General features: G+C 40.6%; 5 protein-coding genes across 14 annotated transcripts; 2 read left to right on the top strand and 3 right to left on the bottom strand.

Annotated features, from left to right (window-relative positions):
• Nucleotides 1–8,975: 8,975 nt before the first annotated feature.
• Nucleotides 8,976–32,127, bottom strand: BACH1 (BTB domain and CNC homolog 1). 3 transcript variants are annotated; one of them, XM_053386558.1, is made up of 5 exons: nucleotides 31,944–32,127; nucleotides 21,555–21,848; nucleotides 17,164–18,522; nucleotides 15,066–15,272; nucleotides 8,976–12,026 (listed from the first exon to the last, which is right to left on the bottom strand). In XM_053386558.1, the coding sequence occupies exons 2-5, from the start codon at nucleotides 21,789–21,791 to the stop codon at nucleotides 11,748–11,750; spliced, it is 2,082 nt and encodes a 693-aa protein (XP_053242533.1). In that variant the 5' UTR covers nucleotides 21,792–21,848; nucleotides 31,944–32,127; the 3' UTR covers nucleotides 8,976–11,747. The 3 variants fall into 3 exon arrangements, with proteins under 3 accessions (XP_053242533.1, XP_053242535.1, XP_053242534.1); XM_053386560.1 differs by lacking the exon at nucleotides 31,944–32,127 and adding an exon at nucleotides 23,363–23,499; XM_053386559.1 differs by lacking the exon at nucleotides 31,944–32,127 and adding an exon at nucleotides 21,995–22,103.
• An 11,383-nt stretch (nucleotides 32,128–43,510) lies between these two features.
• Nucleotides 43,511–82,836, bottom strand: MAP3K7CL (MAP3K7 C-terminal like). Of its 3 annotated transcripts, none has more exons than XM_053386571.1 (5): nucleotides 82,474–82,836; nucleotides 63,279–63,387; nucleotides 55,781–55,842; nucleotides 46,848–46,963; nucleotides 43,511–45,798 (listed from the first exon to the last, which is right to left on the bottom strand). In XM_053386571.1, exons 2-5 carry the CDS (start codon nucleotides 63,346–63,348, stop codon nucleotides 45,618–45,620), a joined length of 429 nt encoding a protein of 142 aa, XP_053242546.1. In that variant the 5' UTR covers nucleotides 63,349–63,387; nucleotides 82,474–82,836; the 3' UTR covers nucleotides 43,511–45,617. The 3 variants fall into 3 exon arrangements, with proteins under 3 accessions (XP_053242546.1, XP_053242545.1, XP_053242547.1); XM_053386570.1 differs by lacking the exon at nucleotides 82,474–82,836 and adding an exon at nucleotides 68,457–69,351; XM_053386572.1 differs by lacking the exons at nucleotides 63,279–63,387; nucleotides 82,474–82,836 and adding an exon at nucleotides 68,457–69,364.
• Nucleotides 82,837–83,663: 827 nt separating this feature from the next.
• On the top strand, nucleotides 83,664–95,256 carry CCT8 (chaperonin containing TCP1 subunit 8). 2 transcript variants are annotated; one of them, XM_053386561.1, is made up of 16 exons: nucleotides 83,664–83,817; nucleotides 85,807–85,897; nucleotides 86,175–86,254; nucleotides 86,723–86,872; nucleotides 87,223–87,403; nucleotides 87,984–88,045; nucleotides 88,748–88,885; nucleotides 89,837–90,015; nucleotides 90,965–91,031; nucleotides 91,109–91,196; nucleotides 91,302–91,417; nucleotides 92,638–92,709; nucleotides 92,786–92,950; nucleotides 93,695–93,814; nucleotides 94,089–94,187; nucleotides 95,052–95,256. In XM_053386561.1, the coding sequence occupies exons 1-15, from the start codon at nucleotides 83,758–83,760 to the stop codon at nucleotides 94,179–94,181; spliced, it is 1,662 nt and encodes a 553-aa protein (XP_053242536.1). In that variant the 5' UTR covers nucleotides 83,664–83,757; the 3' UTR covers nucleotides 94,182–94,187; nucleotides 95,052–95,256. The 2 variants fall into 2 exon arrangements, with proteins under 2 accessions (XP_053242536.1, XP_053242538.1); XM_053386563.1 differs by lacking the exon at nucleotides 94,089–94,187 and having other exon boundaries at nucleotides 83,665–83,817.
• Nucleotides 95,257–96,144: 888 nt separating this feature from the next.
• USP16 (ubiquitin specific peptidase 16) lies at nucleotides 96,145–114,467 on the bottom strand. Of its 2 annotated transcripts, none has more exons than XM_053386557.1 (18): nucleotides 114,418–114,467; nucleotides 109,636–109,738; nucleotides 108,155–108,336; nucleotides 107,858–107,961; nucleotides 106,777–106,880; nucleotides 106,352–106,539; nucleotides 105,822–105,917; nucleotides 105,142–105,272; nucleotides 104,360–104,447; nucleotides 103,839–103,917; nucleotides 103,125–103,216; nucleotides 102,537–102,590; nucleotides 100,921–101,097; nucleotides 99,217–99,874; nucleotides 98,508–98,602; nucleotides 98,182–98,268; nucleotides 96,534–96,690; nucleotides 96,145–96,434 (listed from the first exon to the last, which is right to left on the bottom strand). In XM_053386557.1, the coding sequence occupies exons 2-18, from the start codon at nucleotides 109,694–109,696 to the stop codon at nucleotides 96,310–96,312; spliced, it is 2,478 nt and encodes an 825-aa protein (XP_053242532.1). In that variant the 5' UTR covers nucleotides 109,697–109,738; nucleotides 114,418–114,467; the 3' UTR covers nucleotides 96,145–96,309. The 2 variants fall into 2 exon arrangements, with proteins under 2 accessions (XP_053242532.1, XP_053242531.1); XM_053386556.1 differs by lacking the exon at nucleotides 114,418–114,467 and adding an exon at nucleotides 113,810–114,024.
• RWDD2B (RWD domain containing 2B) lies at nucleotides 114,202–119,644 on the top strand. Of its 4 annotated transcripts, none has more exons than XM_053386564.1 (5): nucleotides 114,202–114,324; nucleotides 116,040–116,268; nucleotides 116,351–116,418; nucleotides 116,754–117,116; nucleotides 119,150–119,644. In XM_053386564.1, the coding sequence occupies exons 1-5, from the start codon at nucleotides 114,314–114,316 to the stop codon at nucleotides 119,382–119,384; spliced, it is 906 nt and encodes a 301-aa protein (XP_053242539.1). In that variant the 5' UTR covers nucleotides 114,202–114,313; the 3' UTR covers nucleotides 119,385–119,644. The 4 variants fall into 4 exon arrangements, with proteins under 4 accessions (XP_053242539.1, XP_053242542.1, XP_053242541.1 ...); XM_053386567.1 differs by having other exon boundaries at nucleotides 114,217–114,298; XM_053386566.1 differs by lacking the exon at nucleotides 114,202–114,324 and adding an exon at nucleotides 114,401–114,684.
• Nucleotides 119,645–120,417: the final 773 nt, after the last annotated feature.

The raw sequence follows: 120,417 nt of genomic DNA, 5'->3' as shown, positions 1-120,417 counted from the left end.
TATCAAAGAGCAAATATTTATGCGTTCTCCAAAGGGTGGTCTGAAAGAAAGAAAGAAAGAAAGAAAGAAAGAAAGAAAGAAAGAAAGAAAGAAGCTATCTCCTTAATTCAATATTTAAAGTAGCACAATGTGGTATAGGATTTTCATATAATTCTTCTATGATCAAAGTCTTTACTCAAATAGAATCCCTATGGGAAGATTCCCAAAAGTACTTGCTATATGCCTATAGTAATCTCCAAACCTTGAACCCGTACCCCATATTATGACAACACACCTACACAAGAGCTGTGCTAGAAGAATTCTTTACATATTGCCTTGAGTTGCATTTGAAATGAATGAAACCTTTGTAATGAACTCCAAAGCTTCTCACTCCCCTTTATTGGCTTACTCCTAATGCAATCAAAATTAACATCACTCACGCTAAATCTGCAAAAGAAAACACAGATTAACATTGAACAGTAATTATTTGCTCAATGCCAGATGGAGGAGTATAAGCTTAATTTTGTTTTCTCAAATTAATAAAGCTCACACACACATTACATCTGTTGGGCTATCAAAATTCTAAACAAGGGGATGTCATGAAGAAATAAATTTCAGCATGTGAAAATAACCCGTGTAATGTAACAGAAACTCTCCATAACGTAGACACTTTGGGATTCTATGTCAAGAAGTGTGTAAAAACCCAGGCAGTCTTAATAGTTAAATGTTCCTGCCCGTTTGTTAGAATCCAAAAAATGGAAGAGCCACAACCGACAATTAAAGAATGGCTAGTTAAAATTTGGAAAGTGGTGGAAATGAGAAACCCAGAGCATTGTTTCGATTGTGGGATGGAAGACAAAATTTATAAGTAAATGGCTCCTGTTGATGGAATGTATGAAAAATAGATATACTATGTATATTGATGAATATGATAGCATCACTGTTTGGTAAGAGCATACTGTCAGAACAGTACGGATTTTATTGACTGAGTATATGTGTGTGAGAGAGAGGGAGAGGGATGTAAATGCGGTACATTTCTTTCAGAAAGGGAATAAAACGATTGATAAGCATTTAGCGAAAGAAGGAGTGAGTTTATAATTCTGAGTATTTTTCATATTATGTACATCACACTTCTGAGTCTAGAGTTTAAGAATGAATCAGTCTCCAGACACTTTATTTTGGCATTTCATTCAGCAGATCACACATGCAGAGCTCTTCAAGGCTATACATACATTAACACAACAGTGGTTATGATTAATAAAGGGGTATTCAGTTGTAGCTTTTGGGGGGTTAAGGAACCAGTCAGTTTCATAACAGAATTATGCCCTGCAAGATTTAATACCACGCAACTGTGTTTTTCCTTTGAACTTCACTCTCTGATATCATTTTTAAATCCTTAAACTCGCCTTAACAGCAGATGAAATGGGTGGTTTGAAATGATACATTTAATGAGCTAACATTAGCAAGCAGGCAACAATGGGGCAAGGTTTATTTTTCTTCTGGAAGAGATTGCTGTCAGCTAATACTGTTTTTTACCTCACTAAGCAGTCATGCTTCCTTAATTGGGAAGGTAAACTATTTATGGTAACTTGAGAGCATAATCTCCCCTCTGGTATTCTTTTTCATAGACTGGACATTCTGTGGTTGGACTGAGGACTATCATGTTCAGAGTGCACTTATGTGTAACTCCCCGATTCATATAAAATGATTACCTAAGATGGCTATTGGGTGCCTGTGGCGAGGAATCTACTGTACTGAGTCTACTGACAGGGCCTGCCCACCCTGTCCATGGCTGCCAACTGTTATCAGCACTGGCAATGAGACCATGTCCACCACAACACCTGAGGGCAGCAGGGCAGGTAAGGTGGCACAAAACGGATTCCATGGCACACACTGCTCTATCTTCCAAGAGCATGAGACTCTTAATCCCTTGGTCATGGGGTTGGGCAAAAGATTCCTGCACTGCAGAGGGTTGGACTACGATTCTGTGAAGTCATTTTGAATCATTTAGAAATACTGCAGACTAAAGCAGAGCCCTATCGTTCATCATCTGATTGTCTCCATTTTTGTGTCCTGCTTTTAAAGGCAGCATGCTATGTTTAAAAGTCATTAAATCTAATACGGAAGGCTCAGAAAGTCATACCTGGGACTTCTAATTTTGGGTACTGCATTATTAAATGTGATTATGGCTTTGCTTCTACATGAAGCCTGCTTAATTGCCAATTTCATGAATTAATTCTCTGTTTGTGATTTAATACCTCTATCCTTTTGATTTAGTTAACAGCATGGACTAAGCACCAGGCTAGTGCTGAAGGCAGTGTGCAAGAGACTGCTGCCATCTTCTGTTCAAAGTTGGCAAGTGACAGCAACCATCCTTGGAATACACCTCAATTATACCAAGTCAAGGCATGCGCATCATGCGTGCACACCCACCCACCCAACAAGTTTATGTAAAAATGACTTTCCCTCTAACATTCTAGGCTTTGCTGATAGAGAAAATATATGCCAAAATGGGCTGAATAACTTAAGCACCTACTCACACATTATACTGCCCAGATTAAGCATAACATGCATGAGACAAAAATGGCAGAAAGTCACGCATCTGAACCAAACTTTGACCTGGAACCTAATAGTTGTGTACCATGATGGCTTTGCAGTAGTGCAGGTGTGGGGAACCTTTAGCCCTTCAAAAGTTGCTTTGATTTGTAGGTCTTACAGACTTATATTTAAAAGGAGGAGTTGCTGAACTACAACTCCCATCAGCCCCAGCAAGCTTGGCTGGTGGTCAGGGATAGATGGATCTGAAGTTCAACAACATCTGCAGGGCCAAAGACCCCCACACTTTCTGCTCATACAAGGCAGGGCATCCCATTATAACCGATTCCTCCGCACCAGCTTCAGCCATCTGTGCTGCATCTTCTTCATGCAGCGGCAGAGGGTGGCTCAACCCTCAGCATCAGTTTTCCAGGGGCACAGGGGCTGGCTGTGTATGTTGTGGGGAGAATTAGCGGAAACTGGTTGCACGAAGGAAGTGCTTTGTGCCAGCACAAAGCCATCAGTGGCTACGTCCCAAAGTAATAACGGCTGACTACAAAACTTGTTGTTGTTTTTTTGAAGTAAAGCTAAATTTAGACAATCTTTATAGGGAACTTGTCATAGTCATGGAGACACAAGTATGGCATTAAATCAAAGCTCTGCCCTGCTGTAGCCCCAGCCAGCATAGTTCCAGAGTTATGTGACATCACCCTCAGGAGCAGCTTTGGGAGGGGGGAGTAAAATGCTGCAGGAGAAGAGAGGAGACAGGGAAACCCCACTGAACAACCATCAAGCCTTTGCTAGTTACACTAGAGCAGCCTGCTTCTGGGTTCAAGTTGGTGTTATGGCCCGGTGTCAGAATATCTCAAGGATCACCCCTGCCCCGCGCAAAAACTTTATTAATAATAATAATAATAAATTTTATTTATATCCCGCCCTCCCCAGCCGAAGCTGGGCTCAGGGCGGCTAACAACAATAAAACAATACAAAAGTACAACACAAACAAACACTCTAAAATCATTCATTATAAAATTAATTAAATTCAAGCCACTGGCCACTATTGGGCCAGAGCTCCGCGAAGATTGCCGAGGGAGGGAGTCAGGCTGTGCCCTGGCCAAAGGCCTGGCGGAACAGCTCTGTCTTGCAGGCCCTGTGGAAAGATGTCAAGTCCCGCAGGGCCCTAGTCTCTTGTGACAGAGTGTTCCACCAGGTCGGAGCCACAGCCGAAAAAGCCCTGGCTCTAGTTGAGGCCAGCCTAACTTCTCTGTGGCCTGGGACCTTCAAGATATTTTTATTTGAAGACCGTAAGTTTCTCTGTGGGGCATACCAGGAGAGGCGGTCCCGTAGGTACGAGGGTCCAAGGCCGTATAGGGCTTTAAAGGTTAAAACCAGCACCTTAAACCTGATCCTGTACTCCACCGGGAGCCAGTGCAGTTGATATAGCACCGGATGAATGTGATCTCGCAGCGAAGACCCCGTAAGGAGTCTCGCTGCAGCATTCTGCACCCGCTGGAGTTTCTGGGTCAGTCTTAAGGGCAGCCCCACGTAGAGCGAGTTACAATAATCCAGTCTGGAGGTGACCGTCGCGTGGATCACAGTGGCTAGGTCAGGGCGAGAGAGGTAAGGAGCCAACTGCTTAGCTTGGCGGAGATGGAAAAATGCCGCCTTTGTTATAGCTGCAATCTGCGCCTCCATGGAAAGGGAGGTGTCGAAGATTACACCCAAACTCTTAACGGACGGTGCTGGCACTAACTGCGCCCCCGCAAGAGATGGGAGTTGCCCCCCCAATCCCATATCGTCCCGTCCCAGCCACAGGACCTCTGTCTTCGAAGGATTTAGCTTCAACCGGCTCCCACGTAACCATCCAGCCACAGCTTCCAGACATCTGGTCAGTGTGTCTGGGGCCGAGTCAGGATGGCCATCCATCAACAGATAGAGTTGGGTGTCATCGGCATACTGATGGCAACCCAGCCCAAAACTCCGGACAAGCTGGGCGAGGGGGCGCATAAAGATGTTGAAAAGCATTGGGGAGAGTATCGCACCCTGAGGTACTCCACACACCAAGGAGTGGCGCGATGACAACTCCCCCCCAAGCGCCACCCTCTGTCCCCGACCAGAGAGAAACGAGCGCAGCCATTGAAGGACTGTGCCCTGGATCCCCACGTCGGCAAGGCGGTGGTCCAGAAGTTCATGATCGACCATGTCGAAAGCTGCTGACAGATCTAGAAGAATCAGCAGCCCCGACCCGCCTTGATCCAGCTGTCTACGAAGATCATCTGTTAGGGCAACCAGAGCTGTCTCGGTCCCATGACCAGCGCGGAAGCCAGACTGGAATGGATCCAGAGCCGATGTTTCATCCAGAAACCCACCAAGCTGTTCAGCAACCGCTCTCTCAATCACCTTACCCAGGAACGGAAGATTCGAAACCGGGCGGTAATTGGATAGATCTAAAGGATCTAATGATGTTTTCTTTAAGAGCGGGCGCACCACTGCCTCCTTCAGTTCCCCTGGGAATGTCCCCGTGCCAAGGGACAAATTGATGATATCCCCCAGGAGGGCCCGCACCTCGTCTGGACACGCTCTAATCAGCCAAGACGGGCACGGGTCGAGAGGACAGTTGGGGGGTTTTCCAGCTCGGAGGAGTCTGTCCACATCGGCTGGGGATATCCGGTCAAAGTGGTCCAATACTGGACCCGAGGACAGTCGAGGGGCCTCCAGTTCCTTTATTGTATCCAAATTGGCAGGGAGGTCATGGCGGAGCAACAAGACCTTCTCCGCAAAAAAGCTCGCAAATGCCTCACAGCCGTGTGTCAAATTGTTATTTAAATTTGGCTGTCCTTCAAGGGACGTTAAAGACCTGATTATACTAAATAATTGCGCCGGGCGAGAGCTAGCGGATGCAATGGAGGCTGAGAAGTAAGACTTCTTAGCAGCCTTCACCGCCATCTCGTAGGTTTTCATAAAAGCCCTATAAGATGTTCTTGAGGCTCCGTCACGGGCACCCCGCCATACTCGCCATACTCCCAATGCCTTTGCCTGGGTCCCTCAGCCATCAAATTAACCATAAACATTACTAAAATTAGTTGTGGAGGCAGCCAACATACGGAACAGTCTTCAAAGAGAGGTACAGCTGGCCTTTGTTTAGAGAAGCAGCAACCATTTTCCTTTCAACAGGCTTTTCAGACTACTGCTTCTTACTCATCTGTTAGATTGTCAGTTGATGTTTTTAAACACTTTTCACATTTGTTAAAACTACCAATTTGTACTTTGTTTTATTGTGCCTCTGTAAGCTGCCTTGAAAAATTCATTTAGTTTAAGCAAGTTCAGGCCAAGAGCTTCCAGAGAAACTGCCAACCATCATAATCATCATCTTCTTCTTCTTCTTCTACTACTACTATTCAAATTCAACAGAGCACTATTTCAATATGAAACCAGATTAAAAACAGCAATAAAAAGGATTTAAGCAGGTGCTGAAAGGTTATTGATTTCAGACCCAGCTGTGCCTACCTGAGGAAAATCCCCTTCAACTGGGCTCACCAACAGCTTGGAATGTGGAGAGTTAAACCAGGAGAGTTAAAATAGCTGTAGAAATACAAAGATGGCAGCTGCCTGGATATTTCAATGGGAAATTTTAGGTTACTTGTAAGCAACCCTGGATTTGTATACTGAAAGGTAGGTCTGAAATAGTTGTGACTGAATAAACAAATATCCTTAACTGGTCTGCAACTTTTTTTGTTTTTGTAATAGTCTTCATTTTCCCTCGATGAGTGAACTGTTGAAATATACTGAGAATAAGGGCTTCTGCAGATGTACCTTAATGTTTAAAAAAGCTCATGTAGGGAAAAGCTAACCTTGAGGTGCCCTCATGATGGTCCCAAGCTGTTCAGAGGGAACCCACGGCCTTCCAGATGTTGCTCATCTTCAGTCCCAGTGGTCCTTAATAACAGGTGAGCTGCTGGGGTCTTGCAACATCTGAAAGGTCAGGGGTTGCTCACAGCTATCCCAGAGGTAGGAATGAGGGAGAAATTAATTCCATTCATTTTGTACATCGGCCTACTTTATTAACTTCTTGAACCAAAATACAGCTATGTATTTGCACTTCTCCAAATTTTGTGATGCGGTTTTCCAGTGAAAATAATAAACAAATGTTATGCAAAACTGCATACAAAACCCATCTGCTACCGAACCAGTTTCAAGGTCCTGAATGACTAAGCAAAAGGGTGGGTGCATGGAGGGCAAGTTGTAAGCAACCACAATTTGTGACATTGCACAACATTGTTACAGATCGGGGACACGTCTGTTGAGCCATGATTCAATTTCCCAGATTTGTGGAGTTTGAGCTAACATGATACCCTTAACTTTGGTCACAAATAAGGGTTTTTTGGGTTTTTTTGAATCAATGCATTTACCAGGTTTTGAAAAAGGAGACACGATTACAGTGCTGGCATCCCCAACGTCTCCCAAAGAACCTGACTCTGCCTTCTTGCAAACTGGGAAGATTAGATAGATAGATAGATAGATAGATAGATAGATATGCTATGTTGTACTTGAGGCAAAAGAGTAACAATAAAATCAAGAAACTGACTTGCTGATGCCAAGGTCAAGCAAGAAAATTGCCAGAGTTATATGAGACATTTCACTGTAAAATCTCAACAAATTGATTATTGACTGCATTAAGTCTATATAGCAAGCAGAACTCACTTGCTGTACTTCCCTCTGTAATACACAGCTCTTTGTGACACTATTAAAAGGATGGCTGTGAAAATGGATTCAGATGATCCCCACTGAATGACAATTCTTAGCTTGCTTCCTGGTAGCTTCATGGGAACTAAGATTGTGTAATAACTCTTCACCAGTGCTTGGAAAGTTCATTTTAAAAAGGAGCAAGCTCTAGCTCACGTTAACCCTGTACCAAAAGAAGCTAGTTCAAGCTAATGTTCATACTCTTACAAACTAGTTCAAGTCTTAGAATGTTGCCTCCACATTTTGCTTTCTAACTTTTATAGATGTCCAACTAACTTGACTAGCTTGAAGAGATTAAAGTGAGGAGGGAATCCTCATAGTGGTCTTCAAATATCTGAAGGGCTATCACACAAAACATGGAGCAGTCTTGTTCTCTGTTGCTCCAGAGGACATATCTAGAACCAATGGTTTAACAGATGGCAGCTGAACATAAGAAGTTTCCCAGTGCTAAGAGCCATTCAGTAATGGAGGGGAGCTGATGGGCTCTCATTTGCTGCAGGTATTTAAGAAGAGGCTAGGATTACCATCTGTCAGGGATGCTGTCATTGCATCCTGCAATGCAGATCGTGCACTGAGCTGTGGACTGGATTATATGAAGTCGTTTCTAACTCTATGGTTCTGTGAAAGGTGGAGACTAATCAAAATAAATTAAAACACAATCACCCTACACTTGGAGGGGTAAGGTTTGAATTATATGCGCAATAATATATTACATGAGCATACGGATTTCAGGTGTGCCCAGGCATGATTTAGTTTGGCAAATTTATATCCCACCTTTCAACCAGTTTGCAACTACAGGCAACTCTTCATCTACAATCGTTCTATATGTGCACACCTGCACATACACACATCACATCGAATCTGAAAGTGACATCACAAAGAATGGGGCAGTACAGGAGCAGAATGGGATGTTTGCAGGCTTTTTCAATGGTGTTTCAAATATATGTGATTTCACTTAAATGAGTGGTGCCTTAGAACGTAACCCCCATGTAATTTGGGAGTTGCCTGTATTATAAAGTACAGTGGTACCTCGGGTTACAGACGCTGCAGGTTACAGACTCCGCTAACCTAGAAATAGTACCTTGCGTTAAGAAGAACTTTGCTTCAGGATGAGAACTGAAATTGCACAGTGGCGACGCAGCGGCAGTGGGAGCCCCATTAGCTAAAGTGGTACCTCAGGTTAAGAACAGTTTCAGGTTAAGAACGGACCTCCAGAACGAATTAAGTTCTTAACCAGAGGTATCACTGTAATATAAGAACACAGGGATGTGCTCCTGCTCATGTTACCCGTCACCCCATTGCTAATTCCCTTCACCTTACAATTGACCAAACCCCCTCCCTTCACATTTTACCCCCTTCCTCAAAAAAAATAATTCAGGACATACCCACCCCTGGAAGATTGCCCATTTACCCATGAGGAAAAGCAGCTCTGAGACTAAAAGAAGCTCCACATTCTTGGTTTAAACAAAGCAGAGGAGCATAAAAAGGAATTGTGTTTTGTTTAAAAGTGGAAGCAAAACCTTATAATCTATTTAGGTGGCTTAATTCACATGACATGAAACCATGTTTTTTCTATGTCTGAACTACGCCACTATATGAATAAGCCCTTATTAGCAAGGGTTTCAGAAACTTCCTAAGAAATAGTTTTATGACCCAAAGTTTAACCACAGTAACAAATTATGTTTGTTTCTCCAAGTTAAGAATGAGACTCAGGAAAGTGAGTTTTTAGGAGTTTTATTCCAATTCAGTGATATTTGCTGCTTTAATATATTATATAAACTGTATAAATAATGTTATTTCCAGAGTTCAGCTTTAGTAGTACTGTACTAAATGAATCAATCAGTATGCATCAATTCTACAATGCCAAAATTTTACAAAAATGAAAACCTCCTTAGAAAGGGTAGTGGTTTTTATTGCATTAGAAAACACTGTACTATGAAAGATATAAAATCAATTGTAATTAATTGAGAGTCGTTTTTTACAATCTTGATGCTGTTTTGTTGTTAGAACACCTAACAATTTGCCCAAAATATTTTAAACTACTTTTGACATGCCTTGATGCAAATATATTACAAGTTCAAAACTGAATGTTCTTGGCTGAAACTAAAAAAAATACACATTTTACCTGAGAGTCTTGTATATTAAAATTGCCATTGAAGTTCATTCCAACATTTGCAAGTTGATGTTTTAGCCGTTCAGTGTTTGCACACAACCTGAGGCATCACTGTACAAACTTTCCTAGAGGTAGCAGATTAGGTATTAAACCACCTCCTTTTTTCAATTAGGTGTTAGAAACTGAGCATATTTAACAATTCCTATAAAAATGTGAACTGAACCTGGAGCTTCAATTCACAGACCATGAGTGGTATTCAATTAAGTTTTACTTAACATAGACCCGAAGAAATTAGCAAACATGACTATGTTAGCTCCATTAATTTCAACAAATTGACAGAGAGTAAAACTAGTTGAATACCACTCAGTAAATTTATTAACCAATAGCAAGAATGCAGTGCAGGCTCTGATGCACTGCTCTACTGGACAATAATCCAGTCTTCCAGACTCTTTGTTAGTTGGCTTTGAGAGACAGAGACTTAAGCCAGACTGTCCCTGTCAACCTCAACACTAGCCAGCCCATAGAAAATCCAGTTCCCTACAGATACAATTTAGTTTACAGTATTGACACTTAGCTGTATCTCAAAAGCAATTATGTCAATATTATATCCTTTCAAAACAGAGCTACTTCTTTAAAGTATAAGTTTTACATTATAAGCCTAAACAAATTTGGCACTGCTAACTGATTTGTCAGAAAGGAACAGGGTGGATCAAGAAGGAAGTTGAAGCATATGACTGCTAGGACAGAAGTTATGTGCACTTTTCAAGAGTAAGTGCCTTATTAAATGCACACAACACTCAAAATGCTAGAATCCTTCCCTAAAATTATCACAATGGAATTGAACATACACAAAAGAAAACAAATGAACTCATAGAGGAACTTCCACAATGAAGTCAAAAGCCTGTAAGCTGTGTAAATCATAATGCTAATTCGTGACAAGTATTTATGAATACCACTGCAGCTTTGAATGATCTTGAAATCATTCTGTGAGGTAGTGTAGTTTTTGTAATACATGCTGGTTATTAAGAGTACTGTTCAGATTATGTATTTGGCCAAATGTTCCCCATGTATGTTCGCATTATATTTTATAAAATGCAATTTTACTTTCCTAGAGGCTAAAGTCAACACTAACTTAACCAATATCTTAGCATGTTAAGAAATAGCAGATCTACTATGCTAAAATCTTGCAAAGCAGTTATAGAAAGATGATCATATTCCAAACATAGGTATAAAAACAGATGCCTGTTTTGAGGTAGGAAATGAAGAATTCCATTGGCTTTTGCATTTGTAAACCAGCAAAAATATTTGAGGTTCTGTAGATAAAGCTTCTGTTATTAAGAGTAATTACAGATTTTATATGGATTTTCTGTAATTAATACAATGCAGAGAAGCCTACCATAAAATTCTCTATTTGCTTATTTTTAATAGTTAGAACTATTGAAGAATCGAAGTGATTCTATTTTTATAAGTGAAGAACAAGACAATGAAAACTGAATATAAATTAACTATCCATTTAAGAGAATAGTTTTTAAATACATCCGAACTGGTCCCACTATTAATAGTAAAAGCTGAAATCCTTCTAGAATACTTGATCATTTTAATTCTCCTTATAACCACTTATCAAATCTCAAGCAAGAAGCACAAATTTTATGTCAAGCAGAACCTCATGTATTGGGGGCAGTATCCAACAATGCCTAAGGACTTTTGCCCAAGGGATAGAATGGAATTTCCTCTCCTGTCCCCTCTAGTCCCCCAAGCAGATTTGGTGGGTGTTTGGGGGAGGAAAGGAAACAAGAGTCCCACTATGTCAGCAGAACCCCACTGTCGCAGCACTGGGTTCCACCTTTGGAGATCATGGAAGGACAACATGCCAAGAATGGGAAAAGCCTCTAATGAAATGACCCACTATTCCCAAGGATGTGTCACCAGATGCATTTATTCATTTGAAACACATCTAGGCTGGATTGTTGAGGGAATTTTTAAGAAGGCAAATTGTTCCAGTTATTTTGATTCATATGGCAATGGCAGCCTAAAGCCTCTAAACTGCACAACAGCTCCTTCACATGGCAGAAAGAGAAGCCCATAATTACTTTTAGGGTTCACAGAGAATGGTGGATAGTTAAGCATAAGCAGATGCACACTATTCCTCCTAAGCAATCAATCTTTTAACCCTGTTAGTACAAGTGTGACAAAAATACGGTTTTTCTGTAGTGCATTTATCAAGTCATTCATTGATGAAAACTGGCAAGACCAATACTGTTCTGCACACCTCTTTGGACACAATGTTTTCTCAGATATTATTACAGGAACTGGACAATTTTTTGTGCTTGATCATATCTGTATCACATGCTCCTTTTACACTTTGGTAAGTGGAACTTTAATCATTTGTTGATGCAACAGAAAGACCTGCAGATAATTCTACACACAATGGCGTTGCAGACATAACATCAGCTGGTGCTGGTTGTTCCTTCTCTGGGACCAAAAACGAAAGTGGACAATCAGAGGCAGAATATTTTGCAAGAATCTGTATTTGCTCATGACTCAGTGCTGCTTCCTTGCATACTTGTTGGCAAAGTCCTGTCAGATTCTGCTTTGTCTCAACCAGTGTTGACAAAATTTGATCTTTCTCCTTCAGCAAGTTCTCTTTTTCATTTTGCTACAGAAAAACAAAAGAGTTATAAGTTTGGTACTTTGCTCTGAAATGCAGTATGCTTTATTCTGAAATGAACTGTGCAGCTTTATTTTTTTTTTTTTAAATCAAAGTTAAATTGTACTTCCAGGTGTGTGGATTAGTTTAGAAGAAAACAATAATGGATGACACTAGATGGCTTGATGTGTACTCATTTGCAAAAATTAAAACGAAATGTAACACAAGTTCAAGAACAGTGTTAAAACAATACTAATAGCTACTCCCATACATACAAGTACTGAGTTCAATGTGGTTCCAAAGGAGGTGGGAATATGATCACAGCTCAAACGTAAAGCCAGAATGTTACTTATGTGCAGCTTTAATTCAAGTGGTCTAATTCAGCAATCTAATTGGCTATATTTGTGAAAGGGTGATACACTGAACTTTCAATCTATTTAAAGGTAGCAGTGTAGATAACTGGTATCCCTTGGACAAAATGCAGCATGCTGAAGAGTGCTGTTCTGTCTGAAGATACCCATGTCTCTTAATGTTTCCTAGACTTTTGCTCCTTCACTCATGTAAATGATGGAATTTTCTGACATGATTAGTATCAGACCAAATAATCTGTGGACCACTTCACATAAGCAACTGGAGGAAGCACACCTTCACAAACACAACTAGGCAAACTGAGCAGGGAAATCTAATTCTAGCTACTGCATTTTATATTAAAGACTTACAATAACATAGTCTACAAGCTTACAGCCCTATGTGAATGTGTTTGTACCAGAAAGGACGTGCTAGGCTTTTTATTAGCAGCCATGTGTATGATGGTCCAACACAGAGCTATTAAGTGGGTGGCAATAATCCAGATTTCCCATAGCAATAGGCTCTACACAGATAGCTACATATACCGTATTTTTCGCACCATAGGACGCACCGGACAATAGGAGGCACCTTGTTTTAGAGGGGGGAGAACAAGGGAAAAAAATTATTCCGCTCTCTGCCCAGCGCCCCTTCAGCGAAGTGGCAGGAGGCGCTGCGCAGAGAGTGGGAGAATTTTCCCCCTCTTGTTTTCCCGCTCTAAAACAAGGTGCCTTTTAAGGTGCGTTCAGGCGGCTACCTTGGAAGCCTGGAGAGCGAGAGGGGTCGGTGCGCACAGACCCCTCTCGCTCTCCAGGCTTCAGGTTCCTTTCGACCTGCTCTTTGGGGCTGGCGGGGGAAGCCCACCACCAGCCCCAAAGAGCAGGTCAGGGAGCAGCGGAAAGGCGCAGCGGAGAGGCTGCTGCCATAGTCACGCGTCACCTCTCCAGCTGGGAGAGGGTCGCGGGGGGCTGCTTTAGCCCCGCGCGCGCTCTCCCGGGTGGAGAGGTGACGCGCGCCTATGGAGGCTCCTGCCATAGGCGTGCGTCACCTCTCCAGCCAGGAGAGGGTCGCGGGGGGCTGCTTTAGCCCTGCGCGCGCTCTCCCGGGTGGAGAGGTGACGCGCGCCTATGGAGGCTCCTGCCATAGGCGCGCGTCACCTCTCCAGCCGGGAGAGGGTCGCGGGGCTATGGCGTCTTCGCTCCATAGGACGCACACACATTTCCCCTTCATTTTTGAAGGGGAAAAAGTGTGTCCTATAGAGCGAAAAATACGGTACTTAGGGCTGAAGAAGCATACACAACAAGTAGTAGTGGTACAAAATAGTCAATCGACAGTCAAGTTTCAAAACTTGGGTACTCAATTACCTACTGTTTCCAGCAGCTTCTCTCTTTAATAGCATAATTGTGTTCTAACAATCAGTTGTGTAAATGATATTTATAAAGTAATAGGGTAGCATATCGTTATGATTTTCACTTCTAAGATGTATGAATAAAAATGGGAAGAAATGCAACACTAGTTAGCCAGTGTGGATTAAAAGTGTCTTTTTGTTTCTGATAAAGTGTGCACTCTGGATGAAAGAGCCCTTGCTACAGTAAATGGCATCTTTACTACAAATGACTCAGGGACTCCTGGTTCTAGGCAGAATTACGAATCACCACTGCCTTGTAAAGCAATTTGTTTTGTTGGCATGACACCACATACCAAACACCAGGGTCAAATATATACCTCAGATCCAACACACAGTCAGAAACAGATAGACAGCAGCACTAAGGAGATTTTCAGGACGTTTTTCAAAATTCCCTCCATCAAGATACTTGCCACCAGTAAGGTTATTATTATCCCCTACAATACCCTATAGAGATACCAGAAAAAATGTAAAGTTTTTCAAGAAGTAAGAAAAGATCAAATTTACTGGGGAGGAAACAGGATGGGACCTTCTAACCCTTTTAAAAGACACACTTTGACCATCACAGAATTTCCCCCATCACTGATACAATTGCTATCGGTGAGGCAACATGCCCTCAATCTCCCTAAAAGAAACACAACCTCCAGAGCAGCGGTTTTCAACCTGTGGGTCCCCAGATGTTGCTGGACTACAACTCCCATCATCCCTGAGCTCTGGCCTTGCTAGCTGGGGTGATGGGAGTTGTAGTTCAACAACATCTGGGGACCCACAGGTTGAGAAAGGCTGCTCAAGAGCCTGGAAAGAGAGAAAACACACAATCCTCCATACATTGCTACCGTTATGTTCACCATTAAAGCAGCTCCCTGACACTGCTTAGCAGAAAGAAGTGTAGCAATGAAAACACAAAAACAGATGGTGAAGGTGGCTGTGGTACAGCTACTGCTCTGGCTGTAAATGAAGTAGGTGGCTAGCCTGACAGGAGGGAGTCAATGCAGCAGCCTTATTGTGCTCAGCTTCTCCTTGCAGGTTGCCAGCTCAACTCTGGAATACACAGTTCTGCACTGCCACCTCCATGTACACAGCTTCTCCCTCCAGCTACTTACTGCCCATCAGACACTTTGCAATAGTTGCAGTTCAGGTGGGGTATAAAGAGAATGGGAGTCAGAAAGATCTCAGGCTGCTCAACAATACAGCTATCTCTGAAAACTTACAACCATGATGAAAGGAATCTACAGGTGTGGCAAAAATGATCCAGGATTCTTTTGAAAATGTAGGTTTAAAATGCTTTTCACACATACCAGTTTCTCTATTTCACACTCAAGGTTCTGTATGCAGTCAAGCTTTCGCTTACGACAGCGCTGTGCGGCAATTCTATTTTTACTTCGCCTTCTAATATCATGGATACAGTCCAGCTCTTCTGGCGTCAATTTGTGCATTTTTAGAAATGACTGAAAGTCATTTCTAGAAAGAGAAATTATCTTCTGTGGATTAAATGGCAGCTTTACCTGGAAAGTAAATATAGCTTTAGAAACTTGCACACCCTACTGTGTTTCAAAATGTGGAGACCCATGTCCTAGTGCAATCATTTACGCGGCCAAAACACAGCAAAAACAATCTCAATACTTGCTTTCTAATTGATTGGTACATTAATAGCTTAAAAGTAAAAATATATAATCACCTTAAGAGTCACATTCAGAAAGAAACACAACCACTTTGTATGCTTATAGTGCTAATATTTAGAGCAGCACATGGAAAGGAATGGTATTTTATCTAACTAAATCTGCAATAATGAGGAATTTCTGTATAAATGTTTGGCATTTGAAGTAGCAATCCTTAGCAAAAAGTGAGGAACATGAGCATTTAAACATGAAGTTAATTTAAACCTTTTCAGCAGGTCTGAATATTAGCCATTCTGAATACGGTATGTTAAGTATGAGAGGAACTTAAGAACAGCAGGGTTCTTCAAAGATGAAGACCAAACGCCTTGAAAATATTGATGTGGTCAAAACCTAGCTCCATTTTAGAAAGCCATACTGTGCATGATATGTGAACAATTAGAATGTATAGCCAATCTCCGGAATCAAGCTGTAGGGGTGGTTTGCTTGTCACCGTTCAATTCACTAAACTGAATACAGGGGAATTCAATAGTTAAGAGAAAGTACGTGGGAGAACCACAATGCTGTTCTTAAGTAGAACCTAGGTTGGTCCAGTCTGTGGTTGGGAGGGTGATGATAAGAGATTGATCACATTATATCAAGAGCATGCCTGCGCAGAACAGGAGCTGTGCCTAGACACCTTTAGAGAAAGTGTGCGTACGCATGCAAGAGTACTGGGCAGCCCGGAAGCCAAAAAGTTCAATGGTTCACATCCACCTGTGCAGACAGATGTTAGTAAGGCAGCCGCTGCACAATACAAAATGACCCGTATTTATATCCAGAGTAAGTGTGGCCTGTGCATGATCCCAAATTTTGAAAGGGGAGTCTTTTGAGAAACCACCATGCAATCTGGTTGGGAACACGATCACAAATGCTATTTTGTGTGGCTTGTGGAAAGAAATTTACATTAGCTGCAATAAAATATCTAATTGTTCAACAAAAATATTTCAATGGAGGACAGAAATTATGCAAAACTGACATTTTCATACCAGAATCCAGTATCAATTGTACTTTGTTACAGTGCGTAAAGGTAAAGGACCCCTGACTGTTAGGTCCAGTTGCGGACGACTCTGGGGTTACGGCGCTCATCTCGCTTTACTGACTGAGGGAGCCGGTATACAGCTTCCGGGTCATGTGGCCAGCATGACTAAGCCGCTTCTGGCGAACCAGAGCAGCGCACGGAAACACTGTTTACCTTCCCGCCAAAGCGGTACTTATTTATCTACTTGCACTTCGTGCTTTGAAACTGCTAGGTTGGCAGGAGCAGGGATCGAGCAACGGGAGCTCACCCAGTCACGGGGATTCGAACTGCCAATCTTCTGATCAGCAAGCCCTAGGCAGTGACAATACCATTCTGGTGATTATTATCTTGGAACCGGTTATGGGGAAGTACCTTTAGTTGCAAGTACGCATGGTGGAAAACGAAGTCTAAAAATAAAAGTGTTTCTTCAATCCTAACAGCCTTTTCATCTTTCAAAACTTAATATACTTCTTAAGGCAGGTGTTGCAAGTGCAAAATCAGCACAATTACACAACCCATTTCAACAGAATTTACTTCCTAAACAAATTCATTGACGATTGCAAACAAAAGCTGTCATTATATAAAACGTTTGTTCGTTTTAAAGTGAGGAGGAAACTCTTAAGCTTTCTCTTAAACTTTCCAGTAATAAAGTGAAAGAGCTCTCTGAATTATAAAATGCAACTTTTAAGACAGAAAAGGGGATACTTTGTACATTCTCACCTCACATTCCTGTTCTCTGGCAGAACAGGATTCACTATCTCCTTCTGTATCAGTTTCGGATTCTTCTTCCAGGTTTATCACACAGGTGTAAGGGCACTGATCTGATTGCTGTTCTGGAACACAGTCTCCACTATTATTATCAGTGCTGTTTTCAGTTCCAAGATTACTGATGAAGGGGCAAGTGACGGAGCTCAAAGTTGTAAAAGTTCTTTGAGGGCCATGTTCAGGACTGTCACTGATCCTAATACCTAACCATGGGCACTCAGTTTTCTTTTCGGAACAGACCTGCTCTGTAAAGTCTTTCGATGATGCAGGAGACAAGCTGACTTGACACGCTGGATCTGTGCTGTAAACATCACTCCAAAATCCTTTTGCTAGCTGTTCTGCTATCTCTCTCTCCACACTGCTGCGATTGCTAGGCGAACTGCTGTTCACATTTTCTCTGTCACACAAATGAGATTTCAAAGATGGGCCCTCAACGTTTTCATTCACTGATTTGCAACTTCCAGCTCCGGAGACAATGCCATTTTTTTCAGCTACCTCTGTATTGCTCTGCATACCACTCAAAGTCAAATTACAACATTGATCGTATGCATTTAAGAAAGAGGCAGAATAAAGTCCATGAGTGGCAACAGAAAAATTGTGGGGGGCAAAAGCAGAATCCATCTTCTCCACAGAGCATTCAATACTTTGGAACAGAGGCGTTGTCTCTTTTATGAACTCTTCTTTCCCATCTTCTTCCATCTCTACCTGAGCATCTTCACATTTTGCGACCGGCTGCACAGCTGCACAGTCAAGAGATTTCTTTATAGCACCAGTAGTATTTGATTCAGTCTGATGAACGGATGCAATCTCTTTAATACTGGAGTTGGACTCCGCAATAGCGACTTTATCATTTCCTAAAGCTTTTTGGAACTTCCTGTATTTGGGATATAGAGACTCTAAACCAAAGACATGACCCCTTTCTGATACAGACTCACAGGTCTGACTGGCATTATCTTGCAGAATAGACATTTCCAAATTTTGTTCATTTTTGCAGGCATTCAACTGAGGATTTTGAATGCGTTTATTTTGTAAAATGTCATCCACACCATCTATTTCTAGAGCCCCATCATCAGCATCTATTTTACGAAGCTCTTTCTGACAGCGCTGTTTACAACATTTTTGGGGGAGGTATTCCCGCCGGCCGGATTTATGGTCCAGGAATTTGAATTTAAGAAACTGAAAGCAAGATTCCTCAATGTCATGTACTCCCAAAAACTCTGCACACTTGCAGACTTCAGCCACATTGTCTTTATCTAAAATAAGTTTGGAAGTGTATGCAAATTGAAGCAAAGGTTGAAATCCATTTAGTGTTACCTGTCGCAGGGAAGAGGAGCAAAAAGATGCATGTTAAATTTCTAACCTGCAAAAGACAAAAATGACACTTGTATGAAAATTAACCCTTCCTGTTTAGCAATGTGAACCATTAACAAGTTATGATTAAAACTGTTTCTAAATAACCACGCTTATTTTTGGCTTGCTTACTCTCAAACAGTCTCATTGCTAGACAAACAAATGCTACAATGTACACTAGAAAATATATGAAGACAATCAATCAAAACTTTCAATAAAAGAACAAATGCATGTTTGGCAGGACACTTTGACTATACAGAATTTTATTACAAATAACGTTTTGTAGAACTGCTATAAATTCTATATAGGTACATTTGTTACATGGTGGCTCAACATCTAAAGTTATTTGCGGCTACAAAGGAATATTAATCAGATTGCATTTTATTTTTCACTTTTTACAGCTTTTTATAGAAGTATTTTCACTCTTAAAGCACCTCAGCACAATCTGTCCTGAAAATCAATTTTTATACACAGGGCATTCCAATTTATCCTATGCAATGTTATACTAAAATGCTTCTGAAAGAGCAATGCATCTTGTAACTGCAGCCAAACACATAGGCAGTATATGCATGCACGTGCAAAGGAAGAGAATAAAGCAGGTAAGAAGAGAGTGAAGAATGAAGTAATGAGGAGAGGTACTAGAGATTGATGTTACCAGACTAACGAAAATAGTTGAAGGATTGGAAGCTGAAGACTAGAAGTCTAAGTATGCAAAACTGGTAACTATTACACAGAAGTTTCATTGGGTTTTGTGAAAATATCAATACATTATGTGGAATGCAAACATGGTGGTAAAGTTGCAGTATAAAGGAAAGAAACATGCTCAAAGGGGCTGAAATAAGGAACTCATTCTACATGCAGCCACTGCTGCTCTAAGATCTGAGGGGGAAAGAATGGAGGAGGTCTGTGATGGCCATCTACCACTATGTTTCAGTGCCCGTTAGGAGTAGGTATTTAGTACTCACATTCTTTGGAAACTAACTGAGCAACAAAAGTGGGACTAAGGAGGTGTAGGGGTGGGTGTGTGGGTGTGTGTGTGTTCCACTTTTGAGTCAATGCCAACACATCATACTTCCTCCATGAAAGGAAACCCTGGAATTGTTCTACCAAAATGCAAAACTGATATTAAAACATGCAAAATTTAATAATAATTATTGAAAAGCAGATGGATAATCTATTTTTGTTTCACACATCTTTCCTGCAAAAAGGATATGGATCTTGAAGTAGATTTCACTTCAGCAATATGTAACTTTAGACCAAGCCCTAAATTAATTCAGTGCATTCTGTTAATATTTTAAAGTAAATTCATTTGGAATATAATGGATTTGTAAAAGTACAGATATTGATCCCTATGATGTTTTTTCCTGGTGCTATTACTAAGCTATCTCTGCTGTATGAAGGATGTTTTTATTACAGAAAAGCATGGACAGACAACTTCTAGGAGTTGGAGATGCCACAGCAATCATTTATGCATTGTGCCACTGGTGGCTTGACTGAAGCACACCCACTACTTTGCCTGGATTATACTTCTTGGAGAGAATAGTGGCTAAACTGTACAAGAACACATAATTAAAATCTCGTACAGTAGTACCTCTGATTACGAACTTAATTAGTTCTGGAGGCCCGTTCTTAACCTGAGATACCACTTTAGCTAATGGGGCCTCCTGTTGCTGCCGCGCGATTTTAGTTCTCATCCTGGGGCAAAGTTCTTAACCCGAGGTACTACTTCCAGGTTAGCAGAGTCTGTAACCTGAAGTGTTTGTAACCAGAGGTACCACTGTATTAGTTTTTAGGTTCCTAGAGTATTCAAAAAAAGAAGTTAGCTGTAGAACAGGACACTACACCAGGATGCAACACACTTAAGACTGTTCAAGACACAAGCAAATGATGGCTTACCATCTATTACATTTGTTGTAGGAATTCTATATACTTTTTTCCCCTTTTACGGAAAGAGAAAAATTTACATTGAGGAGCTACAGAAATGGAAATTCAAGTGGAAGAAAATAGAGGAAGTGCATGTAGAAGGACTGCATAGCAAGAGAAGTTCTTTTTGTCAGTTTCAGAATTAATGCAATTGTGGTTATTCTAGAGAACTGTTTACATGGTTGTCTGGGAATCATGAAGGTTTCTGTTAAGCTCTTCCTTATAAACTCAGAACCTTTCAACATGAGTGAGCCTGTATTTGTATCTTTAGTAGGAAAAGAAACTGATACATCTGTTTTCTCACAATATTGACAAAAACCCCTGAAATAAGGAGTGGCTGATGCAATTATCTGCAGATTTACACTTGATATAAACTGAAGGGGATAATCTAGTTAACTGTGAGCATGAAAATATGCACATGAGGCTCTTTGTGTCCTCCAAACTTCTCTGCATGTGGAGGAAGAAATGAGTGAGGGAAAGATGTGGCAGGAGATTGGATCATCCTCTATTTTATCTCATACAGGGCACAAAGTATTCATAGACTTTATAATCTTGGAATAATAAACAAGCACCAGATTAAAACATATCTGTTCTCTCAGGCATTTGACAGAATGTGACATGTTGGTTAGTAGTCTGTCTGCTTGCAAGTTAGTGTACTGTTTTACTGAAATGTACCTTATAGTGTATTTTGTGTTTTTACCTTGTATTTTTACAATGTGAACCTCCCTGAGATGTACAGATGGAGGCCAGTATACAAAATTAATTAATTAACTGTAATAATAATGATGTTCTTCATGTCATTGCTTTTGGGTGTTTAACCTTCTTGTAAGTTGCTTAAGAGACTTTCTGTAATAGGCAACTACTAAGTCAAATCAATAATACTAATACAGAAGGTTTTCTGCCCTCCCAGAAAATCATTCTATGGCTGCTTGACATAGTAATTCTAAACATCACTTGTATGCTTTCACTAACTGTAATATCTACACCACCTTGAGCAGGAACAACATTTTAAACATGTGAGTAGATAGAATAGCATACATAGGAAGTGAGCTAGCAGCAGCAGCAGCACTTACCTCTTCAGGTAAAATAATAAGATCAGGTTCCAACTGACCCGCAATTCTTGAACGGAAGTAATTGCTGCAGGCTGCAAGCACAGAGCGATGGGCCCGAAATCGCTGATCTTCCACTAAGATGGTAACATCACAAAAAAGGTCTTGCTTTCTCTGTTCGTCAAGACTAAGCAGAACATTGGCACTGTGTACTGAAGATTCATATGCAAAAACCACACTGTTCCTTTCACTTAAAGACATTCTGTATCACGTCTGTGGATGAAGATCTAAGAGGGAACATGCTTCTATTCTTCACACCTGAGATAAAGGAAAAGTTTTTTTACAGAATGCTCAATAATACAAAACACCATAAAGTTAAAGGAATCTAAACCAAGAAAAAACATTGCAGAAGATATGTCACCACTAAACAAAACTGTCAATTATTAATAGATGCATTTTATAACCTGTATATGTGGCCTAATCAGGTGAACAACATAAAATTTGTTGTTGTTTAGTCGTGTCCAACTCTTCATGACCCCATGGACCAGAGCACGCCAGGCACTCCTGTCTTCCACTGCCTCCCGCAAGCATAAATTTAGTTTGTTTTGAATTTATTTTCACTTTTCACGATTTTATTGTTTGGTTTTATATTTGGTTTGGTTTGTTGTAAACCAGTGTGATATATGATAAAACAGTAAATAAATATTGTTACAATTTTTAAAGTCCAACTGAAAGGCCTTTGCCAGGAGGCTTGCCTGGCTCCCTGCTTACAATCATTTTCATCCTCTAAAAAGTTAGGATAGTTTAGATTACCCAGTGTGTTGATTTGTGGTCTGAGGCAAAGATGTATCACTATTCAAGTACATGTATGCTGTATGTGTTTTATTCTGTTGTTTCAATGCTTTTATTTATTTTTGTTGTGACCAATAGCTGACACATATATGGTGGTAGTAGTAGTAGTAGTAGTAGTCCTATTTTAAATGTTAAGATCAAGTTGAGTGTTGTTGGGTTTTTAAAATCACCACACACATAAAACACAAAACCACAACAATCTAAGGTAGTTGTAACTGTGTACAAAGCTAACAATGTACATAGGAAATTTGCTACGTAGCCTGAAAAAAGGAAGTTTCAAACCACTGAAGATGTAGATCAAAGTTCATCTACCCACACCCTAAGCAGAACTTTCATTTGGTATATAACAGAAGTTGCATAAATTTAATGCAAAAATGCTTCTAATTACTAGCTCCCTTCAATTTTCTGTTTAATGAAAATGTTAATTTAAAAAGTATCACAACATAACACTTTTCAGCCCATGTTTTCTTTGACAGAAGATTCTTTCACCAACTCTGCCTGATAACTGGAGACAGATGGTTGAAACTCACTCAAAAGCTGGTAAACTAGCTGAATATCTTTCTAACTGCAGGACTATGTTACTGTAAAATGTTCTACATAGGATTCATAAACTTCATCTGGTGCAAAATATAGCAGCTAATCTCTTGACAGACTTGGGTTTTCAATGGCATCGTACACCAGTGCCTTAGCATCTGTGATGGCTTCCCGTTTATGGACACTGGATAAAGTTTGTAAAATCCAAGCTGTTTACCAACTACCTAATAAATGGATTGACCAACTGTAGCTCTTGAATCATTGTAAGGCCAAGCCATTCCCTCCGCTACCCTCCATTGGATGGCAATATTAATATCAGCTCTTTTAAGCCTAATTATGAAAAACAGCAAGCTATTTCTTATCACCTGTCTCCATCAAAATGTGCTCAGTTTACAAGACTGCATAAGGAGTGGGGGCAGAACTTCATATTGAAGGAGTCATCATACCTGAATTTTTTGTCAAGCTGAGTCATTTCTTCCTTGTGTATCTCTCTAGCTAAATACATTTTGCTTATGCAGGGTAAATTGTGCAACCGCATTGCCTGAGCGAGTCTGTACAAATGTAACTTGAACTTTAACAAACAGGTCTGTTGAGGAAGCAAACAGAATGAATGCTCTTTTAAATTTATGGGCTCCAATATTAAAAATGGTGTAGGATACAGAAGCTGAGTGGAGGGATCATTGCAGACTTAGAAGAACAGTCAGTGTCAGCTTTGGGAACACTTCCGCCTTCATATCCTAATGAAATTCCACATGTCAAATTAAAAAAACTAACACTACATCTTTAGTAGTCACACATGCACCAAACTTCAAGGAAAAGGGTACATTAGAAAGTACAGTGGTACCTCGGGTTGAGTACTTAATTCGTTCTGCAGGTCCATTCTTAAGCTGAAACTGTTCTTAACCTGAAGCATCACTTTAGCTAATGGGGCTTCCTGCTGCCGGAGCATTATTTCTGTTCTCATCCTGAAGCAAAGTTCTTAACCTGAAGCACTATTTCTGGGTTAGAAGAGTCTGTAACCTGAAGTGTATGTAACCCGAGGTACCACTGTATTACACATCTCAGGAGCCACAAGGAGACACTGAATCGGCAATACAAGTTAAGTGGGTACACAAATTCAGAAAGTGGGAGCAGATCATTACAGCTTCTAGTTTTCCACCCAGCACAAATGAGTGCTTTCAATGAATATGGCCCCTAGGCATGCTGTTCCAGAACAGAAGCGTTGTTGTTCTTTCACATATACTACAGGCATACAAATCTAGTCCTCCATGCAGGACATTGAGAACAGTATTTACCCCTAGGAAAGGCATATTCTGGTTGCCAGGATATCCCACAATTGCCCACATTCATGTTCGGAAAACATCTTATGACTGCCTTTGCTAAAAACCCAAATTATAAGGTGTGCTACATTGTATCTGTGTTTTGAACCTGCTCACAGAAGATTATAAACATACGTAAAACAAACCAGAAGGCTATGAAAACTTCCTTAGTAAGACATCCCCAAGGTAGTGCTTAGGACTGAATTAGGATCGAAAGGTAGGATAAATGTGAAAAAAATGGACATGTTAGTTTGTAAAGTTAAACCTTTATAAATATGCTGTTACTTCCCTGTACCATTGGGGAAAGTTTTTTAAAACTAAAATAAAATTAGTAAAAGTCTTCCTAATTTTTTGGAAAGTATCTTGGACTGCAATATCATGTATTCAACCATGATGTATGGAAAAGATTTAAGTTTCAGAAGAAGGAAAGAATTAGTTTATAATGTTGTAACTTTGAGAATCAAGCTACCACTAAACCACAGGTCTATACTGAGCCCAAGCCTTGAACAGAAAATCTACATTGACACAAGCAAAGACTTCCATTTCAGAACTGGGTAAGATCTAATTTAACTATACATTGGTGTTTTTCCCCACAAAGACACTGCACAACTTTCATTAATTAGTGTCTAGGGAGAAGAATAGTGCCTTAAGTTGCAACACAAAGGTTTCCACCATGCAATATTGCTGTCCAATATAAAGCAAGATAATTGCAATGTTAACTAACAGAATAAAGGCAACTGGATAATACTGTATTCAAAGAAGAAAAGTGTACAGATTTAATATGGATGCATCTGACAATCCAACCTAAAAATATTTTCTTTTGTTGACAACGCATTTCCCAACTGGTGTAAAATATGGGGGGATAAAAGCTGTCCACTTAGGACATTTACATAGACAAGAAGCAGTAGCTAATAAATGACAGTTGGCTATCTAACCCCACCCCAACTACCTCCCCGTTTATGGAGGAAGAGATACGCTTTGAATGAGTGCCTGCAATAGTTAAGAGCTGCTGATTCATTATGTTATGCTGACATGGCATGAAACAGCATTTTACTGAAAAAGTTACTGCCTCACTTGAGCAACCTTACTTTAAAGTGACCAGAATTCCCCCCCCCCCCACTAAATACTCAATTTATATGCATTTGGTTATTATGGCTATCCACTGCAAGCATTTTAATGACTGTTATGGGGGGGCACTATATGATTAAAAACATATTCTAGATTTTGGGATGTTGAAATGATTAATGCTTATAAACTGGGGGAAATGGTTAAACTAGGACCGGGAAGAACCTTTTTTAAAAAAACAACAACAACACAGCCTGAAATCCTGCTAGATGAGCTTGGGCCAGTCATTATCTCTCAGTCTAACTTGCTTCTCAGGATTGCTGTGAGAATAAAATGATGAACCACTTTATATTTCCCTGAGCTCCTTGGAGGATATTAGTGTAATGAATATACACAGGAGATATATATTAACATCATAAAAATGAATGTTTATTAATGTTGTGAACCAATGTTAAAAGAAATAGACACCTTAATTGAGTCCATAGCAGATCTCACAAATACACACTTGGAAGAAATCTGTATCATTAGGTACGGTGACAAATTACAGTGGTACCTCAGGTTAAGTACTTAATTCGTTCCGGAAGTCCGTTCTTAACCTGAAACTGTTCTTAACCTGAAGCACTACTTTAGCTAATGGGGCCTCCTGCTGCCGCCGCGCCACTGGAGCATGATTTCTGTTCTCATTCTGAAGCAAAGTTCTTAATCTGAGGTACTATTTCTGGGTTAGCGGAGTCTGTAACCTGAAGCGTATGTAAACTCAGGTACCACTGTATGTTGTCAGACTGTCAAACTAGGAGAGATACCTGCTAAAGCCATGAAGATCACTGGGTGACCTTGTTCTAGTCACCCCCTTATTATCAAACTAGTCTACTTGTGAGGATAGAAATTGAGATGGGAGAACCATGTATACTACTTTGAGCTCTTTGAGGGCAATAATAACAAATAACATCATTTGCATTATTGTTCTGTGTAAGTGCTCTTAAATATGCAGTTCTTTTGACCAAACATCAGGAAGAACTTCCTGGAAATAAGAGCTATTTGACAGTGGAAGAGACTCCCTTGGAAAGTGATGGGACTCTTCTCCATTGGAAGCTTTTAGAGAGAGTTGGATTTTTTTTAAAGAGAATTGTTTGGCCAACTGTCCAGGATTTTTAGCTGTCCAGGATTTTTTTGGGGGGTCCCTTCCAATTCTACATTTCTATGAGTCTATGATTAATGTCTGCAACAGCAGCTCTTTGCATGTTGAGTGAACATGGCCAGGAAACAAGAGATGTTCAGTGGGCAGGAGGAAAAGATGATGGCCATTTCAGAGAGGGAAAAGAAAAAGAAGGTATTGAAGGACAAAAGAATGGGAGGAAAAATATTTATACTTGGCTACAGGAAAGCTGAGCTATGGAACTTCTCTCCACAAGGAAAATGTTGCAGCAAAGAATCAACAGAAAGTGTTGTCAATGTAATTGCTAACTGATAATTTTCAGCTTTCACAAGGAAGCCCTGGGGGGTAAAAAGTTTATGAGCCCCAGAGCTAGATAGTGGGATATGTATCAATAATTATCATGCCAGAAACTTGGAGAAGAAAACCAATGTGTTGTCACTCACTCCCCGAAAGCACCACATTTAACCCTTCTGTTGGTTGCTATCACCCACAGTGCTGCCAAATATGATGCTTGGATAGAATTGCATTGCTTCTTGAAGTGAAAGAGTTAAGAGCATTTTCTCCTTACATTAAAGTGTTCCTAAAAGTCAGCCCCATGAAAAAAAAATACAACGAGAAGGGTTTATTTGTTTATTTAATTTAATTTATATCCTGCTCTTCCTCTCAAGGGAACCTAGGGTATACATGTGTCTTATTTATCAGAGAGACCCACATAAATTGGAAATTTGGGGACATCATAGCTTTTCAATGTCTGTTTCAATAATAGGTGTAGAAATCATGCTCTGTGTTACAATTTTAAAGTCAAAGCTTCATACAATATGAGGGAGTGCACATGTAAACTGATTTTTGAGAGTTCAACTTATATTTAGTTGAAGCTTTACTACATAACCTCATTCAGGATGTAAAAAATACAAAGGTATTTTTACGCAAAGCAGCTATAATAGTAATTAGTGAAAATGTGACTGTTCTTACAAGTCTTAACTGCAACAAATGACTCCAGGGCTTTTCAAATTAGCATGCAAATTAGTATTATCCTAAAACCTCTTAATTTGAAGTGTTTGAAACCTTATCCTAACACCTCTTAATTCAAAGTGCTTAAAACTGCTTAGCTTGCAGCTGCAATCCTGTAAATTTGTGTCCACTGGGCAGAGCAATCAAAACCCCTGATGCACCATGATGGAAGATCTAGATGAGGCACAGGTGGCCCTCTGCCCAGAAGGGCTCCACTGGTGAGGAGATGCCACAGCTGTAGAGGTCCTTGATGCGAAGGGCGGGCGCAACAATAGTCTATTATTCCGTTAAGCCTTGCTACTGCCTGGCCAATATTAGGATCATCCCCTGAATACAGGGTTGTAACTTGGTATCCCAGTCCCAAACAGATTACTTGACAGTTTTAGAAATTTATGTCCAATAAGTTTAAGAAGAAGCAAATTAGTATTGCCACACTAAAATGAACAACAGAAATCCGCCACTCATTAAAACTGAAATCCAATACATACAGTGGAACCTTGGGTTGCGAATGTGATCCGTGCGGGAGGCACGTTCGCAACCCGCAGTGCCGTGTCTGTGCACGCACGGGTTGTGCTTCTGCAGATGCACAAAGCGAGATTTAGCACTTCTGCACACGCGTGAATGCCATAATCCGTTCCAGTACTTCTGGGTTCAGCACGGTGCACAACCCGAAATCGCGTAACCTGAAACATCTGTAACCCGAGGTACAACTGTACTTACTTGTGATTAGGGCCTATTGAACTCAATGTGGATTATTTCCAAGAAAATATGTGTAAGATTCCAGGGCTGGGTATCTAAATATTAGTTTGGAAGGTGTTAGGCTTCATTTACAAATGTGCTTCTTTTCAACTGAAACATTATACTCTTACACTGTACAGAGTTAAAGTCAACTTAAAAAAACAATCAGTATGCCATTGCTACCTAGTCTACAGATAATTCTGTGTCACCACAAATTATATCATCCCTAAACCTCATCACACTTTTGAGTTATCAGTCAATAGACTACTGTAAAACAGTAGGAAGCAACTCAGTTTGCTTTTGAGTAAGCATGCACAACAAGGTCTTTCTAGACTTTCTGAATTTCCCATGTGCTCCCCACACTGCAATCTGATTGAATGTGTGAAGATTACTATGCAGACTTGCTTATACTGGTCCAACACCAACACTGTAATTAGAAAAAAAATAAATAGTATAGACCATCTGGCTTCATCCAAAGACCAGCTCTTCCTTCCCAAATCAAATTGGAATCATGGAGTAGGAAATGCATTCCCTGTACAAATCTAATGCTGATTGGTGGTAGTCCTTTACTGAGTGCATAGAACCCAACCAGATATTGGCTGGTGAGGAAGAAAGGCTCCAAGTACTTCAGAATCCAGTCCATACCTGGAACTTTGAACTCTCCACTTTCAGGTGCTCCACACTCTCAAGTACAACCCAACTCATCCTTTGAAAACTGCTCTCCTAATAGCCCAATCCTGAGTATATTTTAAACAAAAAGTAAGCTCCATAATGTTCAGTGGGGCTTATTCCCATGTCAACCTCTTCCAACAATGTACACTATTGCAGACTAAGCACACTTATATTCAAGGATACACAAATTTATATCCACCTCCAACTCTGTCCTTCATCCAAATGGAAAGCATGGGATTTTATATATTTCCTGCTAAGCTTGAAAGGTACTCCAGTCACCTCCCGAGTGAAGTGTGACTGTGGGAGTTATGTCCCCAAGCTCTTTCCAGCTCCAAGGTAGAAGGGGTAGGTTTGTACCTGTCCGGATAAGCCTCAGAGGTGCTCCAACATCTCAGCAACATCTCAGCGATTTCAGAGCCCTTCCAAAACTTAGGGTAACATCAGGAAGAACCTCTGTCCTTATTGAGGATTCAGAAGGGCAGGAACCCTTGTCAGAATGAAAAAGCTCTCATTGGTGGCAAGAGGCTTATGGTCAAATGAAATCAATGGACTTACAATGCAGGTGTTTATGATTAAGCATTATTACTTATTGGAAGAAAATACCTTATATGGGCCAAGTTGGGAGATCTAGGCTTTAAACTACTTGGTTCATTTACTATATTATTAGACAATTTTCCATGAAGTTCAAAGTGATACAATGATAATAATGAAATCACAAATACATTTTGAAAAATCGAAATAAAACAATCTGTCCATGATAAAACAGTAGCCAAGACCACTCTGTGCAGAATTTGGAGCTGAAGGTGATAAACAAAAACAAGTTAATTTTTGCCTTCAGAAGTTTACTAAATACAGGTTTAGGCAGGCCTCAAAGAGGTTTCCTTATCTGTTATATTTTCTGTTGTTTTATGGGATTTGAAATGAACACTTTATATTTGTTTCTAAATCTTGTAACAGAACAAGCATAGCCAACATGCATTCAGAGGCACAAATTCAAACAGGGGAGGGAGGAATGATATGAAATGTAGTTGGGCTTGTTTATCTATTGTGGTACAGCTAGACACTTATGTCATGCTGCCAAGAAAAATAAAGACAACAGGAGGAGGAAAGAAGGCACAGCTTATTGTTTACCTTACCTTGGCAGTTTTTCATGAGCCTAGAGATCTTTTGGAAAACACAATTAAGTTTTTTGTTTAATTCAGGTAATACATTAGTGGTGTAATATATCTGTAACAGACCTCGCCAAAGTGCAACCAAGGGGACATATTAAGATCTCATTCAAGTACTGTACTGGCCCTTTTAATCTACTATGTTCACCTGTCAGATGCAGCTGCTAAATCCAATGGGTTTCTCCCCCATTACAAGTAGACATGTTTGGCTACTTTCTTTATAATTTGAAGCATTCCACTTCACAATACTAACTCAACTTCTTGACATCACATTTTATCAATGTCCCTAAGAGGAACACTCAATGTTTCAAACTAACCTCATGATCCTGTCCACAGAAGATATGGGATCAGCTGATCCTGCACATGTTTACTTGGACACAGTTTCTACAATGATTTATCATTAAGGGTATGTTCACATTAGCAGCTTAAACGCAGTGAAATAATTTCTCCCTGCTGTGTTTCTAGCCACATGTGCAGTGTTGCTCACACCACAGAGAGGGGGTAAGGATGTCTTCACATGACATACATGAACTTTTTGGCTTCCATGCCCTTGCAACCCACCCCCCAAAAACTCATGTTTATGAAGCTGTCATCTGCACATGTGCGCTCTTCCATGCATGTGTGATGGTTGTCCTAAATGTTCACATTACCACTAATCCCTTCCAACTCTCCAATTCTTTGATTCTATTATTCTATTCCAACCCAGTTGGATTTTAGCTGGTTTGAAGAAAAACTCATCAGTGTTTTTCAGAAGAAAAACAGCAGTGTTTCTCAAGAAAATAATGGATCAACGTAGATACTGCTTCCAAAATTGGTAGTGGGAGAACACTGCACACTGGATTCAGAGCAAGCGATAAAGTGAACGTACCTTAAGTGTGTTAAGGGCTGCATCCTTCAAGCTGCATTTTAAGCACATTCACTCAGTGCTGCCAGTGGTTTGGATTGCTTTTATTTTCTATTTGTAATTATTTGTTTGCTGCTTGCACTTTTAAAAAGTTGTGGCTTTTAAAACTACTGTTCGCCACCCACAGAATTCTAAAATCGCTAATAGGCCAATCACAATGCCACAAAACACAGGCAAAGCATTTCAGGTCTGATAGTATAAACCAAGCGTGGCTGGCAGGAAAGCCATGCCAGTGCATCGGGCATAAAGTCTTGAGATGGAATGTAGCAGGAGAAAGCAGGCGTTCAAACGAAGCTGTCAGGTAGGCTTAAAAGGTTGCATTCCGTAGGCCCAGACAATGCGCGTTATTCCGACGTTATTCAAACGGAAGACATAATAAAACCACGTCCAGCTAAGCCCAAACGAACCTTATTCTTAGTCAGAGTGTTTAGCGTTAGACAGCAGGAGCCTGCGATGGTTCGTCCACAGCAAACCAACCCAGCTCCTTGTGACTATCTCTGTGGTCAGCGGGTCTTATTGTCAGTCCGGCTCACAGGAGAAAAGGCACAAGGACTGCCCCCCCCCAGGTCCGGCAATCGGTCGAAGGAGCAGGAGGGATGGATCTCTGCCCCGAAGAGATTACACGGAGTGCGGGGGGTGGGGGTGGGACGGACACTGGCGGAGCCACCGCGAGGCATCCAGAGCCCGGCGAAGGCGCTTCTATGCCTGTGGCCCGGACACCGCCGCCTCCACGACTCCGCCACCCGCCCCTCGAGCCTCGGCTCGAAAGGGCAGCCGAGCCTCGTCCTCGCCCTGCTCCACCCCCCCCCACCGGACGCGGAGGAAAACATGCAGACTCTGGGGAGCCTCTCGCGAGTTGTGCGCCTGCGCTCTCGCCCTCCCTGCCGCGCTGTCCCCGCAACCCGCCGCGCCGCCCACGAGCCCCGCTCCGCCCGCCTGCGCGAGGGTTTTCCCCTCCACCTCCGCCCCAGCGCCGCCGGCCATCTTACTCACCCGCAGCTCCCTCTAAGCGAGCCTGAGCCACTTCGACCCCCTGCCTCGGGGCCAGCTCCGCCGCGGCTTCTCCAGGCGCTGCGCTGCCCGACCACAGTCAGGTGACAACATCACTGCCGCCTCCACGAGCTCTTCGCCGATTGGGCGCTGGTGCCAGCTGACGCTCGCCCTCCTCCCTCGGCTCCCTCCTCCCAGCCCCGCCTTGGTGTCCCCGCCTACTCCCTCAGCTGCGCATGCGCATGAAGGCGTCCGTTGACGTTCCGAGCGAGGCCCCCTCCGCACCGCTGAATGCGAGGGAGCGGAAGTCGGTCACTCTCTGCTGCGCTCGTGTGGGGAGAAGGGTCGCCTCGAGGCATTTCGCCGCCTGAGCGGCAAATGTTGCCTTCCCTAGTAGTACCCAAGGCTGATCGAGTTAGTTCGGCACCCGAGGCGGAAAAATGCCGCGAATGTTTCTTCCTCCGTCCCTGGCACCTAATAAATACAGTATAAAACAGCTAACAATTTGCTGCTCTTAACAGAGCTACAGTTCCCAGCACCCTTAAACTATGGTTCCCATAATTCCTTGGGGAAAGCTATTATTGTTAGGGTGACGAGTACTTTTAATTACTCAGCAGATGGGTAGCAGCAGCAGCTCGGTCCTTGTGCGTGCAAGAGTACTATCCAATAGGCAATAAAATAATAAGTATAAGTAATGGGTCAGTGATGCATATTTTGTTTCAAGTTCAGGTCCGAATGACTGAAGGCTACTGATTTTACCCAGATTTTTCTATTCTGCCTTTCGTCTTCAAATGTAAGATGTTCTAATTATCAAAAAGAAGAGGAAACACTTTAATTCTACTGCTATTTGCTCTCCCACAGAGCAACAAAAAATGCCCACCAGTCATTTCATTACTGAAATGTGTGACAAATTATGCAAATCTTGCATGTTCTCCTTAATAGTTTTGAAGTGGATTGATTGATGGACCTCTTCTGGCAGCTTCCTTCAACGCCATTGAGAAGGAAGGAGCTGTGCAACAGCTACTTTTTCTGTGGCAATTTATAGCTATTTATATGAACATATATCAGTATGTACAAATAATCTAATTCATCAGAAGCCTAACATTTGCTAGATGGCAGTTACTATGATCAACTGAAGTAAAGGCCAAAGGATAAAGAATATAAAATGCATGTTTTGATTGGCCCACACCAATAGAAATAAGCTTTATCTGTACCTAATAAAAATAGCTACTGTACAGGTCACATATTGTTCATTGCCTATAACGTAGTTCACATGGAATTATTTTATCTCACTTTTTTTGCGTATGTTGCAGTGTTCCAAATACAGTGGTACCTCAGGTTAAGTACTTAATTCGTTCCAGAGGTCCGTTCTTAACCTGAAACTGTTCTTAACCTGAACACCACTTTAGCTAATGGGGCCTCCTGCTGCCGCCGCGCCGGCGGCAGCACGATTTCTGTTCTCATCCTGAAGCAAAGTTCTTAACCTGAAGCACTATTTCTGGGTTAGCGGAGTCTGTAACCTGAAGCGTATGTAACCTGAGGTACCACTGTAGAAACTTATGTCATAGCAAATAAGTGCTGTGTTCCTTGTTCCAAAATAGTGGTGCCAGATGCAAAGGTATTTTTTTCAATGTTGCTTATTATGTCAAAGTGTTGGAGACATAATAAAAGCTGAACCTACTGACATTTTCTCTCTTCTGCACCATTTTTACAGGAATAACATCCCTCCCTTGCTTGCATCTGGTCTTCTCAAGATCTTGCATTCATTAAACTTAGTTTAAAACAGAACAAGGTCCAAGCCATCTCTTCTGTCTTCCTTCAAATTCATATTATGTGAATTCTTCAGTTTATACTGCATGGCAGAAATGCACTGTAATAAAATTAGGTGGAAAGCAAATATGATCAGTCTAATTAGGAGAAATAATAATCATGATTGAACTGTGTATTTGTCCATTGATGATGGTGACCAGTGATTCTGCTATAATTAGTACTATTCCAGACCTTTTACACACAAAACAGCTGCTGGTTCAGAATTTACTCTGATTAATTCATCAAGCCCCTAAATATTTTGAATGATTTTAGTTCTTCCTTTTTCAAAAAAATAATGGGGCCACTTCCATTGGCCTTCCTAGTATCTCACCTCTCAAATTATATTAGCAATAAGCTTGGCACATCAGGCAATTGACCAGTCCAATATTGTCAACAGGCTGCCTATTATTTTGCTGCTGTCAAATACAGTATTGTCAAGTAGAAATTGATTGTGTACATATCAGCTTCCTTTTTTTATTTCATGGTATGATTTGTTAGCAAAGGCAGGAGGAAAAACAGCATGGCCTCATGGGTAGAAGACCTGGATTCAGATCCATAGTCATTTATTTTTGTAAAGTTGCTTTGAAACTTTTTTTTTTGTAAAAAGTGACTAATTAATGAAATTAATAAAATAATAATAATAATTAAGCCCACTAGGTGACAATGGGCTAATCACACACTTTCAGTTTAATATACCTCACAGGGACTTTGTGAGGATAAAACGGCAAGAACCTTGGGTTCTTCAAAGAAAGAAAAAGGAGTAACTCCACATTCCATATTCAATTAAAAATAAACTGCCAGTGGAGGGAGCTCACATGCTGCAGTGCCACAAAATCCTGTGCATAAGTAGAGGAGATGGTGGAATTATTATCCAAAGATTAATAATTAAAAAGAAGGCCAGTTTAACTGGAACTCTGAGTTCACTCTGAATAAAGAGCTCAGCATGAATGTAAGACATCAGAGGCAGCCCAAGTCAAGTAGGGAAGTCCCACTGGTTCTTGCCAGACCTCCTCCCCAGAGTGGCTGATGTGAATGGGAATCCCCCTGCAGTAATAAACATGTGACCAACGAGTCATGTATGTGCAGGCTTAATAATCTTCCATACCCATTGCCACATTTAATCCAGGCAACACCTCGAATTCAGCCTTGTCAGTGATGGCTTCCATTCAGTACGCATGACCCCACCTTAATTAAAAGAAAGCACCCTCTTTTGTATTTTCTGAGATCCAAAGTCACCTGTGGTGGGCACAGGGACATTCCTTGAACGTGATCTGAGTGTTTAAGGTGCCCATGTGACTCCATGCAATTCTGAGGTTTGCTACCAGGATCAGTTTGCCAACTATCTTATTGGTCCCACCAATTTGACAGGAGGAAGGAAACACTGTCAGGCCTTGCACACTTACTGAATTCATTAAAACACAGGTTGAGAACAAGACAAATAGTAATTTTTTTCTAAGCCACATTAGAGCATATTAACACATTTTTGCTACACTTTTAACTTGGGTTATTATGATACTTTGTGGTTTCACACTGGTAAGACAAACAGCATGAGTAAGGACTTGCTTCTTTAGAATGACACAGCAAAATGGGTTCACCTTAAAGGTTCAGAAGGAAGATATTGCTGAAAAAACAAAATGATAGTTTCACAATGACTGTGCTGTTACGCTTTACTCTAGAAATTCATAATTTTCATCCTGAGAACATAACAATAGAGGACACTTTATTATTATTATTGAAACGTTTGTTGACAAACCAGACTATTCCTAAATTGCAATACCAGGGGGTTCAGGAAGCCAGAACAGGGGAAGGTAGAAGGGTGCTACAAGCTGAGGGAATACTGTTGAATATTGCCTTTTTACAGCATTAAAATGTGACTGAAATCACCACAATAGCAGAGAGCTGAACTAAACAGATTGGAAGAGGGCACTGCTATCTGTCCAAGCTAGATTCCATTCTATTCCCACAAGTCTGACGCCACATGGAATTGGGGCAATAGGCTCCACCCCAAACTTCACACACATCTTGTGCAGAATTTACACATGCACAGTACGCATAGTTGTTCGCCACATTGTTTGAAATCCTGAGTTTTGCAGGGACCTTGATTGCATGAAGAGAGCCAACACACATTCAAGCAGTACATGTGCAGGCCCTGTGCAGAATAACTAATGGATGCAAACAGACCCTAAGCACAATTCAAACCACAGCCCCTTCAATGCAGCCAGCATCTCATGAACACAAACAGTGCTTTCATGTGGTCTGAAAGTGGCAACATGTGAGGGGCAGTCATTGCCATGATGGTGGTGATTTTTTTCTCTCCTTGCCCACCACCACCAGTGAAGTAAGTGGGAGGGAAGTTCACTGCACTGGGTGTGGGCCTGGAGTGTGAAGTTCCACTATCCAAGGGAGCGTGGTCATAGAGGAGAAGAGGCTATTGCCTAAGTCTGATCTTCCCCTGTGAACATCCCTTTCCTACTCACAACTCAAATCTGTTTCAGCCATTCCATTGGCATATCTTCCCCAGCAGCACCAGCACCTTCCATTTACACATATCTGAGGTATTCCACTGTTGTATCAGTCATGGGAGTAGGTGTCCAAGAAGGCATTGTTTTCCATTCTTCCCTGTATCTGTCATATGCAGCACTGTTTCCATTTCACTGCCATTCACCTTCTGTCAAAAACAACATTGGACTCAGCTAGACTGGTAAAGAAAAAGCAATTTATGTGTGTTGTATATGCGATATAACATTGTGCCACCAGATGGTGATGTGGAGTCCTGTTTTCTCTACCCATTTTGTTTGTTTAAATTTAGTAAAGGTAAAGGGACCCCTGACCATTAGGTCCAGTCACAGACGATTCTGGGGTTGCAGCGCTCATCTCACTTTACTGGCCGAGGGAGCCAGCGTACAGCTTCCGGGTCATGTGGCCAGCATGACTAAGCCATTTCTGGCGAACCAGAGCAGCGCACAGAAACGCTGTTTACCTTCCTGCCGGAGCAGTACCTATTTATCTACTTGCACTTTGACATGCTTTCGAACTGCTAGGTTGGCAGGAGCAGGGACTGAGCAACAGGAGCTCACCCCGTTGTGGGGATTCGAACCGCCGACCTTCTGATCGGCAAGCCCTAGGCTCTGTGGTTTAGACCACAGCACCACCTGCTTTTAAATTTACAACACTTTAAACTGAAACACTTATTTGATGTGTCTAGATCCAGCCACTGTCTTGCTGGCTGCTATGGTGAAAATATGTAGCTTATGTAAATTATGCAGTTAATTACATTGCTTGCCATTATGTTGTTCTACCCCCTACATTTCAATGTAAACACAATGCAAATGGAGAGATAACACAATAAATTACGTATCACTTGGATACTGAAAGCAACAACAAGAGCAAATAAGAAATTGCATTCACTGCATTGATTTCTGTTTTGAATATTGTGCAAATAAGGGAATAGTGGCAATTTCCACTCCCATTTCTGTTGTCTTCAGAATTCTCTAACATCCTTACCTCAGAGTAGCAGGTCTTGCATTCTACCAGCATAGCATTTGCCATATCCTATAGTCTCTCAGCTGCCATATCTTAAATATACAACTGCTTTGTGAACATATAATAAATTAATAAAGAAAAAAGACTGACTTCTTCCCTGTTTTGAGAATTTCAAAGAATTGTAGAGTTGGCAGGGAACCTGAGGATAATCTAGTTCAGCCCCCTGCAATGCTGGAATCACTGGGTCATACATGACATATGGCCATCCAACCTTTGGTTAAAAACCTCCAAGGAAGGTAAGTCCAATTTCTATGGAAGCTTCATAGCTCACTGTTGCTTCTGCATGGACTACTATACCTATGAATTTTCGAGGGTGACCAGCTGAGTGCATCCCCATTGAAACAGAGCTATCCGATTGGCATATGGTGTATTGGTGCTGAACTTATACAAAATGTATAATTTGTAACAAAATGTATAATTAGGTAAGTGGATGCTCACAAAGGCTTTTGCAAGTCCCCCATCTTCCCTTTTAAGTCCCCAGTTTTGCTCTGTTATTTTTGCAAGATTCATCCTCCCAATTTAAGATCAGAGCCAAAAAATGTCTGACAGGTGGGACAGGCGTCGCCCACCTGTCAAATTTGGTTCACATGTTAAGGATCTGGCCTGTGGAGCCAAACAGATTCCCCACCCCTGAATTAAATGAATACCTATTTAAACATAGTTTTCAGAAATGTCTATAGTTCTGCTTATTTGTCTTCATTTCAACTGTAAAGGAAATGAGGCAGCACAAAAAAAGAAACTGCTGACTGGAGACATGACAATGTTTTTCTGGGTACTTTTTGTTTTTGAGAGATTAGGTTTGAAGAATTTTACAATCCACTAGAGTTTACAATCCACTAGTCTCTGCCAGATTTCACAATGATGGTGTATTTAAGGGCAGGCACTGATCTGATGTCTCAACAGATAGTAATTGATATTTGTCATTTATGTAAGTTGGTCAAGAAATCATAGAATTGTAAAACTGTAAAGTTGGAAGTAACCCTGAAAGTCATCTAGTCCAATTTCCTGTGATGCCAGAATCTCAACTATATCATAAAAACCTCTGCTTAAAAATCTCCAAGGAAGGAGAACCCACCATCTCCCAAAGGAGTCCGTTCCACTGTGGAACAGCTCTTACAGTCAGAAAGTTCTTCCTGATATTTAGCCAGAATCTCCTTTATTGTAACTTGAAACTATTGCTTCCGGTCCTAGCCCCTGGAGGAGGAAACAAGCTTGCTTCATCATCCATGTGACAGTTCTTTAGATATTTAAAGATGGCTGTCATATTTGCTCTCAGTCTCATCTTTGCCATGCTAAACATACCCAGGTCCTTCAAACATTCCTCATAAAGCTGGTTTCCAGATGCTTAATCATCTTGGTTGCCCTCCTCTGCATACGTTCCAGCTTGTCAATATCCTTCTTAAATTGTGGTGCCAAGAACTGGACATAGTACTTAAGGTGTGGTACTTAAGGCAGAATAGAGTGGGACTATAATTTCCCACGATCGTGACACCATACTTCTGTTGATGCAACCTAGAATCAGTGATGGATTTAGGGCAGTGTGGGTGGTTCCCCTGCATGGGGTGCTGAGCTGAGGGGGTACAGAATTGAGAAGATTCATAATTGAAGAGATCTATCTGGGGGTACCAAATATTGGCCTTGCACAGGGCGCCATGTTATGAAAGTTTACCAAAGTCCGCTCTGGATTAGCTTTTTTTGCTGCTGCATCACACTGTTGAGTCATGTTAAGCCTGTGATCTACTAAGACTTCTAAATCCTTTTCACATGTACTACTGGAAAGCCAGGCACCCCTATCCTATATTTACGCAGCTGGTTCTTCCTGCCTAAGTGTAGAACGTTATATTTATCCCTACTGAAATTAATTTTGTTAGTTTTGCCCCAGTTCTCCAATTTGTTATGGTCATATTGAATCCCCGTTCTGTTTTCTGCATCCCTGGCTGCCCCTCATAATTTGGTGTCATCTGCAGATTTGATGAGCATCCCCTCAATTCCTTCATCCAACATGCAGAACAGATGCCCTTTCCTGTAGAACACAGCACAGTTGGGCATGTAGAGGATGAGACAATATTTTTAGATATTCTAGTGCCAGTGTGTATAGGGCTTTGTACACTGGTACCAACATCTTGAACTTAGCTGGGTCCTAATTGGTAGCCATAGGGACGCGGGTGGCGCTGTGGGTAAAACCTCAGCGCCTAGGACTTGCCGATTGCATGGTCGGCGGTTCGAATCCCCGCGGCAGGGTGCGCTCCCGTCGTTCGGTCCCAGCGCCTGCCAACCTAGCAGTTCGAAAGCACCCCTGGGTGCAAGTAGATAAATAGGGACCGCTTACCAGCGGGAAGGTAAACGGCGTTCCGTGTGCTGTGCTGGCTCGCCAGATGCAGCTTGTCAGGCTAGCCACGTGACCTGGAAGTGTCTGCGGACAGCGCTGGCTCCCGGCCTCTTGAGTGAGATGAGCGCACAACCCTAGAGTCTGGCAAGACTGGCCCGTACGGGCAGGGGTACCTTTACCTTTTTTAATTGGTAGCCATTGCAATTCTTTCAGCGGCGGTGCAATATGATGATAATATTTTGCCTCAGGGAATGTTTGAGCTGCTGCATTTTACCCTGGATACTGCCTCTACATCAGCTTCCTTTACATGCATAGAATTCGACTGCATAAGTCCATAGCATTCTCATTTGCTGATACAAAAAAAAAAAAAAGCAAAAAAGCTAGATAGTGAAGATTGGAAGCCATTGCAAGTAAACCTCAAACAAGAACAAGGTCTTAGTGCATTTAGTATTGGCCTATAGATGGTGGTGATGATTCCTTCTTTTTCATTGCCTTTGCAAAAGTGGTATTTACTGGGGAAGCGTAACTTCTTATACAAGAAAGGGTGTGGCTGTGTTTCAATATCATTCTATGACTTTTAGCATTATATAAATACACCCCCCCTTGTGTCCTCCAGAATGATATTAAATAAGAGATAAACTTAAAATAATAGAAACGCTTAAAATAGGAATGAGCATCAATAGACGAAAAGTTTCAAATGCTTAACATCAAACCAAAATAGTCATTTTGTTTTTTCAGCTGCACATCTCATGGCTGGTCTGAGCTCACTGCATAACTAGTGTATTTTTAAGCTACTCAACTTAAAACTGCTTATCTTTCCTAGCCATGTGTTTCTTAATACCTCTGCTCCAACTGAGGAGCAGTCTTTCGCAACCCCAAGAGAGCTTGGTTTTGATCAGTGCCTCAGTGATACAAAGCAATTCATAAACTCCCTTCTGTAGTATATTTTTTCCTGAGTAAAAGGCACCATGTGCAACTTGAACCTCTACTGGCAAAAATGAATTAAGGAGCATCCCTAAGCTGTGAGCCTGTTCCTTCAGGCAGAACACAACTTTATCTAACAAAATCCTGTGGTGTGTAAACTACAAACACAATAAAGGTTCAACTAATAATAAAGCTTAAATGAAACATTTTCAAGTTCCATTAAAATAAATGAGAATTAAAAACACTCAGCTTTCACGGGATTGCTCCCAACACAGTTTAAGTTTCACCTCACATGTGATTGTGTAAGAAGTGGTGACTGTTTCTGGGAACCGTGATGTATGTTTACACTGAGGACCAAACGTTATTCCCAGAATATCTCTCCAGTTTTATTTGCTTGGTTTTTTTTTCTTTTTCTTTTGAGAAGCAATAACTTTTACAACATCTCAAATTTGTTGAATCCTTCTTGACAAGAATGTGGCAGAAGAGTCCACCAGCCAGCTCAAATCATATAATGGGGTTTTATGCCCTTTTCTTCAGCTCAGAACTTCTAGAGAGTAAAGTTCTTTGTGGTGTAGCTTCTCTAAGAAATGTACAATGAATAGAACATGGACTGAATTCCTGACACAGCCAGCCCCTAAAGCAGCCACTGTGGCAATTCTGTACCTGTACAAGCAGCAGAATGCAAACAAAATGTTGGAGAGATTAAGATGGCTCCATTTTGTGGAGTCTGCAGTTTACCTGTTTTGTCCCTGGTTGTCCAACTTGAACTGCTGTAGCATCAAACTGCTTTTTTTGTATATATTTATAACCTTTTCAAAGAGGATAATTCCCCAAGAAGTTGTCAGTACCTCAAAATATTGTTATTTCAATTCCAGCTTTGCAAAATGCTACAATCACTCTCTTATCTGGCAGTTTCAACATTGCATGACTCATATCCTTACTGCCTGGAATATTTAAGAAAAACATATTGAACATTTGCTACATGTGGAAGAACATATTTTTAAAAATGTATTATTATGTTGCCAACCAAATGCTCTGGATGTAAGTTAGGAACCACATTCACATTGTCCTCCTAGGCTTGACAATTTTATGATGAAAAACTGATTGAATCATAGGCTTAACCCCTACCCCACAACATATTGCCAGCTCTTCAGACGGGGTGACCATTATTTTCCTATATAAGAAAGCTTTTTCTTTTTAATTCCACAATATTAAATATATATATTATTTACACACACACACACACACACACACACACACACACACATTTTGTAGTTTATGAATTCCTACATGGATAATCCATGATGTTGTGACATCTGACATCTTGCAAGGGATGAGAGCGTCTCATTCATTTCCATGGAGGCAAGAGACCTGCATGCCCATTCACATGAATACACAGATATGTTGCAGGTAGTTAGCCGTGTTGGTCTGCCGTAGTCGAAACAAAATAAAAAAATTCCTTCCAGTAGCACCTTAGAGACCAACTAAGTTTGTTATTGATATGAGCTTTCGTGTATCTGAAGAAGTGTGCATGCACATGAAAGCTCATACCAATAACAAACTTATTTGCTCTCTAAGGTGCTACTGGAAGGAATTTTTTTATTTTGCTTCGACACAGATATGTGGTTTTCACTGAAGTGAAGAGGGCAATGTGTTGCATTTGCAGAAGCTTCTGATTCTTTGTGCAGATGAATGACATAGCACAAGTGCTGTAACTGAGATCTATAACTATAACTGAGATCTGTAACTGAGAAGCAACCAAAATTTGACCAACCAAAGAAAACTGTTTATGTAGTTACAGCCCAACGTATATTTCCATTCCATAATATTAAATATACACATCACATTTGCTTTTATTTTACCAACTAAGCCCTGCAGGATAAGAATAAAGGCCCATCTGCTCCAGAATTCTCACAGCGGCCAAGCAGATGCCTATAGGAAGCCTTCAAAAAGGACATGAGTACAACACCACTCTCCCCACTCGTGTTGCCCAATAACTAATATTCGGAGGCATATAATCTCTGATACTGAAAGCAGAACCTAGCCACCATGGCTAGTAGCCATTGACAGCCTTATCCTCCATGAATTTATCTAATTTTCTTTTAAGGTCATCCAAGTTGGTGGTCCTCACTACATCTAATGGGAATGAATTCTAGAGTTTAATTATGTGCTGTATAAAGAAATGGTATCTTTTTTCCTGTCTTGAATCTTCCAATGTTCAGATTCACTAGATGACCCTCTCCCCACAACATATCCTTTTCCTGTGAACACTATGTATGCCTTATCACATTCCCCTTACTCACTTTTTTTCTAAACTAAAAATCATGAAATGTTGTAACCTTTCCCTCATTTTTGCTTTCTCTAAATAATGCTGAAATTGTGAAATTTTACCTGCGTAGCCAATCAAACCCTTCCTAAAGTTGGCTTGAGACAGGGGTGGAAAATAGCTGTGTTCTGGAATGATGAAATAGCTAGGTTTATAAATTTAATGAATGAATTCACCATGCCAGGATACACATTAAGAACTTTAAAAAGAAGGAAATGGGGAAAGGTTCTGAAAATGAAGAGGAGAGTAAAAAATGGCCAGCTGTAAAACTCTTTAAATGAGGTACAAACTTTTGTTGCTCGTAGGATGCTAATTCCACACACAAATTTTACCAAGATTGGGGAAAATATAGTTTGTCACACAGTAGAACCTAACCCAAGTAAAGTGAAATGCATTTAAACCCAGTTTAAATCATTAGCGTTTAAGTCACCATAAATCTACCATTAATTTCATGAGAATTTACATTTTACAGTAGTTGAGCTGGAGTTGGAGCCATTGTAGAATGCACATGAACCAGAACCATTGCTACCAGTTTAAAGTACTGTACTTAGGGAAAACCTTATCATATATAAGCAATTCACACATCTCAGTCAGACCTACGACTTACCAACAGGAGAAAGAAAATTCAGGAACAAAGTAACTTTTAAAATTGTATTTTAATGAAAAAAATACTGTATGAATAGAAATGGAAGTATAACAAAGAATTTTTAGCTGATTCATGAAAACAGAGTTACCAATAGAGGAAGGAAATACTTGATATTAATCTTTTATGCTTAGCTATTTCTCCTAGAAAATTGATACGGATACTATACTACTTTTACACCACAAACCTAAACACATTACCCAAAAGGAAATCCCATTACTGAACTTACTTCCAAGTGATGCTTTCTGGATTGGGGCTCCAAATGACAACTATATAATCTTAACCATTCACACCTCTGATATCTTCATGTTCTTTTTTATTTCTTGCATTGCAAAAAGATGACACATAATTTTAATATCCTGATCTTAACTGCATATACTTAGAACTAAGGCTCACCAATATTAATGGATCTGATTTAAAAGTATGCTCAGAATTGCCTGGAATTCAGTAATATTTTTGTCTGACAATGCATAGGGCTGTCATTTACATAGGGCAATGCAAAAGTCTCTTTCTCTCTCTCATACACACAGACACACATTTTAGATTGTACTTTTCTCAAGAGCCCCTTTATCTCCAGTTATGAGATCTGGTTACGCCTTTGCCTCCCTCTGCACCGTGATCCTGATTGAAATGGTGGGATGGGCAGGCATAGGAGTGCTTTTAAGACGAAAAAAATGAGAAGGAAAGTCAGGACATCCAATCACAGATCTCATCTGAAGTCATGTACTTTGGCTTGAAGATGTATCTATGTGGCAATATAGGCTGATTCCCACAAGGCTTCCTGCCCCCAGTTCTTAGTCAGACTTTGTGATGCACTAAATCAGCTTCGAAAAGTCACCCAAACTGGTTTCTCACACTGTTATCACTCAGACTCAAAATGCTGCAGGCAGCCAAGAAGATGGTGTGTGAAAACCGACCTATGCTGACCTGTATGCGCGCATGGCACCAACATTCAAACAGCTGGCTCACTGAATGGAACACCTGGAAAGTCTGCATAGACAAATCCAAGGTGTCATGCACAGAAAAGGTTATTATTTCCCTGGTGAATGCCCTCCCTTCAGATGTCAAGGAGATAAAGAACCACACAACTTTTAGAAGACATCAGAAGGAAGCCCTAATTGGGAAGTTTTTAATGTTTGATGTTTTACTATGTTTTTATATATGCTGTAAGCCACCCAGAGCGGCTGGGAAAACCCAGCCAGATGGGCAGGGTATAAATAATAAAATTATTATTAATTTGGATTACATAAACATTCTGATTCTGAGCACACTTATATTGCGAAGCAAGTCCTGTCACTGAAATATCTATAGGACCTCCCTCTTGGAAGGACTACAAGCTCATTAAGGTAAGATTAAGATCAATGGGGCTCACTTTCAAGGAAAACGTTAAGATTGGTACAGTACTGTACAAGGAAATGTGCACTTTTCCATTTCCTTGCCACATCAAAGTTGTACAAATCACTGTTTCCAATTTGCAGTGTGTTCCTATGCAAGTCTACTCAAAAGAAAGTCCCAATGAGCATAATAGGACTTAGTCCCAAGTAACTTTGTATAGGATTACAGCAATAGTTATTTAAAGAAAGTGATTGAGGTGCCAGGTTACTAGTTTTTAAAAGTTATTCAGTGTATGATTGCCCTTTGGCACATATTGTCAGATAAACGAACTAGTTTTTCTCCCATAAGCTGTTTAGGTTCATGAAAGAACAGGCGTGTGCTCCCGTGTTCCCCATATTTAACAGTGTTCCTACTAATATGCCTTAGTATGGTCCACTTCCCAACACAGAGACTATTCAAATCAGTTTCTAGTGTGCTTGTATCTTCCTAAAATTGGAAGAAACATATTCAGACTGATCCATTTGAACATATAATGGGGATAGATAAGCATTCAATTATGTTCCTTGAAATAAAATATCTATTATATAACAAATAAAAATATACATATTAAGCTAGTGGCTGGCAAGCATTAAATCCATTTTAGACATTTGCATATTCTGCAAGTGAAGTGTTCCAACATATCAGAGGAAACCTTGGAGGGGGAAGGAACACTTGCCTAGCACAGAACAGGAGCCCAGATTTTTTTGGCTCAGACAGGTTCATTCAAAGTTATGATGATCCTTGCCTCTTTTGATACTGTATTCTAAGCTTCTCCAGCTGTTCAACACATTGCGTCTGGGCCAGCTTCAGTGTCCGGTTCTCTTCTGTCAGGTCTGCATACTCCTTAGTTAGCTGAGCAGCATCCATGTTTTCTTTCTCAGCTTGATCTAGCCTAGAGATCAGCTCCCTTCTGGAAAAAGAGAGAGATTTTTAAATGTCCTTTGTGTCCCTTTGGCTTGGATCCTAAGAACTATGAAAAGAAGGAAAACACATTAAAATGCTGTTCTGTCAACTCTTAGCTAGCAGAAGACTTCTGTATCAGGGTGAGTTACAGTATAAGAAACAGGAAGAGGAAAAACACTGGCTGTGACATACGAACCCTAAAAAGTGGTTAAATCTAAAATGTAAATATTATATAACTCACAATGAAAGCTTACTCCTCCATGAATAAACCGAATACATGTATATGGGTAATGTTTAGACAAACCTTTGGTTTTGATTTTACAATTAATCATATCTTCTCCTCCCAAATAGGAACATAGGAAGCTGATTTAGATGGAACCAAACTATTGGCTCATCTAGTTCAATATTGTCTGTGCAGACTGGCAACAATTCTCCAAGATTTCAGACAAAATATCAAAAGAAGGGTGACTTAGCAACCGTAGTGGGAAGTGATATGACAAGATAGCCTGATACCCAAGGCCATCAGATACGTGGGCCAAAACCACCCACAGAACATTATATTGTCTTGAAAGTCAATGTGTTAGATGGCAATTTTTAGATCCAAATAATCTTTTGACCAGATGGTATTGGTTGACAATGCCAAGACTCCATATTCAAAACAGCAAAACAGGTAAGGTCAAACTCCATGAATGATATGCATCCCCAACCTCTCCAGGTCACAGGACATGAATCTATTATTGCTTTTCCCTTGCCTATGGATGCCTCTGTGAATTTAACCTTTAAGCTTGCAATGTAGACAGACAATGCAGAAAAAGAAATAACACACTTGGGAGGAATACAAGAAATCTCTCTCTCTCTCTCTGCCCTCCCCCCTGAATGATATCCTGTGTTAGTCATATTCAGAGAAGACACATTTAAATAAACTAGTTTACTCTAAGCATAACTTAGTTAGATGTCACTCATTTAGTTTTAACTAGTCTCTTTGATTAACACAGAAATTCTTCATGCAGATTCTGAGTATCTGACAGTTATTTAGAAAAGGAAACACACACTTACTTTCTTTCTTCAAGCAGTGCAATTTCCTTTTTGACTTCATAGTATTCTTCTGCTATTTGGCAGTGCTGTTTGAACACCTGCATAGATTCCTTTGAGTCATGGCAAGGAGGTAGAGGCTTCATAAACATAAAGGGGGAAACAGTTTAAGGTTTTTAGCATTCAGGTGAATAATCAGAAATGAAATTTAAACTGAGATGTTGTTTTAATACAATCATTTGTGTTCTTATAATGAGTGGAGCATTGTCTCATGAAAGTATTAGCTTAAAAAAGAAGACACCCTCCACATCTGTTATAAGAATAGTAGTACTGTATTAATTTGCAAATGGTATTAAGGATCTAATTGATTCTATGGAACATCCACGTTATACATATTTATGAACAGCAGCTTTGGCTTTATAATAATTATTTAATTAAATAATGCAACAAAGTCACATAAGCTAAATTGCGGAAGACAGAAGGCAATGTAAGAATGACCAATTATTTCTAAAGATATAAAATCCAAACCTTGGCTAATACCTCTGACAACTAGAGCCCTGGTGGTTTGCCTATGACCTTACATAGCCCATGACTTACAACACAGATAATATCACAATCCAATTCATGTACAGCCTTGCATTTTATTAATCATATCAAATGTAAAGCATTTCACACAAGGACATAGGAAGAGCCTGTTGGATCAGACCAATGGCCCATCTAGTCCAGCATCCTGTTCTCACAGTGGCCAGTCAGATGCCTGTGGGAAACCAGCAAGCAGGATTCAAGCACAAGAACACTCTTGCCTTCCTGTGGTTTCCAGCAACTGGTATTCACAATTTACATTTTCATTCTACAGAGTAACCATACCTGTTTCTCCAGTGGTAACTATGTTCAAGGTATTTTTATAGAGTGACTTAATGTGCAAATACAGGCTGTGGACCCAAGCAGCTTTAAATTTTTTACAAGGGGAACAGAGGGATAGGAGGGGTATGGGTAACAAAATGTAGAAATTAGACAGCTGAGTCACACATGCAGACAGTTTGTACAGAGGGACAAGATGCTAATTCAAAGCCTTCACAGGGTCATATATGACATTCACAGGAATAGACATGGTTAGACTTCATCAAAGGTGACCACTGAGCATTCTGGCTAGGGCTCATAGGAGCTGGAATCCAGCAGCATTTGAAGGGCACCACGTTGCCTATCTCACAAAAGTTGAGAGAGGTGGGAATCACATAAAGTTGTGGGAGAAGACTCAAAGGTCTAAGGAGCAGAAAAGCCGGTTCATTTAAGAGGAAAGGAAACTAGGGAGCAGAAGTTGGAGAGGACAAGGACAGGGGTATAATGAGATGTACAGATCTATTGCTGAATTACTAGATATGAATGCCAAAAAGGAAGACAAAGATTAAGCAAAAAGATAGGATGGAGCAAGGCCATGAAGACTTTTAATGCTAGATTTAACAGTGTGGAAAAGATTCTGCCTAGGACACTACTAGAGAACACTATTAAAGATGCACAATTACAGCATCGCAGGGTCAAGGCAACTCAGTCTAACAGATCCACCACTTCCTCAGTTCACTTCATATGTCTCTCAGTTATTGCCCGTTGAAACTCAGACCACAAGAAGTGGGTTAAGCTAGAAGGTAGCATACTTACTGCTAATCTTCTGGAAATTTCCAGACAGGAATTCCACACATTCTTCTCTTAAGGAGACATCACCTCCCCAAAAAATGTGTCCTATGCATGTCAACTCTGTCTAAGGAGGGTTCATTGATTTATTTATAAAATACTTTGCAGTGATTCCGTGGGCGGGGGGGGGGGGGCTTTGTAGGTTTGGCAACAGTTCCTAAAGATCAGCATTGGTGGACAATCTGGCCAAAGGAGAGCTTTTATTCTCCTTCTGATCTTCTCCTGCAATGTAAAGATGCAGGGAAGAGTTTGCAGTGTTGTGTTCTTTCCATCACAAAAAGGCGATTATATACCCCTGAAACTAATCTTAGTTTTTATATGGGGGTGTAGGGGAAAACCTGTGGCCTTCAGGTACTGTTGGACTACAACTCCCATTGGTCATGCTGGTTGAGGTTGATGGAAGTTAGAAGCCCAACTATATCTGGAGGACTACAAGTACCTCAGATCATCTTTTTTGGAGGTTAAGACCTTCAATAATATGCTATTGTTCTGCACATGGCTAGACCTACAGCAAGTTCCACTGTCTAGAGTGGGATTTATTCCCAAGTATACATACAATTGCAGCCTAAGGCTGGAACCCTATCCTCCCTTATCTGAGAGTAACCCCCCAATATTCTGATACGATCTAGATCATCATTCAGTAGTTATTCTGGAGACATCTTTCTGTGCCTTTGAATGAGCAGCACCTTAATTCAGACAAAAATCAGTGGCCACAATTTGTCTGTTACCGTGGACTGTGTGTAACACACTTTGAAAAGGGTAAGTAAACTTCTCACTATACAGCAACACTATACTGCTTAAGTAGAAAAAGAAAATACTTTTTTCATTCATCTTGACTCAGTTTGTTGCCCAGTTGAGAAGCACACAGCATTCCTCTGATCTAAAAGAGAATCTATTTCTAACCCTGCTCCCTCTTTTTAGGCTCCTCTATTTGTGGCGAAAAATACTTGGAGTCACTCTGTTGGGAGTGGCACAGCACATTCATACTTGCATTCAGCCTTTTAAAATGGCATAGTATTTTCGCTAACCTTCAATATGTCACTTCAATAAGAGTTCACTAAAAGAAGAATGGCAGATGATTTCACATAAATAAATGATAACGCTACAACAAAGAAGCAGATGCCTGCTTGTAATTCTCTTTGTAAAAAAGGTAAAGGTACCCCTGCCCGTACGGGCCAGTCTTGACAGACTCTAGGGTTGTGCGCTCATCTCACTCTAGAGGCCAGGAGCCAGCACTGTCCGCAGACACTTCCGGGTCACGTGGCCAACGTGACAAGCTGCATCTGGTGAGCCAGCACAGCACACGGAAACGCCGTTTACCTTCCCGCTATAAAGCGGTACCTATTTATCTACTTGCACTTAAGGGTGCTTTCAAACTGCTAGGTGGGCAGGAGCTGGGACCGAATGACGGGAGCTCACCCCGCCGCGGGGATTCGAACTGCCGACCATGCGATCGGCAAGTCCTAGGCGCTGAGGTTTTACCCACAGCGCCACCCGCGTCCCTAATTCTCTTTGAGTTCAGTGTAAATATTATTGCTATTTCCATACCCCTTGCCCAGTGTGTGTGTTAAGATCTTAAGCATCTTCTCTCCTTCAATCTGAACATGGTTTTACCTACTTCCAAACCTGACATTCTCGCCACTGTGCTTTTCTGTCACCAATATTTTCCTTCTAAAGACTGGCTACACATAAAGCCATGGGAGATACAAAAGGTTAAAATGGACATCAAGCAGTCAATCACTGTTCCTTCAGTAATTTTTACAGGGACTGCATGAGGGGACACAACAAAAGCTCTTAGCGCATAAACATTTAGGGAAAGGCTATAGTTATGAGCAGAGATACTCTAGGATTTGTGTATATATTATCTATGAGAATGGGAAACTATGGCAAGTCAAAATTCCTATCCTTAGGAATTAGGCCACACCTTCCAAGGTACGGGGCATAATTTGTGGGGGCTGTACCCTGTTCACCAGGGTACACAGCCCCCACATTTGTTTTCAATATCTGGAATTAACCTAGAACAGCAGTTGCCAAGCTTCTGGGGGAAACTGGAGAAACTGCCATGCCCCCGCCAACCAAGCACACACCACAACAAAAGTCTAATTTCAGCTGGGGCGAGAGGAGGCCCCTGCGGACACTAAGGAAAGCCTTTGTGAATGCATGTGCACCTAGAGGTGCCATCTAAGCAACTCTTGACCTAGAGCATAAGGTGTAGGAATAAATCAAAGTGCCCCTGAACAGGCTCAGGGTGCATTTCTCTCATCAATGGGGTAAATAATGTGGGTTGTATTTAAGCACCATAAATTAACCCAGCTTCTAGATTCCTGACCGCCTTCCGTTGGTCTAGAAGTAGCTCTACTGCAAGAGTCCTCTAAGAACCCTGAAGGGCTGGGACAAAACACTTTGCTCCCTGACATGAAGGATATAAAAACTTAAGAATGTAAGAAGAGCCTGCTGTATCAGGCCAAAGTCCCATCTAGTCCAACATTATTTTCTCACAGGGGCCAACCAGACCCAAGCACAAGAGCACTCCTTCCTCCTGTGGTTTCCAGTACCTGGTATTCAGACACATCACAAGACAAAATATAGAAGCTGATGAGAGTGGTAGTTCAACCCTGATGCCAGGACAGCATCTTTCACCACACCTGAGAGTAGCAGGTTAGCTTAGGGATGCAGGGCAGATTACCTGGGACACACTGATCTGTCCTACCATAGGCTGCCACTGCTCCCCACCTGCCAGGATTGACCAGCAGAGGAAGCAGTTGCACTCTGCTTAATGGTAGGGCGACTGCTGCCACGTTCCTACATAGAACACCAGTTTTGTTACCAACAGCTGTGTGGAGCTTGCATTCCACAATCCCATTCAGCCTTCACCAGCCCAGTGCCCTCCAAATGCTTTGGATCACAACTCCCATCAGACTGATCAAGCTGGGTTGGATTGGAGCTTGCAGTCAAAATCAACTTGGGGGCATCAGATGGGCAAAGGATGGTCTATAGTTCAGCAAACACCACAGATTTTCAGATCAGAACTAAATTTTGCTCAGAGTAGACCTAGTGAAGTTAATGAACATGATTAAGTAAGGTCCATTAATTTCAATAGCTTTACTCTGAGTAAAATTTAATTGAATACCACCTGGGTTTTCTCCACACATGACCCGCTCCTCCAAAAGAATTATCCACTACCAGATAAGGGTCTAAAAGAAACATTAGTACAGTTTGTTGGATGCACGAAACTGAAGAGAAAGATGTTTGAGATTTGAAACGCTCATAAAAGCACCCACTGTTTAGTTTTTGGACAGGAAACAAGACATCTGTAAAGACCAGGACATTTGTAAATGCTAAGGACAGGTTTAAAAAAATAGCAACCAAGGGCAGGATAAACATAACAGAGATTCTGAAAATGTGAGACTATAGTTCTACGGTGAGGGCTTAGGAGGCTAAATGTGCTTTGGCTGAGGGAGCGGGGGGAAATGAATGCGTCCCCAAATATAAAGCTAAATCTGGGGGTAAGAGAAAAGAACAAATGGAACTGATAACGGTGGTTCTCGTGTGAGACAAAGATAGTGAAAATAAACATAGGCCAGGGATGTTGCATGATGTTACGCTTAATTAGTGCATGGTTTCAAGTTTGGATTAATGGTCATCTATAGTTTTCTTGGCTATTTAAAAAGTAACCAAATGCATACTTCTGGTTTGTGCCCAGTACTCAACTTGCCTTATAATATGTTCAGGCTTTCATGAATGTTTCTATTGTTATCCTCTCAGTAAATCCCCTTTCCAAAACTAGAAAACTTTTTATTCTGGATTTAGGCAGCCTGTGTCTTTCTCCATCCACCCCTGGCCTCCTATAAAGAGAAAGGCAGCCCATCTGTCTAACAAATCTGTCATTTCCTTCTTTCCATGCCTCTCATTCCCCCAATGTCATTTTTAGTCAGCCACTTGCATGGATTGCTTACTGAAATTTTAATAGCTCAAGTGGCCTCCATCTTGTATCTTTAGAGATGCCCGTCCAATTTAGTCTGTCCCCTACCATAGTCAGATCTAAATGTGAGGTGGAAAGCATGTAGCTGTCCTGTTTTGATCAGGTTCATCTGTGTCAAAGCCATGTTCAGAAAATCTTAAATACTTCCAAACACATATGAACTTGCATTGAACAGTTCACAAGATCATAAGGCAGCAAATGACTGTTAGAAACTGTACTGTACTGGAATAGACATGTAAGAACTGTGTTTCCCAGCACTTGTAAATCAGAGGTCTATTAATTATCTAAAACCTTCTCTGTCACTGTTTTTTATTTTCCTTTGCAGGAAAAACTATCCCATGGCACAGAAAACAAAGAAAGAGGAATACAGGAAATACAGGAAAGAATACACATTTGCCTGATTGGTGTATTCAGAACAAAATACTTGCTCTGCATTACGACATACACCAGGCTTCCTCAACCTCGGCCCTCCAGATGTTTTGAGACTACAATTCCCATCATCCCTGACCACTGGTCCTGCTAGCTAGGGATCATGGGAGTTGTAGGCCAAAAACATCTGGAGGGCTGAGTTTGAGGAAGCCTGACATACCGTACACCCGTTTCTTCTGTATTTCTAAATGTCATATATAAAGTGGACTGAAGAAGCATACATATCTGAAAGATATGCATTCTTTTATATTTATTTCATTCACAAATGTGCATTTCAAGATTTTTACATCATATTTGAGCACCTGTGATGGCCCCTGCGTTTCAAGTGAATACTGAGAAATGCAAAGTTTTTTTTGTGGCAAATACATGTTTGCTATCATACAGGCAGTGACTGCTTAAGTGTACATTGGGCGGGAAACTTGGTAGCATGCGAAATGACCCATGGGGAGGTGGGAAATGTTATGTGAAAGGGGCCTAGGGACCAAAGGATTCATGTACCCACTAGAAAGTGCAAGGCAAGGGAGCCAGCAAAGAGAACATCACACTGCAAAGTCTACAGACAGCCGGTTAAAATGCCTACTGTCACTGTAACATTTTGACCAGGCAGCTTTAAGGGGAGCAAGTGGGACCAAACTGATGGGAGGTGGGGTAGCAGAATTTCCCCATTTTGAACTCATGTTTGCTAGAAAGCTTCTAGTCTAGATTTTATTTAAGGAAAGAGAAAAGAGCAGAGGTCCTTTGCTGCGAATAACCAAATGTGGAAAGTGCATTCTTTCTTTTTCTAGATGCATGATCTCAGTCTGGATCTGTGTTCTTATTCCAGTGACGCACTTGAACATGTACTTCAAGCCGTCTATATTCAGCAAAGTTCTTGTCCTTACTGGGACATGTTTTTTATGTAAATTTATTAGGCTGCTCCTAGTTCAACAATATAAAAAATGATGTTGATGACAGGAAACTTTATTGTCTCTCCAAGCCTTCTGCAAATTTAAAAGATTATACCTGGCTGGTAAGGATAATTTTAAAACTGTTAAATCTTATTCTTGCTTGCTTAGTGCAGCATACAATATATGCATAGCTGACTGTTATTAACATGCATACACTGCAGATATAACCACAAGCACTGTGTTGGTAACAGTGCCATTCACTTCCCCCAATAAATATTAACTAATGGACCACAGATTCAGTTCCTAAAGGGAGACCCCTTGCCTTTCCGGACCTCAGGGCTTCTCCCTTTCCCTGCTCATCATTATTAACTTTATGCAACATTTCTCCTACTGCAGAAGGGTTGGATTCAGTACTAAAATGTGGAAGGAATAAAAGACACTGTTTAACTACAGCTGCAACAGAACTTCCTTCTGTGTAAATATGCATAGGACTGCACTGTAAAATTCACGAGCTGAATTGCAGCTCCATCTACTTTTTCTTAAAAAAATAAAAATGGCAGTTCACCCTTCTTGGACTGACATTCTGGGTGGGTGAAAGATTCTGTCCCTCGCCTTCTGCTCCTTTCACCTTTAAACTAGTGTGAAGCCAAGAATTTCTCCTGCATTTTAAAAACTATTCTCTGTCGGTCAATGATAAAAGAAACTGTGGCCAAAAATTATAAAAGGGGAGAGTTGATTTCAGTGAAATTCTCATAGGTGATGCGAAGCACCTCACTTCTGAGGTGGGTGAAGTATCCTTTCTTTCATTCTGCACATCATCTCATCAGAGGACTGCATTTTGCAGACTTCCTGGGTGCCTGTGCTTCACTTAAGCTCCAGGAAAGCTAGCCTGAGTAACTTCTCCCATGTGACTTTTTAGATCAGGAAGTGCAGGTAGCTTAAGAGAATGCAGAGTACTGGAGAAATGTTTACTGGAAAGAATAACTCACCCAGCACCCTTGGCCCCCTCACAATGAAAAGGTAAGCTAACAGACATTCTTGAGAACAGAAATTCTCAAGTGTCCTGATAATGAGGCAGAACACTGGAAGCCTCTTTCACTAATGAGTGTGTGTGTGTGTGTGTGTGTGTGTAGAAATCAGGGCACAGATTTCAGCATAGAACTACTTTACAGCTGCCATCTGCCATCTCTTGGGGTGAAAAGATGGAGATGGAGATATATGGTGGCTGGGAGAAAGATCCAGAGGGGAATGAGAAAGAAAACAAAGAGTTTGAGTCAGATGAAAGGTATCTTTTGAGGTGTCTGGAAAGGTTGCTTCAAAATTAAATCACCTCCTAACACTGCTCAAGGTGGAATGAATTTCTTTGTTCTTTGCTGCCTGAAGGCCTCCCATTGTCTCAGGAAGAAATATTTCACTTTATAAATGTGGGGAAATCAGCCTCATGTGACCAACATAGTTAAGTCTAATTAATGCATGAAGGGGTTAATACCACAGAGTAAGTTGTCCTGCCAGGCTTGGCTAGGTCACTTCTCCTCACTTTGGGTGAAAGGTAATCAAGCCTACTGTTGTACCTCAGTCTACCAGAGAAGCTCAGAGAAGCTTAACGTGGCTCTAACAAGCGTCTCTTAAGTTCCTATACCAATAGTATAATTTAAGAATATTACTGCCTGTGCAACTTTTCTAAATGCTGCATGGAAAAGCACATGAACCTGAGCTTTGGAGAGTTTGTAAATAAAGCATTATCAACTTGCCAAACATATGGTCTTTTTCTATGTGAAGAGAAGAGGGAGGTTTTGGAACTCACAAGGGCATATTTAAAAGTCTAACAGCCTATATTTCCATGCTTTTCATTTTTATAGTTTGAGTACATACATTGACAATCACTCACTACAACAGCAGAAGTCTATTTTTGATAGTTATAAATAATCGTAGTTCACACTATGGATTTTTGTATTAAATAAAAGAGTCACCTGGAGCTGCTTTTCTAAATCTGGAAAAGCCAAAGGAAAAGCATTCTCAGGGGGTGTATCATCTGAAAAGAAAACAAGTTTAAATTATTATTTTGAAATCTTAACAATTATTAAGAGGCAGACTACATCATCAGCTGATGTAAAGCATAGAAAAAACGTGCATGCTTATATTTGTTTCCCATCTATACAAACATATATATGGTCAATTACTTAAAGAAAGGGGGGACCCGAGTACCAAATATGGCCCCCCGGGCACCTCTATCTAACCCTCAGTCCACCCACTCTCCTAAGGCCACAGCTCTCAGCAGCCCTACTTCACAACCTCCTTGGGTGTTTTTGTCTGGCTGTAATGTGTCTTTGAACTCTGGTTGCATGGATGGAAGATAGAGGGGTGTGTGTGTGTGTGTGTGTGTGTGTGTGTGTGTGTGTAAACCAACCTGATGTACAAGGTGAAACTTGACATTTGCCTCTGACCTTGGTCATCACTGGCGTGTGGCCCTTGGGAAGACTGCGCAGATGGGAATGCAGCTCTTCTTTTGAAAAAAGTTCCCAACCCCTGTAGAGCATAGGCTCTACAACAGAAACAGAGAATTTGGAAGAAACGGATATGCTTTGCTCAGGGGGGTGGGGGTGGGGTCTGCGTAGGGTTGCAGCTCTTTGCAAATGATTTTACTGTACATGGAATCACCTTTAGGGCTTCATCCATCACATGACCACATATTTGACCACATCAAATATGTAATGTACAGTTGTGAAGAAGTCTGAAGCTGCCTCCTTGGATAGCAGCCCATTGAATGACAGCACTAAATGCCACTGGACTTAGGGAATCATGAAGTTCAGCTTAGTACTTTCTCACAGTTTTACAGATAATCTCAAAATAAAAATAAAAATGACACAGTGGTTCCATTAAGTCTAAGCCTAATGACTGCATCCATTTCCCCTAAAAATAAGGGATCAAGACCCATAAAGGTCATAGATAAACACTAGCTATAGTCTTGGGCTGGGGTGTTTGGGGTTTTTTTTGGGGGGGTAGGGTTGTTCCTGCTGGTTTTTTGTATCTTTTTTATAGATCTTGTTGTGATTTAGGTGAAAATTGTTTGGTTTAATTGTCTACTTTTTAATGTTTATTTATTGTTTCTGGCTACTTTTGTTATGTTGCAGTTGTGTATTTTTTATGTTGTAAGCCTCCTTGAGCATGGTTTGAACTATGGAAAGGCGGCATTCAAATAAAATTATGTATGTATGTATGTATGTATGGACAACAGTATGCAGATAAAACCTTCTAGAACTTTATGGTTTCACATAGTACAACTCTCTGCTTCAGCTCATTACTTCAGTGGGCTTGAACACGGTTTGTGCTGTTGCCTGTTGAAGTCAAGTTCTTCTATGCATTTTCCCATCTCAAGAATGGATGACCGTCCCTTCCAACAATACAATTATATGATTCTGTTATTCTTACAGTACATGCAAACAGAGGCCTGAACTTTTCCTGACTGCCACTTGCATGTATTTTATAGGGACAGGGGGCTAAAAATGCAACATCAATACAGTTCATACTGAGATAGTCAGAACATGTATTTTGTATTCTGGGATCATACCAGCGGACAAAAGAGGAAGGACCATCAAATATTACTATAGCAGAATGTCAAGAGTGGACAGCTGGGTTGTGGTGACATTCTCCTTTTCTCCTGGAATGAGAATGGAATGACTAGATCCCTGGCTGGTTGCCACAAGGCAGCATGAGACTGCTTGGGCTAAGGGGAAAGCTTTGGTGGGTTTGGTGTGGGCTCAAGGCTTTATTCTTCCTGCATCTGGTTTAATCAAAATATCTCTGGCTTATTTATATGCATGTTATGTGATATGATATCAAATGGCACACTAATATCACACTGTGATACATCTATTGTTTCTTTGGCCAACTAAATTCTTTCAAGAAATAAAAACAAGTATGGCTGGAAATAATCTTTCCTATGTTAAAGGTATTATTATTGTTGTTAATTCAGAAATCCAGGATTTTAATGTAGCTGTAATTGGGCAGTAGTGAATCTACCCAGTGCAATTAAAAGCTGGAGAGGTAAAAGGAGCCAGGGACAAAATTAACAGCTTTCACCATAGACTGTAGGATGTCATCTGGACACCAGGTCTACCTGTTGAGGAGCAGTAGATACCTACTGGGAAACACTGAAGGATTAGATTTGGTATGGTTTTTCAGAGGCCAGGTCTACCCAGCTTAGTGGACCTGGTGTCTAAGCCTTGTTGCCACCAGGTCTGCCAGAAACAGTTATGTATGTATATGCTTTGCCTGGTCCTGGAAAGATTCCTACAGATGTCCATGAAGAGTCTGGAAAAGTCCTAAACCTGCAATTCTAAGCATGCTTGGCAAGAAGTGTCAGTGAAGACAGACCTAATAGTTTAAAAGTAGAGTTGCAGCTGGTTTTTCAGCTACAGTGGTCAATCCAGCTTCCTCTTGGTATTGGAATTTGGATACCAATACTCATTCTATCAAGTCAGCTGTTGAGTCAGACACCAGATTTGCTCTTCCAGCCAGTGTTCCAGGTGGACTGCAAGTAGGTATGGGGGATAATTGCAGTTGGGCTGACATTTTAATGCAGAACTCCCAAAGGGCTTATCCAGACTTACCTTTCCTCCGCTCCTTCCAGGTATAGTCTGCAATTTAAAGCTCCATATCCAAGCACACGGGGACACAGGTGGCGCTGTGGGTTAAACCACAGAGCCTAGGACTTGCCGATCAGAAGGACGGTGGTTCGAATCCCCGCGACAGGGTGAGCTCCCGTTGCTCGGTCCCTGCTGCTGCCAACCTAGCAGTTTGAAAGCACGTCAAAGTGCAAGTAGATAAATAGGTACCGCCCCAGTGGGAAGGTAAACGGCGTTTCTGTGCGCTGCTCTGGTTCACCAGAAGCGACTTAGTCATGCTGGCCACATGACCCGGAAGCTGTACGCCGACTCCCTCCGCCAATAAAGCGAGATGAGCGCCACAACCCCAGAGTCGGCCACGACTGGACCTAATGGTCAGGGGTCCCTTTACCTCTACTATCCAAGCATACCCCTTTTTTCTCCAGAGTTTACCCTGTGAAAATGCACTCTTTAAAGCTCAGTTGGAGCAAATGTCAATCCACAGAAATCCCGAACTGACATTTGCTCCAATTCAACTTTAAAGAGTGGGCTTTCATGGGGAAAGCTCAGGACAAAAGAAAAAATACTGAGACATGAAGAGTTAAGGCGTGGACCTCTGGCTGGAAAGAGTGGGCCAAAGGTAAGTGTGGATAAGCCCTAAATTACAGTATGCAAACTGAAACACAGCTTTCACTCGCAATTCTCACTTTTCCAAATTTTGCAGTGCTGTTCTATAACCGAATAATGTGTAAGAAATGTGTGTATTAGGGGACAGTAGGCATAAATATGAACATATTAGTTAAAATAACATTCAAAAATGCATGGCATTAGGTAAATTTGCTTGCAAAAATGTGCATATCTGGAGAAATTCACACTAAAATGTTGATGAATTTTCATGAGAACTTTAAAAAATAAATAAATCACAAGCTGATGCAGAACTGCAGAGAAACTGACGCAAGACTGGAAAAATGGGAAACTGAGAGAATCCAAAATTTACAAATCTATCCATCCCTAGGTGCAAGCTTTCTTTGCTTTTTTTCAAAGTACTACATTTATGTTTACCAATATGTGTTTTAATCCTTTGCACAATTGTTTTAAAGAAAACATTTTCAAAATAGTTCTTTTCACAGAAGCTGCTCAGAGGATTCTCAAGGGGCTGGGGAGGAGTGCTCCCTGTGATGTAATGACCAATAGCCAATCAGCACTACCCACAAGTAGTAGAACTATTTCCCCCCACAATAAAAGGTTTGATTCCAAAGAGATGAAAGTACGTCTGCTCTACTTCTCTACAGCTGTTAGGTCTATTTTCAGAAGCCTCAACTAGTTGTGATGCTAATTGTGCCTAAGCAATTAATATCGACAGTTTAAAAAAATTAAATAGCACATGGAGGGGAGGTTATCTCATGGTCCCAATCAAAATCTCCTCCAGCCCTAGTATTCATTGGTGCTGATGGGATTTTCTTCAGGACCGTAATGAGGAGAAAGGGTTAAATCCCTTACATGTTGTGCACTGTGGTTCTAATCCTTCTGTCACTCCTAGGGTGGCTATTTAAATATTGGTCATGTTAATTACCTTCTCATAATTAACACTGGAGTCCTCAGTAAGCAAGCTTATGATAAGGGCTTTTACTTTCTGAATTTTATGCAACATCTTTATTGTCAGTTGCAAGTGTTTCACTTTTCGCAACAGAACCCTTTGTGCATTTTTAAAAAATCAAACCAAATATTCTAAAAGAAGAAAGTTGGGTCACAGTGAATGGCCAAAAGGAAAGACAAACATGACTCAAGTCACATTGGTAGCACAGCTACTCTAAGAACATTTAACTGGGTAGTTATAAAGCATTTTGACAAGGATACTGATTATTATACTTCTTTTGGCAACTCAAGAAGCCCATATAACTTTAACACAATATTTTAAACAATTTAATTGTGGTAAAAAAGGTAAAGGAAAATGACCCCTAGATAGTTAAGTACAGTCAAAGGCAACTATGGGGTGCAGCACTCATCTCGCTTCAGGCCGAAAGGAGCCACTGTTTGTTCACAGACAGCTTTCTGGGTCATGTGGCCAGCATGACTTAACTGCTTCTGGAGCAACAGGACACCGTGAAGGAAACCAGAGTGCAAGGAAACGCCATTTACCTTCCTGCCGCAGCAGTACCTATTTATCTACTTGCACTGGTGTGCTTTTGAACTGCTAGGTTGGCAGGAGCTGGGACAGAGAAGTGGGAGAGAAGCGGAAGCTCACTCCGTCGCAGGGATTTGAACCGTCAACCTTCCGATCAGCAAGCCCAAGAGGCTCGGTGGTTTAGACCATATCACCACCCACTCCCCGCTTTACCTTTACCTTAATTTAATTGTATATGAATTGGAAATGCCATGGATTGAACCTGGGATCGCCATCAGTGGTATATATCCAATTCCATACACTTTATGAAGAACATTTTAAGCACAGAAAGCTGCATTATATTGGACAGGTCAGACTTTACCCAATTCTTTAAATTTAAATTATTTATATGATTTTTAGACTGCTTTTCATCCAAAGTCTCAAAGTGGTTTTTAACAATAAAAAGAAAGATGAAAACCAGATACATTTTAAAATAAAAGCAACCAGTATAAACAATGCAGAAAAGGGGAGCTGGGATTTGGCCCAGAAACAGTGCCCAACACTGCCCAGCTCAACAACCTATTTCAAAAACCCTTAATTTTGTTTCAACAACTTTTGCGTCCAGATTTTCACTTTTTGAAATATGGCAACCTTAGCTACACAACTCGTCTAAAAGCCTCAGAGAACAGACTTGACTAGATGACAGAGGGTCAGCAATGATGGTGCCATCCATGCCTCTAAAGGGAGAGAGTTCCAAAATCAGGGTGCAGTTACTGAGAAGGCCCTGCCCACCATTCAAATACCTAGAGCAATACTCGCTGGCAGGACTACAAGCAAAGCTCTCCTGATTGCTCTCATGGTCTGAGCTGGCTGATATGGCCTAGAGTTGCATACTCTGACTGCAGTTCTCTCAGGTCTTAAGCACAAGGTATTTCACATTACTTGCCACCCAATATTTCTTTCATTCAAGATGCCAGGAATTGAACCTGGTACCTTCTGAATTCAAAGATGTGCTCCATCACCAATGAGCTATAGTCTACAGAGGTGGGGAACCACTGGTTGGGTTCTAACTCTCATCAGCCCCAGCCAGCATGGCCAATGGTCACGGACATGAGAAGTGTAATTCAACAACCTCAGGACCACCACTGGTTCCCATCTTTGCAGTAGAGTTTAGTCAAGTTGCCAACTCTGTTGTTGTAATAATGGTTTGGGGTAGAGCAAAATAAATTTTAAAACAGATTTAGCCGTTAACCATAAGAGCAATGGGGGGGGGGAGCCACCTAAACTTGTTTAGCCTATTTCCCTGCTTTACCCATGACCAAAAAGCCATTTCTTTTGCTCATTCTATTCCACTGCAGTGCAACACCCAGCCGCCTCACTTTCAGCCCAGCTTCTTAGTTCTTGCACTGTATATATTCCAACACCTCCAATCAGCAGCTTTGCTTCACAAAAGTTTTAAAGTTTCTTGTTCTCTAACCAAGTTGCTTCTCCCTCCTCATAAATTCCTGTTTCCTGGTCTGACCTTTTCAACTCCCTGGCAAGTAGGGCAGGCCCAATAAAATTTTGCTGCCTGAGGCAAAGGAAAAGTGACCGCTCCACCCCTCCAGCAGGGGTGGGGGCTGAGCCAGCAGGCAGTTGAATCATGCTTCAACACTGGTGATGGGACAACATCCTGCACTACACCCAAAGGCTGGGTTAAGGGCTGTACAGGTCAGCAGCATGCACAGCTCTGTTGTCCAACACCTTCCCACTGCTTCCCACTCAGGAGCATCTGCTGCCTGCAGCAGTCACTCTACTGAGCCTTGAAGCTTATAGTCTAAACAAAAAGCAAACATTTCACAACTAAGAACAAAACACCAAATGGCATATCTGACCTTTAGAAGACACCTGAAGGCAGTCCTGTTTAGGGAAGTTTTTAACGTTTGATATTTTATCCCCAGAGTGGCTGGGGAAACCCAGCAAGATGGATGGGGTATAAATAATAAATAATAATAATAAATGCAGTTTCACTCACAGGGGCTCAAAGATACAAGAGTCCTTTCAGGACCTGAAATTAATCTTAGTCATTGACACCAATGGTTAATGCAGCAATTATTATAAAACCTTCAGAAAACTAAGTCATACACAACTTTTCCACATAAATTATGCAGAGGGAGTATAACACATACATGGCAGAACTCTCTCTCCCCCCATCCTGCACTTTAGGCTGCAAAACTAAACAAATAGTCAGCAGTAATATAAAGAACAATGTCAACCAACTTTTTACTTCTTTTGTTTCTGAGGGAACATACAATCCAGACCAGCTGTTTCCTGAGAGCTTCCATCAATTTGGTCAGGAAGGTATTTTTTTACCCAATCTTGTTTTTTTCATACTCATACTCTCTCTCTCTCTCTCTCTCTCTCTCTCTCTCTCTCTCTCTCTCTCTCTGTTGTCCTTCTAAAGATCCACCTAGAATTCTGTAATGTCCGTTGGCCTGTTGCTGTGCTAGGCTTGTGTCTTTCTGTTGTTGTTGCAAGTAAGAGCCCTGATAAACAATTTCAACGAAACAGGTTTGCTAATAAGATTATAACAACTTGATGGATGTATGAGACCTCCGGGTTTAGGGCTGTATATAAATTTAATAATAATAATAATAATAATAATAATGAGACCAAATCATTTCAAACACCAAAGAAAAATCAAACTGTGACACTGAAGTGCCAATTTGTGGCAATAATGGACAACCAGGACAGAGAACCTTTAATAAATTTGAATTTTACCTGCGGAGTCATTTAGACTGAAGGCAATTCGTATCGGTTTATCAGCAGGTACCCTTGCGGTGGTGATCATGTGGGCACTTGAGCCTATGCGTTTACTTATGTGTTCCAGCTGCAAAATATAAATATTGCATATTTTATGGGTCTTGAGAAGCCAATGCAATGTGATTTTAATGTTCTTCAAATATCTTCATAACTTCTCTGATGTAATCCTCTCTCACGTTCAGGAATATTGCAAAGCATAATTACCTGCAAGTAAATTCCCTGTAATTATTCTTTCACATATAAGGTGCGCAACGTGCAGAGAGAGGCAGCGCACAGGAATCATATATATTTCCAGGCAAATCCAAGTCTTCCATTGAACAATTGCTAGCCAAGACAATTTTTCAGAGAAACTCACTGTATTTGGCTGCCATTCTTGGCTTTTCCTAGGACAATGCAGGATTTAGTGCAATTATATATGTCTACAAACTGGGTGTAGGCATCTGGAAATGCATAACTGATCTGTGACCAGTCCTTTCTAAGCATTATCATCTGAGATATTTCTACAGGTTTTTGTGCAATTTAAGGCATTTTAAAAACAACCAAAGATTGATCAACAAAGGTAGTGGAGAACACCCATTAAACAAAATGACAGTGAAAAAGTCAGGGAAACAATTCTTTGGCACAAAACAGCCCATTGCTTTACAAATGGGTTTTGCTTACAAACTGGCAGTATTAAAATTTTTTTTTAAAAAATGGCAGTATTAATATACAATGCTATCTTGCAATAGGTCAGATCACTGGTATATCTAGACGAATATACAGTGGTACCTCGGGTTAAGTACTTAATTCGTTCCAGAGGTCTGTTCTTAACCTGAAACTGTTCTTAACCTGAAGCACCACTTTAGCTAATGGGGCCTCCCGCTGCCGCCGCGCCGACGTAGCACGATTTCTGTTCTCATCCTGAAGTGAAGTTCTTAACCTGAAGCACTATTTCTGGGTTAGCAGAGTCTGTAACCTGAAGCGTATGTAACCTGAAGTACCACTGTAAATGAGTTGTCCTGCATCCTCTAAAACATGGCAGGGAAACCTTTCGAGCTCCATGGGCCACACCCTTATCCAGATTGGACAGCAACCACCTGATGACACCATGATGTCAGGTTCAAGGTGCTGCTAAAACTAAGGTTTCCTTCCTCCATTTTAGCAGGGCCTTTGATGCAATCCTTCCTGAATCAGGAAGAGGTTTGAATAGAAACTCCTGCTAAACAAGGAGGGGGGGACACATTTGTTTTATTTAGCTGAGGTTTTAATGCAAACCCCTTCCTGAACGAAGGAGGCTGTATGGAATACTGCCAAACTGAGCACTGCTCAGTTGTGTGCTCCTGTTCCCTACTACATACAGGATTTACCCTGCCCTTCCAGCCAAGTGACACCAGCTGGTGGATGTGGTTTGTGAAAGATGGCCTCACAGGCTAACTTAGATCCCCCCAGCAGACCAAGATTGGCCCACAGTTCAGAGATACTCCCCCCAACTCTAAAAAGCCAGCTAAAATACTACTAAACCAGGTGTTCTGATGCTTACACTGTAATTTTTTAGACAAACAGATACGTCTGTAACCTAACAGATTTCATGAGTGCAACTAACTTGTTTTAATTCTACATTAAATGAGCCCACGATAAAATAAGTTTACTAAGTTTGAAGCCAGCCACTTACTTGCTCATTGCAGCCGATTATCACCATTTGGTTTTTTTTAAATGATATTTATTAGAAGTTGGAAAATTACAAAAAAAAGAAGAAAACAACAAAAAATTTAACAAAACATACATTGCAATACATAAAAAAGGGGAAAAAACATAAAAACCAATACAACAATAACAATAAGAAACACACGTCCAATATTCCATATCTTTATCTTTCATTTACTTGTTTCATCGACCTCCTCACACCTCCCTTTTTGTATTCTAGTTTAGTTATTTGTTTCAGCAAATTCTTTCCATCTTTCTCAATTTTTATTGGGTAGTTTATCTTAACAGTCTAACCTATTGATTAACTCAGCAAATCCTTTCCATCTTTCACTATATTCTGTCGTTCAATTTACCTTAATTTATTTTAACCTTATCTTACCATAAAATACCTTAAGGCTTAAAACTTAATACTTATTTATACATAACTCCTTATATCATTTCTACTAAAGCCAAATAGTTTCATTCCAACATTTTCCCTAATACTCATTAATTTTACAATAATTCCCAAAATAATTTTTTTAAAACTTTCTTCCAATCTTCATCCAACGTCTCTTCTTCCTGGTATCGGGTTATGTCAGTCCTTACTGTCCATTCCATCTAGTCCATCAACCTGGTAATCTTGTGTCCGAGGCTCTTAAGTCTTTTCCATGTCTGTAACCTAACAGATTTCATGAGTGCAACTAACTTGTTTTAATTCTACATTAAATGAGCCCACGATAAAATAAGTTTACTAAGTTTGAAGCCAGCCACTTACTTGCTCATTGCAGCCGATTATCACCATTTGGAGCACCATTCCAGAAAATGTGATTACTGGGTCAGAGAGTGATTTGTTCAGAAACCCTGCGATTTGTATACAGATACCAGATTTTCCCACAAATCTAATACTACTTCACTGCTAACAAAGTGGCTAACAAAGAATTAAATCTACTGAGTCAGTTGTAAATTACATACTCAGCAATGTAAGCAAGGTGCATTTATATTCTGCCATTGGCCTGTCCTGTAGTTAGTATGGCATTTAGCTGGTGGAAAAAACAACTCATTGCTCTGCCTCCTTCTAATGATATAAAGGTAAAGGTACCCCTGCCCGTACGGGCCAGTCTTGCCAGTCTAGGGTTGTGCGCTCATCTCACTCTAGAGGCCAGGAGCCAGCGCTGTCCGAAGACACTTCCGGGTCACGTGGCCAGCGTGACAAGCTGCATCTGGCGAGCCAGCGCAGCACACGGAACGCCGTTTACCTTCCGGCTGGTAAGCGGTCCCTATTTATCTTGCACCCGGGGGTGCTTTCGAACTGCTAGGTTGGCAGGCGCTGGGACCGAACGACGGGAGCGCACCCCGCCGCGGGGATTCGAACCGCCGACCATGCGATCGGCAAGTCCTAGGTGCTGAGGTTTTACCCACAGCGCCACCCGCATCCCTGCCACCCGCGTCCCTACTAATGCTATACTTTTAATGTAATAGCAGGGGACTGGTTTGTTCAAACATCACTGGTAGAGATGGGAGAATCTGTCAATTTTAGTTTCTCATTTTTCCAATCTTAAGTTCAGCTCCACATTTTCCTATCAATTTGTGACAAAACACTCAAATGTAAAAGTCTATTTTTCTATGCAATTTTGACTAATACACATAATTCTGCAAAGCAATTTTCCCTATTACAATGCAGTTTTGTATGTTATTTTCATTACTTTACCCTAATATGCATTTTTGTGCACAAGCTGCAGAATTGCATTGCAAAATTTGGAGAAGAATCTCCAAATTTTGGTTCACACATTGTTTCAGAAAGTGCAGAATGGCTAGATTCACCTTTAACATTTCACCTGGAAAAATTAAATGCAGCTCTTAAAACTGCAAGAACTTTCGGAAAGTCTGGACTTTGCAGTCTTATGGCCATTGTACTTTATATTTTATTTTTTGAAGCACTTAAAAAAAACATTTGATAGCAAGAACTAGTTCACACAAAAAAACATCCTTAACACCATTCTCTAACAGCATAGGATGTTGTGGTAGTAGGCATAAATTTGGCCAGCCCACATCTATTTTCCAATGTACCTTGTTCTTTCAGCATTTATCTAGCGACTGTAACACTATCCTAGTTGTGAAAAGCATTTAAACATGTGCTTAAGCCAAGGAGTGTTGTCATTCATTTCAGGATGACACACTAATGCAATTTGCAGGCTCCGGAAGTCTAACACATCGAACAAATTGTGTTCAACCTCAAAGTGACCCATTTAGACTATTAAAATGCAATACCCTAAATTACCAAAGTTAGTGTACCTGGTCTACTAAAGCACAAGCAGTAAGTACATTGTTTGTTTTGAAAGATGTTTGCTGTGAGAAGTTCTATGATATGTCCCATATCTCTCAGATGCTGTAAGATGATCACAGCAATATCTAAATCCGCTAATAGCTACACAAACACAGGTTGTAACAGTGTTAGTTCTGAAGAGAGCTTGCCAAAATCTTTAGAGTTACATATAAAGGTTTGGGAACTCAAGTTATACCTTAGTCAATGCAAACCAAACTTACATCCATATTCTTTAGCTTAACTACTACGCTATTAAAACTGCATAATAAATATTATTGATGCATCACTTAGCTTACTATCAATTATTTAAAATCATATCTATACATGTATGATTAAATATTCTTATTGAGTTTAAATACAGTACTGCTTTATTTTCTCTTCTTTACAATCACAAAAGCATTTGAGATGGTAAAGATACATAATTATAATTTATTGCTCATAGTATTGTGACCAAACTAACCTACTGCAAAACAGAGAGAAAGCATGAATGAAAGAAAGGTTATATATTTGGAAAACCAACATCATCACTTTTCCCTCCACGAGTCTCCTGTGTTCATCCTTTGGATAGCTTGGAACAATGCATGAAAGGCATGTTAAAAAGTGATCAAGCTATGAAACAATTTATATGTTAAAAAGCACAAGGATTTTGAGTACAAAGCTAAAATGTGCTTGTAGCAAAGCCATTTGTTTTAAAAAGCCATTCTCTTATCCTGGTAATGTAAGTTTCTTTTAAAACATTTGGTTTTCCACTTTTCAGAAAGGCAACTACTTTTCCTGTACACAATACATACATATAGTTTTCTCTGTACTTTACCAAAGAATCCCAAAAGGTCTTCCTCTCAGAGAATGAAACAAAATGAATCTATGCAAAGAAAGGACGGAAAGTTCATTCACAACATTCTCTGTGTGAACATCATCAGTGAGATAAATTAAAAAGAATTGCCTCAAATATATCCCTTTCCCCTCTCTCCTGATGAAACCTAAAAGCTTTCAATTTGAAAAAAAATCCCAAGGAAACAGTTCTTCAGTTCAATTGCCTGTGAAACTGAGTGATCCTTCCTTATTTTTTTTTAAAAAATCTGCAACAGAACTCAAGTTAAGTGTGGTTACAACTCAATCAGTTAGTTCAGTTTTCACACCTGTTGCCTTACCTCACTTAGTAGTGTCTGCACTTGTATAATCCAGGGCCAGCCACTGCCTTGGCTTGTCGCTGCCTTTATGGAGTAAAGATTCAATAGAAGAAAAGGCTGCACCTGCTACATAGCAGCAACTGACAAGGTCTGAGAAGTTGGAACAGCTGTCAGGGCAACATGCTGCTACCTGCACTTCCCATAGGCTTTTCAGTCCCTGAGGACCACCCTTTTCCGTTTCCCTTCACAATTTCACCGTTTCTTCCCTTCCAACAACGAAGGATTACAGTGTTGTCATGCTTCATGGGGCAAAAAATCCTTCCATCAGAGGCATTATTAAAGCGGTGAACTGTCAAGAGTCCAAGATTTTTAATTCATTAGTCCTGCCAAACCTAAAATATACAAACAGACTTGCTTCATAGGACTGGAATGTTTTCAGCATGACCCAATCAGTGTCTGTGTCTATTCCAGCAAACTGGAAAAGATAGCCTGACTCCAGTCAGCAAAAATGTCTGCGTCTCAAATCAGCTTGGGTGACATTGCCAACTTGAACCGGCTGCAAGCAAACTATCAGATGATAGCTCCCGCTGCTGCTGCTGCTGCTGCTGCTATGAAAGCGAACAACTAGGTTAGATGTTTGCTGCTTCAGACCGGGCTCAGTAAAATGATACCATCCAATAAATGAGATGATAGACCTGCAGCAATGAAGAGACAATGGGCTATTCTTAGATGCACTGTATACTAAGGGTCTATTAATATTTTTCTTAAGGCATGTCTATAGCCATTCCGGAATTACACTGCCCGAAACGGAAGAGAAGCAATATGTTTTCATAAATCACAGAGTTTACAATTGATGTTTTATGTGAAAGCTAGAACTGCTGAAAATACAAGCAAGCTAATAGCTAGTAAATTGCACAGTCTCACCAAACTTTTTCCCCCAATGACAATATGTATATATCCTTCCTCAGTCTATATAACGTGCTTTATTTACAGCTCTGACACTCTTTTTGTAGTATATCATGTATTTTTAAAAAATGGTTGGGTTGAAATTATTTTACATTTAAATTGTTATACAATCATGATTACACTGAAGTTATGTTGCATTACCTTTTGAAAGTTATTTATGGAATCATGCTTATATGTATAAATATATATATTTAACTCCCATATTAATAGTAGCTGTAAAGAGCTACTTTTTTCTGACTGCTGTGGTAGAGCATTTCTGAGCTGCCGTAGAATATCAGTTACTGGGGTGAGGGAATGGAACAGGTTTTGCAATATATTTTTCTTAGATATATACAAGTTAAGCAGGGAATATCAGGTAGGCAATAAGACAGACACTACAAATATTAAAATAACCCCCCCCACACAAAGGAACAGCCAGCCTTGCAGCTTCCCAAGGCTGCTTGTTACCAGGTGACAGACAGGGTGACACAAACTCTCATTTGGAACAACCACCAGGTATCAAAGGCTGCTGAGCAAATATTTTCAGGCTGTACAAAAGTTTACGGTGAAAATATCTGTTCAGTTTACATGTGATAATATCAATTGCCATAACAGTACTTGGCTACTTTCTATTATTATTTTTAATTTTCAGAAATACATTGGTGCATGATAAAGTATGGAATGTGCAAGGTTCATAATAATGCATATGAAAGTCATCAATATATAGATGACTTAAGATATCTTATTTCCTATCACAGCCACTTCAAAAACAGATACATCAACATCCATCTACATATACTTTGCTCGTCTTCTGTTTGTACTGTTAATTATAGCACGATCCTAAACATGTCTACTCAGAGACACGTGCAACGAGGTGTCCCCCAGGTAAACGTGTACAGCACTGCAGCCACAAAGAGCTATTAAATTACTTTATGTTTTGCCCCAAAGACTGAGAAGTGACAATCCTATATTAAGACACATTAACAGTGGCATTTGGAGGCTAATCCTTCAGAACAGAGTACTCTTGTGCAATTATTTATGCCCAGCAGAATAGACATAGTAAGCACTACTTCACATAACCTCTTTCAAGGAGTCCTTTCCAAGGAAATTAGCAGTAAATGCCAAATTACTGCTCAGCCAGTTGCATAAAGGTGCATGGTAAACTGAACTTGTTACAGATAGACCTTCCATCTCAGTTTGAACTTTGGCATATGAGATCACAACAAGTCAACAGCAAGATTTTTCTGAGAATGGGTTGAGCCAGAATGTGCTGAGTTACTAGCCCACCATGAATCCAAGTGTTCAGAGAGCTACTTCAAAACATCAGCATCATGAAGAAATGTATACAAGAAATTGCTTATCTGTGTCACTGTATTTATCAATTTTTCAAGCACTTGTTTGGCAGAACACTGCTGTGTAAACAGAGGAAACAAATAAAATATAACTGTGTTCCATGTTCGTAAGATTTATATCTCCTAACTATATAGCTGAAATAACTAAATATGGTTTTTCACAAATCCCAAAAGACTACCTTAAGAGTTTTTAGTCTACCATCCTCTGCCAACTTTAATCTATTTTCAGAGATTATTAACTGCTGAGGGTGGCAAGTCACCCACCTGGGCACAGAGACAACACATATCTAGAGGACTTGAAACAGATTTAAATCTAAGTTCAAGGACTTTACACAATGAACAGTCATCCGGAAATACTGTTGTATTTATGACATGGGTGACAGTCAACATTGGGGAAGAGGGACTAGATTATCAATGGTGTGGCTATGGATAGGAGAGGGATGGAAAGCACAAGATATTTATGTCATATTCATCTTGCATTTTTTACAATGTACTGTTCAAACTGATTCAGGACCTGGGGATGCACCAAACTTTCTCCTCTGAGGACTTGTTTTTGTTTTTAAATCAAATGGTTGCAGAAATGTGGACAACTGAATTTCAGATGGGAAAAACAGAAACGGAAAGAACTAAAACTGACAGATCTGTCCATCCCCATTGCATACAGTTTTTGGACCTCTACAACAGCACTCCACATAATTCTTTTAATTCAACGAGACCATCACCCAGCTACTAAAACCATGCCTGTAAGACCATCAGAAAAATATATTCAGGGCCTTCTGGAAAGCCTGCAACTTAGAAACCTGATACAAGTCCAATGGAAGGAAATTCTGTAGCTATGGGGCCACCATACAGAAAGACCCCTTTGCCCATTCACCTGACCAACCTGGGAAGTGGACACAGTAGGAGAGCCCCTGAAGCAGATATTAAAAGTGCAGGCAGGATGGCAGTCCAATAAATAGCTTGGGCCAAACTGTTTAGGGCTCTAAAGTTTCCTCACCCCTATTCTAATTCTTTTACCAGTCTATAATACCTCAGGTTATTACCTCGGGTTACAGACGCTTCAGGTTACAGACCCCACTAACCCAGAAATAGTACCTCGGGTTAAGAACTTTGCTTCAGGATGAGAACACAAATCGTGTGGCGGCATGGCGGCAGCTAAAGTGGTACCTCAGGTTAAGAACAGTTTCAGGTTAAGAACGGACCTCCAGAACGAATTAAGTTCTTAACCCGAGGTACCACTGTTTTCCGGAAATGTGTATTTTCATTATAGCTGGGGTCTCTTCCACATTTGATCTTTAATGTAATATGGATCTATCTTGAGTTTCCCACAGGCCCCTCTGTTTATCCCTGGGTGTTGCCAACCAACATTTGGATTAGAAGACATTGGAAATGTTTTCCAGTTCCTGCAGTTCTTAATCAAATGTGCCATCCTGAAATAAATAAGGATTTTAAAAAGCTGTAAACATACAGGCTATACAGTAGGGTACCTTCTCAGTATTATGGAGAGGACAGAATGCTGATAATCCCTCTTGTTCTTCCTTTAGGAACAGGGGCAGTGGTGCTATGTACTGTTTCCTGCCAGTGTGTTCTAGTCATCAACTGTTTGGTACCAGAGCAAAATTCTTTCAATCATGGATCATATTATGAAACGTAAGCTCATCTCCAGGGATGACATACAACGTATCATGTTTTAGTCATCACACATTCCAACATTATCATCTCCTGAATTAGAAACGTTACAACTTATTGACACTGGGAGTTTGACAAGTTTGTAATTTTATTCGTTTATTTATTTAGCCTGAAGTATTCATTGCCTTGCATATGTAAATAAAGGCCAGAATCTTCTGCCTAATAAAACACCTGTCCTCTTCTATTTTTTAACTGCACTACTTTCACCTCATTACAGCCCCTTAGCCCGAGTAGCGTTTGGGTAGTGTATGACCTCACCAAAGATGAAACAGTGTCTGAGGCGATTAGTCAGCCTATAAAAATAAACTTTGACATGTTCTGACACTTGGATGACAGTGTTCAAAGGAGATGGAGGAAAACACCAGCCCCTTTCATACATTATGCGCACTGAGAACAAATGTGCCGAGGCAGGAGGGTGACATTGTGGCAGCAGGTTCTGTTGCCAACTGATGCCCATTCATTTCGACAGTTGAAATGACTTTAGGCAAATTCAGTGCCACTCTCAAAGCACACGTGTTCTGTGTGCACATAATGTATGGAAAAGAGTACTGTATTTTTTGCTCTATAAGACACACCAGACCACAAGACACACCTAGTTTTCGGAGGAGGAAAACAAGAAAAATATATATTCTGAATCTCAGAAGCCAGAACAGCAAGAGGGATCGCTGTGCAGTGAAAGCAGCAATCCCTTTTGCTGTTCTGGCTTCTGTGATAGCTGCGCAGCCTGCATTCGCTCCATAAGACGCACACACATTTCCCCTTACTTTTTAGGAGGGAAAAAGTGAGTCTTATAGAGCAAAAAATATGGTATATCCTAACGTGGGGAATTACTTCACACAGTCAAATATGTTTTTTCCTAAAACGGCAGAAATGAAAATGCATTGTTCACTGGTGGAGTTACTTATACGGCTAGTCTATTACAATGAAGTCAAAATCAGGTACAGATAGGTAGCCGTGTTGGTCTGCCATAGTCAAAACAAAAAATTTTTTTTCTTTCCAGTAGCACCTTAAAGACCAACTAAGTTAGTTCTTGGTATGAGCTTTCGTGTGCATGCACACTTCTTCAGATACACTGTATTTGTTTTGAAGATATTCAGCACCTGGTTTGTTGAGCATTAAGTACACATTTTGGAGTTTAACATTTTAACTCTAGCCTCAATATTCACTTGTAAGGCATGAACACAGTTTGAGCAGAGGCTAACAGTTTGACACAGCCTTCAGAATATGCTGCTCTCGGTCATAGCAACTACTCTGGAATATGGGGGGGGGAGGGGCTATATTAACAGGTTATTTCTTGCCTTCTTATGGTACATTATGAGACAAACGGATTGGTGGATTTATATCTTACGATCCTTTACTAATCTTGAACTGGGTGTGTCTGCTGACAAGACAAGCCCTATCCAACATTCTCATCCCTAGATATATATTTTAGTCACAGGATAGAGCTCGTATTGCCTGTAGGCACAAAAAATTCAAGACGTGGAGCTTTTCTTAGAATTTAAACGCAGAAATAAGGAAAGACATATGTGTTCTGTTTATGCTTATAATGCAGTTATTTAAAGCCAAGGGCCATGGGGGCAGTGGGCAGAGAAAGAGATTCATGTCTGAGTTGAAATAAGGTTATCTCAGTTCTAGTCTGACACTCTAATTACTGCACCTTATTTGATCCGTAAGGATTGGTTCACATCTTTCGACCCTTTGGAAGTCTTGTGCAACAAACCCACTTCCCCCAAAGATCACACTTTTTGCAATAAGGAAAGTGGCAGAGAAGTACACTGGGGAATGTGGAATAACACTTGCATGATGCAACATCATCTGACCTCCCCACAAACAAATGAGAACCTCCCTGAAAACAAAACAGGACGAATATTCAGAATGGAAACAACATTGATCTAATGATGGCAACTTCATATGCTCAGGAGACACAGAATAGTTACAACGAGGGTCCAAAAGATTTAAATGTAAGGTTTAAAGCATGCTTTAAAGGAGCGGGGCGGGGGACACTAAGGAGACTTTATTGTTTTTGAATAGCTACACTTCTACTTTTAATAAGCATAGGTGGAAGGAATTGAGATACAACACCTTGCTGTGGTGTTCACTGTGGCCCAAATGACATGGGAATAACATTGCATGTTTAAACAAGCTTGATTAACCTGGGTGCTTTTGGAGAAGAAACAGCCATGGGGCTTCACAGCTTTTTGTGCTGCTTTGCCCCCAAGTTTCTGTTTACAGTAAACACAACTTGCAGGTGCAAACAGTGGCCAGGAGGGAGGAATTTTTCAGTAAACAAACAAACAAACAAACAAACAAACAAACAAACTGGTGTGAGGTCCCAAGTGAGAGAGATAGCACAATGCCCAGGTTCAGCACACTTTCAAAAACGTGAAAAATATCGTGTATATTTTGGACCCTGTGCAGGGGCGGAGGAAGAGAGTGTGGTAGGTGTGGGCGGCCCTGAGTGTCACCACTGAAGGGGGTGATAAAATGCTTCAGGATGACAACAGAAATTGCGCGGCGGCAGCAGCGGCAGCGGGAGACCCCATTAGCTAAAGTGGTACCTCAGGTTAAGAACAGTTACAGGTTAAGAATGGCCCTCCAGAATGAATTAAGTTCTTAATCCAAGGTATCACTGTATCTAATTCAGCAGGAGCTTTCCCCAGCCTTATCTGAAGAGGCCACGAACTGAACCTTGGGTCCCGTATGTGCAAAGCATGCTCTCTGCTGTGAGCTATGGCTCTCCCTCATTTTCAAAACAAAAATCGCAATATTTTCAAAGAAACATATTGCCTAAGAATACTGCACTCTTTTTTGCTGTTGATGAAAGACCCATCCTGACGTTTGACTTCCCCTTTTTTCTAGTATCAAAACGAGAACCCCCACCCGAATATATCCTTTTTGAGTGCATTTGCTGTAACTTGAAGCAGTTCCTTTAACATCACAAGATAAGCAGGGCACCAAAGAGAGGGAAACACCGCCACCAAGAGAACATATTTGAGAAGTTCTTTATACAAGTTGATGTGTTTTAAGACTACAGGGGGCTAACTGGTTAAAGATTATGGGTTCAGCAATAATAAAAATAATATATATAATTTTAAATACTGAGCAATATCAGTTAACTGCTATGTCCACCAGTGGTGGGAATGTACATAGAAATGTTGCCTAAGAAAAGCAGTAGTTTAGTGGGTGCTGAAATAATGACAAATCCAGCTTTCTTTCCCAGCAGGCTTTGCAGCACCTCACAATGTCTTGGACCATATTTCCTCCATCTCTCTGTTCCTAGGGAGGCTTATTTCTGTCCCTGCCTCCCTAAGTCCTTCACTGTCACCTACTGCTCACCTGTCTATGTCCAGGATAATTTTTTTATTATTTCCTTAGCAGGCTTGCTTCAGGAAATCAAGAGGGTACAATTCAATCCAACTTGTCTCTTGCTGTAACAGTCCCTGGTATTTCACAAGATCCTACCCCGTTTCATGAATTAATAAAGTAAAATAAATTATTTTCCTGAAATGCTGTTCACTAGATCTGGCATGTGAGAATTGTTTTACTTATTTTTACTTATTTACTTTACACGCTACACTGTTTTGTTATGCTTGGAACAGTTTTACTTGTTTTATTGATTTTTATAACTATATTATATTGTAACCTGTCCTGGGACCTTATAGTGAAGGGTAGGCAATAAATTGTATAAATAATAAAAATTGTTATAAAAATAGTCCTGCTCACAGGGAGCCACAAGAACAGAAAAAATATCTTTTGACATCTTTTTTGCCAGCCACCCAAACATTTGTCTATAAACTCCAGTATTTTCTTATAGCCATTGATTAACAGAGGAAGATTCTGAGGAGAATCTTGAGTGCATTTCCTTGTCCCAAATGACATAGCTGGAGAACAGCTGAACAAATCATACCAATTATAGTGTGTAACATTTTCTTCATCAAACCATATGTTGTACCCTTAAGGCATATGGTCCGTGTTTCATGGTTTCACAGTTGGCTGAGATTCCATTTTGCGCACTGTCATCACTATTTTCTTATAGCCAAATGTGCCTGTCTGAGGCAGAAATGGCTCATGTTCTTTATACATAGAGATGTGCTTACTTGATCTACTCTAGAAGGACATCTCTTTGCCACCCAAACATTTGTCTACCATTACAACTTGGTGAAGGTAAATGTTAATATTGTTTAGTATTTATATTTGGTGATATCCAGACAGTATTGGCTATAGACAATGCTAAAAAGCAGGTGACATCTTTGGACATTTTACAAACTTCAGAAATGAATTGATTGGTATAGCTATATTGGGGGAAATAGTCTTTGTGAAATGCGTAGAGGTTGGCAGATTAAGGTGAAAAAAGCAGCAACATCTTTTTGGCTGTCTGCCTCTCAAGTAGTCATACATTTACATATGGAGCCAGAAAATGAAAACTGATTAATATCCAAGCAGAACTGCAAACTCTGCATATTCTCTGATTCTTTTCCAGAAGGATGTTGCTTTCCAGTCCAGTCCATTGAAAGTTAAACGGCATCTTGAAACTTCCTACATAAGATCAATTGTTTTATTATACCTGCCAATTTTCATTTAATCTGTCCCCTATGCTTCATATTCAGAGCCAATTTCTCTGCATTCCCTAGTCACAATATGAATCACAGAGCCTATTCTCCATGGTATTTATGTTTCGTATCTAAGCAACTCTTACATATTTGAGTTTGTTACTTCAGCAAAGGTTTGGGTCAGTTGTTTTGAAGCAAGGCCCCTTCTTGGATTCCCTCAATGAAATGACCTGAAATGGCAGACAGGCTTCCCTGAAAAACAGGTTGCCCATCACTACTATGCCCTTCTGAAATGTGCAGCTGCTGCATATTGTTCCAAGATGCCCGGCCAGTATCCTGCACGAGCTGAATGTGTGCCCAGAATTCTCTGCAATGCAAGGGCTCCTCACCAAAGGAACCTGAAGGCAGAAAGTATGGAACTACTGATTTTGTTTATATATCCCGTTTATGTTGAGCTAATGGTTTGTCTTGTGCAATTCCATTATTTTTAGTTCTCACCTTTTACATTTGACTTGTCTTTCACTCTTCCTGATCTCAGACATGTGCCCTGGAAGGTCAGCGTTACAGACATAAGAAAACGAGTTGGTATTTGGGGACTGTTATATTCTTAGATGATGCCCACATGTATTGCACCAAGAGGCACTCCCACCTGTGTAAGCCAGGAGGAATGCTTGTTCTTAGATGATGAGTGCCAGGTAATATTTTGTAAACAACTGTTTTTTTAGAAATCCATTGCCATTTCATCAGGAGCATGCCTTTACTCAATTAAGAATGCTTTAATAAATGAATTCAGCAAACAGAGTAAATATTGTAGATATTCTGCCCTGAAAGGGGGCACATCAAGTCACCTGATGGCAATGAGATCTAGTTGGTGGTATTAGTCAGAGCTCGAGAACCTCATAGAGCTTCAATGAAGCTTTGCCCCACAAAAATATCAGGAAGAACTTTCCAACAGACTGATACAACAACAGAACGGGTTCCCGAGAGAAGTGATGGACTTCATTTGTCATGTATGATCAAGCTGAGATTTCTGCATTGCAGGGGGTTGGACTAGATGACCCTCAGGGTCCCTTCCAACGCTACAATTCTATGGTTCTATGAAAGTCTGGAGTCTAAATCAGGCTTTTTCTCTAATGTGATGATCTTAAAGTATTAGCCTCCTGATCTAGAGCCCAGTACAGTACTCTATCTCCTCTTCATTAGTTCTCTTCTGGTTTGTTGTCTGCACTAGTTATTCAGCAGTGAGGAGTATGGGAAGATGGTTAGTTCCTTGTGGACCTTAGCAACAGGGGTTGTGGGCTCTGGATATGCTTGTTTGGGGGTACAGTGGTACCTCGCAAGACGAATGCCTCGGAAGACGAAAAACTCGCAAGACGAAAGAGTTTTTCGTTTTTTGAGTTGCTTCGCAAAACGATTTTCCCTATGGGCTTGCTTCGCAAGATGAAAACGTCTTGCGAGTTTGTTTCCTTTTTTCTTAAAACCGCTTGAAGAGGTGCAGTTGCGACTGACCGTGCTTCGCAAGACGAAAAACCGCGCAAGACGAAAAGACTCGCGGAACGAATTAATTTCATCTTGCGAGGCACCACTGTATATTGACTGAGAACCTGTTGCTCAGGCTCAGTGTTGGGGCTTGTGGCTGTGGCTATCTGTCCCATGGCCTTTACCACTGGTACTTCTGATCTCACAGGTCTCTCCTAATCTAGGTCTGAATACAAGCTGCTGCCAAAAATGGGGTCATGACAGCAGCTTCCAACACACATTTTTTAAATCATAATTTTATGGTTAAAAATAAGCTTCAAGGATAATATTCAGCTTAGTTTTACTCAAGAGTACACCCACTGAAATGAATTAAAATGATGGTGTTAAATACCTTAATTTCGAATGCTCTGAGAAAAAATTAGTTGAATACTCCCCAAGTGTTTTTTGGAGACTTGTTCACATATAACAAATTACACCTGCATACAATGCCATATATTGCAGTGCTAATCCAACAGTTTGAAAAATGATTTCGTATTTTTATCCTATCATTGCTTAAGTTTTCTGGTGTTTTATCATTTCCAAACTTTTGCATTTTTTTCTTCAAAAATAAATCTTAATGAGCACTCATTAAATTTGTCAAAACTAAGGTGCACATAAGCTGGGGATTTCCATTTGTACAGTAATAGATTTTGGCTGGTAAAAAGAGGGCAACTGCCAACAGCAAAGTCTGTGACCTTTGGATGGTCCTCTATCAAGGCCAAGCACCCTGCAGAATATAGTGTGGCTAAATAAAGATCAAGGCCAACTCAAAGTCATGACCAGATGCTGAGCCTCAAATAAGTATTCAAGACATATTCTAAGTGTGTGGGGAAACATGCTTTTTCACTCTTATTTTAGTCAGATGTTATGAGGAAGACATTTTAAGAAGATGCTTTAATATTTGAGTATGACATTGGGAACTCAGCTCTTAAACATCTGTGTGGCAGACTTGACCTGATCTATCATAATGTCATGGCTTCTTGTATGTGCCGATGGAACAACCATTAGAATTAGGTCACAACCTGTTAGTCTGAAATATCAACTAAAACATTTATATGTTATATTTTTTATAATTATAAGCACCAAAGCAAAGCTCTGGGATGCCAGCTTTCGTGAGTTGTTATTGAAACATTTGGTGACTCTACCTTCTTGAATGAAATAACCATTTTCTCGGGGGGCGGGATAATAACCTCTGGAACTTTCAAAATATTTTCTCAGTACAGTGGTACCTCGGGTTAAGTACTTAATTCGTTCCGGAGGTCCGTACTTAACCTGAAACTGTTTTTAACCTGAAGCACCACTTTAGCTAATGGGGCCTCCTGCTGCTGCCGCACCACCGGAGCACGATTTCTGTTCTCATCCTGAAGCAAAGTTCTTAACCCGAGGTATTATTTCTGGGTTAGCGGAATCTGTAACCTGAAGCGTATGTAACCTGAAGCATATGTAACCCGAGGTACCACTGTATACCAAATCCAGTTCTCCTTATAGATGAAGTGTTTGCAAGTGGCTCCCTGCATTTTCATCCCTGCTAATTTTCACTATTACTTTCAGGCACATTTGACAGGGGAGGAAGGGACAATTTTTTTCAAAAAAAACCACAGAAACAGTTGGAGGAGCAAGTCTACACTGATTATCTGCTCTAACCACCAACACTGTTCATATGAATACTGTGTGCTCAAAGCTGCTTTAGTTTCATAGTCTTGCTCTTCAGAATATGAAAGTATTCACCTGCTGTCTTTCTTTGCTTTTAGTTTTTATTATGTAATGAAAGGGGAAATGAACGTATGTGCAAACATAAAACCAACTCTTAACCTAAAGGATTATCAGGGCTCAACCATGGAGCCTCCATGTGGCCAGTTATTCAGAGTCATTTTTTTGGCTCTCATCCAGCCCACCACTGAGTCCAGGCACCAGTCCATGGCTTGCATAGCCTCCCCTGATTCAGATGTTACAGAGAAATAGTTCTGGATATCACCAGCCGACTTGATGACACCTTGCCCCAAGTCTCAGAAAGACCAGCTGAAGCAAGGCTCCAAAACCCAACGTATCTCATTCGGCCTGAGACTGTTCTCCCCAACACACATGTTTTCCTTGTAGAGTCACTTTTCTGTCATTGACCAGGCTCATTTTCAGGCCATTTCTCTCCCCAAAGATCTTTTCAATCTGCTACTTTCTGGGAGCCCCATTCCCCACCCCTACCACAACAAAAGTAGAAATTGCCAATATTTCAAACAGTTGCACTTCAAGAAGTAGAGGAGGGTTTTTCTGTGGCATAAAAGTAGAAATGGGGAGAAAGGCCTCAGAGTGCTGGGTTGGGAAGTCTGTTTAGAAACAACGTATGATAGGAAAACATGAAGTGTCATCAGAACCCTGGAAAAGCATATATATTTTTTAAAAAAGAAAGTAGGAATGGGGAGAAATTTGGCAACCTTACCTAATTTGCACTTTTCAAAAACAATACAGGATCCAAAATACAGCTCTACTTTTTATTACTTATTTATTAAATTTGTATACTGCTCTTCATCTGTAGATCTCAGGGTAGTTCACAACATAAAAATACGAGACCTTGTATGTTTCTTTATGGGCACTGGGAAAAAAGAATATGTACAGGTTAAACTTTTTTGCTTAACCTGTACATATTCTTCCCCACCTCTTCTCCTTCCTAAGAGGAAATCATGTTCTCTCCACCACCTTTCTTCTCCTCAGATGCAGCCTGCCAAGGTTGCTTCAAGTTTTGTTTTGTTTTTTAATGTAGAAGGAAGAATCATATTCTCATGTAGCATAAACTTCACTCTGGGCTGATCCACACTAATTTCCCTCCACATTTACTAGTCACAGGTCCCTGCTTTTCCAGGAAATCACAGACCTGTGCCTAGAAAGCATGGTGCAAAAGATAAGTGTGAGTCCACTATTTCCTTCTACTGCACTTTATGATGCTGCTGCCCCAACATGGTAATGCAGAAAGGCCTATATACAGTATAAATAAAGGGAAGTTTGCCCCCTTGTGGCTGCTTGAGTATGAATTTATTTTATATTACTGTACCTGTACTGGCAAAAACCTTGGCCGGATGCAGGGTTAAAAAGACACTGGATAATTTAAATGGCAAATTGATCCTTCTATGGTGGCCATTTTTTTATTTTGTTTCGACTACGGCAGACCAACACCTACCTGTAACTAAACCCATCAACTCAGTTCAATGTCCATTTCCTTACTCTATTCTTTCCATGCACCTGGGATGAATCCAGTGCAGTTAGATGGCAATAGTTCCATCAGTGCAAGCTTTTCTTTTCATCTTGCTGGACAAAACAATCTTCGCTCTCATTCCTTTTTCCTCCCCTCACATGCCATACCTTGCAAGGCTGAGGGCAGGGGCCTTCTTAAGTAATGACATCCTGTAAGTTATTCTGATATCCTTTTTGGCTAAAGGACAGTGTATAAATGACATGAAATAAATGATAAAGGGACACAAATTTTTATCTAGTCTCAAGAAGCTACAGGGCTGGATCCCAGCTAACAGTATCTATTTAGAAGTCCCACTGAATTCAATAGCACTTACTTCCAAGTGAACCATTCACAGTGGGATCAGATGTTAAACAGGGTTGTGTTATTGCCTCAACTCTATTCATTATTTTCATTGCCATGATCCTACATTTTGTTGAAGGGAAACTCCCCACCGGAGTAGAAATCATATATCGAACAGATGGAAAGCTCTTCAATCTGAGCAGGCTGAAAGCAAAGAGTAAGGTTACAATAACTTCCGTCACAGCGCTTCAGTATGCTGATGACAATGTAGTGTGCACATGCTCAGAGGATGACCTCCAAATCCTCCTAATTATCTTTGCAGAAGCTTACGAAAAGCTTGGCCTATCACTCAACATCCCAAAAACCAAAGTGCTGCACCAACAAGTACAAAATAAACCCTCTCAGTGCCACGAATCCAATCCAATGGTGTAACGTTGGAAAATGTCGATCACTTCTCCTACCTAGGCAGTTATCTTTCCACAAGGACCAACATTGATGCCGAAATCCAGAATCGCCTGAGCTCTGCGAGTGTGGCTTTATCCCGATTGAAGTGCAGAGTGTTTGAAGACCAGGACGTTCGCAGGGAAACCAAAATGCTTGTTTACAAAGCTATTGTACTACCAACCTTACTATATGCTTGTGAAACATGGACCACTTATAAACGCCATCTCCAACTCCTTGAAAGATTCCATCAACAGTGTCTCCAAAAATTTTTACACATCACTTGGGAAGACAGATGAACTAATACCAGTGTACTGGATGAAGCAAAGATCACCAGTGTTGAAGCAATGATTCTTCAACATCAACTTCTTTGGACTGGTCATGTTGTGCGGATGCCTGATGATAGTCTCCCAAAGCAACTACTCTATTCCGAACTTAAAAATGGAAAGTGTAATGCTGGTGGTCAACAAAAGGTTTAAAGACTGTCTCAAGGCAAATCTAAAAAAATGTAGTATAAGCACTGAAAACTGGGAAACACTGGCCTGTGAGCACTCCAGTTAGAGAACAGCCTTTACCAAAGGTGTCAGGGGCTTTGAAGACACTCGAACTCAGGACGCAAGGGAAAAACTTGCTAAGAGGAAGGCACCCTTGGCAAATCCACACCGTGATCAACTCCCGCCAGGAAACCAATGTCCCCAGTGTAGAAGGATATGTGGATTCAAAATTGGCCTCCACAGTCACTTATGGACTCATTGTTAAAACCGTGTTTATGGAAGACAATCTTACTCGGTTACGAGTGATCACCAAAGCCCCACTGAAATCAATGAGAACTAAATCATGACTCATTCCTCCTATTTATTTCAATGGGACATGAGTGCAAGCCACGTAGTTTGGAGTCAAGCCCCCCCCCCCATCAAATCTGGTTCAGAAACGATCTAAGATTTAAGCGTTTAAGATTAGGGAGCCGAAAACATTCCAAGCGACAAGTCTGGAGTGGAAACGGCAAAGGCAAGGAGGGAGAGGAACAAGCGGGCCTTTGGCGCCGCTCTACGGAAATTCAGGGGGGAAAGCGCCTTCGGAGTCGGGCAGGGAAACCGACGCGGACCTCCGGCTGCGCATGCTCAATCCCTCCCGCCTTCTGCCCCTCCCGCCTTCTGCTCCCAGCAGCCATTTCCTTGAGTCTCCTCCCCTCCTTCTTCTGCGCTTGCGTGTGAAGGGGGAGCTGCGCGCGCAGCCACTCTTCCTCGGCGTCTCTCTTCCTTTTCTTGTGTGCACGGCCGCGTGTGGCTCGAGAGCTCGCAGAGATGGCGATGCACGTTCCGAAGGCCCCGGGCTTCGCCCAAATGCTGAAAGACGGAGCGAAGGTGGGTGGGTGATTGTATGTGTGTGTGTGAGAGAGAAGCTCGCGAGCGTGGCGGCGAAGGAACGCGGAAGGTTCCAGAAGCGACGCCTCAGCCCGGAGGCGGGGCTACTGGGCCCCATCGCCCGTGGACTGGAAGCCCGTTAGCTTGGCGCGCGCTCACTGGCGGTTAACAGTCGCCTGAAGAATTAACGCGCTTTCCCCTCCAACCCCCGCTTTCCGAAGGGGGGCCAAACGGACACGCCCTAAGATTTCATTCAGGCCCCTTCCATGTCACCTGACGTCTCTCTCGCCGCACCCATTGGCGCGCCTGCTGCCTAGCAACTCGAGGGCTCGCGCGCCGGAGAGGGGTGGGCGACGGTGACGTCTTTTCGCGTTTGCTGACGTCATGGGCACACTCCAAGTTCGCGGTCGGCGGCGGACTTTTTCGTTGAAGGGAGTTGTTAGTTACCGATTCTGAAGCAGAACCGGCCCAGAGCTAAGGCAGCCGCTGCTTTGCTGCTTGGCTTGCCACTTTCCTTTCAAATTCGTGTCAGGGATGCTTTGTGCCGCTTCCTGTGTTCACTCTTCTGAGCTGGAATGCCCACACGTTGTTCTTCCACCTCCATGGCCGTAGGCTCAGAGTACGACAGGATGCTGCATTTCCTCCTGCCACCCTGAACTTAGCAGCCCTGGTGATGGAGGAGTGGGAATGGTTGGCTTAAGACACCCGTGCAGCTCAACTGTACATAACACGTGACTGCATGGTCCATGTACTTCCATTGTAGGGCACGTATGTGGAAAGGATCCAGGAGCTTTCACATCCTGTACAGTGGTACCTTGGGTTACAAACGTAACTTGCTCCGGAGGTCCGTTCTTAACCCGAAACAGTTCTTAACCTGAGGCGCGCTTTTGCTAATGGGGCCTCCCGCACTGCAGGCGCACAATTTCCGTTCTCATCCTGGGGGAAGTTTGTAACCCGAGATACTACTTTGGGTTAGCGGAGTTTGTAACCTGAACCATCTGTAACCCGAGGTACCACTGTACTTGGTGTTTTACTTGTGTTTATAGTAAGAGTTTTATAGTACAGTATATGAGTTTTATGACTGAGTGAATCTTTGAAGCTGGGGCCTAGTTTGACATGTTGACAGTGACAATGATGTTTCCATCTATTTGGAGATGCTTGCACCTATAGTGGGTAGCCACTGGGATTAACTTTGCAATGCTTTTAGATTCACTCTTGACTGCTATAGGGCTAGGTGGCCAAGCTATTCTTTTACCTCCCCTTGATAACAAATGACACTTCAACCAATCAAACAAACAAAAATAAGCCGCCAACCGTACAGTGGCATTCTTGAAATGTTTGACTGTTCAGTTGGCCTGTGTGCCAGTTCAGGATTACAACTTGGTGGGCAGTAGTTTGTAGGCACAGTGGAGGACTGGCTTAACTCAGTGTTCATTGCCTTTTCTTAAAGATGGCAAGTAACCTTCTGCAAACCTGTATTTGATATAGAACATGGATAGACAAACTAAGGCCCGGGGGCCGGTTCTGGCCCAATCACCTTCTGAATCTGGCCTGTGGACGGTCCAGGAATCAGCATGTTTTTACAGAATATGTGCTTTTATTTAAAATGCACCTCTGGGTTATTTGTAGGGCATAGGAATTCGTTCATCCACCCCCCAAATATAGTCCGGCTCCCCACAAGTCTAAGGGACAGTGGACCGACCCCCTGCTGAAAAAGTTTGCTGCTGATAAAGAATCATGAGTCTTTGTTTTTATATCTCACTTGTATGATTCTAGACCTGCGATTTTTAAATGCACAGCCAATGTCTGCAAATAGCCCTGGAGTCCTGGGGGCTGTGGCCCTGGCATCTACTCCTTCACATAGTCACCAACATTTTTTACATGGTCATGCAATTATTTTCTATTATGTGCCCATATATTTCTCTCACTACTATAATTATACTTATTCATGTACGGTACTTTAATTTAAAATACTTTTTGTGTCTGTAGCATTATTCAGGATTAGAAGAAGCTGTGTTTCGAAATATTCAGGCATGTAAAGAGCTTGCTCAAACAACTCGCACAGCCTATGGACCAAATGGTAAGACTTTTTAAGGTTATAATTTATGAATATTTTAAAAAGAGGAATTTAGGGTGACTATGTAGTATGTATTAAGAAATACAGCTTATGATGCTTTTGTTTGTTGATAAACCCAGGAACAATGCCATGATTTGTTTGGAGAATTAGATGGAATTAAATCCTGAAACCAATTCACATTTTATAGAAGTATGTTATTATAGACCCTATAATGACCCACACTGTCTAGTTATATTAAATTGTCATTCACATACTTGAGGTGTTCTTTGTTTTTTTTTAGGGATGAACAAAATGGTTATCAATCATTTGGAGAAGCTTTTTGTTACTAATGATGCTGCTACCATCCTAAGAGAGTTGGAGGTAGATTCCTTCCTGCCTTATTCATTCATAGTCTGCCAGGGATATATTGACTTGTACATGAGGATTATTTATGGAGAAACATTGTGTATGCTATCTGTTATAAGCTAAGCATTTCTAGGCTTGTGTTGTTTCCCTGTGAAGGGTCCAAAGACACCTTTGGGGTGGGGTGTATGGGATGGGTAGAAATTTGTGGTACAGGCAGCTGTGTGTACATCAGGGTTGAATTAGAATGATTGTAAGAAATGTGTGTTGCTAAGATTGTATGAAGAACTTGTTAATTACGCCAAAGTTTTGCTATTTCACATATGTGTTTTAATGACTGTTGCCACATAATAAGATTTAGGTGCACTGAATTAGTTAAATGTTTTGAATTTGTAATGCAGCGTAATACATATTGAAGCATTCAATTAGTTGCTGAATATACACAAGTGTGCTTAATAGTGTTCTCTGATATAAAATCTTGAACAGGTTCAACATCCAGCTGCAAAAATGATTGTCTTGGCTTCTCACATGCAAGAGCAAGAAGTTGGTGATGGAACAAATTTTGTTCTTGTGTTTGCTGGAGCCCTCCTAGAACATGCAGAGGAGCTTCTAAGAATGGGACTTTCTGTTTCAGAGGTAATCTTTTATTTTGTTAAGATTATTGCAATTCAAATTAGCATTCTAGGATCTTTGAATAATTGTGTATGAAACTTAGTCCCTTGTTTATCCACTTAATTTTTCCATTCCTAATTGTGTCCTATTTTGCCTTGTGGAGATTGGGTTGGATCCAGATGTGCCTGTCTAAATAAAATGGCTCTTTTTGTGTGGAATGGAGCTCCAGGGAAAACTGGTCACTTTCCCTGCTTCTGCTTATGGAAGAGTCCAGTTGGCAGAGTTTTATTCCTGGGAAGTCTGAATCCAACTGACTTTGAACTTTTAACAACTTATGCATTACAGTACAGACATGCTAGTGTCTTTAATTTTAGGTAATTGAAGGCTATGAAAAAGCTTTGAAGAAAGCCTTAGAGATACTTCCTGATCTAGTGTGCTGCTCTGCAAAAAATCTTCGGGATGTTGAAGAAGTGGCATCTTTGCTGCAAACTTCAGTAATGAGTAAACAATGTGGCAGTGAAATATTTCTTACTAAGCTTATTGCTCAGGCATGTGGTAAGTATATGTCATTTTTTAAAATCTAAACATAGTATTTTGTTTTTGCTACCTAAAATATTTTCATGTTAGTTTCAAGCTTGTTATCTGTAGTGAAAGTCACTTGTCTTAATTTCTTGTTGGATGTCGTTTTTCAGTTGAGTACAGTGGTGCCTCTGTTTATGAACTTAATCTGTTCTGGAGGCCCATTTTTAAACTGAAACTGTTCTTAAACTGAGGTACGCTTTCCCTAACGAGGCCTCCCACCGCTGGTGCCCTTCCACCATTAGACCGGGGTAAAGTTCGCAAACGGGGACACTACTTGGGGTTTTGCAGAGTTCATAAACTGAATAGTTCGTAAACAGGGCTGTTCTTAAACTGAGGTACCACTGTATTTTCCTGAGCTGCTCTTGTCAAGCTGCAACAGTGTCTAAAATAGAGTAACACTTACTTGTTCATATTATAAAGCATAATATTGTCACTGGCGCCATTCCCACAGATTCTGTGGCATGTAATTAATAAAATAACTAAATTAGATGACTAGCTATCTTAACAATGCTTCCTAAAAACATGTTACTTTTCATTTTTCGCACTCTCACAGTCTCTATTTTCCCCGAGTCGGGTCACTTTAATGTTGACAACATCAGAGTGTGCAAGATCATAGTAAGTCATTCTTTCTTTTCCTTTCAGTACTGTAATACTCAACATTGAAGGCACTTTGTTTCACTGGAACTTGCCTTCTGGTCACTATGCTTGAGGGTTGTAGCTTTAGTTATGGTAACCTTGAAGAAAAGCAGTTCTGTCTGAACTTTGGTTGGGGCCAAAAACAGGAGAGGGTGTAAAAAACATACCATCTGTGGATTTTTAGTAGACTGTTCCTATATCGTTTTCCTGGGAGATTAGAGACTTCATATGTAGGTATGGATATATACATACCGATTCTGAAATTCGAAAGTAGATTTTGCAGAAAAGAAAGAGTTCTGGCTTTCAGTCAATAAGATAATGAATTTCTCTTCAATTAGATAATTAGTATTTCTCTTCAAATATCAGTGGGGAAGATTGGGAAGATCTAGAGTAGGGAATCATTTGCTGTGTTGAAATAGAAACATAAAAATGATAAAACAAATGCTTTAAAATGTAGCAATTTAACTGTTCCTAAGCAGATACGATCAGAGTTCAGGTATGCTTTCACTTTAAATAGCACATTAATTTAATTAAAGTAAAAAATTAGTTGTATTCAGACTTTGCAGTAGGTCTCTTAAAATCAATGAAATCTACTCCCAAGTATGACAGTTTAGATCTAACTCAGTGTGATTTCAGTGGCTTAACTTGGATGGAATGGTAATTATAATCTGTTCTTTTCAGGGTTCTGGCATTTGTGCTTCTACAGTATTGCATGGCATGGTTTTTAAAAAAGAAACTGAAGGTGATGTTACTTCTGTCAAAGATGCCAAAATAGCTGTGTATTCTTGCCCTTTTGATGGTATGATAACAGAAACTAAGGTATGGTTTCCCAACCTTTGGAAGTATTAAATAGGTATGAAGCAGCAGCATGTCTATACATATATAGAGTAGTTGCTTATTTTCTCAAGGTGATACTTTCCATGTCTGCATTTGCATGGTGAACCAGGCCGAGAGCTACCTTCCTTTGTGCAGTTCTGCTCACAGGGGCCGATATGGCGAAACCTTGGTTAGCACAGAGAGGGACAGTCCTATTATCGTGACTGTAAAAAGTGGTGCTGCAACTAGATAAATAGCTGCAGCCCTTTTAAAAATGCAATCTGTTCTGTGTTAAGGCAGGGATCCACAAAACTGTCAGTGGGAAGCAGTCACAACTTTGCAGTGACTTTTTGCCCCTGGGTGCCCAGCACAATGTGAGGGATCCCTTTCTTGCCTTCCATGGAAAACTTGGGCAAATGGAGGGATCTCTTGTTGCATATTTTCCAGTTATGCCACAAGAATGGTGCGTGCGTGTAAGTAAGTTAGTAAAATGACTACAAATTTTTGACTGATTTTATCTGGGCTGGGATTTCAGCAGGCAGTCCTTTCATGGATTGTCTGTCCTATATTTCCATGATTCAGTAAACTTTTGTTCGGTGGTACTAGGGTCTTAAGTGTCTGAAGTCCTTCCATGTTAGGCTCTTTAGATGAACATACCTGACAATGGTTCATTTGGAATGCTCCCCAAAAAACCCTTGTGCAAAAACACCATATCCATGATTCATAAATCACTTTTTCTAGCTTCTTCAGCAACTCGGTCCTTGTACTTGAAGTTTGCTAAACACTTTAGAAATCCTGGAGACACATGTTGCTGTTGAGCTATATGTGCATTACTTAGAACATGGTTCTATGATAGCTGTCACTTCTGGAATTGCCTGTTTTTCAGGTTATTTGTATTAAAACATACTAGGAATTGAAGATGAGAATGATGGGGGAAATGCTTTATAATTGCAGGGAACTGTACTCATCAAGAATGCCGCTGAGCTGACAAATTTTAGCAGAGGAGAGGAAAACTTACTGGAGTTACAAGTCAAGAGCATTGCTGATGCTGGTGTAAATGTTGTAGTTACAGGAGGAAAAGTGGCAGACATGGCACTTCATTATGCTAACAAATATAATATTATGTTACTCAGGTAAGTTGTGCAAAGGTGTAAATTGTTTACATTTCTTGGTTCATTTAACTGAAATACATAGCATATTTGTTTCCTAAAGTGTAAATTAGTACATATGTTTCATCCCATTATGACTTCAACCAAGATTATCCCTGTGTGTGTGTTTTCCTCTCTTTCTGAACAGCCACAGGTGGGGGTGAATGGGTGGAAAGTACTCAGTGCAGGTCAGGATCATGGCACAGAACAGTTCATCATTTTATTTTGTACCATTTTTGCCCTTAAATTGTCCCCTCTTCAATTTGTGGCAAATTTTCTTTAGAATTATAGAGATGTCACTTTTCTGATGATGGAAGGGATTTCATTTAAGTCCAGTGTGCAGTTAATATGGTTTTGGTTTTCAGGTAGTTTGGATGATGATGATAAGGTGTACATATGTACGATTATTTGTCAATTTTTTTTGTCAATAATGAAATGCACTTTAATGCTTCTGTTACCAATCAAGACATGATGGAGGGGCACTGTCCTTTAACCATTACCAGAGTCCCTGCTTGTTCCTAAACAGGACAGTGGTGAGAGGCAGATGGTAAATTGCAGTCTGTTGGTAGACTGCTAGTACCTGCTGGGATATTGCAGACTGCTGGGCTTGGTATACTTTGGTCTCATCCTGCAGGCACTACTTACATTCTTAGGAAAGAATGTGTGTTCTGGATTGCTTAAGAGAGACTGGTGCTTTCAGTGTTTATACAAGACAAATTCCCATTTTCTAGATAGAGAGCTCATCTTCTATTATTATTATTATTATTATTATTATTATTATTATTTATTTTATTTTAAAGGGCCCTAGAACAGGGTCTTTGCAGGAAGTAAAATGTTGATAGGGAACATTCCTGGAAAAATTAGTTTGGTACTAACAAGAATTTCTAGATTATGAAAATTACACCTGAACACTATTTTATCTCCTTTCTTAAAGGCTGAATTCTAAGTGGGATCTCAGGAGACTATGTAAAACTGTTGGTGCCACAGCCCTCCCCAGACTGGTATGTAGCGAGAACAGCAGAGGTTTTTTTAAAACCTACTCCTTTGCATAGACATAATCCTCCTTTTTCCTTCCCAGACACCACCTAATCTAGAAGAAATTGGTTACTGTGACAGTGTGTGTTTGTCAGAAGTTGGGGAAACACAAGTAGTTGTGTTTAAACATGGTATGTTTATTATTTTAGTCTACTCGTTATCTTTAATACATTGCATATAGAAACTTTGCATTTAGTCAGATTTCACAAGTAAAACATTGATACATTTTCCTGCAGAAAAGGAAGATGGTGCCATTTCTACAATAGTAATTCGTGGCTCTACAGAGAATCTTATGGATGATGTAGAAAGAGCAATTGATGATGGTGTCAACACTTTCAAAGTACTCACACGGGTGAGTAAAGTGCTACGCAGAATCATAGAATTGTAGAGTTGGAAGGAACCCCGAGGTTCATATAAGTCCAGCCCACGGCAATGCAGGAATGTAGAGGAGCATTATTTTACTGGCTTGTTAAAATGCGAAGTTAATCGTGCAGTTGCAGAAATGCTACCATACTGGAATATACAATAGTATATACTACCCCCAGTAGAGCAGAGTGCCACTCTCTGGTTCAGGGTGAGAGAAGTTAAGGTTTTAAGTTTACAGTGATACATGTGTCAGTAAGTCAGGTGGGCCAAATTTGGGGTGGGGATGGTATGTGAAATTGAGTGGCCCAATTGACATGAGAACACCCTTTCCCCCCAAAAGGGGGCAAATAAAGTAGTCATTGTCATCTTCTCTGGCTTGGCAGTTCCCTACCCTGAGCCATTTACCTCCCAACTCTGAGGGAACAATTCCAGGTGTGCAAAGGCAATAGGTGAGGATAATGCCACTCACCAGCTCCTCATCCAGCTGTGCTGTTCATCCCCTCACAAGGTCATTACCATCTGCTACCCTGTAAGAAGGATACGCTAACTTACTATGATGTTACCGTCTTTCCAGGGAGGCTCAATTTTCTAGAAAGGGAGGATATAAATAATAAAACAATGCAATCCGTTGCATCCAGATAGCAGTCCATTTTATATAAGCAACCTTTTGAAACAAACTTCTCTAAAGCCTTCATGCTTAACCTAGGCTCAACTGTTAATTTGTCTGTAAGCCTGCCTTCTCCAATATGTATCTACTCAAACTTTAGCTTCCTCTTTGGAGCTCTTGCTCTTAGTGTTGCCAAAAAAATGAAGTGAATTGGGTAACCACCCTGGGAAAGGGCCTTTTTGGTATTGACTCTCTAGCTGTGGAATATCCTTCTCAGTGAGGCTCACCTAGCACCTGCTTGTAGTTCTTTTGGAGCCCGGTAGACCATTCTGTTCACCAGGGCCTTATTTATTCATAAAAAAATATTTATGTACTGCTATAAAAAAGCAGTTTACAATAATTGTTTACTGCTTACTTACAATAAAAATGGGTTACAATACACTTTTTATTTAGTTTGTTTGGTGCAGTATGTTGTCTCCTCCCCCTGTCTTAGTTGGGACAGGGATATGAGACAGTATACAGATAAAATAAATATAAAGGAAGAGAGTGAGATAATTTTTTTTAAAAAACTTGAAATAGTTGCTTGAACTCTTTTGCAGGATAAGCGTCTTGTTCCAGGTGGTGGTGCAACAGAGATAGAGTTGGCTAAGCAGATCACGTCATATGGAGAGGTAAGCTACAAACTTAATATCTTTACTAAATTTAACTTTCCATATAATGCAACTTAAAATCCAATTCTGTCTTTAGACTTGTCCAGGTCTTGATCAGTATGCTATCAAGAAATTTGCTGAGGCATTTGAAGCTATACCCCGAGCCCTGGCTGAAAATTCTGGAGTTAAGGCTAATGAACTTATTTCTAAGCTCTACGCCGTACATCAAGAAGGCAACAAAAATGTTGGGTTTGATATTGAGGTAAGGCTAATGCCCAGCATAACATGCTTGTGGTGGTAGCAGTGTTCTGGAAGGCCATCCCTAGGAGAGTGTCTGCAAGGGAACAGTACTCTAACTATGGTTGCAGGGTGGGGATTCTGGATCAGATGGGCACATCTGTAAAGGAAGAATTGGGAGTACACTTAGGCTGCATACTCACTATACTTTTAAAGCACAGGCAAAACACATTTTCTCCTTGAATAATTTTGTGGTTTAAGAGTTATTGGGACTGTATAGTGCCCAGGATTTTTTGAGGAGGGAAATGTTCTTTAAAGGCATAGTGTGTATGCAGTTAGAGCATACTCCAGTTTCTTCTGTTTGAATTTGGCTGTGCTGTAGCTTTACCTGTCCTGCACCTGACAAATTAGGTGGATGACTGGGTAGGTTTGGCCAGAACTGCTTCATGGGCCAATTGGGGAGGCTTAAGCGGGGGAAACTCCACTTGTTTTGTTAATCCTTTTATAGTTATTTTAGTGACCTTCCTATTCTAGCTGTTTTGTGATGTAAGGCTTACAGATTTTTTTGAATAGGGAAATACTGTTTTCTTTCAAAGCAAAATACTATGGGCTTGATTATCAATATTAATGCCCGCTAGCTGTCCATTTTGTTCCATGGGCAAATTCTTAGCACCTTTAACTCTTTTACTGACATCAGTGGAACTCTCATTGTAATCCTGTATCTGCTCAGAAAGTTGAGGCGCTGAACTCTTTTTCTAACATTTGACAGGCTGAACCTGCAGCTGTGAAAGACATGTTGGAAGCTGGTGTATTAGACACATACCTTGGGAAGTTCTGGGGGATTAAGCTGGCTACAAATGCTGCAGTAACTGTCCTAAGAGTTGATCAGGTAAGTTGGTGTAATAGGCTTTTTTATTGCTTCAGGTATCAGGCTAAATCAATACGGTATGGAAGCTGCTAGAGTATTGTTAGGTTATATATGCTTCATATGATTTGGTTAAAGTTGAAGGTCGATAACTTAATGTGGCAGTGTGTAGTCTTCTGGTAGGCTTCTGTTTTCAAATGATCAGTTTCATACAGTAAAGGATTATGCAGAGTCTTACATAAATACTTTTAAAATTGAAACTTGGTGGAATTCTGTGCTTGATGTGAAATTCCTATAGATTATTATGGCAAAAGCAGCAGGTGGTCCAAAAGCCCCTAAAGCTTCAGAACATTGGGACAAGGATGACTGGAAAGATGGACCTGAACAGTAGTGTGAAGTAAGATTTGGTATCATGGCTCATGTTGGCAAGGAACGAGACTTCGCATGAATTCCTCTGCCTGGTGCTGCTGAGTGTATTTTTGCTTCCGCTTCCACTTATGTGTAGGCTACATCACAATTTAACAACCTGCTTGAGATAAGGGTGCACAACACTGTTAATATTCCTAAAACATGGTTTGAAGAATTATTCTATAGACTAATATGCATGATTTAGTTTACACTATTAGAAGCATTATTTGTGTGCTAATCTTACATATTTTGCAAGTTATTGTAGTTGAATTTTTTTACAGAACATTAACACTTTGTCTTGGTTACCACACAATGCACCCAAAACACCCCAAGTTTTGTGTCTCTTTTGTAGGAAATGCATTCTGCGATTTCCATTTTTGGCATTCATGCTAAGCATGTATCTATAGAAATCTAAACTTAAAGCAGACAATCACTGCTTCTTGGAGACAATTCCTCATGACAACAGTGCTATCCCCATTGCTGCTTAGCAGTGTGGGTATAGCAATCTTGTACAACTGACACCTGCAAAGGTGATGGGTGCTTTTTGAGATGCAAAAAGAGCAGCCAAGGGCTACTCACGTGTGCAAGAGGGTTTTGCTTTTCCCTGTTAGGCTGATTGATTTCTACAATTTTAATCAATATTTTATAAAATAGCAAAAACAGTCCTGGAGCTATGGTCAAGACTTATGGGTTGAATGCATTTTTCATTGCATAACCTTTCTGTAATACTAATTATGGAAGTATGTAAGAGATGAGGCAAAACATACATATCAAATAAATACTGTCATACCTTAATTCAGCTGAAGTGTATTCTATGTAAAAATGTAGGTCTAACAACTACTTTTGCTTGCAGATCATCATGGCAAAACCAGCTGGTGGCCCCAAACCACCAACAGGAAAGAAGGAATTGGATGATGACCACAGTGATTGAACACTTTCAGAGTACTACTTAAGGAGTTGTGTATCTTGTCATATATGTTACTCACCTTTAAATTATGAGACTTAGCTTGTCTTGTACCATTTCAATAAAAACTGTTTCAGTAAAAAAATGTTCTGAATGTGGTAATAAATCCTATTCAATATTACAGAAAGATAGGACTGTATCTAATGTTAGTCATACTCAAAGCAGACCCACTGAAATGAATGGACATCACTAACAGGTTTACAGTCCACTCAACAAATGACCACCTCTGCCTTTGGCCTGCTATCCACTTAAAACCAGGAAAGATTCTGGAATTGACTTCCTGCAGGAAGTCACCTTCTTTCAATGGAACAGTCTTAGATAGAATACCTTGTCCTAGCAATATGTCACGGTGGATTGTTTGCTGTTCTCATCTAGGTTTTTCCTACTTAGGTTCTGATCCTACGTGGGGTAAATCTATTTTCTGTTACCCATGTGGGGTAATGGGAGACTAGACTGCCAATTAAGCCAACCATTTTTTTTCACAAGGAATTCCTGCAAATTGGTTTCTCTTCTAGGCTCCACAAATACTATATACATCCTGCCACCACCCTTCATAGAAAACATATCCATGGCCAGTTATGTTCCTCTCTCCTAGTGGCTATAAGTCATCATGTTTCAACAAGCTGAATAGGTAACTTCATTTGGCACATTCCCAAGTTGCATTAGAAGACATCTGTAGCTCTGTATTGCGGTCTAAGCCTTTAAGGCACAGGTAGGCAAAAAACGTGTTCCTACACCTAGTACAGGGACATTAAGAGCACCTTTTAACTTCCACTGCTCCCGATTCCTCCTTCCACTGCTTCCAACACTGTTCTCTGTTGCTGTTGGGAAGTAAATGGGTGCATGTGTATTAATAGCCTTCGTTACATGTGGCCCTCGGCAAAAAGTTGTGCCTACTTTTAAGAGAACAAGAGCCCTACTTCTGCATCCATGTAGCGCTAGAATGTTCGTAAAAGAGGTAAAAATGTCGTTTAAATTCATGTTAGATAAAACATTTATTTTTTATTTAAAAGCATGTAAGTTCTGTTCAGATGTGGGTAAGACAAAACCAGTGTAGATTATCAGGTTAATTGAACATGATAGTTTTTTTTTTTTTTTGGTGCAACTTTCCTTGGTTTCAAATCAGCTGTAAAAGAAAATGGCTCATTTACAGTAGTCTTTCATAGAATAGAAGATATGCTTGTGAATTCAGCACTTTGGCTAAAGGGACTGCTTGCACATGTGTATCACTAATATGAAACCATTGTCCTTTGGATGATTCAGTCTCTGAAGCTGAACAGAAAAAAAGAGTTGTGTCATTAAATTCCAGTAATTTGGCAGGAAAGTAATTTTACATTGGTCATCTAGGGTAAAAACACTGGTGCTACTTACTTTGTCCAATCTTGCCATGGAGGACAAGATCAGAAAGTTGGTTGTTAGTAGCTCTCGTCTTCACATAGGCAGTATAGTGACCAGATCTCATAGTACCACTATGTTCAACAATACCATACAAAGAGTACAATACTCTTGAACTGCCCTCTACAACATTCTGTGAAAACAATATATCCAAAATACTTCAAGAAGGTTGATTTTATAATGCATCAGCAAAAATCGTAACGTTTGGTCGTTCTTCCGCTCTAGTATACAATTATCTTTGTGTTATAACTAAGCTCGGCTAATTAAACAGGAAACGCTATAAGGGACAGCATTTATCTATTAATAAAAGGAGCATTTCAAACAAAAACATAGAAAAAGGTGAATAATAAAACAATTTGGCTAAGAATGAGATAAAGGATAAAACAGACCAAAACACACAAATCATATCTAAATAGATCCCACCCCACTAAAATTACAATCAAAGGCCTAGGTGAATAACCCATATTTTTGCCTGGCACCTGAAAAAAGAGTGATGCTAAGCATACCTCCTTGGGCAAAGGAGGCAGCACTGCAAAGGCCCATTCATGTGTTATCACCCACAGAGAAAAGAGCCTCAGGTGAGAGCGTAGGGCTCAGGTTGGTTCACGTGGGGAGAGGCAGTCTGATGTAGTACAGCCCTGAGCCCCTTAAGACTTCATAGGTGAAAACCAGCAATTTGAATTAGGCCCAGAAACGAATTGGTAGCCAGTACAGTTTGGCCATGACATGTTTTGTGCTCAGACCCATCTTTCCCTAGTGAGCAACCTGGCTATCAAAGACAGAAAGTGGTGTGGGTGAGCCCCAAGAATGTTCAGTAGCATGTATTTGAACAGGGCAGTGTTTATTTTAGGTGCTGGTGGAAGCCTAGTGGTCCAGGACTGAGGGAATACCAGGGGATCATCTTACCCCAAAAGCAGTGTCTATGGGCTATCTAGTATATGGGGGAACTAGAATAACTTGTTTTCATAGAGCTCACAATTAAATGAGTCAGATCTAGAACGAAAGAAACAGCATTTCCCAGGACAGCATGATGGCCAGGAGAGAAATATGGTTATTCCAAACCAGTCACCCTCATCACATTAGGCTGCTTACTTTAAGGCCACACTGGGGCACTCAAGGGAAGCCAGAAGCCAGAAATTATGAGGGGTGGGTTTCAGAGAAAAGAGGTTGGGTCTTTGATGTACTGAGTTTAAGACAATGATGGCTATTTCCACTGGGATGCTTCAAGAAACAGATGGATATTTGGGATTGGAAGGAGGGAGAAAGTTCTGTAGAAAGGTAGGATGCTATTAATAATAATAATAATAATAATAATAATAATAATAATAATAATAATAATTTATTTATATCCCGCCCATCTGGCTGGGCTTCCCCAGCCACTCTGGGCGGTTTCCAAAAAAATATTAAAATACTGTAATACTGTAATAATATATGAAAAGCACAGGATGCTATCAGGTTTTGAATGCTCACATACCCATAGTAAGCATCTCTTTACTGGATACACACAAGATTTTATGCACACAAGTTAAACTTGTGTGAGCTGACTTTTTAAAGCTGTTCTTCTGCATGAGAAATAGGCTAGTGAAAAATAGTGGAAATTTAAATAGACTTTCTCTTTGCTTACCTTGCACTTAACTGAGCAGAAAGGAGCCAAGTCCATTACTTCAGGAAATTTTATGTGCTTGTTCACTTTTTGGAGATTATATCCTGTCTAGAAGGAGAGCAGAGACAGTGGCAAATAAAATGCATAAAAATGACACAAGCTAGTGATTTAAGAACAAAGCTTCTGATCTTCAAGACAAGAATTCTTAAAAATTTAAATTATTTCTTTTATAGCTCAAATATAATTGTAATATGGCAATAAGAATTTTCCCCGTTTCTCTCTCGAGCAATGCTGCTTACAGTGATGAAGCCAAGGACTTAAAACTTATTTTACAGAAACATTTATACCTGTTGAAATCTTTTTAAATGAAGCGTTAGAATTGGAGGAGCGAGAGAAATAAGCATTTGTTTTTTGGCATTAGTGTATACATGTTTCTTGACATCTGCAGAACAAAAGAAAAAAAACAAAATAAGATTTATTAGATTTTAAAGAACGCTGTCATGGAATTGTTCTAACGCAATATAACGGATCACATAATTTGAGACTTCAGGCATGCTAAAACTTTGACTGCCTTGACTGAAAAGAGCTCAATTTATGCTACTCTGATTCTGAGCTCATGCTTCATAGAGTTTTTCACAATGACCTTTATAAATTTGTAACATTCTAAATACAAACAAATTAATGTATACCAGCCTTTACCAACTTTGTACCTTGAAGATGTTTTTGACTACAGCTCCCATCAGTCCAAGCTGAAAGCTTGGGAACTGTGGTCCAAAACATCTGGAAAACAACTGTTTTTGAATAAACCAATATCAAAGCTGCTACTCCCATTCAGTTTTGTCACTATGTGATTAGTTTTCAAAAATACAACTTCAGCCAAATTGTATACTCACTCTAAACGACTATCTCCAATTCTCTAGGATTACTTAGGACACTACTACATGCAGTTGTCTATGCCTTTATAACAGCTATACACGCACTACCAACTTCCCTCCCTGCTCCCTGTGAAGTCATATATGCTAGGCTGACATGGTAAGAAAATATTTAAGAGCATACTTTTTCCAGAGGTCTTTGGTCCACAAACTTGCCTCTGTGTGCATACATCACACAGCAGTTTATTGTTCTCACAAAGTTTCTCATTATGAGTGAACTGATACAAGCAATGAAGCACTGAACCTTCTTCTGTGTTCATAGCTTCTCTGTTTGCAAGGGTACAAAATGCTGTTTCTGGATCCTCATTTACTACATACATTTTTGTCTCAGAATCGTGAAGATCATTCAAGCTTTCTGAATCATCGCTAGGCTCTTCATCCAAGGATAATTTGTTAAAGCCATTGGTAATATCCTCATCTTCATCAAGACTATCGTGTTTGGCAGGCAGATTGTCACGTTTATTAATACACTGTACAGCAGAAACCAAGCCTTCTGTGGTAACAGCCATTGTGGCTTCATTGTTTGCCTCTTGGTCAGAACTTCCTGTATTTTCATTCTGTACTTCAGTTGTTCCCTCTTGCTCATTCATACTCTCTTTCTGATCCATGCACTGCTCTTCACATGGGTTACATGACTCCTCGTCTTGTTTTAGGCTAGTACCCTCAGAATCATTTCCTACAGTTTCACTGCTGCAATTATGATCACCTTCCGTTTTTTCAGTGGCACAGATCTCTGTTAGTGGGATTACCTTTTCTTGCATTTTTTGCTGGCGGCGTTGGTTCTGTCAAAGGAAATACAAGAAATTAAGGGTACCAAAAGGACAATTATCCTAATTTGTGCTGCACAGAGATATATAAAACGATACGGCATTTAAGTTTGGTATATACCGAACTTCCAAATTAATTTACATATAGATGCATTTACGAGGTGTAAGCAGTAAGGCTGTCTTCAAACTTAAGGCCAAACCATGATCTGGTGTAGATGAAATAGTTTGGTAGTTCAGCCAAACGAACAACAGGTTAAAAATAAGGGATTTACAACAATTTGTGGGAAGGAAGCACCTAAGACAGGGATGGGAACCTGTGGCTCTACTAATGCTTGGCTACCCCCCCCCCATCATCCTTCATCACTGGCCATTCTGGCCAAGGCTAATGGAAGCTGAACAAGGGTGGTCCTCACTGCTGTTTTAAGAGCACATATTCCACCATTTTACAAATTAGCAATCTCCTTGACAATTTGCTATGTTGGCTAGAATAATGCCAATGCTCTCTCAACACTTGGTTAGCAGAGACAGAATGTGGATGGGGATGCCTATCGGAAAGTAATGCAGTACAAATATATGCATTTAGTCACATATGCTCAACTTTAAAAACTGGACTGAGGTGAAAATGAGTCCAGATGAGCAATGAAACAGCCAGTGCAATCTGGCAAGATAGAGCACTGGCCTTAATGTCTGGGCAACAGGGATGCATACCTTCTATTCTATTCAGAATAAGAGCAGTAAGAGGCCTGTGTTCACTATCAGTTATATGGCTACATTGCAGCATAATATGTTTGTTAGGTGATCCACGATTGTCATGTGATTCTGCAGTGACGAAGTCCTTACAAGTTAAACAGATGCGCAAACAGCAGGAGATGGGAGAAAAACAAAGGCTGTGTAAAACAGGAGTAAGCAACTGCACAAGAGTAGGAGAGGGGGGGGGGGCTTTCTTAACACCCCTACCAAAACCCTACAATGCTCAGTGCAGTACTAGTAGCAACTCTTCAACCAACCGTAGTTAAGAGGTAAGTGTACAGAACTGCTTTCTACTTTGATACTCTACTAACCTTTGATTGCTTTTTGGCCATTTTCTTTGCCTTTTTCAGGAGATGCTTACTTGTACCAGGAGTCTCCTCTTTCTCCTTCAAATAACAATCATTCCCTGTGTTGTCTTCATCATCTTCAATCTCTTTTTCTTGCATCTTTCTAACATTATTATTATTATTGGGTTTTTTCTTGCCACCCTTAAAAAGAAAGCGATAAACAGTTCAGAGACATGGTGGGACGTCAACTCCCAATATTTGGGTTGATACTGGCACATCAAATGAACAAAGGAAAACAGGATGGGGGGGAAAGGGAATATTCAGCTGGATATTTCTATTGTTCACAACAGTTTGTTGGAAAGTGGGGTTTTCTTTGAATGTTCCTCACCACATTCAAATTTAAGAACAAGGGGTAGGGCTTTCCTTTATATACTATCTCACTGATGAATGCAGGAGAAACCAGCATGCCAAGCACTGCTGCCGATGTTGCTGGACTACATTTCTGACCACCAGCTGGGCTTATGGGAGTTGGACAATTTCTTGAGGGGTAAAGGATCCTCGTCCCTGCTGTTTTAGCAGGGAGGAATGGTTTACTCCATTAGCTTTTTAGGAACCCCATATAAGTGATGGGCTTGAGAGCAAGCACCCATAAAATGTAATAAATGGTAGTACACATATAAATTTGTACAGCTGCATGCCTGATTTTGGAAATTCTCTTACTGCAAGCTTCACTGTCCCACCCCCCCTAAAAAAATGTTCTAAAAAATTTGAAGACTTTCTCGAAGCATGTCCCTTGAGGTACACGGCACCTATGCTGATGGGTAGGGGGAATCAGCAACCCCTCTCCTCATATATGCAGAACTTTCATTCAGTGGATGCCTCTGCTACTGACAGAAGATGGAAATCAATTTCATATTATTCTCTCTTCTGCAATCCTATGCTATCTTCCCCTGGACTGCAAGAAGATCAAACGTATCCATTCTTCAGGAAATCAGCCCTGAGTGCTCACTGGAAGGACAGACTGTGAAGCTGAGACTCCAATACTTTGGCCACCTCATGAGAAGAGAAGACTCCCTGGAAAAGACCCTGATGTTGGGAAAGATGGAGGGCACAAGGAGAAGGGGACGACAGAGGACGAGATGGTTGGACGGTGTTCTCGGAGCTATAAACATGAGTCTGACCAAACTGCGGGAGGCAGTGGAAGACAGAAGTGCCTGGCGTGCTCTGGTCCATGGGGTCACGAAGAGTCGGACTAAATGACTAAACAACAACAACATGCTATCTTCCATGCTGTTCTGGAGGGTCTCCTGCTTTTTGGAAATGATTTTCAGGGGATTCTTGGGGCTGGAGGAGGAATTGGCAAAAATTGCTTCCCTTCCTCTTCTTTTAACAAAGACGTCTACTAGATCAAAAGCTCTTCTGTGAGCACAAGGATACCAACTGTAGAATGACTTCTGTTTGCACAATTGAAGTTCTCCTCCCTCTCCTCTCGCTGAACCCCCCACCATCTGCTCTGGAGGGCTGGGAGAGTTGTGGGAGGCATGTAGGGGAAAACAGAGGGAAGAGAAGTTTTGATGCACAAACAATGTCATTCCATGAGCACAACAGCCTAAAAAAAAAAAAGAGCAATCTGATCTTACCTCATTTAAGACAGGCAGTGACAAATCAAGGAATGACTCGTGCACTAATGAAATCTGAAATACACGTTTTATCATAGTATTAGAAAAATCGCCTGAGTTTAAGAACAACCATTATATCTTCTGTTATGTGAAAATACGTTTATTGAAAAATAATCCCCAGCTTCAAGGGGTGGGGGATCCCAGTGCTGTGAGTGAGAGAGAGTGCTCAAATCTAAGATTAGGTGCCAAAGAAGGATAAGAAGTCCCATTCTTGAAAGTAGGAAAGCAAGATACAAAAGCAGACTGGGCTGCTATTATCGCTCTATTCTTTCACCTGAATGTAAATACCAACATTTTTTGGAATTACAAGTAAAAGCCAATAGGTGACTGGAAATCTTCCAGCTTACAAGATTTCCAGTTCTGCAAGAACACTTGTAGAACTATAGGACATACTCATGCACACTTCATTCCCCCATCAAAGGTAGTGTCTGGGATGTAGGTCATTATAGAAATCTCAAGTCAGCAACAGCAAAGAGAGCCCTTGTGTCATTCTGCTTGTCACCAAATTTATAAGCTATTTAGGTTATATAAAAAAGGAAAGCCACTTACAGTTTGGCACTCCTCACACATGATTGTGCTTGTTAATTCTCCACCAAAAATACGGTCCACAAAGCTCAGTGTCACCTTTCCCTTTTCATACTCTGAAATATTAAGAGAAAGCATTAAAACTTTATCTTGATCTGAGGATGTTATTGTATGAAGAGCTACAGTGAGTTGAACAAGATGATACCCCCACTCCCAACCAATAAGAATCATTAAGACATTATAGCTCCTTAGGAAAGGAGAAGTGAAATGGAGTTGAAGAATAGTTCCCAATGGTACGGTGAACATTCTATATATTAATTATTGTTTTTCTTTCTCCAGTGAATAGATGGGTTGGAATTGAAAAAGATGCAAAGCATTTGCTCATGTCCACTGGAATTATTAAACACATGAAACAGCCCCACTTCCCATATCACAACCCACTTTTGAAAGTGCTATCGACTGCCAAGCAATTTTGATGCAACTTTCAGTTATTTATTTATCAGCAAGGATCTGGTGTGAGTGAAAAGCACCTCTGCATGCACATAAGGCAGGAAGAAAATTAATTTCCCCAATAATTTCCCCTGGCACATATCACATCCTTTTCTGGAGAATCCTCAGCAGCCTTTTTTTGTGGTTGTGACAGGGCAGAAATGAGCACATGTTTCATATGCAACTCTTTGGATACCAAAATTAATATAGAAACAATGCCCAAGGTGAGGAACTGATAGAAGTTGTTACCTTTGATCTTCTTTTTTAGTTCTTCATTTTCTTTATCAGTAGAATTATTCAGTGCCTTAAAAATTCCAGCAGAAATACGCTAGAAATAAATAGAATTGTAAATTGTAACAAAGCTAAACATTTTTGTTGTTGTTCATTCTACTAAACATCAAGTTTAATCACCACCTTAACAGTAAAAACAGATAGCTACTCTACATATTCCTGCATTATAAAGCAGGGGTTTCCAAGCTTTGGGGCCTATGGGCACATTTGCCAATACTGAAAGGTGTCAGGAAATAAATACTCTCTGTTATAATTAATATACACATATTTTTTCCCATTTCTGATTCTGTGACAGCCCAATTTCATGCATTACTCAGAATTAAGCATAGACACCTTTCCCAGCAAGCAGCAGTGGATGGTGCAGTGGGGCTGAACCACCCACTTGACCTTTGTTCTGCCCCACCATTCTCCACAATGCTCTTTGTGCACTAAGAGGACAGGGAGTTCCAGGCTGCAGACATTCTGTACTAGATACTTACTTGGATTTCTTCTGTCCGCATGCCATCTAATAAATAGCGAAGCAGTTCCTGGCTGTCTTGCTGTTGATAACCTTTAAATCGTATAGCTCTGTTAAATATAACAACATAAAGGATAAAGATTTAAATTCAAAATATTACAGTAAGGACATATAAACATTTAAAAAATGGGAAAATAACTTGGTAGGGAAAAACAAAGGCTCACATCACTTAACAGCTCTTCTTTTGTTTTTTACATTATTCTAGGAAGTTATAAAAAAGAAACTTCCTTGTTTCATTTTATTGTTCCTTACATAATTTTGGCAGTCATCATAAAGATCAAACATGTTGTTTCTTAAATAAATGTACAGCACAATCCTTTGCATGTCTAATTAGAAATCGATACCACTGGCCATGGTAATGGTTTACCATGAATGTGGTGATCTTGGTTGCTTTGCGCCTCCCAATCATGGGTGGGGGAACAAGCCATGATCCCTGGCTTGGGGTTATGTCCAAACCTGGGGTTGTGATTTGTTTCATTCCCAGCAAACCATAATCTGTAGGCCTTTTATTGGTCACTGTGGCATAAACTAATCAGGACTGAAACTGAGACATGTGGACATGAGGCCTGTTTTCAGCTTCAAGTATTTATAAGACAACACTAACATCTCATGATGTACAGGAAGAAATACAACCTAAAATGCCTTAACCCAATCAAATTGCTCTATAGACCAACCAATATATGCAATTCACTGTTTTATGTAAGCTTTTTCAATATTAACATTACAACTCAGGCAGATACTCACTTTTTACAGATCTGAGAGAAGAGTTCTTTGGGGGTCACAGTTCCTTTTTTAGTCTCTTGCATTTCTGTCAGAAACTGACACATGGCTAGTGTAAGAGGTCTTGGCTGATCAAGTGTAACTATCATGGGTTCCTGAACACCACACAAAGAGAGCATTTGTATTACATACATTTTAACAAGTAATTTGCCATTCATTCATTTGAAGTGATATAGGTGCAGCACTTGCAAAAGAATTGTCACACAATGGGAATTTCTGTCCCTTTCCTTCACATAGCTATTCACGAGGGTCAGGGAACCATGAGGAAAGAAAATGCCTGGGACATGGGTCAAGGGGTTGAAAAGGAGCTATCATGGGTTTGTTTTCTGAAACTAATTAAGGCTAAACACATCTGTTCAGGCTTCGACATGATGTTCAACTGTGGTTAGCTAGAAACTGAAATGAAAGCTTCTGATATCTTCGACATTATAACACAGGAGCAGGATGAGGTAGTAAATGAGCCTGGGGCTTATTCATATAGCACTAAGCCATTGTATCTGAAGCAGGCCACGGCGTCAACTGACCTGGCCATCGCCAAAATGCCAGACTGATCAAAGAACCTCCAGACACAAGCTTTTTGGTAAAGCTTGCTTAAATCCACCTCTTAAAAATTTCAACACACCATAAAACAACAGCTAACATACCGTTATTGAGAATTCTGGTGGTTCAAGTGTAACTGCCAAGTCCGGCATTTTAACCTCCTTTAGCAGCTCTCTCAGAACTGGTGTTTGTGATAAGTTCTGCAGGAAATTTTTTTTAGAGTCAATGATTAACACGTTTGGGAACTCACTGTCATACCTAGAAACATTTCCTTATGTTCAAAATCCTTTTGAGACCACAATTTATTCAAATAAAGACAGCGAACAAGATTGTCAAGCAAGAAAAATGACAATCATTTTCCCACAAAAATTTTCCCACTTCTCCACCTCACGCTATTAGCATTCAGGACAAAGCTTACCCTAAGAGGTTTTGTTCCCCAGCAATCAGACAAATGCATTCAGGATAATACATTTCATAATACTGGGTATACAGGGATTTAAAAGATAAGAGCTTGCAACTTGATATTTGTCAAGAAACAGAACTGGTAAGCAATGAAGCTCCTGTTGCTACTTCAGCACAAATGAGGGTGGGGGGAGATCAGGAGTCTAGGAGTTGCTAGGAATCTCCACCATACCTGCAGAACTGCATTAAAGAAACAGGTATTCCCCAGGTTACTGAGGCCCTTCACTGTCACTTCTGCATTGCCATTTAAATGAAGTTTGTTGTCCTTCATCAATATCTCTTTTTTCTCCCTCTCTTCCTCATTTCGGTGGTCCTTTATTTTTTTGTTTTCAAATGGCTTGTTTTCTTCTTCTTTTGATGCTGAAATAAAAACAATTCATTTTGTGTTTCAAAATGCAATAAACCGAGAGATGTTAGGATGCAGCAATTACTAATACTACTCAGAGAAAAGCTAGACCTCCTAAGGTCTATTCATTGCTACACATAACAAAAGTAAATTGACATTTCTAGTACATTCTAGTCTGGAAGGTGACAGTGAACAAAAAAACACATCAATTTCTAAATCAGTAGGCACGTCCCAATGATGTCAGAACTTACCTGAATTCTGCATGTTCACATGTGCTTGTTTTCTAACATAATCCACAAGCTGGCCCAATTGACCATTACTATTGTATGGCACATCGTTGTCACACAAATAGCACCTGCATCCACAAAAAGGAGAAAAGAAGATTAATAAAAAAAAACACCCAGAAGCCCAGTGCAGCTGGCTTCAAAAGAAAGTGCATATCATGATGTAGATACATTTCAAACTAAATTTGTATTCACATATGATATGAAAGTGGTTATCAGATCCTTTAAAATATATATATATATATATATATAATCAGCTAGAATTTTGCAGTTCTTTACTACAAAATGTCCAGCTATTAAGTTCTCAGAAGCTGTTGTCTATGACAAACAATTTTGCACAGTAGACAAATACAGCAATTTTAAGACTAAACTTGATATATTGTATAAATCAAGGAATCAAATCTATATTAGCAGCAAATTCTAGTAAGTTCACTTAGAAGTCTCACAGAGCCGCAGAGTTCTTGTTTCCTAATAAATCAATACAAGATTAACACAATCTTAGTACTTGATTATTGCTACTAGTTATCATGTATTATTTAATCCTTAATTTCTGATGTATAAGCTTTTGTGTGTGTGCCAGAGATATTTATAAACAATTTACAACACAAGCACTATGACAATATGGGGAAGGGGTTCAGAATCACTATAGCGGTGAGCCTCTCAAGAAAATAGAAAGCATTTATGATAAACCATGTTACTGCCACAGAAAATATGAAAGAATGTTTGTAGTCTGGGATGAATTACAAGGCCCTTAATTAGTATGACAACACAAGAATTTAGGTAGCGATTCCCTTTTTTGTTATATGTTGCACTCCATGTGTGCTGGCACATATTCAGAATAAGAGCTCCATAATGGTTTCTATAGGAAGATGGTGTAAGAGGAACCCCTCATACAGGAGGAAGAGAGAAAACTAAGTATGCAGCCAAAGCATGACAGAAATGGTAAATAAAATAAGTCAGGTACACTGCACAAAAAGTTACATAATCATTCCAATAACGTTTGGGAAAAACCCATGTATCCTTCTAACTGGAATATTGACAAACTCACCACACACTCCAGTTGTCCAAACTGAGAACCAAACAATGAGGTTCTGATCTTGGTGTTTCAAAATGCTTTATGGCATGTTTTTCTTGAGAATTTCTGCCACAGCCCTGGAATAGCAACAGTTGCAAATACAATAAAGTTTGCAAATCAACAGTTATTGAATTAAACTTTTTAAAGTGAAACCTTCAAATAGTTGCAATAAGGAATAGTTCTACTATAAGGAGTACTGTTCAGTGCTAATGAAACAAAGCAATTATACATTTCCCACCCTTGGTTTGCATATTATAGGAGGAAAAATACCGTGTGGCCACATTTCAGGCATAACCATATTGTAGGTCCATCTTCTGCTTTCTCTTCAGATTTCTCACGGGTCTCACTGTCTGATGTTCGGCAATCCTGACAGGAGCTCCAGTCCACATTCTGCAACACCTTTTTCAGGCCACCTTGTTCCAATCCTTTGCGAAGGTGCTTGCATATAGGTTCTATTGGGAAGTTTCAACAAGGCAAGGCAAATTTAAAAGGGACATTATTTAGAATGAATGTGGTGTGGGGGTAGAGATACTCCAATCTCTGCTGTACAGTGCAACTCCCCTGGTGGCTTTGGGCAAATTATTGTCCTGCAACCTAACCTACCTCACAGAGTTGATGTGAGAACAAAAATGATACAATTCTACATCTGCCACAGTAGCCTCCTGGGTGCACAGTGAGACACTGGTGTGATAAATGAACAAAAACCTAAGGCATACAGTGGTACCTCTGGTTATGTACTTAATTCGTTCCGGAGGTACGTTCTTAACCTGAAACTGTTCTTAACCTGAAGCACCAATTTAGCTAATGGGGCCTCCCGCTGCTGCTGCGCTGCCGCTGTGTGATTTCTGTTCTCATCCTGAAGCAAAGTTCTTAACCCAAGGTACTATTTCTGAGTTAGCGGAGTCTGTAACCTGAAGTGTATGTAACCCGAGGTACCACTGTATAGCCAAAGAACTGTGGGAAGAAGTAATAGTTGCTGGTGCTGCTCTACTAAAGCTTCCAGCAGACCTTGTGAATTTTTGTACAAAATGAAAGCTCTATAGCTCTCTGAGCAAGACCTGTTTTATTTGTTCTTAAAACTTTTTTTCTTTAAAAGAATCAGGTGTCTTCCTTTAACTGCATGAACTTATATAAACCAGTATCACTGCCTTCTTTCTGACATGGTCTTAATGCTGTGCCCTTTCCCAAGCCCCATTCCAATGTCCTATTTTTGTCATATATCTATCAAAAGAGATTTAATAACTGAACAAATGGATATTATTTATTTAAGAATTGGAAATAATGGGATCACAAGCACAACAAACCTGTTTTTACACAGGGAAGTTCAGGCGGGAGAAGAAAAGTAATTATGCCATTTCATACTGAGGATAAAGCTACACTGCTGTTTAATCTTCTCATAGAGCATCAGGGTTCCAAGCTAATTGTCAGATGTTTTGTCCCAATTCAGATAAAACTAGGCAATGAAGTCAACAGGAGTCGGGCAAACGTAAATGTTAACCCATAAATTTCACTGAGAAGGGCAAACCTTTCCCTGGAGTCAAACTTTTGACAAGTCCAAGGCCTACTGTAAATTAAATAATGGGATTGCCCCTTAAATATGAATTTAAATACTGTTGTTCTCTACATTATTTGATTTGCACTAGGACAAACACGTTTGAGATATTACATTTCTGCCAAGGAAATAAGAGTATAAACTCTTTCTTCCTCGGAGCTATGAAACTGATTGACAGTATTACAATTACAAAGCATACCTGCTATATCCGGTGAGTCATCTGGTGGCATGTTTTTCCCCTTTGTTCGTCTTCTTCCCATGCTGCTGCTCCAAGGTTTTATTTCACATCAAACATTTATGGCCTAAAAGAGAAAGAAATTTTATCATTCTCAATTTTGAAGGAGACCTAAAAAACTAAAAGCAACTACACTAGAAGACATTCAAGACCCAATTCCTCAAGGTGATGGAGCAAGTGGGGTAGAGTTTGTGTCACCAGTCATATTTTCCTTTCTTGTATCAGTCCTTGGAAATTGAGGTTGAAAGTGGCAAAACTGCAACCAAGCAAGCCCAAAATCCATCTGAAAGGTTTGCACAAAGTACAGTGGTACCTCGGGTTAAGAACTTAATTCGTTCTGGAGGTCCGTTCTTAACCTGAAACTATTCTTAACCTGAGGTACCACTTTAGCTAATGGGGCCTCCCACTGCACGATTTCTGTTCTCACCCTGAAACAAAGTTATTAACCTGAGGTACTATTTCTGAGTTAGTGGAGTCTGTAACCTGAAGCGTCTGTAACCCGAGGTACCACTGTATACAAATCTGTTTAACAGCAGAATGCATTTTTGGAATATATTGGGTATATTCAGATAACCAAATGTCAGCTTCAGAAGCTGAGATATGCATGAGCTTCAGGCACTTGCATGTAGCCACACTGCTCCCCCCACTTCAGGAAACTTCACTTAACCATAGCTTCTCATTACACTTGAACCGAGAAACTATCATTTTTTTTGCTTGATTGTATGCCATTTTTTGACATTGGCATCCATATCCTGACTTGTTTAGAAGCTGCTAACCAGTTTCAAATCTGGACATAATTGGAAGCTATGGTTAACTGTAGGTTACTTGTCCTGTGAAGAAACAAAGCTGTTACCAGAAAGTTATTTGTATCTTGGCCTATCAAGCCAAGATTTGATCCCTTAAATGTGCCACTGTGTACAGGAAGGCTGCAACTCAATGAGAGTGCTCATGCAGTCTATTATATAACATTGGACTTTTGACTGCAAAGATACTGAGTTCAAATCCATGCTTAACCCTAAAGCTCTCTGGGTGGTCACAGGCAAGTCATTTTTTCTTTGTCACAATAGTGTTGTTGAGAGGATAAAATGGGAGAGCCCCCTGTGTACTGCCCTGAGCTTCTTTGAGGAAAAGTAGGATATAAATGTAATAAATAAAATTACTGACATGCATACAAGTGCGGCAGATAATATTTCAGAGGCTAAATATGAAGTGAAGTGTCATGTTCTAGCACAGCAGGTTAAGCTAGTCTGATGGGATATCACATACTAAACTACAAAATGCTACAATATAAGGGTGTGCATTTAGATCAGAGCTTTCCAAACTTTTCAAGTTGGTGACACACTTTTGGGACATGCATCATTTCTCGTCACAGAAATTCAGTTTTACTAGCAAACCAGAGCTTAAACTAACCCTTTGCAGCCCCAGGAGGAGCGCAGGGAGTGTTCATGTGACACACCTACACACTGCAGCCGACACACTAACGTGTCGTGACACACTGTTTGGAAAGCTCTGATTTAGATACTTTAAAATGTACTCTCTGTTGTATTGGGAACACTCAGAAGCAGGTAACATTCTGCAACAGAAAATATTAGGGAACATGTTTATTTGCCAGCACAAACTTCAGTAGTACAGGTTTTGGTGGTCTTGATTTGTTGTTACCTCTACCACATATTCTACATGCTTGTACATATTTTGCTCCTATTGTTGCTGCTTCCCTTGGCAAATGACAGGTTAGCCTGATTATATAGAACTTACATTCTATTTTGGAAATTATCCTGAGAAACATGTGACTTAGCTTCATGTGTCCAATATGGAATAGCCAGGACACAGAGCAAACTTTTGACTATTTAAAAAAATAATCTGAACAACAAAGATCCGCTGGCCATGCCTATAGCAGCTTTCAGATCCTAATCTTGGTTTTTGATTATTATTTTTTAACACAACAGTAATCAGAAAGGTAAATGCATTTTTGTGTATGTTAACTATGAACAGTTTAGGGCTGTTCATAATCCAATCCCCATAGACTGCCTGCACAGTGGGGATACATGCTGACAAATAAATAGACTTTCTGCAAATACAGTATAACTGTACTGCTGTAGGGATTACTCAAGAATGACTACTGTGACATCTTTACATATGTTTTCAAAATAGTCTACCTACTCTGGCTTCTCCTCCCTACAAAAACAAATTCAGTGTAGGTCGAGTCCCTGGAATACTTTGCTCAACTTTCTGCACTATTACTCACCGCAATCTCTGGGGTAGAAACAGCACCCCTGGAAAAGGGAAGAGCAGTCTTTTACATTAATGTAAGTCCATATTACAAGTCCATATTTCTGCTTCTTTCTCACTTTTAACTCAATTAGTTTCCCAGAATTCTGGAGTTGGAAGGGATCCCAAGGGTAATCTAGTCCAACCCCCTGCAATGTAGGAATCTTTTAACCCAACATGGGGCTTGAAACCACGACCCTGAGATTAAGAGTCTCGTGTTCTGACAGGAGTTAAACACAATTCAGGGCATAAAGTTGTAAATTTAAGGCCCTTTCCTACGACATAAGACAAGTAAATGCTCACACAAGCATGGTTATTGAGCAGTTTGGGACACATCCTCATTCCCTTGCATCCACTGAATTATTAGCAACTGGGTTGCTGTGAGAGGAGGAAAACACCGGTTTCTTCACAAGTGTGTTACTGCTAGCATTTTATGGCATAGAAAACGTTAGAAGCAGTACCCTTCAACTCTCTATATTGGACAAACAGGCCAAACCCAATGCCAAAGGATAAATGAACAAAAAACTGACATCAGGAATCACAAGACAGAGAAACCAGTAGGACACCACTTCAGTCTCCCAGGACATCCAATACAAGATCTCAAAGCAGCTGTCTTATTACAAAAGAATTTCAGAAATAGACTTGAAAGAGAAGTTGCTGAATTACAACTTATTACCAAACTGAAAACTACGGAGGTGGAGAGACCTCGTCTGAATAGAGGCATTGGATTCTTGTCTCATTACACATGCTAAAGCTATTTTTGGTCATCTGCATACTATCCCTTGCTTTTTCCTGTAGGACTAATTGCAGTCGTCAACATGTTTACCATACCCATTGAGCCAATCCCCCATCCCCTACTACCCTACTGAGAAATACCCCACCCCACCGTCCCACTATATACAGTGGATGCTCGGGTTGCGAACGTGATCTGTGTGGGATGCATGTTCGCAACCTGCATCTGCGCATGCACGGGTTGCAATTCGGCGCTTCTGCAAACACCGAAACCCGGAAGTAACCCATTCCAGTACTATCGGGTTTCGGTGGTCCGCAACCTGAAAAGGCTGTAACCCGAGGTATGACAGTATAAGGGTCTGGTGACTTCTGCTTCAGTGTATCTGAAGAAGTGTGCATGCACACGAAAGCTTATACCAGAACAAACTTAGTTGGTCTATAAGGTGCTACTGGACAATTTAAAAAGACAATTTGAAATATAAAAAACCACAAATAAAACCAAGTGTTGGGAATACTGTACTGTAAATAGCTAACCTGCCCTGCATGCAGACCTTAAAACCGGTGAAAACATTTCCCTACAACTTCTTTTGACCAAACTGCGGGAGGCAGTGGAAGACAGGAGTGCCTGGCGTGCTCTGGTCCATGGGGTCACGAAGAGTCGGACACGACTAAACAACAACGACTTTTTATCCCCGTGACTTGCTTGGCCAGTGCCATTTCCTTAGCGCACGTTAATGGCAGGGAGCGCGCTCAAATTATTGCGGGGGCCAAATCCTGTCTTTCCCAAAGCCTGCCTTTCCATCTTAAGAAAATAGCCCCCCTGCGAAACTTCTGCATGTCCTGCTGCCGTTAACAGGCGCAGAACCAAAGACCAGCAAGAGAATTGGCCACTTTCCTTAACCGGACACGGAGTGCTGCACTTCTTGGACCCAGCTCGTGTTCCTGCGCAGTCACACAAAACCTTGTCCTCCCCTCCCTTCATACCCAGGAGTAGAGCCCTTCAGAAGTTGGCAGCCTCAGGTTGGAAGGGCAAAATATTCTGCCTCTCCAAGAAAGCCAAGCCAAGGCAGACCTGGCACTGCCGCCGCCGCCGCCTCCTTTGCGACTACATGGGCTTAAGAGGGATGGTACTACTCACCCGCAAGCCGTTAAGCGAAAAGTCTGGTGAAGGAGATACAAATAAAGCCCCGCGACAGCACCCCGCATGCCTGGAGAGGCCAACAGTCCCCACTGCTCCGTGGCAGCCTCTGCGGCGCGTCACCGTCTGAGAGTCGAGGGAGAAACACGCAGCTCGCGACTGGCCCAGCTCTCCTCTCCCTTCAGAAAACGAGCTTCGCTGCAATTTCTACTAGAACGCGCCGCAACTTGCCGGGTGGGAGGCAGTCCCCAGCTTTGATTGGTTACGTTACCTTAACCCCGCCTAGTCTGCCCTTACTGACAAAAGCCAGAGCCAATAGGAAAACGGTCCTGCGCTGCGTCACGGAGAAGAAGACGAAAGTAAATGAAGCGGCCGGTGAGGGCAAAGTGGGGCGGGGGGGGGAGCGAGCAACTGCGCAGCATGGGGCGAAGGAGTCCCGAGGTGTCGCCCGCGCTCCTTAGCCGGAAAGAAACGTCCCGGATTTAAACGGTTCGCGACCTATCTATGCGTCTGAGGTGGATATTTGCGCCGGATATTAACAGTCCTGTAGAGCGGCACAAAAAAAGGGGGGGAAGCAGTTGACGGTTCGCCGAGCATAGATTTCTTACCGTAGAAGGGCCGCTTTGCTGAGCAGGAACTTCCGGTGCGTTGGCTGCCGGGAAGGGACTCCCTGGGAGGAAGTCTGTGGTCCAGATCTAAAGTGAAGCGAAGGATAAACAAGCCACACCGAGTCCAGCTTCCGGGTTCGCTGTGAACTTTCCAGGGCAGAAGGGAAGGGTGCTCGTAGGCGGGAACTTTGCTGAGAAATCCAGGTTTTTAGTGTGGTTTTGGCCAGCGTGCTCTCCCCCCCCCCCCATCACAAGGTAGCAGCAAAGGCAAGCGGTCACGATATTTTAATTTGGGCTCGATTTATATTTCCGTGTATTTGTATCTAACAATATGGAAACAGGGTCATTGGAGTCCTACTAACAATAAATCAGTTGATTGCAGTGGTTCTATCCTATCACTAACATGGAATATCAACCCTTAATCAGAAAGAAAGAAATGCCCTGATGACTGTCTGCTTACACAGAAACGAAAGTGCCGAATTTAGGATGACCTGGATAGTTGGAAATATGAAAAAATGTAGGGTTGAAGTGTTTCAACATCCGGGGCTGCAATCCACATACACCGCTATGGAGACTGTATTGCTTCTGAGTAAACATGCATAGAATTGCTGTGTGAAAATGTAAATGATCAGCTAGTGCAAAAGGCATATCTATTTAACATTTGATTGGGTGAAGGCTCTGGCTATGTGGTAGATACTTCTGAGTAAACGTGCATAAGAATGTGCCACGTGGCCCATGCTTATGCAATCTTTTTCAGGCGCTGATCTAAATTTTTTCAATGTATACCTCAAATCTTTGTTAACTGTTCTTTGGAAACCCATATAACCTACAAGATGCACTCATCAGTGATCCATAATCCATGAACCTAAGGCTGTAGCCCTGTATCCACTTACTTGGGAGTAAATCTCATATAACTCCATATGACTTGTTGCTGAATATGCATATACAGGATTGCACTGTAAGGCTGCAGTCATATGCAAGTTTATCTGGGAGTATCAGAGTGATCCTCATCCTGGTTAGAGATCAGAAAAGTAGCTGATTGCTCCTTGCATCCCAAATCCTGTTGGCTTGGAACCGGCCAGGTCAAAATATGAGAGAGTGTGTGTGTGGTATTTTTCTGTATGAGTTTTGCTATTCTAGCTCCTGGCTGGCATAATTGAGGCATAGTCCACAAGGTTTTGAATCTAGTTTATTCAAAGACGCCTCCTCCCACAGGCAGTAGGGTAACTACTGGCAGCTTTTCACTTGAAACTTGGGTCTTTGCTGCACCCCCCCTCCACCTGGGGAAACTACTACTTGTTATCTTAAACTTCAGTATTGGGTTGTGTGTAGGAATGCACTGTAAGCCACACTTATCACAGCGAACATGCATAGGATTGGGATGCAAATTTACAATCCAATGCAGTCATTTGGAAGTAAATGTGCACATTATTGGGCTGCCAATAAAATAGATGTTGATGGGAATCCGTGTTTCAATTCCTTCAATGTGGAAAAATGACATAGAAATTAATGGTAATATTCTGGAACCAGTTAAAGATTTCATGTGTTTGTCCCATCAAATATAGCCATATACAGCACCAGAAGCTGCAAATACTAACACTATTTCCCTCTAACTTGTTTAGGAATCACATAAACATATCTAAAATGAGCAACTTGGAAGAGGCTGAACTACAACTTTCTGAATTGGATTTGCTTTCTAGTATGTTCCCCAATGAAGATGAATTTAAAGTGACTGACCAACTGGCATTAGCAGAACTGAAGGATCACATTGACAGATGCACCTTGGAAGTGCCATCATCAAAAATACAGTTTACATTGAATTTAGAATTAGACACTGCAGATGGAAATAAGGTAAGGCATCATCATTCTGAATGAAGTATGGTATTTGAGACTAGATATTTAGTAATCTCTGTTTCTTTGAATTCCTTTCTAGATTCCACTTTCTTTGTTTTGTGCTTTCCCATTAAAATACCCAGCTGTTCTTCCAGAAATTACTATCAGGTACTACATATTTTGATATAGAGAAAAGTGGCCTAAAGGTTGAAATGCATTGTTTATTCTGTTGTAAACATAAAGTCTGCATTTAACTGTCTTATGCAGTATAATAATTCTAATGACTGCAGTGAGAATTCAGGGATGTATCCTTCCCCCCCCCCAAAGCAAATGGAATCTTTAAACTTTATCCCTCACACACAAAGAAAAAAGAAAGGGAAGGAGATTGTGTGAGCCTAAGGTCACCCCAGAGCATTCCCAATAATTAAGGAAAACTAGATTCTTCCATTTTTTCAATCCTTTCATTTGTATTCTAAATAATGCCATCATTCCTCCCCCTTTAGATCTCCATCTATAAGCCGATCACAGCAGGTACAGCTGAACACAGATCTTATAACCTACTTGAAGACACACTGTGCTGGTGAAGTCTGCATATTAAGTGCAAGAGAATGGATTAAAGAACATGGCACTGCATACATCAGCAGAGATCCCTCATCTTCCAGCATGATGAAATCAAGTATTCAGAAGTCAGATAATGTTTTCACTAGACTATGGATTTACAGTCATCACATTTATAACAAGCACAAAAGAAAGAATATAGTTGATTGGGCTAAGGAACTCTCTCTGTCTGGATTTAGCATGCCTGGAAAACCAGGTATCATTTGTGTAGAGGGCCAGCAGAGCCTGTGTGAGGAGTTTTGGGCAAGGTTTGTTTTTCACTTTATATCTTGCATTCTTGAGTTGCTACCTTTTGGTGCTTTACTTCAGTCATAAATTCCTGAAACTAATATTTTTCACTGTATATTCAGAATCCTTCCTGTGCTTATTCTGCCAGTTATACTTTACAGCACCATAATTTAGCACTGATTAGGCAGTTGCTTGATCTTTTTTGCCAAGTAAAAATTGGCTCCATATTTCAAAGTCCTGTGTGCGCATACCTCACAGAAGAGGGATGGCATGATGAGATTGTCAGTGACTGTTTCATCACCAAGAAAAATATGATGGAAAGCTCTCTGTTGGCAGAAGAAACTGAGAAAACTTATGAAGTAGAGGCAAGAGATGTAGAGCCGCAAGTGGGTGACCAAGTCATTGAATACAGGTTTTCAAAGGTTTGCAGGAATACGATGGTCACTTAAATTAGGGGTAGCCAGCACGGTGCTGTCCAAATGCTGTGGACTGCAGATCCCATCATCCCTGACTGTTGATCATTTTGAATGGGGTTGATGGGAGTTGTAGTCTACAAGATCTGGAGGGTACCGTATTTAAATTCACAAATTTAAAACACATGACTTAAACATGGGAACTGTAGTTTACCACCCAGAGGGTTACAATTCCCAGCACCCTTAACACGCTACAGTTCCCATGATTCCTTGGAGGAAGCCATCTGTTTTAAATGCACAATGTGGGTGTGACCTTAATTCAGTAACAATATAGGGATTGTATGAATTCCATTTATGTCTTGAGACCAGACATAGTTACAATCCAAGATCTTAATGTCAGAAGAAACTTTCAAGCCATGGTTCAGGCCACTTTTTGTTTCCAAAATCTTTCTGGTGGCATTGTGAGGAAAGCAGTATAAGTATGCTCAGGAACTACAGTGGTACCTCGGGTTACATATGCTTCAGGTTACATACGCTACGGGTTACAGACTCTGCTAACCCAGAAATAGTACCTCGGGTTAAGAACTTTGCTTCAGGATGAGAACAGAAATTGTGCTCCGGCTGCACGGCAGCAGCAGGAGGCCCCATTAGCTAAAGAGGTGCTTCAGGTTAAGAACAGTTTCAGGTTAAGAACGGACCTCCAGAATGAATTAAGTACTTAACCCAAGGTACCACTGTATAAACTAGTAAATGGCTTCTAGTCTTCACCAGTGACTTCATTCTGTTTCTCACAACCTCTCTCTTTCAAGAGAGAATATTCATCACCTCAACCACTAACATGGAATGTGAATACTGAAAATAGGCTCTTTTCAAATCATAGTACCCTCAGTGGCAAGGACCATCCACTAGAATCTATTTATTTAGTAAGGGGTTATATATAAATATATTAAAGTTGGTAGAGCATGGTAGAGTTGGTTCAAGCTCCACATTTGGCGAAAGATTCCTGCATTGCAGTAGATTGGGCTAGATAAACCTTGTGGTCTCTTCCAACTCTGTAAGTGCCTAGGAGGGTTTCCCCTGTAATTTATATAAGTTACCCACTTTCATTATAATAGACTATAATAGAAAACAGATTTAGGAGAACAGTGATACCTCAGGTTAAGTACTTAATTCGTTCCGGAGGTCCGTTCTTAACCTGAAACTGTTCTTAACCTGAAGCACCACTTTAGCTAATGGGGCCTCCTGCTGCTGCCGCACCGCCAGAGCACAATTTCTGTTCTCATCCTGAAGCAAAGTTCTTAACCTGAAGCACTATTTCTGGGTTAGTGGAATGTGTAACCTAAAGCGTATGTAACTTGAAGCATATGTAACCTGAGGTACCACTGTATTGTAATGGATACTGTGGTGTAATAAATACAACACTTTGCTTCTTAGAATATATAAAGAAAGGTTTGTCACATTTTTGTAATATTGTTCCTTTTACAGTTTCAGAATATGTCTTAAGTTCTATTGAAAACACTAGGATTTAAGTTAATTGTGACTAATGAATTCCATTGGCCTCAACAGAACGGTCAGAAGTAATTTTAGTTGGGTAGGGCTTATTGTGTTTTATGAATTTGTGATTCTCTCATTGAATTTAGAATCAGAAGATTATCATGGCAGAGAATTTTAATACGTCACAGAGAAGACATTTGCTTAGAAGGGACTGAAGCTGAAATGGGAAAACAAAAGAAGTTTTGTGCTTTTGAAGAAAAAATATTTGATGCACATGGTGCCAGAGGAAATCACATGGATTTGGGACAATTGTATCATTTTTTACTTGACAGTGGATGTGGTGATATTTTTCAACTGTACTTTGGAGTTGAAGGACAATAGATCATCAAGAGGTGGAAAAAATCACATGGAACTCTTAAATGAAACTTTAGCAGTCCTCTGTGGGTGACATGCTTCTGTTTATGACAACAGGACTTTTACCTCCTCCCTTCCCCTTTTCATCCCAAATGTGCTGTGGGACCTTCTGGAGCGTTTTGGGGAGTGGGCTGGCAGGAGAAAATCCAGTTGCATCCACTGGTGTAATGTTGGATCTTGTCCTGTGTTTTTACTTTTTAAAAAATAAATAAATACTAAGAACTTTACTCATTTACATCTGATAAATTATGAATGTCCAAACAAGTTTGATTTTAATTTAAGATAACATTTTAATCCTAATGACAAACAATAAAAGCAATGCAGTTGATCTATTCATCTAAATAATTCCCATAATCTCAAATACCTATGCCTAATCCTTTGCAGAATTAAGAAACTCGTTGAAATAAATAGGCTTTGATAAAACTAACTACAGTTAGTTTTGCTACACAGCATTTTTCAGGTATGAATTTCTATCTGTTCTTTTCTGCACATCACAAAATATGATAGTTATTTTTTCACATAACCCACTAGCAAGGTTGACTACATCATCATATTTCCACTTTAGGGGTAGCAAAATTGTGTAGGTAGTTAGGTTGTGCTTGTGTTACTCATAGATAGGCAAAACCTTTAAGACAGGTCTGCTACACCTCTTACAGCTGACTGTCACTCTTGTGGCAACACATGTCAACCCAATGTGTGGCAGCTATGAAAAAGGTGAATTCCATTTTAGAGATCGTTAATAAAGGGATTGAAAATTACACTGCCAATATTATTATGCATTTATATAATTCTATTGTGTGACCTCAGTTGGCATACTATGTACTGTTTTAGTTGCCACATCAGAAAGGATACTGTGGAGCTGAAAAGGTGGAGAAAAGAGCAACCAAAATGATAAGGTGGTTTGGAAAAAAGTGAGTAAGGGGAATATGATAGAGTTGTAAAATATAAAAGCTTATGTCAAATATATGATGGCTATCCCCAATCCTATAAAGGTATTTCA

The sequence above is a fragment of the Podarcis raffonei genome, chromosome 4 (assembly GCF_027172205.1).
Source record: "Podarcis raffonei isolate rPodRaf1 chromosome 4, rPodRaf1.pri, whole genome shotgun sequence".
Classification (NCBI taxonomy): Eukaryota; Metazoa; Chordata; class Lepidosauria; order Squamata; family Lacertidae; genus Podarcis; species Podarcis raffonei.
Note: the sequence above shows the minus strand (reverse complement) of the source record. Positions and strands in the feature narration are given on the sequence as shown.

Excerpts from the sequence above, each read along its gene's own strand:
- BACH1 (XM_053386558.1), bottom strand. The coding sequence starts at position 21,791 with ATGTCTTTAAGTGAAAGGAACAGTGTGGTTTTTGCATATGAATCTTCA. Across the intron at positions 18,523-21,554 it reads TTATTATTTTACCTGAAGAG|GTAACACTAAATGGATTTCA; the intron begins GTAAGTGCTGCT and ends TCCCTGCGACAG. Across the intron at positions 12,027-15,065 it reads AGTGTGAAATAGAGAAACTG|CAAAATGAAAAAGAGAACTT; the intron begins GTATGTGTGAAA and ends GTTTTTCTGTAG.
- MAP3K7CL (XM_053386571.1), bottom strand. The coding sequence starts at position 63,348 with ATGATCACCACCGCAAGGGTACCTGCTGATAAACCGATACGAATTGCC. Across the intron at positions 46,964-55,780 it reads ATTTAGAAAAGCAGCTCCAG|CCTCTACCTCCTTGCCATGA; the intron begins GTGACTCTTTTA and ends ATGTTTATGAAG. Across the intron at positions 45,799-46,847 it reads GCACTGCTTGAAGAAAGAAA|AAGGGAGCTGATCTCTAGGC; the intron begins GTAAGTGTGTGT and ends CTCTTTTTCCAG.
- CCT8 (XM_053386561.1), top strand. The coding sequence starts at position 83,758 with ATGGCGATGCACGTTCCGAAGGCCCCGGGCTTCGCCCAAATGCTGAAA. Across the intron at positions 88,046-88,747 it reads TCAGAGTGTGCAAGATCATA|GGTTCTGGCATTTGTGCTTC; the intron begins GTAAGTCATTCT and ends TGTTCTTTTCAG. Across the intron at positions 93,815-94,088 it reads CTGTCCTAAGAGTTGATCAG|ATTATTATGGCAAAAGCAGC; the intron begins GTAAGTTGGTGT and ends AAATTCCTATAG.
- USP16 (XM_053386557.1), bottom strand. The coding sequence starts at position 109,696 with ATGGGAAGAAGACGAACAAAGGGGAAAAACATGCCACCAGATGACTCA. Across the intron at positions 106,540-106,776 it reads TGTGAACATGCAGAATTCAG|CATCAAAAGAAGAAGAAAAC; the intron begins GTAAGTTCTGAC and ends TTTTTATTTCAG. Across the intron at positions 103,918-104,359 it reads TGCGGACAGAAGAAATCCAA|CGTATTTCTGCTGGAATTTT; the intron begins GTAAGTATCTAG and ends ATTTATTTCTAG.
- RWDD2B (XM_053386564.1), top strand. Across the intron at positions 116,269-116,350 it reads ACACTGCAGATGGAAATAAG|ATTCCACTTTCTTTGTTTTG; the intron begins GTAAGGCATCAT and ends ATTCCTTTCTAG. Across the intron at positions 116,419-116,753 it reads CTTCCAGAAATTACTATCAG|ATCTCCATCTATAAGCCGAT; the intron begins GTACTACATATT and ends CTCCCCCTTTAG.